At 46.3% G+C, this 122,557-nt stretch overlaps 6 protein-coding genes across 8 annotated transcripts; 2 read left to right on the top strand and 4 right to left on the bottom strand.

Moving 5' to 3' along the window:
• Positions 1–9,141: 9,141 nt before the first annotated feature.
• On the bottom strand, positions 9,142–50,819 carry TEP1 (telomerase associated protein 1). Of its 2 annotated transcripts, XM_060096536.1 has the most exons (55): positions 50,629–50,819; positions 46,376–46,966; positions 43,805–43,984; positions 43,392–43,526; positions 42,470–42,631; positions 41,667–41,828; positions 41,298–41,372; positions 39,413–39,537; positions 39,041–39,198; positions 35,173–35,282; positions 34,643–34,733; positions 34,229–34,415; positions 31,093–31,261; positions 30,445–30,603; positions 29,909–29,986; positions 28,020–28,150; positions 27,634–27,693; positions 26,252–26,410; positions 25,354–25,530; positions 25,048–25,168; positions 24,360–24,484; positions 23,976–24,089; positions 23,763–23,880; positions 23,413–23,607; positions 23,112–23,287; positions 22,869–23,025; positions 22,580–22,759; positions 22,015–22,107; positions 21,587–21,719; positions 21,297–21,447; positions 20,912–21,045; positions 20,638–20,726; positions 20,236–20,350; positions 19,332–19,572; positions 19,013–19,136; positions 17,985–18,109; positions 17,765–17,864; positions 17,400–17,555; positions 17,041–17,253; positions 16,672–16,825; positions 16,350–16,562; positions 15,555–15,715; positions 15,215–15,328; positions 14,133–14,240; positions 13,402–13,534; positions 13,242–13,318; positions 13,004–13,136; positions 12,728–12,864; positions 12,444–12,568; positions 11,223–11,366; positions 10,980–11,076; positions 10,141–10,246; positions 9,829–10,034; positions 9,595–9,699; positions 9,142–9,355 (listed from the first exon to the last, which is right to left on the bottom strand). In XM_060096536.1, exons 2-55 carry the CDS (start codon positions 46,940–46,942, stop codon positions 9,233–9,235), a joined length of 7,881 nt encoding a protein of 2,626 aa, XP_059952519.1. In that variant the 5' UTR covers positions 46,943–46,966; positions 50,629–50,819; the 3' UTR covers positions 9,142–9,232. The 2 variants fall into 2 exon arrangements, with proteins under 2 accessions (XP_059952519.1, XP_059952520.1); XM_060096537.1 differs by lacking the exons at positions 9,142–9,355; positions 9,595–9,699; positions 9,829–10,034; ... (3 more) ...; positions 12,444–12,568; positions 13,242–13,318 and having other exon boundaries at positions 12,779–12,864.
• A 9,213-nt stretch (positions 50,820–60,032) lies between these two features.
• KLHL33 (kelch like family member 33) lies at positions 60,033–66,375 on the bottom strand. Its single transcript, XM_060098263.1, has 4 exons — positions 65,619–66,375; positions 60,975–61,899; positions 60,692–60,859; positions 60,033–60,585 (listed from the first exon to the last, which is right to left on the bottom strand). Exons 1-4 carry the CDS (start codon positions 66,373–66,375, stop codon positions 60,033–60,035), a joined length of 2,403 nt encoding a protein of 800 aa, XP_059954246.1.
• A 9,759-nt stretch (positions 66,376–76,134) lies between these two features.
• On the bottom strand, positions 76,135–82,760 carry OSGEP (O-sialoglycoprotein endopeptidase). The gene is made up of 11 exons (XM_060098262.1): positions 82,495–82,760; positions 81,238–81,357; positions 80,881–81,056; positions 78,342–78,437; positions 78,156–78,205; positions 77,931–78,009; positions 77,205–77,270; positions 77,002–77,092; positions 76,688–76,763; positions 76,489–76,587; positions 76,135–76,335 (listed from the first exon to the last, which is right to left on the bottom strand). The coding sequence occupies exons 1-11, from the start codon at positions 82,607–82,609 to the stop codon at positions 76,296–76,298; spliced, it is 1,008 nt and encodes a 335-aa protein (XP_059954245.1). The 5' UTR covers positions 82,610–82,760; the 3' UTR covers positions 76,135–76,295.
• Positions 82,761–83,134: 374 nt separating this feature from the next.
• On the top strand, positions 83,135–86,442 carry APEX1 (apurinic/apyrimidinic endodeoxyribonuclease 1). The gene is made up of 5 exons (XM_060096535.1): positions 83,135–83,216; positions 83,524–83,649; positions 83,861–84,048; positions 85,125–85,317; positions 85,677–86,442. The coding sequence occupies exons 2-5, from the start codon at positions 83,592–83,594 to the stop codon at positions 86,192–86,194; spliced, it is 957 nt and encodes a 318-aa protein (XP_059952518.1). The 5' UTR covers positions 83,135–83,216; positions 83,524–83,591; the 3' UTR covers positions 86,195–86,442.
• A 120-nt stretch (positions 86,443–86,562) lies between these two features.
• On the bottom strand, positions 86,563–90,279 carry PIP4P1 (phosphatidylinositol-4,5-bisphosphate 4-phosphatase 1). 2 transcript variants are annotated; one of them, XM_060096533.1, is made up of 7 exons: positions 89,889–90,279; positions 89,359–89,549; positions 88,886–88,992; positions 88,330–88,435; positions 88,073–88,125; positions 87,885–87,975; positions 86,563–87,403 (listed from the first exon to the last, which is right to left on the bottom strand). In XM_060096533.1, the coding sequence occupies exons 1-7, from the start codon at positions 90,277–90,279 to the stop codon at positions 87,260–87,262; spliced, it is 1,083 nt and encodes a 360-aa protein (XP_059952516.1). In that variant the 3' UTR covers positions 86,563–87,259. The 2 variants fall into 2 exon arrangements, with proteins under 2 accessions (XP_059952516.1, XP_059952517.1); XM_060096534.1 differs by having other exon boundaries at positions 89,868–90,125.
• Positions 90,280–98,085: 7,806 nt separating this feature from the next.
• PNP (purine nucleoside phosphorylase) lies at positions 98,086–104,963 on the top strand. Its single transcript, XM_060098261.1, has 6 exons — positions 98,086–98,220; positions 100,020–100,189; positions 102,970–103,073; positions 103,274–103,449; positions 103,563–103,753; positions 104,316–104,963. The coding sequence occupies exons 1-6, from the start codon at positions 98,210–98,212 to the stop codon at positions 104,531–104,533; spliced, it is 870 nt and encodes a 289-aa protein (XP_059954244.1). The 5' UTR covers positions 98,086–98,209; the 3' UTR covers positions 104,534–104,963.
• The last annotated feature ends 17,594 nt before the right edge of the window (positions 104,964–122,557 follow it).

Here is a 122,557-nt window from a genome sequence, read left to right as displayed (position 1 = left end):
AGCAAAGACTGAATTGTTTCCCATACAAATCTTCTCACTTGCCTTTTTCCCCTGTTTACCACCTGCAGACCAGGTCTCCCACCACTTAGCATCCTAGGTATTTTGGGGTAGCACTTCGAGGACTGTCTAAGCCTAAACATATCTCAGGGAGGAAGGGGGAGAAGGAGAATGATTTTGATGTACCCCACTCCATCTAAGAAGTACCAAAGTCTAAAACAGATCCAGAGACTTCTTGACTATTTGTAAACACATGCAACACAGATAAACACACACATACAACATACTTCCTTAGTAACAATGAAGGTTATTTAAATGAAAACAATAGCTTGTAACTTTTTAGAGACCAGATTACCAATATCTATCAAAAATTTTAAATGTACACACCCTTTGACCTAAAAATTACAGATGTACATGTTTACATAGATGATGTCACTGCAGAATTGTTATATGCAAAAAAACCCATAAATAAGGAACTAGTTAAATATATTCTCATTGAAATACTATGCTGCTATTAAAACTAGACTATAGGGGCTTCCCTGGTGGTGCAGTGGTTGAGAGTCCACCTGCCGATGCAGGGGACGCAGGTTCGTGCCCCAGTCCGGGAAGATCCCACATGCCGCGGAGCGGCTGAGCCTGCGCATCCAGAGCCTGCGCGTCTGGAGCCTGTGCTCCGCAACGGGAGAGGCCACAACAGCGAGAGGCCCGTGTACCGCAAACAAAAAAACAAAAAAAAAAACTAGACTATACACTTCAAAAAAATGTAAGAGAAGGGAATACTTCCCAACTCATTCCATAAGGCAATATAAAACTAAACCCAGGGCTTCCCTGGTGGTGCAGTCGTTGAGAGTCCGCCTGCCAATGCAGGGGACGCGGGTTCGTGCCCCGGTCGGGAAAGATCCCACATGCCGCGGAGCGGCTGGACCCGTGAGCCATGGCCGCTGAGCCTGTGCATCCGGAGCCTGTGCTCCGCAACGGGAGAGGCCACAACAGTGAGAGGCCTGCGCAAAAAAAAAAAATTAAACCCAGATAAAGATATCACAAGAAAATTATAGACCAGTATCCTGTAAGAATGTAGATACAGGCACTGTGGTTAATAATCCGCCTGCCAATGCAGGGGTCACAGGTTCAAGCCCTGGTCCAGGAAGATTCCACATGCCGCAGAGCAACTAAGCCCGTGAGCCAACTACTGAGCCCATGTGCCACAACTACTGAAACCCACGCACCTAGAGCCCGTGCTCCACAATGAGAAGCCACTGCAATGAGAAGCCTGTGCACTACAACGAAGAGCAGCCCCTGCTCGCCACAACTAGAGAAAGCCCACGTGCAGCAATAAAGGCCCAACACAGCCAAAAATAAGTAAATACATTTATTTTAAAAAAATAAAAGAATGTAGATACAGGGACTTCCCTGGTGATCGAGTAGTCAAGAATCCACTTGCCAATGCAGGGGACATGGGTTCGATCCCTGGGTGAGGAACTAAGATCCCACATGCCGCGGGGCAACTAAACCTGCGTGCCACGACTAGAGAGCCTGCACGCCGCAACTACTGAGCCCGTGCACTCTGGAGCTCATGCGCCACAACTAGAGAAGCCCACATGCTGCAACTAGAGAGAGAAGCCCACAATGAAGAGCCCATATGCTGCAATGAAGACCCAGCTCAGCCAAAAAAAAGAATGTAGATACAAAAATAAAATACTATCAAGCCTAAACCAGCAAACCATAAAAAAGGATTATACAGCATGACCAAATGAGATTTATTGCAGAAATGCAAGGTTGGTTCAACATACAAAAATCAACAAAAATTGATGGTTGTGACTTTTGCCAAATGTAGGGCAAAAGTCACATGACCATCTCATTAGATGCAGAACAAACACTTGGCAAAATTCAACACCCTTTCACAATAAACATTCAACAAACTAAGAATGGAAAGGACCTTCTTCAACCTAATAAAGGATGTCTATGAAAAACCGCAAAAAGACTGAAAGTTTTTCCCCAAAGATCAGGAACAAGACCAGGATATCTGCTCTCACCACTTCCATTCAGCACTGTACTGGATTCTGGGCACAGTAATTAGATAAGGAATAGAGGGGAAAAGGCATCCATATTGAAAAGGAAGAGGAAAAACTATATTGGCAGATTACATGATGATCTAATATACATATATATATTAGATTACATGATCTAATATATATATAGATTAATTACATGATGTAATATACAGAGAGATTAGATTATATGATCTAATATATATATTAGATTACATGATCTAATATATATATATATTAGATTACATGATCTAATATATATATAAAGCCCTAAACAATACATACAAAAAGAAATTAGAGATAATAAGTTCAACAAGGTTGCGGGATACAAGATCAATATACAAAAATCAATTGTATTTCTATACACTAGCAATGAATAATCTGAAAAGGAAATTAAAATCCCTTTATAATAGCATCAAAAAATAATTAGGAGTAGATTTAAATCGCAAAACTTGTACACTGAAAATGACAATACATTATGGAAAGAAATTTAAGAAGACCCAAATAGGTGGAAATACACTCTGTGTTCATGGATTGGAAAATTTAATATATCTAAGATGGCAATACTCCCCAAAGTGATCTACAGATTCAGCACAATTCTGGTCAAAATTCCAATAGCCTTTTTGCACAAATGAACAAGACAAAACTAAAATTCATATGAGATTGCAAAGTGATCTTGAATAGCCAAAACAATCTTGAAAAAGAAAAAGTTGGAGGACTCACACTTTCTGATTTCAAAACTTACTACAAAGCTGTAGTAATCAAGAAAGTGTGGTACTGGCATAAAGATGGTATATAGATCAGTAAAATTGGAGAGTTGTGAAATAAATACATGTATCTATGGTCAACTGATTTTCAACGAGGATGCCGGGACTACTAAAAGGGGGAAAGAATAGTTTTTTCAATAAATGGTGCCAAGACAATTTGGATATCCACATGCAAAGTAATCAATTTGGAATACTACCTCACACTATATGCAGAAATTAACTCAAAGTGTGTCAAAGATTTAAGAGCTAAAACTATAAAACTCTTAGAAAACACAGATGGAAATCTTGTGACCTTGGATTAGGCAGTAGTTTCTGAGATATGACACCAACAGCACAATCAACCAAAGAAAATAATAGTGTTCATCAAAATTTAAAACTTTTGTTAATCAAAGGACACTATCGGGACTTCCTTGGTGGTCCAGTGGTAAAGAATCCACCTTCCAATGCAGGGGACACAGGTTCGAACCTCGGTCGGGGAACTAAGATTCCACACGCTGCCAGGCAACTAAGCCCACGTGCCACAACTACTAAGCCCATGCTCCTCAACTGGAGAGCCCAGGTGCTGCAAACTACAGAGCTCACGCACTCTGGAACCAGTGTGCCACAACTAGAGAGAGAAAACCTGCACACCACAACTAGAGAGAAGCCCGTGTACTGAAACAAAGAGGCCACATGATGCAACAAAATACTCTGCGTGCCACAATGAAGACCCAATGAAGCCAAAAAATAATTAATTAATTATAAATAAATAAATAAATAGATAGACTAGGGGAAGAAAAAAAAGGACACTATCAAGAAAGTGAAAAGACAACCTATAGAATGGGAGAAAATATTTGCAAATCATAACATGATGAGGATCTAGTATCCAGAATATATAAAGAACTCTTACAATTCAACAATAAAAAGATGAATAGGGGCTTCCCTGATGGCGCAGTAGTTAAGAATCCACCTGCCAATTCAGGGGACACAGGTTCAAGCCCTGGTCTGGGAAGATCCCACATGCCGTGGAGCAACTAAGCCTGTGCGCCACAAGTACTGAGCCTGCGCTCTAGAGCCCACGAGCCACAACTACTGAAGCCTGTGCGCCTAGAGCCCATGCTCCACAACAAGAGAAGCCACCACAATGAGAAGCCCGTGTACCACAATGAAGAGTAGCCCCCACTCGCCACAACTAGAGAAAGCCCACGTGCAGCAACAAAGACCCAACGCAGCCAAAAAATAAATAAATAATAAATTTATAAAAAAGATAAATAACCCAGTTAAAAACCAACCAAAGAATCTGAATAGAAATTTCTCCAAAGACATACAAATGCCCAATAATAAGCACATGAAAAATGTTCAACATCATTAAATATTAAGGAAACAAATCAAAATCACAAGATACCACTTGACAAACACTAGCAGGGTGGCAATTAAAAAGACCAAGAATAACAAGTCGTGGTGAAAATGTGGACGAATTAGAAACCTCACGTTACTGGTGAGAATGTAAAATGGCTCAGCTTCTTTGGAGAATAGTTTGGCAGTTCCTCAAATAGTTAAAACATACAGTTACCATGTGACCTACTAATCCTGATCTTAGGTATGTAAAGAGAATTGAAAAGAAATGTTTACACAAAAACTTGTACGTTGACTGTTGATAGCAACATAATAATAGCCAAAAAGTGGAAACAACCAGAAGTTCTATCAATTGATGAATGGATGAACACAATATGGTGTATCTATACAATGGAATATTATTGTATTATTTATTGTTATATTGTATTATTGTTTATTATTGTATTGTTTATTATAAAATGGAATAAAGTATTGATACATGCTACAAAATGGATGAACCTTGAAAACATGCTAAGTGAAAGCCACACAAAAGGCCACATATTGTATGATTCCATTTATATAAAATGTCTTGAATAGGCAAATCCATAGAGATGAAAAGTAGATTAGCAATTGCCAGTGGCTGGAGGAAGGGATGAGAGGGGAGTGATTCAGTACAATGTTTCTTTTGGAGGTAATAAAAATGTTCTGGAATTAATGGTGATAGTTGCAGTGTTGGAATATACTAAAAACCACTGAATTATAGGGTGAAAAAGAGGACTGCCCTAACACCACTAGTCCAGTGCTTAAGGCTCTGGGGAAGGGGGAACAGATTTGATCCCTGGTCAGGGAACTAAGATCCTGCATGCTGTGTAGTGTAGCCAGAAAAAAAAAAAAAGGTGAAAATGAATTATATCTCAATTAAAAATGCTATACTGAATTTTTGTGATATATATTTTTCCTTTATAAATAGTGGCCAAAAAAGTTGCATGGAAATATACATACTATGAAGTTTAAGTAATAAAATGCAACAGGCTCCCAAACAGTAAAATAGATATTCATGAGTCCATACTGATATGTGAATGACTCAATATATAAATAAGTGGGGAAGAGGGGATAAACATTCCTTTTAGAAGAATTTCAATTAATATAGAAGGGCTGAGGGAAATAGAAAATCATCATTAGAAAATCACAGTAATAATTGCTCAGGCAAGACTGATGCATGAATATTAAAAAGTCAGTGAAAACAGAATATTTGCATAATCTAAAAAAACTTACCTCAAAATTTATCGATTTTGTGGTGATTACCACAAATTCTTTGCTATATCTCCCTCTTAGAGGTTTAATCCCCTTCCCCTTGAGTGTGAGCTAGACTGAATGACTTGCTTCTAACAAACAATATGGAGAAGGTACAGTAAGAAAAACCTGGCAAACATCACATCAACCTTACAAGTGATCAAGGTTAACACCACTAGTAATAAGTCATGTTGATATCATTGCTTTTGATATGATGTAACAAGAAGGGCACATCATCTCTTGTATTCTTCCTTCAAATTCATAATTTCAGTCTGTTCATGAGAAGACAGCAGACAAAGCCAAACTGAGGGATATTCTACAAAACACCTGACCAGAAATCTCTAAGAATGTCACGACTATGGAAAGTCTGAGACAGGGTCACAGTTGAAGGATTAGACTAAGGCACCATAATGACTAAATGCAATGTGGATTGGACCTGGAACAAAATGAAGATATTAGTGGAAAAACTGAGGAAATCGAATCACATATGTAGTTAATAATATTGTATCAATGTTAATTTTTTGGTTATGTAAGACGTTAACACTAGAGGAAGCTGGGTGAAGAAGGGTATGTGGGAATATTCTGTGTAAATCTTAACTGATCTTTTTAAAAAAAGGACTAAGAGCCATTCTACTGGAAAAACATCAACACAGGTTCTTTGAGGGTATAACTGTATATCTGGTTCCTAGTTCTTCCAGATACATGGTAGGATGACACTTCCCTCCCCTTTGACAATAGGCAGAGCCATGTGACTTGCTTTGCTCACGTATATAAAATATGAGTGGAAGTGATGTGTTTTATTTCCAGGTAGATTTAGAGCCAACAAGTGGGGGTTTTTTTTCTTTTTTAAAAATTCTATCCATTCCCTATATATATATATATATATATTTTTTTTTTTTTTTTTTTTTTCGGTACGCGGGCCTCTCACTTCTGTGGCCTCTCCCATTGCGGAGCACAGGCTCCGGACGCGCAGGCTCAGCGGCCATGGCTCACGGGCCCAGCCGCTCCGCGGCACGTGGGATCTTCCCGGACCGGGGCACGAACCCGTGTCCCCTGCATCGGCAGGCGGACTCTCAACCACTGTGCCACCAGGGAAGCCCCCATATATATATTTTTTTAACTGAAAAATTGAGTCCAGATTTCATCTGACTGATTAAATATATACCAATAACCAAGACATTTTTGAGAAAGAATAACAAGGTGATACTTGCACTAGTGGATAAGGAAAAGAACAGTCAAGCACTTCCTGAACATTTACCATGTAAGTGTCAACTACTGTTCTAAGTGTTTCACATGTTTTAACTCATTTAATCCTCAAAACATCCCTAAAAAATAGGCAATATTATTATGCCTATTTTACAGATGGGGAAAGGGAAGCAGTCTTGTTAAAACAAATTTCTGACCTGTCATGGAACAATACTTTCATAAAATGTAATAAAAATGAAGTACCAGGAAAATGAACCATCAAGAATTTGTGGAACAGCACTGGTCCACAAACCAAACTTTGAATAGATATGTTCTAGATTTCAATAACAAATTGTGGTGAGAGTTCCCCATGGACTAGTGGTTAGGGTTCTGGGCTTTCACTGCTGTGGCCCAGGTTCAATCCCTGGTCGGGGAACTGAGATCCCACAAGCCGCACGGCATGGCCAAAACAAACAAACAAACAAAATAACCCAAACTACATAGATGTGTAAAAACAGATGTTAAAAACTGACACATGAAAAAGGTGCTTTTGTGGGTTGAAGAAGACTGTTCCAATGTCCTATGATCCTATAATCCAGTGACTATAATTGAACTCATCCAGGCACTGGGAGACACTGAAATTGTTTAATGATAAGAACTCAGAAAATATTTAACGTAAAACCTAAATTGATTTTCCCTTCAACTCCCTTGGGGACATATTTACTGTTACCTAGAACCTGTTCTTCACTCACAGCAATTATATCTCCAAGATAAGAAAGATCACACCCTTCAGGTGGACCTGGTAAACAAAGCTCAGTCTACTGAGCAAGGTATGCTTTACTTTCTCCAGCCCCACTCCTCCATCCTCAGCTGGGGTGCCTTTGTAGAATTTTTAGAGCATGGAAGACAGACATCTAGGGCTTCCTCCTGTCCTTGGCCCATGCTTTCAGGGGAACAAAAGGCAAAAGACTGAAACCAGTGACTTCCAGGATGATGCTGTGCCATGGTTCTCTGTAGCATTTCTGGGTAGTATTATGAATCATAAGTTTCAAATTACCTTAACTTGGACTTCTAGTCACAAGGTTCATGTAGAGCAGGTAGTCTAGAAGGTATATTTAGAACCCTGCATGAGGCATGTGAGAAAAGATAGAAGCATGACCTATGATTAAAACTTATCAGCTGGGCTTCCCTGGTGGCGCAGTGGTTGAGAATCTGCCTGCTAATGAAGGGGACACGGGTTCGAGCCCTGGTCTGGGAAGATCCCACATGCCGCGGAGCAACTGGGCCCGTGAGCCACAACTACTGAGCCTGCACGTCTGGAGCCTGTGCTCCGCAACAAGAGAGGCCACGATAGTGAGAGGCCCACGCACCGCGATGAAGAGTGGCCCCCGCTTGCCACAACTAGAGAAAGCCCTCGCACAGAAACGAAGACCCAACACAGCAACAATAAATAAATTAATTAATAAACTCCTACCCTCAACATCTTCTTTAAAAAAAAAAAAAAACTTATCAGCTGATGGCATTCCTTATGTCTTTATCCTCAGGCTGAGAGAGAATATGAGGCATTGGTAGAAATAAGATAAAGTCCTTCAGGTGATTTCTCCACATAAAATCTGAAATCAGGGCAAAGTAAGAATAAAACTGAGTACCCCTCAACTCCCTAAATCCAGAAAACTCTAGACCAGAGTGCAGTGATATGTCTCTGAGAGAACCCTACCAACCCAGGATAAAATCCTGTAATAGCTCTGGCTTATCATACACAAGTCCTTGACTTCTTGGACACCGAAGACCCTTAACCCTTAGAAAGAAAGGGCCTTAGGGAACTTCCTCTCCCATAAAATAGACTTATAGGAAAATAAGAGGGTCACAGTTTACTTAAGAGGGTCACAGTCCACAGCAAGTCCATGTGTAGGCACTGTTCCACCTTTCAACTCATTTTATCTTTATGAACTTCAATTTGAGAGAGATACCCTTTTGTGATCTCCTCCAAGAATGCAAATTACTATACTGACTAATGCTTCCAAGTCAAGTGGCTGCCGCTGCCCTATCAGAGGCTGTGAAAGCCAGAAGACACGTTCTGCTCTCAGAGCCCTGGCTTCTCACCTCTCACCTGGGCAGTTGGCTCTGAGTAGCTGGGGCTGTTTCTGTGACAGGAACCTAGTGTTGTCCTGGTTCTATCCCAGTTCTTTCCAAATACCCTGAACCAGGGCCCAAGTGACTCATTCTTCTTTCTCTTCCTCTTCCTTGAACAAGTGAGAGGTCTTCAGATTTCTGTTCAAACTAAGCGCTGGTCAACATCACTTTCATTCCTCCTCCTGGTAGGAGTCATACCTTATGGTCCTGGGGCCAGAAAATGACACAAGAATTCTAAAGCATAATTTCAAAGAATACTAAAGATCTGGTTCACTTTCTTGCAGTTCTAGTAAGGATTAATGTTAAATCAGAAAAGAAACATGAGAACATTCATATTCTTCCCTCTTGGTCCAAATCCACATAAGATCACAGGCAGGACTGCATGTGAGATTTTCCGACCTTTTATTTATGTAATTGTATCAAGAACGTAGCCACTGGTGTCTTCAGGCTTTGCATCTCTAGCACAAGCGGTCTCTTTGCCCTGAGCAGTGATCTTCATTCCCAGGACAGAAAGTATACATTGCCCTGCGTGTCTCCCACTGCGAGCTGCAGGGCAGAGTTAGGACCCAGCCAAGGTTCCAGGCAGCTCACTGCCCCTTCACATCGGAACAGGCCCAGCTACAATGGGAACAAAAACGGGAGATGTGGGCTACAAGCCTAGGGCCTCCTTACTTATTTGTCTCACACCAATGACTTCTGTGTAGAAACAGGTTAGTTGCACATTACTGCAAGAAGGACAGAAGAAAACAATCTTGATCTTTTGCCCTTTCTTACCCCAAGTTTGCTCTATGACATCCCTTTAGCCCTCCTTACACACACACACACACACACACACACACACACATACACACACTTACGAGCTGCATACTGGGTCTCTCCCACAGTTTAACATCTCTGTCCTTTGAAGCTGTCACCAGCAACTCAGGCAGCACGTGGAGGGCTGTGACAGAGCCCGTGTGAATCTTAGGGAGGGAGGGGAAGAGGTGTGGTGAGTTCTCAGTGGACCCTCCTCAGACAAGGAAGCAGCGAAGTCTGCTGGGTCAGACCTAGAGCCTCCTCCCCAACGTCTGTGACCTTTCCCTCAAACTCACCTTTCTACGCTGCCGTGTCTTTAGCTGTGGGACTGCTGGACAGGTATACGTGTCAGCACAGACACATGCGTCTGTCTCTGGAGTTCGGGTTTCAGGCATTTCTACTTTTTCCTGCCAGATATTATCTGTGGTCCATTCTCCTTCAACGTTGCATCTAGCTAGGCTCCACAGCGTCCCATCAGAGCTGGCACACAAAAATGAGGACTCTGCCATTTCAAGGGAAGAGTTTGAGCCAGGTCTTAGACTTCGAAGGATCCACCATCCTCCCCTAGGCCACCTCTGGATTCCTTGGGCCCTCCCGTCACCACTCACCAGATTCAGGTTTGGCCTGAGTTACCGATATGAGGGTCTTATTAGGATTCTCTAAGCTCAGATCAAATTCTGGGCACTCTTCAAACTCTCCTAATTCCTTTTGGCTCTGTGAAAGGATAGATCATTTTGATTAGCCTACTTGTATCACTTACTGCTGCCCAGACAAAGCAACTCTTTTCTGCTCTGGGCTGGTCAAGATTTTTTTAAAGCGTATCCTAGATACAGTAAAGTACTGATACACAAATTTTAAATGGACATCTTGATAAAATTTTACACGTGTATACATCCATGTAATCCCTGCCCAGATCAAGATGTAGAACATTTCCATCACCCTGGAAAGTTGCCTTCATGCCCCTTCCCAGTCAATACGAGAGTATCACCACCCCCAGAGCTAACAATACTCTGACTTCTGTCACTATAAATTAGTTTTGCTTGTTCTTGAACTTCATCTAGGTGAAATCATGTAATATGTACTCTTTTGTGTCTGGCTTCTTTCGCCCAACATAATGTCTATGATATATATCTGTACTGTTCCAGACACTGCTAATACTCACAGTGGTAAGGCAAGACAGACATGAAGAAAATGCAATTAAAACAACTAGGTTTATGGTTTCCCACGATTCTTTTAAACACTAGAATCCTTTTTAGTATCAATGAAATCTTATAGGCAAACCCAATATAAAATGCTCTTAAGTAGAGCTACAGTTGAAGGAAGAGAATGGGATTTGGAACCAACTGCTTTTCCCTTCCTTCCTCTTATCCTCCATCATGGCCCCAAGGCTTTAAAACATTGGTCCTGGACAAATGTTTGTTTTAACACATACCCAGACAGAACTTACTGAGAAAGAAAGAACTCTAAGGTTCATTGACTGCAGGACAAACACACCATAGTCCTGGTGGGTGGACAACATTATAGGATCTTCTGAATAGCTTCTCCTGGTTTATAAGAAAGAAAGAGGCTAAGCCCAGGGACACCTCTCCGTAAGACCCCAATGTTTGTTCTAGTTAGACCTAAACTCAGGGTAGCCACTAACCCACTTTTCCTCTTTCTCCAGCCCAAGAGAAAACATTTTGGATCTTACCAGATCACAGAGGGCTCATCACCTGGCTTCATGTGCAGTAATTGCAAATCTGCTTTGGCCAAGATGAGGGAGTGACCGTCAGGGGCCAGACTTACACCTGTCAGGAACCCTAAGTCCTCCTGCAGAACTCGGTTCAGGTGAAGACTATAGCACAAAAAAGGATACATGGACAGAGAAAGATTCTACTTTAGTCCACCTCTCTCAGTTCCCCAAGAATTCCTCAGGAGTAAAGTATAAAACAAAATATATCACCGTCTCTACAAATTGTGTTCCTCTTTCTGTTTTTGTTATATTAGTATTCATCATACCATCATCACCTTATCTGCTCAAACCAGGAATCTCTAACATTCCTGTCCTTTCCTTCCCTCCTGACCTCCAATTGATTGATAATCACTGTGGACTCCAATGGCAACACATGCCTAAATCTTTCTCTCTCCTTTTCATCCCCACTGCCCAGGTCAGGGCTCACGTTCTGTCTTCCCTGGACTAGAGCATCAGCTGTAAATGTGGTCGCCCTACGTTTAGTATCTCTCTACTACTAACCATCCTCCGTGTGGCCACTAGAGTTCTCTTTCTAAAATTCAGATAATTATTCTGCTCAAAATTCTTAGCACTGTGCCCTCTAGAGCCTGGCCCCGGTTTATTTTTTCAACCCAATTCCCCACCACCACTCGCACCAAGAACCCAAAGACTGAGCTATACTCAGAACACACCACACACTCTCATGCCTCCATGCCTTTTGTTAATGCTACCTCCTCTTCCTAAAACACCATTCCCTTCCCTTACTGATTCAGAAAACTCCTACTCATCCTCTAAGCCCAATCTCAAATAGCAACTCTTCTGTAAACAGTAAATTTCTTAAATTCTGCAGCCCCAGGAGTTTTATATACATGTATATAAAATATATATATATATATCTTTATTATGGCAGTAATCACTCTGCATATTGTTGGCAGTTTACTTATCTGCACATTCCTGTACTGTGAGCTCCCTTAGTTAAAAATTAATTTCAATCTGGTTCACACTGCCTGGCCCAGAGCTTAGCATAAAGTAGGCACTTGATAATTATTACTTCAATTGACATGATGAGCAGAAAACAATTTCCCAGTGACTTTTTCCTGCTTACTAACATCCTACTGACCTAGTTCAGAAGTAGAAGGGAGTGATTTGAGCAAACTCCCAGATGTAACTGTATTCATTAACCCAGCCGCCTCATTTCACCTGAAATTTCTGGGTGCTGAACCCTTCTGCAGTTCCACTTGCCACTCACTGACTTTTTCATCAGCACTGACAACAATCAAGGTGTGTGTTGAGCACCAGATCAGAGCACTGATGCGGCCTGGAGCCTGGTGAATACAAGTTTATTTCAGTATTTCTGAGGGACCAGGATTAAGCTTCTTCCCCATCCCAGGCGTCTACACAACCTCTAACCCCGGCACATACAATCAGATACATAGCCAGGGCAGAATTCACATAAACAAAGAACTGAAGTTGACCCGATTCACCTGTGCTGTGGCCACAGCCTTAGCTTCCTGCCACAAGGTGAGTTCCCCAGCTTGATTCCCAGACACTGCTATAGAACCGTCTGGGGCCCAGGCCACAGCAGTGATGGCTGCATGACTCCTGGGTATATATGTGTCATCTGGAGAAGAAAGGAAGTGATTCATTAGGAGCTGAACCACTGTTGGGATACAAGAGGAGATAGCAGGCTACCCTTGACCTTCTTGGTCCAACAGACACACCCCCCTTCCACACCTTGAGTCTCTCCACACCTCACTCACCTGCTTCTTCAGGTACCTGCCAGAGCTGTATGGAACCATCCTCTGAGGCGGCCAGCAGGAGGCCTGAGGTTTCTGAAACAGCAGCTGCACTGACTGGTCCACTGTGTCCCAGGAGGGTGTGTGTATGAAACACCTAGGAGGAAAGGATGGAGGTGGAACAGTGGGGAGGTGGCACAAAGGATGCTGTCCCATCATACCCTCTCCACTGCCCCCACCCAAGGCCCTTCAGGGAACTCACCAAGAGTGGATGCCACAACCGTGTGGCCCCATCCAATCCCACAGTAACCACCAGAAGCTCTGACCCCAGCTGGCCAGCTGATCAGACACAGAAACTGAGTCAGGAGAAGGGGAGAAGGGAACAGGCAGCGGGGACAGGAAGGTGGCTGACATTTCATTACCTGCACTGGGCTCCAGGGCAGCTGCACAGTGGCTGATGGGTCCTGAGTGAGCAGGGATGCTGGTCATCTCCACACCCTGATGGTCCCACACTTTCAAGGTCCCATCTCGGCCCACAGACACCACGTGCCCCTCCTGCCCCAGAACACAGGGTCAGAGAAGAGTCACACTGAGTGGGACATGGGAATTACGACTCCCGCCACAGAGGTGTGGGCTCAGCATTAAGGGCCTAGAAGATGTCAAAGAATGAGGACACCCTGGAGAGTGGGGCTGGTAGGCTCAGGATTACCATCATGCCACGAGGTTATGATACTGAGATACTGTGTTTCCATGCTCTCCCTCCCCTCACACCAACCCTCAGCCTCAATACCCTAATCCTGCTCTAATTCAGGCCCAAGCATCTCACTCTTTTTTGTGTGTGTGTGGTACGCGGGGCTCTCACTGTTGTGGCCTCTCCCGTTTCAGAGCACAGGCTCCGTAAGCGCAGGCTCAGCGGCCATGGCTCACGGGCCCAGCCTCTCCACGGCATGTGGGACCTTCCCGGACCGGGGCACGAACCCGCATCCCCTGCATCGGCAGGCAGACTCTCAACCACTGTGCCACCAGGGAAGCCCAAGCATCTCACTCTTTATACTCCTTTTGCCTTTGGGATTAGATACGCAATGCATCCAGTCTCCCAAAGCCCCCTTAACCTTCCCAGGGACCCCCAGTGAGCTCTCCACTGCCTTCTCACCACGGCCAGCACGGCGCTCACGGCACTCTGGTGACCCAGGAACTGACCAAGCTGCTGTCTCGACTCTGGGTCCCACAACCCTACAGAGCCATCACTGGAGCAGGAGACCTGCAGAGTCAGAGGGCAGAGGAGTGGAATAATCAGCATCCCTCCAGCATTTCTCTATACTTATAACGTAGGGGGACGGCTGTAAGCCTTGTGATTAACAGCAAGGGCTGTCCTGGGTTCAAATCCTAGTTCCACCATTCATTGCTTGGTGACCTGGGGCAGGTTCATCTCTCCGGGCCTCAGGCTTCTCACCTGCTCAACCAGGATAATGACAGTGTACCTACTGATATGGGGCTGAAGCATCTACGTAAAGGACTTAGCAGGATGCCTGGTACATAGTGAGCATTGAATAAATAGTAGCTATTGTCCTTGTTATTAACATAATGTCAGTCAACAACAACTTTCTCTCACCCCGACAAAGGTGAGACGTCTGCAACGCCCAGGAGATATCTGGCTGCCTGGAAGTCAGGGGTAGGACAGACAATGACAAGTGTGTTCAATTGCTACTCATTTCTTTTTGAGAACAACAGGGACTCCGTGTTGGAAAACTAGGCTTTACCGACGCTGAGTGCATAATTTGAGACCCATTTTTCACTTAGGACCAGAGAAATCATAGTACTACCTTTACCTGCAGGGACAGGGCATCCTAAGCCCTTGGGGAGACAGTTCTGTGTTCTTGTTAAGAGCATGGGCTTTCTTATCATAAAGTTTACTGGCTCAGCTTCTTCACTTACATGACCTTGGAAATGGTCTTTAATCTAGCTGAGCTCAATATCCTTGTCTATGAAATAGAGAGAATAGTAGTAGCTTCTTTACGGGGTGTTGTAAAGACTAAATGAGGCCATATATGCGAAGGGCTTAGTCCAACGTCTGGCACATACTAAGTGCTCAATAAATGTGAGCTATTATATTGGGTGTTAGAAAATCATATACTATATTATAAATGGGCATTTGGAACAGGATGAGGTGGGATGTGTTGTCCTCCCCCAGGAACCCTGATGAGCTGTGTGCCACCCCCCCACCCCTTCACTCACCAGGAGGTTGTCTTTGGTCCAGGCACAGCCAGTGACCCAGTCTCGGTGACAGGCAGAGAAGGAGCAAATCAGAACAGGGGCTTTGGGTGTCCTCACATCCCAGCAGAGCAGACTCTGGACAGGCCCCAAGAGAGGAAGCCATCAGGACCACAGGACAGAGGTAGGAACACCAGGGCCATCTCAGGCAAAAAGTTTCAAGGAAAGAGGGAATATCAAAGGAGGACGGGTGGACAGATCCCGAGCAAAGCAAAAAGCTGGAGGAAGCAGTGGGAAGTGAGCTGCTCAGGAATCCAGGACCAGAGGGCTGGGGGCCCACAGGGAGGAGGGCCCTGCAGCTCACCCGATCCCTGCCCCCGGTGGCCAGGCTGCATCCATCAGTGCTGAAGCTACAGCAGCTTACGGGGCCCTCGTGTCCCCGGAGCTCAGTGCCACAGGGAAAGTCTTCTATCTTCTGTGGCAGTGCCAGCGACTGCCTTGGCCACAGACGCACTGTGAAGTCCTCTGCATTAGAAATGGGGAGAGAGGAAGATTTTCTGAAAGAGGAAGTGACACAGGCCTGGGAGGCCAAAGACAAAGGCAATCATGGGGGCTGAAGGTGATGTCTGAGGGCACAGCTCCAAGGGAGGGACGCCGTGAGTCCCACCCAGGCCCTGGACAAGGATCAGTCACCATGTGAGGGCACAGGACAGGAATGCCAGGCACTCCCAGCTCTGGCTCTGCGGCCGACCCCTTCTAACTCCCGACTGCACCTCCACACCCTCCTCTCCTAAAGTGCACAGCGTCACTTTGAACGAGCCTCTTACCTAGACAGGACTAAGGCCACTTTCACCTTAACGTCTCTCTCTTCTCCTAAGGGAAACCCATCCCTTTTACACAGCAAAATCCCTCACTAGGCAGAAACTCAAAGGGTGACAGGAATTACAAAGAGATCCCAGAATCAGGGTTAGGGAACAAGAAGAAACAGTCTAGACTGATTATGCAAGATAAACGCATTGAAAAGCACTTTGCAAGTTGTAAAAAAAGGTTATATAGGTGTGTGTATTTTCATGCACACATATACATACACATTGAAGAAAGGTGTTAGCACATTTGAAAGGAACAGTGATTCAGGACCCTGCCCGTTGCCCAGACGTACCTGAGGCAGCAGCCAAGAGTTCCTGGGACGTGGCCAGGGCCAGCACAGGCTTCCGGTGTCTGGACAAGAGCCAGAGGGCCCGAAGGGAGCCTCCCTGGAGCATCCAGCCCTGCAGGGCCCCATCTTCTGCACCACTCACCAACACCTTAGGGCTGAGCCAGGCCAGTGCAGACACTGCCACATCTAGCGCTTGACACTGAGCCCCCTGGGAACCTAGAGAATGAGGGACCACGACAGAGTAAGACGCTTAGAAAGGGGGCCAGAGTTGGGGGAGAGGGGCCCTTTCCAGGCTCAGACACTCCAACCCTTCTCCCTCCAGTACCTGAAGAGATTGTGTAGATCCGAATGCCATCTGCTCGGTACCCAACAGCCACCTGATCACCATCTGGGCTGAGGGCCACGGAGAGGGCAGAAGAGAGAGAGGGGGAACCTAGGCATCCACGGGGACGACCCAGAGACCCGGACCACACCTGAACCTGAGGGCCAAGAAAGGGGCTTAAGGATAACCCACGCCCCATTAAAGTCCTCCTTCCAGAGACTCGTCTCCGAGAGCTACTGTGCACACACCGCACCCCCTCCCTGTAGCACAAGCTCCTCCAGACTCCTCGGCAAAGGCGCCACCCTCCCCCAGATAGTCCCACACCTTTGCAATCCCTCCTCATGGCCCACCGCCAGCCCTCTGTAACCTGACCTTGCCATCCTCTCCAGCCGTCAGTAACTGGCACCCAGCACGCAGGAAAAGGGCAGCAGTAACAAAGCCATGGTGCGCAGGGAAGGCAGCCAGCCGTGTCCCCTCCTGCCAGACCCAGAGCTCCACCATCCCGTCCAGCCGGCCCACAGCTACAGCCCGCCCAGACACACTGAAGGCCAAGGCACGGACTGAGGCTCCTGGGGCCCCCAGTTCCTGCATGGAGAGGTAGAAACTGGAACGTCAGAGCCCTGCTCTCAACCCAAACCAAGAGTGACCCAGGATGCAGGTGTCCGCCATTTCCCACCCTCCACTCCCACCCTCCCGTGCTTCCTTCTCCAGGGCCACCCGGCTCCTCTCACCTTGGTGACTTTGAGCCCATCCACCCGGAAGAAGCTGAAACTGCCAGCCCAGCTGCCAATGGCTACCACCTGCCCCTCTGGGTGGAAAGCGATGCAGTTGAGGGGCTTGGGACAGGTGTGCTGGGAGGCCAGCTGCCCGCGGACTGTGTCCCACAGCTGGAGGAGAGGGAAGGGGAGGAGGACTCAGCGTGCTGAACACAGATGCCTGAGCTGCTCAGTCCCAGAGCTCCAGGGGCCACCTTGTCCAGTCCCCTGCCCTCGGCAGGCCAAGCAGCCAGAGCCTCTGCCGCGCTGAGGAGAGCGATCTCACAGGGCTGACCCCGAGTTCAGGGCCGCTTTCACCACCACAGCCCACTGGTCGTTACCTTCAGGCCTCCCCCCAGGCACACGGTGGCCAGAAGCCGGCCGTCTGGGCTCAGGCAGCAGCCAGTGATCCAGTACTGGTGAGCCTTGATCTGGAGCACCCTACCCCAGGGAGACAAGGTCAGGGGGCCCCCTGGCCACAGACTCCCTCCTCATCCCCCTCCCCCTGGGCTTCCAACAAACAGGGACGGCCCTCACGCTGAGACGTGAGGGGCCCCTTACCGACAACCGTGCTGCAGGTCCCAGAGCTCCAGGAGCCCGTCAAAGCCAGTAAGGAAGAGGGTGATGTCGGAGAGGAACGAACAAGAGGAGACCCCATCACAGCCACTCACCACAGACCTCTCCTCCTGCGACAGTGAGCGGGGAAGCGCACTCAGGACACGCCCCTGACCGGTCCATGTCCAGCCACTCCAAGCCCCAACCAGGAAGGAGGCGATGGCTAGAAGGGCTGGAGCCCTTAGCTCTCTACACTCCCTGCTAAGTCTCAAACTCTGGCCCTCTGGTCCCACAGCAGGAGCCCCTGTGAAAAGTGCAAAGCTTTGGGCCCTACTCCAGACCTAGGCCAAGCTCGAACAGCTTCAAGCGGGAACTCCTGATCCAAGTGAGGTCACATCGCCCCCCTCACTTCGAACCCCATACGTAACCCCGAGTCACAGAAGGTTTGATGCTTCTGAGGCGGGAAAGACGTCACACACACGCCTATGGGGGGAGGGGGTCACTGACACGGGTGGAAGAGGAGCCACAGAGCCCACCTCTCTCGCCTACTGTACTCCCGCCCTCTCTCACACACGCTCTGCTGCCATTATTCTCAGCCACTTACAGGGAACATCCCCCCAGCGTCTTCGCCCGGGTTCCTCACTCAAGCCGGAACGCCTCCCCCTCTCCATCCTACCTCCTCCAGTAACTGCACAACTCACTTAGCTCTTACCTATGCCACGGGGCTACGTTTTGGTTCCTTTTTTACCTTGTATGCCTTGTTTTTCAACAAAACTGACCACCTTGTGGGCAAAGACAATGTCCTAAGCCCTGTGTTCCCTGCAGTGCTTAGTACAGTGCCTTGAAAAGAAGGTATACAGCAAGCATTTGGTGTGGGATTGGTTTTTTGACCAAGCCCTTGTGATCTGATGTGAGGAAAGTAAAGTTGCTGAATCAAACAGGGTGATAACAGGTGGGTTTGGCTTGCCTCGGGCTTCGGGGCAGGACGGGAGGCTCTTCTGAAGGTAAATCCCACCCCACCCTGCATGTCGTACCTGCCAGGTTCTCAGGTCCAACAGGTAAACCGTCCCACTGGCAGTGCCCACAGCTGCTCTTTGCCCATTGGGGGAGAAGGCCACAGCTGTGGGGGGTGAGGAAACTCCCAGGGACAGGCTGGAGCTAGAGGAAGAACAGCAAGAAAGGGAGGAGATGAGGAATGAGGGGAAGGAAGAGGATGGGAATTCGTTTCTGCATTTCTGGGCCTGAACCCCTCTCTCCATGGTGACTGCGGTCTGTTCTTTACTCTCCAGTTTCAGAGAGGGCTGCAGCTTGCTCTCTGGTGGGTTTGCCAGCATCTGGGGTCAAGGGATTTACCTTTGCTGGCCCCTCAGGGTCTGGGGTTTATTAAGCCAACGTAGCATGCGCTGGAGGTGCCGTCGCTGGGAGAGCTGGGGGGCCTGGCGGCAAAGGGGCGAGTACAGAGGCTGGCTGGCTGCCTGTTGGTGCAGGAGCAGTGGGTACTGGCTGAGGACTGAAGCCTGCCGCCTCAGGAAGGTGTGAAATACAGCAACATCAGCCTCAGGAAGCTTCTGTTCCTCGTCAGGGACTGAGGAAGCTATAGAAGAGATGTGAGGTGTCACTGGGGAGCCAGCCTGGGACCCCATTAACCCCAGCACCAAGTCAATCATATGATGTGTCTAAAATGCTAAGTCTCAAAGTGTGGCCCTCTGGTCCCACATCAGGAACATCTGTTAAAAGTACGAAGCGGGCTTCCCTGGTGGTGCAGTGGTTGAGAGTCCGCCTGCCGATGCAGGGGACACGGGTTCATGCCCCGGTCCGGGAAGATCCCACATGCCGTGGAGCGGCTAGGCCCGTGAGCCATGGCCGCTGAGCCTGCTTGTCCGGAGCCTGTGCTCCGCAACGGGAGAGGCCACAACAGTGAGAGGCCTGCGTACCGCAAAAAAAAAAAAAAAAAAAAAAAAAAAGTACGAAGCTTTGGGTCCCACTCCAGACCTAGGAAAACAGAATCTGGGGACGCAGGGATCAACAAGTTTCCCAAGTAATTGTACGCCCACTAAATAAAGTGTGAGAGACTCTGGTTTAAGAGACCTAAGCAAAAGGTCTCCCAAGAATCCCATGCTTACCCTCTTGGCCTTTTCACCTTGGAACAGAAACTCAACTGTTCTTTCCATTATACCTCCCTCTGAGCAGGCCGCCCCCCATGAACACACCCAGGAGCCCCAGCTTGGAGAAGACTCCACCCAGTAACTCATCTCACCATAGAGGGCATGGGCCTCCAGGAGCTGAGAGATCAGACCCAGTTCCAGGTGTGCAGCCACCACGTGGAGACTGGTAAGGAACTTTGCAAGAAAGCCACGGTTCCCACTCTGGAGCTGGGAAAGTCAGACTGGATTCGTTAGGGATGTGATGAGGTTGGTGAGGAGGGACAGTCTAGGCTTGGACCCTGCCTGTACAGCGAAGACCTAGACTTAGGAGCTGGGACAAAGGACCTGAAGGACGAGGGCAGGAAAACTGAAAGGAGAAAGGTACACGGAGTTTGGGAAGGGGGTGGGGGTGATAACGGCAGTGGAGATGATGGTGGTGGTCATGGGGGAGAGGGGTCTCAGAAGAGCCAAAGAAGTTCCTTGGGAGAGGGTGCCTATAGGATCTGGGGACTAACCAGGTGATAAGGCAGGTCTCCCAGAGCTTCAGGAGGGCACCTTCGGAAGGTACCTGAGGCATCAGGGTCACACGTCTTCCAGAGCTGAGCTGCAGGTGTGGGTCACAGGAACAGACACTGAGACGGGCTTGGCCCTGAAGCATCTCCAAAGATCACATCCCTCAGGCTACAGCAAGAGCCATCCACCCCCTGGGGTAGCAGGTGAGGGGGCCAGCCGACGTGGAGCACCAGGTCCCACAGTCAGTGTCCCAGGGGTTAACTGGGCTGCAGTCACCTGCGATGAGGATGTGTGCCGTTTTCTCCAGCTCTGGCCTCTTCCCATAGCGACATTTAACGGCTGTTCTCAGGGGCCCATCACGGAGGCAAAGCCGGGCACCAGGGCGCTCCAGGGGTCCCTCCCCTAGCAAACTGATCCCGGGTGAGGGAGAGAAGGCAGGACAAGAGGGAGGAGGCCTGTAAGTGAGCATCTGGCACAGCTGTGGGTTCCCATTCCCACCTCAAACAGTGGTAACTTGAGTGACAGCCATTCAGGGTCTGGGAGACAAGTGTCAGGGGCTATACGGAGGGAAGGGTAGGATGAAGAGAGGATCACATGGGGCCCTGGCTCAAAGACAGGGAGGTACACAAGTCAGTGGGAGCTCAGCTGGGGGCACCTATACCTGCGCAGACTCTGGACGAGGTAGGCACACGAACCCATGGGGTAGGGGTCCCCGGTGTTACCAGCAGCCACTGCTTCTTCCCAGGTCTTGGTCCCCCTGGGAAGTATCCTCCATGCACTCAACACTCCATGCAACTGGTCCACAGTCAGACCTAAAAACCCAAGCTCTCTGAGGCCCTAAACCACGCAATGTACCCACCCCCATGACACCTAGTCCCTCCTGGCACCACTTGCTGAGGCCCCAGCTGAACTGAAGGTCATGCGACCCCCGAGCCCACTCCAAGTACTGACCACTGCGTGTGACCTCAAGAGTGGCCAAGGCTTGGGGAAAGACATCAGGGCCATGCTCTTGTTCCAAGGTGCCCAGGATGTGCTGCAGCAGCAGAGGGACAGTAGCGGGTAGGGTCCGGAGTCTCTCAGACACCTGGGAGGGGACAGGGAGGGGCCTCAGTCAGTGAGGGGAAGGGGAGAAGCAGCTTTGGTTGTGGGGAGGGGAGGGGACAGCAGAAAAAACCACGGGAAGGGATGACAAGGAAAGAGCAATGCTGGTGGGAGAGAAGCAGGGCTGGGGGGTGTGGATGAGGAATGGGTGATCACAAGATGGCAAAGGATGAGGGTGGGAGAAGGTGAGGGATGGGGATGAAAGAGGCTGAATGGAGACTGGGAAGTGGGATTAGGACTTAGAAGATGAAGAGTGAGCGTCCACGTCCTCCACTGACCTGCTCAAAGAGCGTGAAGAGCCTCAGGTGATCAGTGACCAAGCGCAGGTAGAAAGGCAGGGCTGACCCTCGCTTCACCAGCAGCAGCTGCATCTGAAGACTCAGAGGACTCAGCACAGGACCAGAGAGCCTGGCCACAGCCAGCCCTCCACCCCCTGCCCTCCGTCCTGGCACCAAGCCCAGTGCGGGGCAGCTTCTCCTCTAAGAGGCCACACCGGGCAAGAGACCCACTAAGAGGCATCACCCCAGGATACAGCCATCCCTGCCCTGCACTGCTCTAGCCAGCCAGCCCCGCTTTCAGAAACCCCCCCGCGGTTCAGCCTACCCCGTTCGACAGCCACAGCTTTCTCCTCCCCTCGCCCGGACAGGCCCTGGAGAGGCCATTCACCAGGAGAAAAGGAATGGGTGACATTATAAGGAACTGCAGTTACCTTACTGACAACTTCCCTCGGCTGAGAAAATGAAGGAGCTGGTCTGTGTGGGGCAGCTGCTAGCTTCAGCACCCACGGTTCTCCCAGCTCCCAGATTCACCACACACACCCACCCGCCCTGGCCTACACCCAACCTGGTTGTTGAAAGGTGACTCTTCCAGCCGCTTCCCGTACAGAGCCAGCTCCTCTCGCACCAGCCGGGCCCGGGCAGATGGCTCCAGAGGCCCCAGGGCCACCACATGGGCACCTTGGCTCTGCTCGAGTGTCTCCCCCAGGCCGGAATCATTGGACACACTCAGCACCAGGTGCACCCACTGTGGGATTTGGGCAACAGGGTAAAAATGTTGAAGGAAAAGGAGCAGAACGCTGTTGGAGAGGTCCCTCTCCCTACTGCATCCCACCCCACCTCCTTCTCCCACTTACCCGGGGAAGGGTCTTAGGGATCCAGTCTGAGATCAGCCGCCCATGCTTGTCCACCAACCTGTCAGCCCCATCAATGATCAGCACCAGAGGCTGGCCAGTCTTCAGGGACTGAGCAGACTTGGGGAGCAGCCTCTGCTGCAGCTCCCACACCAGGCCCCTGTGTATGGAGGAGAAGGACCAAGGTCGGCAGGGGTGGTGTCACGTGCTATCAACAAGGCTGGGTTAAGTGGGGGAGCAACACACCGGTATGTGCTGGGGAGGGCACTTGGCTCTTGCAGTTGGCTATGCAGATAGGCACAGAGGCGTCTGAGCAAGGTGAGGACAAGACCCTGGTCAGGGCGGGCCCCTGAAAAGTGGAAGAAGACTAAGGGGGCCACCGTGGCCCCATCAGGAGCTTGGAGGGCTGACACAAGGGATGCCTGCATGGGAAGAGACCAGAAAACATGGTCACATTTCACACGCACAAGCTCCCTGTTTCCCACCTCCTTAGCCCTCCTGAGCTCACGCAGCCCTCCCTCCTGTCCAGGCCTCTGAGACTTTGTACCAGGAAGGTGGTCTTGCCCTGTCCTGACTGCCCGGTCACCAGGCTCAGCCTCCCCTGGTACCGCCTCAGCTTCTGCACTGTGTCCTGAAGAAGGCGTGGTCGGGCAGGGCTCGGTGGGTTCTTCAGCTGCTGAAAGGCGGCCTGGACCAAATCATCATCCTGGATGGGCACTGGCTGCTCCGGCTGGGCCGCAGGCTGAGAACACATGGGGCAGTGACTACCTGTTTCCATGCTCCTCAGGACCCCAGGCCTAAAACTCACTGTGCCCCCACCAAGTTACCTCCCACCCAGGACTACCCAGCCCAGCCTACCCCCTCTCCACTCCCCTGGCCACCAGAGCTCCTGCTGACCTGTAGGTAAAGCTTCTGGATCATATTCCACACGTCCTGCAGAACCAGCTGCCCAAACGTCTCCAGCTCCCCAACACAGGGCCGGCCAGCTGCTACAACACCCCACTTACAGCGGTACCTGTAGGCAAAGCGAGCACAAGCAGGGTCACAGCGGGCTGGGCCCCCCTCACCACCTCGCTCCGTGCAGGTGTTCCCCTACCTCTCCCAGCTCACCTGCGACAGGTGATCCCTTCCTGTCTGCTCAGGTAGCTCTTCAGTTCTGCGAGCCGATGGGCAGCCTCTTCAGACTCAGAAATAAAGTCAGACTTCCAGGCATCTGGCACAGAGCTGACCACCAAAGATACCCCAAGAGTGGGGCTGGATTCAGACCCCAGCCTCTCTCCGTCCCCAACCACCAGACCTGGCTGTGGTTCCCTGAAACCCCTCAAGTGGAGATCTCCTGCAAGGCTGCTTTGGTGCTGCAAGGCAAGCCCTCTGGTCCTTGTTTCTCCATTCTAGGTCCCCCTCTTGTACTCTGAATGTTATGGACAGAAGACACATCCACTGAGCCTGTCTGGCCTTCTTTGGAGACTGAGGCCTGGAGGCAACAGAAGGTACCTGAGGAAGCTAGAATCCCGGAAGTAGATGAGAGGCTGGGCAGAGGGCTGCAGGCGGAGGCCCCGATTCAGGAACTGCATCACCTCCATCTCCGTCACAGAGCGACCTGAAGGGTACTGCTGGGCCTGCAGGGAGAGGCCAGAGAGCAGGCAGGTTCAGTCCTGGTCACACGAACCCCTCCTCTGAGACCTGCCAAGACCCCAGGGCCCCTTCATCTCAGTAATGTTCCTCTCTCCCTCCAGATACAAGCCAATAAAATATAGCTAATAGCTAACGTTGATTGAATGCCTTTCATGTGTTGAGCATTTTTTGGAGCATTTTTAAAGTAGATTTCTAATTGTTATAATAACACTGCAATGTAGACAACACTGTTTCTCTTTAATATATGAAGAAGTTGAGGCTAGATTAAGATAAACCGTTTTCCATAAAGCTGCACAATGTCAGAAGGGAGATCAGAACCCAGCTCTGTCTGACGGCAAAGCCTAATCAGCCCTACCACTCACCTCTCACACCCCATGGCCAACCCAAAGGTATTTCCCAAAGGAATTCCCTCATCTAGGACTTGATCACTCACAGAACCTTCTACCTGTGTTTCACTTCAAGTCTCAAGGATCTGCCTGTGCAGAGTCCCAGGGTTCTAGACATACTGAGGCTTCTCGCATCCCTGCCCCAACCTTGTCTGCCTTACCCAGCGGAAGTGAGGATGGTCAGGGAGGCTGTAGTTGGGGGGAACATAGCCGTAGCGGGAGCCCAGGATGCCCACAAACAGCTGCGAGTTCTCCACCTCCCCCAGGCACACTTCCAGCTGCCTGCAGGATGGTTATGGGGGCGTCGTGTCAGGGAGACGGGGCTCTGGCTCACAACCGATAGCGTCCAAAGAGCACTCCGTATCCTTGGCACTCAGCCACCCTGCAGCCCCAGCCCTGCCCAGGTCAGCTCCCCCACTCAAGCCCCTCATCGTCGACCCAGCCCCTCTTCTCTGTGTTCCCCATACCTGTTCCGACGGGTCTCCTCCTCAGTGACGCCCCAGCGCAGGTCGATGGCATGAAGGCTGATGCAGTGGGGGGCCGCTCGGGCCTGCAGTGCTGGCAGCAGGGACCTCAGCAGCAGGTCCCTCTCCCCATTCATGTCCCGGAAAGTGGAGGAAATGAAAAGTCGGACGTTGCGCCATCTGCAGGAAAGCCAGGGATCAGGCCACAGCCCAGCTCCACACACAGGGCTGTGACCTCCCCTCAGCACTGACAAGCCAGATACAGCAGACTGCAGTGGGGGGGGAGTCCAGCAGGACTCCAGAGAATAACCTGCTTGTAACCTCAACTGCAGAGCCTAGAAATTAAACCCCACCTGGGGACTGCCAGCGCAAGAGGCACAGGTTCAGAAAACTAAGATCCCACGTGGCATGCGGCACGGCCAAAAATAAATAGATAAATAAACCCACTTGCCGTTTCTCAGGCACCCCTCCTGTGTCAGCAATAATTATTACGCACCTACACTCTGCCCATGAAATGCTCATGAGAGCACTGTGAGGTAAGCACAAGCATTACCTCCATTGTACTGATCAAGAAACTACAGCTTAAGACATCAAGCAACTAGCCCAAGTTTCAAGCTACTACGTGGCAAAGCCAGGATGGAAAAGCCAGAGCCTGCGCCCCTAAGCCCTCTGCCTGAGCCCTGGTGCCTGCCATGCGCCTCGCACCCTCACCCCTTTCCCTAGTAGAGAAACAGGCATGCTCACCATCTGTGTCAGAGACACCCCTACCTGGGAAAGAGGAAGCATTCCTCAGCGAATAGAACAAGCAGCATCTCTACAGTCAGAATTTCAGTCACCTGAGTTTCTCTAGGTTTCGACTGAAGCCCCTCCCAATTCACAAAGGCATAAAACACAGACTGACCCAGGCTGGAAAACAGGAGCCAAGGGGCTTGGAGTATTCTCTTCCAGTGGCCGGAGAGACTGGACCTCTGTCTTCCCTGGGGGCGGTGGAATCTTGAATATTTTGTCCATTTGGCCTACATGTTCTAGAAGGCGGGAGGCCCCACGCTCTGCAATGAACCTGACATAAAGAGTGACAAAATAAATGAGAGCGAAATAGCAGAGTGAGAATCGGGAAGATCTTCCAAGGGGGCAGGGGACAAAGATATGGCTAGATTAGGTTCACCCAGTTAACTGGAGCTCCTTAAGAAGATGACCAGAAACAGTAAATGTAGACTTAAAATAAGCAAGGCAGCAGAACCACAGGAATGAAAGAACAAAGAAGAAACTCAGTTATAGCCTCTGCTGTGTGCATGGTTATCATAGGCTTCCTGTTGGGCCAGGGGCAACTGGGCTGAATGAAGATGTAAAGATTCAAGTTATTCCAGTCTGGGCTTGATCAGCTCTGTACCAGCCATGAAAGCTCCCTGGAGAGGGAGGGAAGTGTATGAGGCTTCCTAACAGGAGTAGGGGGCAATGGGTGGCATCCAAAGGAAAAGGCAGGGGAAAAAAACAAATAAATGGGAATCCTAGTAGCGGAGAGAAAAACAAAGTTAAAAGATTTCTGGATCTGGCATAAATAAATAAAGTTAACATGGAATTTCCTCTGAAACGGAATGGAACAGAGGCCACAGAGAATGAATAGAAGTGATGTGACCAACTCTTGAGTTGTTCCCTTAAAAGCAAACAGCACAATCTCCCATGTCCCCTTTTCTCCTTTCCTACTAGATGTAATACAAAAATAATGGCTGGAGCTGGAGCAGCCATCATGAACTATGAGGTGGAAGCAGAGTATTTGAGGATGGTAGAGCAACAGATAGAAGATGCCCAGGTCCCTGTAATACCGTGTTTTTGCCATGCCTAGACAGCTGTAAAAGAGGAATAAACTTTTATCTCGCTTTTAAAAAGGAAGTGGGGACTTCCCTGGTGGTGCAGTGGTTAAGAATCTGCCTGCCAATGCAGGGGACATGGGTTCGATCCCTGGTCCAGGAATTCCTGATCCCATATGCTGCGGAGCACCTAAGCCCGTGTGCCACAACTACTGAAGCCCGTGCGCCTAGAGCCCATGCTCCACAACAAGAGAAGCCACCGCAATGAGAAGCCCGTGCACCGCAACGAAGAGTAGCCCCCGCTCGATGCAACTAAAGAAAGCCCGCACGCAGCAATGAAGACCCAATGCAGCCAAAAATAAAATAAATAAATTTATTTTTTAAAAAGGAAGTGAACAGAGCAGAGGCCCCAGATAATCTCTAAAAGATGTTCTAACAAAGCCCCCAACCTCTCCAGTGCCCATCCTGTACTCACTTCAGTATCCCGTCAGTGCAGCCTGAGAGTGTCACGTCATTGGGATTCAAATCTGTGTATCTGGTAAAGGAAGAATAGTCAATACCAGTCAGAAACAGTGCCAAGAACACAGAGTCACTGACCCTAACATCCTAGGATGGACACCCTACCTGTGCACTTTTAATAGGGTTCTGGGCTAGGCTGGGACTGGGGTGGACCATCACGAAGGGGTAGGGAGCCAGCCTGAAGACTTCAGAGAAGGTTCTAGCACTTGAAGTGCAATAGAGGTAAGAGACAGAAATGGAGAGGGGTCTGGTGAGTGGGAGTGTCCCACGCTTTAGTAGAGGTACACAGGAAATATGGATCTCTATCTGCTGGCACTGGGTAAGGAATGTGAGCACCCTTACAGGTAACCTGTCCTTCTAAGGAGAACACCAACAAAGAGGCACTTGGGATTCACGTGCTGCCAGAAAAGCTGTTTGGCTGCATTTATCAGTTTCTCATTTGTAGTCTGGCCAAAGACGATGACCCTGTCCACCTGTAAGATGAAAAGGGAGGGGCTAAGATGAGGAACAGAGGGATAGTAGAGGTACCAAAGAGCTCAGGACATCAAGAGACAGGTCTCTGAGGACTGGGGAATTAGGAGAACTCTGAGGTGGGGTGAAAACGGCCTTTTCTGAGAGCACCCAGGGTGGGAAAGCCCACTCCACCCTGACTTGAGGGGCATCAAAGTAGAGTTTGGGGGCTTCCCTGGTGGCGCAGTGGTTGAGAGTCCGCCTGCCGATGCAGGGGACGCGGGTTCGTGCCCCGGTCTGGGAAGATCCCACATGCCACGGAGCGGCTAGGCCCGTGAGCCATGGCCGCTGAGCCTGCGCGTCCGGAGCCTGTGCTCCGCAACAGGAGAGGCCACAACAGTGGGAGGCCCGCGTACCGCAAAAAAAAAAAAAAAAAAAAAAGTAGAGTTTGGGGTTGGCAAGACATGGAAGCAACCTAAGTGTCCATCAACAGATAAATGGATAAGGAAAAGGTGGTATATGGGATTCCCTGGCGGTCCAGTGGTTAGAATACCGTGCTCTCACTGCTGAGGACCCGGGTTCAATCCCTGGTTGGGAAACTAAGATCCCACAAGCCACATGGTACAGCCAAAAAAAAAAGGAAATGTGGTGTATGTTTGTGTGTGTGTGTATATATATATATATATATATATATATATATATATATATATATATATATATATACACACACACATATATATAAATGTGGTGTATGTATATACATTTAGTGTGTATATACATACACACACACACAATGGAATACTACTCAGCCATAAAAAAGAACAAAATTTTGCCATTTGCAGCAGCATGGGTGGACTTGGAGGGCATTATGCTAAGTGAAATAAGTCAGACAGAGAAAGACAAATACTGTATGTATGATATCAGTTATATGTGGAATCTGAAAAATACAACAAACTAGTGAATAAAACAAAACGGAAGCAGAGTCACAGATATAGAGAACAAACTAGAGGTTACCAGTGGCAGGGGGATAAAATGGGGCGGGGGGGTGGAAGGTACAAACTACTGGGTATAATATAGCTCAAGGATGTATTGTACAATAGGCGGAATATAGTCAATATTTTGTAATAACTGTACATGGAAAGTAGCCTTTAAAAATTATATTAAAAATTTAAAATTTTTTAATGAAAATAATAAAAATTTAACATAAATTGGAGTTTGGGGTGGGGCAGTGTGTAGCTGGTCATTCAGGCTGACAAGAGCTGACTGTCAAACTTTTAGGAATTCTGTGAGCCAGCTGTTAAACATGGACTGCCATTAAATATTAAATTGTATAAGCTTATAATTGAATAAATTATATTAAAAACAAAGGTAATAAATACTAAAAAATCATTACTTCCTAATTATTTTACTACATTTCACTATTATCTACTCTTGACCTTATTTACATTTACTTTATCTCTATTGTGGAAATACTACACAAACTGTGCTGAGTACCTCTGAGTACCTCTTCCCCACTCCGTGTTCACTGACAGCACGTTGGTAGCTTGAAATCAGCCGTGGAAGGAGTAATTACATCATGGAAATTAGCAAATGCTATTAACAAAGACTTAATTTTCCAGATTGCTGGTTGTTAAATATTTACCAGCATGTCACTGAGTAGAGGGTTGCAGCCAGCAGGGTATTGTGCATAGCGTGCAAGGAAGCTTTGAGAAATGAGATACATCAGTGTGGAGGAAAATGTTGGGGAGGGGAGGGTTTCTCAGGGACTGGGCAGTACTCACAGGGACCCTTTGGGTAGCCAGGGACAGCAAGTGCTTCCCCAAAGTAGGCAGGGACCATTCACACTTTTCATCAGACTCCTGAAGGAAAGAGACTAGTGTCATGTGGTTGCATGGGAGATGATCATTAAATAACAAATACTATGGTCTGCTCAAGAAATCTTCAGAACTGAGGGACTTCCCTGGTGGCGCAGTGGATTAAGATTCTGTGCTCCCCATGCAGGGGGCCTGGGTTCCATCCCTGGTCAGGGAACTAGATCCCATGTGCATGCCGCAACTACGAGTTCACATGCCACAACTAAGGAGCCTGCGTGCCGCAACTAAGGAGCTGGTGAGCTGCAACTAAGGAGCCCGGGAGCCAAAACTAAGGAGCCCGCCTGCCGCAATTAAGACCTGGTGCAACCAAATAAATAAATAAATATTGTTTTTAAAAAAAGAAAGAAAGAAATCTTCTAAACTGAGTATAACCGAGCCTTTCCCAGTCAGGCTGTTCCCAGGCCTCTGTCTATTCACATATATTTGCACGGTGGGTGTCTGACCTGGACTTGAGCTTGGAGTTTGGTGGCAGTCTTCAGGATACCTTCCTCTGCCGTAATCACAGCAGTCTTCACAGTGCCACTTCCACACAGCAAGAGATCCACCTGCTCTGTCCGTGTCGTCATCATTGCAATCAACAGCAGCACATAGTTCAGAGGGGGCTGATTGGACAAGCATCAGGGTAAAATAAGACTCCCCTGTTTTAGAATCCACCTTTGCCCACCCAGCTGTAGAGGCCAAACATCTCCACTGGTTGGGGAAAAGTGGACAAAATCCCCAATTAAGATGGGGCAGCTTCAGCAGTCCCCAGGAAGAGTTGACCAGGTAGGAGGTGGAGAAGGGCCAGGATCCCTGCCCAAATTCAACACTGGGATGTAAGGAGGTGAAAGTGACACATATTTTGGTGACAGAAATTTAGAGAGTATTAAGGACCAGCCAAATGTGAAAGCTTAGTGCTATGATCCACGAACATGCTTGAGACCCCATTCTAGGAATTATCCCTAGGAACCAAGGTCTGATACTGGGAAGCAAATGCATGTCATTTTATTTTAGTTCTGAGTGTTTGCCTGGGAGAACCAGGTCTGGGAACAGGATGCCTCTCAGGATCTCCAGCATCCTACCAACATCACCCCATCTTTTTATTCTTTTACCCCTTGTGGGTTGCTCTTGGGAAGGATCCTGTCTGCATCAGCATCTGTCAGATAGACCAAGAGGGTGCGGCCTGGCAGCGGGGGCAGGCTGTGTTTGACGGAGACGTTCACAGCTGTCTCCAGGGCCTGTCGATACTGAGCCAGCATCGCACGGTCATATTTCCACTGTCTGCAGGCAGGAAAGAAACAGACAGGGGCTTCACTGTTTGCCACTTTGAGGCAGATGGGAAGATGAGAACTTGCCACTCAGGTATAAAGTCTTCACCCGCTCCACAGCCCATCTCCAATGTCAGTAGAGAAAACAGGGACAGAGCTTCCCTTGGTCCCCATTCTACAAGACTGTCCTAATCCATTCTCAGGGCAGGAGAGAAGTCATCTGTAGACCCATTCTCTGAAATCGCTTGCCATGATGACCACATCAATCCATACTTACTTCATGAGGCAAGATTTAACTGCTACATATTTTTTTTTTTTTTTTTTTTGCGGTATGCGGGCCTCTCACTGTTGTGGCCTCTCCCGTTGCGGAGCACAGGCTCCGGATGCGCAGGCCCAGCGGCCATGGCTCACGGGCCCAGCCGCTCCGCGGCATATGGGATCCTCCCAGACCGGGGCACGAACCCGTATCCCCTGCATCGGCAGGCGGACTCTCAACCACTGCGCCACCAGGGAGGCCCTCTGCTACATATTTTTACATTGTAATTTAAAGAACACATGCTAACTTCTTACTCTAAAAAATGGCAATTAAAGGAGAAAGAATTGAACATTCATCCCACCTTTCCAAGACAATCTCTATTTCAAAGTAACTAAATAGCTTTAGTGCATGAGGGAAGTTCTTTTTAGAGTTCTAGCTAATAAATATGAGAATGATAGAAAACCCCCATTCTGCAACTGCTAATGAAACAATTGATTTGGGCATAGACTATCAAATGGATAAACCATTAACTTTACAGTGGAGAAATCAGGCTACCATAACCTAAAAGCACTGATCAATCATCAACACTATGAGTGGGACCAGTAAGCTTCTGGTGCCTCCTGATCCTGTGTCCTACCAGGAGACAAAAATTCTGGTGGTCTTACTCATTGTGTACAAAGGATCACCTATGAAATATTCACGTAAGAAAAAAAGTTAAATCTGAATCTATTCAAGCTTTTAGAGTTAATGCCCAGGGTACACGAAATAGAGAAACAAGTGAGATGACACTGGAGAAGTAGACAAATCGAGAATATGGGACCTTCTGTGGGGCCCCCTGAACCTGATTTCCACAGCAAGTCAATAGCATGAAAACAATTAAAAGATTTTAAGAGATTTAAGTAAATCTGGGACTTCCCTGGTGGCACAGTGGTTAAGAATCCACCTGCCAATGCAGGGGACACAGGTTTGAGCCCTGGTCCGGGAAGATCCCACATGCCATGGAGCAACTAAACCCGTAAGCCACAACTACTGAGCCTGCGCTCTAGAGCCCACGAGCCACAACTACTGAGCCCACGAGCCACAACTACTGAAGCCCGCGTGCCTAGAGCCCATGCTCCACAACAAGAGAAGCCACCGCAACGAGAAGCCCGTGCACTGCAACGAAGAGTAGCCCCCGCTCGCCACAACTAGAGAAAGCCTGTGCGTGGCAACAAAGACCCAACGCAGCCAAAAATAAAATTAATTAATTTAAAAGAGATTTAAGTAAATCTTAATAACTACATGTAATGTGTGTATGCGTTGTTTGGATCCTGATTTGAATAAACCTGTGAAATGATACTTTTGAGACAACTGGGAAATTTGAATATAGACTAGGTAATAAATGATAATACCAAGGAATTATTTTCAGTTCTGTTAGCTATATTAATGACATTCTGATTATACAAGAAAATGTCTGTTTTAAGAGACATGTGAAATATGGAGGGGTGAAATAAGATGTATCATATTATTTGGCATTTGTTTTTTTAAAACATCTTCAAAAAAAAAGAAAAGAAGGGAAGAGAGGAATCAGGAAAGGAAGGCTGATAAAATCTAGATTTTCACTGAAAGTGGCTAACAGTTTCATGGGAGTCCATTATATTATTCTCATTACTTTTGTACATGTTTAAATTTTTTCATAGCTTTTTTAATCTAGAGAATCCAGCAGTCTCTACCAGTGCTATCCAGTAGAAGTAAATTACAATTAATGAAATGAAATGAAATTGAAATTACACATGTAATGTAAGGTTTTCTAGCAGCCACATTTAAAAAAGTAGAAAGAAACAGGACACATTAATATTACATTTAATTTAGCCTTATATATATATTTTTTTCACCTCAACATGTAATTAATACAAAAATTACAAATGAGATATTTTACATCCTTTTTCACACTGCCCCAAAATCTAGCACATCTCAGTTCCCATTAGCCACATTTCAAGTGCTCAATAGCCACCTGTGGCTAATGGCTACCAAACTGGCCAGCAAAGACATCCTGTTTGGACTGCATCCTCAGCTTAATTCTTTAATGGCCCCATGTTCTGCCACTGATTCACTGATTCAGGTGAGTCCTGGCCACTGAGTCCTACTAGAAGGTTAGATGAGCCCTGCATTTGTCTTGAATGAAAATGAATGAAGATACTGTGGATGCATCTAAAAGGACAGAGTGCTGGGACTTCACCAAGCTTACAGAACAGGTTTTATGCCTGACTTTGAGTCTGCTTGATGATAACTATCTTTACATGTGTCAAAAGGAAAAGGAAAGTGAATGGGTCAGAAAATACACAGAGGAGAGAAACAAAAAGAAAAACAAACAGATATCACAGAGAAGAAAAAGAAAGAAAATGTGAACCAGAGCATAAGCAGAGAGGCACCATCATGTACTAATAGGAAGGGAAATGCTACACAGGCTGAAGGAGTCCACAGAAACCAATAAGGCAATCACAGATAATAGAGTGGAGACCCAAACACAGATTTTGTTTCATGATCTCTCTACAGGACAACGTTAAAGACAAGGTTTGCTGTGCGAGAGAAGACTGCAAACAGGCAAGTCTCAGCCATTGGGATGACTGACAAGCATGTCATTGCAGAATAAAAGCTGGGGTTTCCAGATGACTCCCAAGCCCTTTCAGGGTGCCTCTTGTTGCCCACCCTTTGCTCCCAGATAGCACACACTCACACACACACCTGGCCTTGTGTATTTTCAGCTTCGTCCGCTTGAGCTGCTCATATATCACGGGGATCATCATTGCTGCCCGAAGTTCCCGACGACTTGGTTTGTTAAACTGCCAGGAATAGGCATACTTCTTGCCATATCTTGTGTTTTTAATTATTATCCGCTTTATTAGTTTTGTGTTGGAAGGAAGTGGCAACTCTGGGTGGCGACAGGTAAGTATCTGAGTCAGGCAGCTTCTATTCCCTCATCTTGTCTTCCCATCATTGCCTGTCCTGAGTCCTGATCCTTTGGGCTGGCCAGTGTCTGACCTCTGCCCACCCCATACCCTGAGACTGGAAGGCAAGAGGCTGAAAATACCAGTGCTGCTGCCTCATCTATTCTCAGGCACGAGAGACAAACAGGAGTTGGAAGAAGAGAGATAATACCTTTCTTTTCGAGTTGAGCCTCAAAGTCATTGATGGAATCATGAGCATTAAGGAATCTGAATGGAAACTGCCGACTGTTGATCACTGACTTCTGCAAAGCAAGAGAGGGGTCATGAGCAGAGGACCAGGAAGCATGGGGAGCATCAGAGGCTCCAGGGACGAGGGAGATGAGATAACCGCTCTATTAGATCTGTGGGAAGGTGAGGAAGACCAAAATGGATATTAGATAAAGGTGGAGAAGAATAAAGAAAGATGTCATGTGAGAATACGAGGGAAGGAGAGGAAGTAACAGAAGGTTCCCTGTTTCTTTTATATCAGACTCCCTCTGAAGTTAGTTAAATCACAGAAATGATCTCAGAAAATAAAAAGTTCTTATACTCTATACTCTAAGGGATGATGAACCCCCAAACCTGTCTCCCTCAACCTATCTGAATCTCCGTATCTGTTTACAGCCCATATGGAAATAGCTTGGTGGCTATGACCTTCCCCAGCCACTAGGAGAAGGCTGGCTCCCTGCCCTTCACACGTACAGCATGCTGGAGTCTCTGGAGCACAAGGTTGTGGTGGCGGGTGCTGATTCCAACTCGCAGCAGGTTGCGCAGATTCCGAAGCATGGCCATGAAGGGAAGCTTCCCACTGTCTACGGAAGGTAGGACATAGGGTGAGAAAAGCAAACAAAGGATGAGTGAGAGAGGTCAGAGACCAGAGCCATACAAAATGTTCAGGTTGGAGCAAATGAGGTACGAACATATGATCTAGCCCACCCAAAATGTTTTAAAGGTCTGGAAAGATAACAACTGGGTTGCCTGAGCTTGGAGCAAAACCTAATCAACACTGTTTATGGGATTAGCTATTTCAATAAACAACTTAGGGTATCACTTTGTCTGCTGGCTCCAGCCCTGAGATTGGGCTCAACAGGCAAAATACATTCTCTAATCCACAGTAATGATTTCCAAAGTTTTTAGATGTCTAAAAGAAACTTCCTAGTGTAATATTATAAATTATATACATGTAGTACAACCATTAGTTAATATTTCAAGGCGGGATATACATTTAAAGGTTCACCATTAACTGTGAGTGTAAATTGATATTTCAAATAGTCTTCTTGATAATTCTTAAGTCTTTTGGTCAATGTCTTGTATGAGCTGATTAAATAGTCATCATTTTTTATTTAAAGATAGGTGAGGGCTTCCCTGGTGAAGCAGTGGTTAAGAATCCGCCTGCCAATGCAGGGGACACGGGTTTGAGCCCTGGTCCGGGAAGATCCCACATGCCGCGGAGCAACTAAGCCCGTGTGCCACAACTACTGAGCCTGTGCTCTAGAGCCTGCGAGCCACAACTACTGAAGCCCATGCACCTAGAGCCCGTGCTCCGCAACAAGAGAAGCCACCACAATGAGAAGCCGCGCACCGCAATGAAGGGTAGCCCCTGCTCACTGCAACTAGAGAAAGGCTGCGTGCAGCAACAAAGACCCAATGCAGCCAAAAATAAATATAAGTAAAATAAATAAATAAATTAAAAAAAATTTTTAATAAATTAAAAAAAATAAAGATAGGTGAAAAAGGGACTTCCCTGGTGGTATAGTGGTTAAGACACTGCACTTCCACTGCTGGGGGCACGGGTTCGATTCCTGGTCAGGGAACTAAGATCCCGCATGCCACACGGTACGGCCAAAAAAGTTTTTTTAATTAAAAGAAAAATAAAATACAGATAGGTGAGAAAGATTCGCCCTGAAGCAGAATTTCACTTCTGTCACTTTCTTATTGTTCACGTGTCCCTGTGATATTAGTATTACCTTCAAGTCATAGTTTCTTTTTTTTTAAATTATTTATTTATTTCTGGCTGCCTCGGGTCTTCATTGCTGCGTGTGAGCTTTCTCTAGTTGCAGCGAGCGGGGGCTGCTCTTCGTTGCGGTGCACGGGCTTCTCATTGCAGTGGCTTCTCTTGTTGCAGAGCAGGGGTTCTAGGCATGCGGGCTTCTGTAGTTGTGGCACGCGGGCTCAGTAGTTGTGGCTCACGGGCTCTAGAGCGCAGGCTCAGTAGTTGTGGCGCGCAGGCGTAGTTGCTCTGCGGCATGTGGGATCTTCCCAGACCAGGGACCGTACCTGTGTCCCCTGCATTGGCAGGCAGATTCTTATCCACTGCACACCAGGGAAGTCCCAAGTCATAGTTTCTTAATAATCTTTTTGAGGCTTATGTCAATTTCAGAGGGTTAGTTTGGTTAATACTGAATAATAATTCTAAATCCATTTACAATTCAGAGATAAGCTGCAGCAAGACTCATTATGCAGAAACCAAAAAAGAGTGAGGGGGGCTCCATCAATGCCCTTGTATTGTGGAACTCCTCCTCTTCCTCAAGAAGCCTCAACTATCATACATGACACATAACGATGTAACATGAACTAAGTGACTACAGGGGTTCAATCTGTATAGTAAACATTGGAAACATTCTTTCTTTTAGATAAAGGTCAACATAAATAGAAGGTGTGATATTTTTCCTGGCTACCACCCAGAGATGCATTCAGACTACATTACAGACCAGGCCTATTAGCCCCCACCCACATCCCAGGCACCAGCCCTACCATCAGCAGCTTTCATTGGGAAAGTGGTGGTACCTTTTTTAAAGTGATGTAAGTCTCATTTGAATTATAGCTAGAAAGCTTTAAGCCTGCTGGAAGTCCTGGGGTTCTCCAATCATAATACCTCTGATTTACAGACTGTGTAGAACAATTATGTTGTATATGCAATGTAAATGATGTGTGACAACTCGTGAACTATTGCATCCTCTGTCAACTCATTAGTTTTGCTCAAATGTTGCTATGTGTGAAAGATTTCTAGATCACTTTCATAAGAAATTAAGTTCAATATCATATTTATTGATATGATACTAGATGAATAAATGAATATTCATCCTACAGATTGAGAAATTCACTGATTTCATTCCAAATAATTCATTAATGAGTTGTTAATGAGCCTCTGGTTTCCAAAGAGGGATCTGTATATCTAATTATATTTTATATTTTATAGTTATATTTATCTATTTTCATATTTATATTTATATATGTTATATAGTTCCTAAAGTACATAATTGATTAGTACATGTATAAAAATTTTTTAAATATATATATACATATATTCTGGTGTATCCCAAAAATTGTTTCTGCAATAAATGATCCAGTGGTCTGGAGACCACTGGTTTAGATTATGGGCATTGGTCTCAACCAAGATAAATAGCAGTTTTAATTTTCAGAGGCAGAGGGAAGGAAGGGGAGATGATGCATACTAGAATCACCAACACATGCTGACTGCCATCCAGGCTCCTTTATCCTACTCTACCCAAAGTTGTATCAAACATTGCAGAATAAGTTGTCAAGCGTGTGTGTGTGTGTGTGTGTGTGTGTGTGTTTTAATTCCCATGTGATTCTGATACATACAGCACTAGTGACAACCCCAAAGTGGGAGGAACGATAAGCAGTTAAGCTTTTTGGGCTGCTCTGAGTACAACCTATAAATGGCAGCTTACAGAGCAATAAAAGCCAACTTGGGCTTCTGAAGCTCCAAAATATGAAGTCCACAAAACTCAAGCAGTCAAAAGGGCTACAGTCAGGTATTTTTCAACAGAAAGAAGTTGACTTCAAAGATGAAAGAGGACATAAAAGAAAAAATGGAATAGGAAGATCCTTCTATAGTTAAAAATAAACTAGCAAAAAAACAGACAGAAAGAGAAGACTGAAAGTAACTTGGTCTTCCCCATTTGAATTCTTTTTATCAGTGTGGGCAAATTACCTAAAACATCCATGTCCTAAAAAAATGGGTTTTGGGGTCTTCCCTGGTGGCGCAGTGGTTGAGAGTCCGCCTGCCGATGCAGGGGACACAGGTTCATGCCCTGGTCTGGGAAGATCCCACATGCCATGGAGCGGCTGGGCCCATGAGCCATGGCCGCTGAGCCTGAGCGTCCAGAGCCTGTGCTCCGCAACGGGAGAGGCCACAACAGTGAGAGGCCCGCATACCGAAAAAAAAAAAAAAAGGGTTTTGGGGGAGATTCCAGTATGCCACGTACTAGTCCTACCTTGTTTGGATGAGTTACACAGATACTGACACAAGTGAAATCAGATAGAAGGTGCCGCTTTTGTCATGTGTTGATAAAGGCTTGTGTATCACCTAACCACGTCTGGAATTATGACCTACCTATGATGCCAGTGCTACTCAAAGCAGGTGCCACTGTTCACTTTGGTGTGGTCAATGGCAGACCTGATAAATCCAATCATTTTCAGTGATGGAACTGCCAAGTAAGAGAATAACTGCACCATGCCATGGAAAGCTTCTAGTCAGGGTCCAAAATGTAGAGGCATGAATGAGGAAGAGAGGAAAGGAGTGTGACGGTCAAGGTTACTCTACCGATGAGTTCCTCCCAGACGGAAGCTTTGTTCCCCCACAAGCTCAGCTCTCGCTCCCAGGTCTCTGGCTTAGCAAGCTTCATCCGCTTCCCGGCTCTGCTAGAATCCCAGGGCCCCGGGAGGCGACTTCGAGAAAAGGCCTGTAGGTTGGAGGGGTATCTGGAACAGAGGAGGAAAAACTTACGATTTCAAAGCCAGCTGAAAATAACTGAGAAAAGGAATGGTGAGTCAGTCAAAGCTAGTGAGTCACATTTAAGGCCAGGTCTGCCCAAACTAATGTTTCTGGGGTCCAACTACAGGGATTGAGGCCATGGGTGTTGAAGAATCAGGCCATTACCCAGATGGAGCATGTGCTCAGGGTGCATCTTCTCACCTGCAGCCCAGGAGGGCCTGGACAAGCTGTGCAGGCTCATGGATGTGCAGTCTCTGTACCAACTTCTTCAGGGTGAAACTTGGCTCATTCTTTTTCTCTGACACTGCACTGCAGGTTGCCTCAAACTGTGGAAATATCCGCAAGTCCCACAGGGGTCATTCAATCTATGACCATGGTCACTTTCTTCAGAAAACAAAAACCAAGACTATCCTATACCTACGGTAATTTCTTTCCCCAAAGTAGATTTGGGCAAAGAATAGGAATAGAGGGTAAAACTCTCCAACAGCAAGAGCTTCTGTGATGAACATAACAGGGTCGGTCTATGGGGTCACCGTGTTTCATTTACACAAGGTTGAACTACCAATGGTTAACATGGGATGACTGGCTTGTGATAAGCAAGATGGGGCTTGAATAAACAGAAAACACCTTGCTCTTAGAGGGAGGGAGAGGGAAAAGCAGCTCTTATTTAAATCACTGAGACCTGGGGCTTCCCTGGTGACACAGTGGTTAAGAATACGCCTGCCGGGCTTCCCTCGTGGCGCAGTGGTTGAGGGTCCGCCTGCCGATGCAGGGGACACGGGTTCGTGCCCCGATCCCGGAGGATCCCACATGCCGCGGAGCGGCTGGGCCCGCGAGCCATGGCCGTGGAGCCTGTGTGTCCGGAGCCTGTGCTCCGCAGCGGGAGAGGCCACAGCAGTGAGAGGCCCGCGTACAGCAAAAAAAAAAAAAAAAAAAAAAAAGAATACGCCTGCCAATGCAGGGTACGTGGGTCCAAGCCCTGGTCCGGGAAGATCCCACATGCCGCAGAGCAACGAAGCCTGTGCGCCACAACTACTGAGCCTGTGCTCTAGAGCCCGTGAGCCACAACTACTGAGCCCATGCACTGCAACTACTGAAGCCCATGCGCCTAGAGCCCGTGCTCCGCAACAAGAGAAGCCACCGCAACGAGAAGCCCGCGTACCGCAAGAGTAGCTCCTGCTCGCCTCAACTAGAGAAAGCCCACGCGCAGCACCGAAGACCCAACACAGCCATAAATTAATAAAATTTAAAATAAATAAATAAATAAATCACTGAGATCTGGAGCGTGTAAATGCAGGCATCAGCACAATGTGAGCTGTGAGGAGTTTAAAAATGAAAGAAGCTGGCTTTCAGAATCTTCTGTGTTAGAAGAGCTAAGTTTGGGTTGTATTAATAGGATGAAGAGAAAAGACCAATGGACCAACTGAGGATGTGTTTTCTTGTAATACTAATATATTTTCCTAAAAAATCTATTTTAATGATGATGATGATGAAATCATCACTTACTCAGTGCCAGGTATTGTTAGAAATACTTCAAATACAGTAACTGATTTAATCCTCACAAAAACCCAATGAAGAAGGTACTGCTATTATCCCCATTTTATATATGAGGAAAATGAGGCAAGAAGGAGTAAGCCATTCAGCCAAGGTTCACAGAGCCAGCAACTGGTTTGGGGGGCAGGTGGGGAGATTCAAACCCAAATGGTCTGAATCCAGCTTCTATGCTCTTAACCACGAAGACCAGTGCCTTGTTATTAAAGTAAAAGAAAAAAACTTTGTTTGGTTTGTTTTTAAAACTTCCTATGGAAGGTGGACATTTCATAATGTTTTTAACTCAGTTATCCAGCTGGATGTGCCATCTGTCAGTAAAGAATGACACCAAGGAGAGCAAAATGGAAATAAAAGGAGCCTTTCCCGGGGCTCTCAAAACCCCATAATCACAGCTGAGAATTATCCGGGTAGGACATTGGCATGTGCCTACCATACCCACTACTAGTATTTCTGGACCAAATGGAATTCCATTTCTAAATATTAGTTGAGAAAAGACTGTACGTGTATGTTTAGAACCCCAGAACAAGGAACTCACCATCCTCTGTTCATCTTGAAGAGGCCGAATGAACTTTGGCAAGTATTTCTGTGTCTCAGAAAATGTATGCTCCTTCTGTAGGGACAGGACAAGCCATTTCAAAAGGGGAAGTGGAGGTTGCCCCTAGAGAGACCCATTCCAATAGCCTTGAAGGCCCATCTCTACCACAAAGGAAACTGGCTGGGAAAGAGGCAGGCCCTGCCCTCTCTGCCCTCTGAGCTCTACCCAGCTCGTCTGCATTTCTCTGTCCCTGGTGGTAGAAACATGTCAGCTGTTTAAGGAGGTCAGCGTGTTCCCTCATCCCTCTCACTTTCCGGAGCGGGGAAAGGGCCTAGGCTGTGAATGACCAGGGTTGAGGCAGGGACTGACCGGAGGGCGGGGTGGCCGGCGGGGGCGCCTCTTGGCCCGGTGCTTCCGAGGGTTGTACTTAGCCAGCTGGTACTCATCAAACTGGGCAAATTTGTCCGTCATCGCAGCACGCAGGCAGGCAGGCAGGGGCACCAGCCTGTCCTCCTCTTCTCCAGTCAGGTGCTGTCAGAGAGACGAGAAACCCTCAGGAGCGAGACCCTCCAAAACAAAATGAGAGCGCTTCATGGGGTTAAGTGACAGCACAGGATAGGAAGTCCCCAGCCCCAGCTCTACAACGACAATTTCTGTGGCCCTGGACCTGAGGGCAGACTTTTCAGATTCTTATTCTCTTCACTGTAAACATGAGGTCCGGAATAACACCAAGTTTTCTCAAACTCAGTCCAGCCCTTCTCAATCATATTCTCCCTTTTGGGCAACCCAGCCTGGTACCAGGAGAAGCTGTCCTGTCTGGGCACCGGGGTTGAGGACTGCTGAGGGCAGGCCAAAGTGTCTGAGAATTTTCTCCACAGATGCAGTGAGCAAAGGAGAGGGAACCAAGTGAAGGTCAAAAGTCAGGAAACTGGGATTCCCTGGTGGCGCAGTGGTTGAGAGTCCACTTGCCGATGCAGGGGACACGGGTTCATGACCCGGTCTGGGAGGATCCCACATGCCGCGGAGCGGCTGGGCCCATGAGCCATGGCCGCTGAGCCTGCGCGTCCGGAGCCTGTGCTCCGCAACGGGAGAGGCCACAACAGTGAGAGGCCCACGTACTGCAAAAAAAAAAAAAAAAAAAAAAAAAAAAGTCAGGGAACTGAATGCCATACCTGGTAGAACCTGGCTACCTGGATCCAATCAGAAGGCAGCCGGACAATGGCACAGAAATATCGTCGCAGGTAGGGGCGGCAGACTGGCAAGAAGGCAGCAATGGCCAAGACTTTGTTGGCCACATCCCGGACATTCAGCTGCTGCCTGGCGTACAGAGATGCCTAGGGCACAGGGTAGGGAGTGCTGGCCTCTCAGCCACTTCTGCACAGCACCATGACCTACACTCATTTGCTTATCTAATCTGCCTGCATAAAACCTTTCCTGAGCCCTCCATATTGTCTGTAAATATAAAATCCAAGCCTCTTGGCTTGGCATTCTACATCTTCCATGATCTAGCCCTTATTCACCAGTCTTCTCCTAAGTCTACTTATCCCAATTTAAGGGCCTTGAACCTTGTCCTTTCCCGCTTTGGAAGACCTCCCACCATCAATGTCTATCAAAAACTTACCCAGGGTTCAAATTGCTGATTTATCCTGCCATCTTCCAAAGCTTCGTAGGAAACATTTTCCCTCTTTTCTGCTTCTGAAACATTCACTATCTACTACTCCATTTGCATTTATATAATATTTGGGATAATTTTTGCTTCGCTAATAATACCATTAATAATACCAATCCCTAAGAGCCAGGTCCAAGTTTCGTTTTATCTGTTGGTATAACCCTCAAGGCCTAGCATTGTGTACTTAGCCTGTGTACCTACTAAATAAACAAACCCTAGGATACTCTTTCTCAATCCTATCTTCCCCCACTCCTCAGAGAACCCTAGGGACTGGGCCTCAGGCTCACCCAGAGATCCTACTACCTTCCTAAGTAAAGTTCCTTCAGCCCCTAGTATAAAGCTGCTCACCATCCCCCTCACACACCATAACCAAATTCCCTTCCTCCTAACTTCCCACTCCCATCCCCTCTTTCATGTCACAATACCTTGAGTATAAATTCAGGCTCCAAGGGGGTAAGTTCACTACAGACTTTGAGGAGGAAAGCCTGGGTAGAGTAAGCTGCATCATTTGTGTTTACATTTGACACCAGAGTAGAACACAGAAAGCTCATTAGAACCATCTGGGAATTGGGAAAGAGAGGGAAGAAAGGAGAAAAGAGGTAATAAGGACCAACTTAAGCATCCACTCAGGCCAACTTCCAAAGACAGAGAGAATGAACCCAGATTCAGGAAGATGTCTGTCCGGCTGAGAGGTCAGAAAAGGGGATTAGGAAGTTAAGAAACCAGAGTTCCTTCCCCTTCTCTCTGTGGAGGGTATCAGCCTTTGGTGACCACTCCGCCCAACTTCCCTAGGCCCTCCCCTCCACCATCAACCTCTCCCCAGCTCTGGAACTTTTACCTTTTTTTCCTGAAGGGCCTGGTCAGCAGGCTCAGGACGGGATTCCAAGTCCCCAGGGGTGAGCTTCAGGGTCAGCTCCTCCACTTTCTCCTCCTCTCCCAAACTTAGACTATAAAAAGGCATTTGAGCCTCTGCCCATTCCTTGTCTTCTGGCTCTTTCTCTCCAGAAGACCATCGACCCTGGGGATAGTGACAGCTATTAATCCCGGCACTCACCCACGGCCCCTCATACAAGAGAGAGATCTGAAAGCAGCATCCAGGGCTAGGAAGAGTCCACATCTACCTTCTAGCACCTGAACTCTTCTCCCCTCACACCCCAGCATGGATCTGCCCAGTCTGACAAGAGTGATCTCTCAGTATCACACACACGCTCTTTCCCAAATCAACATTCTGAGCCTTTGCTCAGATGCTTCATGATCTTCCAGCTTCTTTCATCTCCTTATGGATGTCACAGCCTAGGAGCCTGGGGCCCTTCACAACACAGCTCCCAAGAGGCTATTAAGGTATTTTAGAGTCAGAAGAAAAAGGGCCAAGTCCCAGATCAATTGCCCAGCAATCGTGAGCTTACCCTCTGAGCCTCGGCTTCCTCATTCCCTGCCACCTACCTGATGGGGCTGTTACAAGATTAAATGGGGTCATGTATGTATGACTCTTTGCAAATTGCAAAGCCCTAAATAAATGTAAGATGGCAGTAGCTGTAATCCTGACAATGACCCTATGACGTGGATTTTCACTGATCTCATCTTAAGGGTGAGGAAATTAAAGCTTCAAAAGGTTAAGAGTCTTTGGGTAGTATAGTTATTTTCACAGTATTGATTCTTCCAACCCAAGAACATGGCATGTCTCTCCATCTGTTCGTGCTGTCTGATTTCTTTCATCAGTATCCTATAGTTAGATTCTGAGTACAGGTCTTTTGTCTCCTTAGGTAGGTTTATTCCTAGGTATTTTATTCTTTTTGTTGCAATGGTAAATGAGACTGTTTCCCTAATTTCTCCTTCTGATCTTTCATTGTTAGTGTATAGGAATGCAAGAGATTTCTGTGTATTAATTTTGTATCCTGTGACTTTACCAAATTCACTGATAAGCTCTAGTAGTTTTCTGGTGGCCTCTTTAGGATTTTCTATGTATAGTATCATGTCATCTGCCAACAGTGACAGTTTTACTTCTTCTTTTCCAATCTGGATTCCTTTTATTTCTTTTTCTTCTCTGACTGCCATGGCTAGGACTTCCAAAACTATGTTGAATAACAGTGGCAAGAGTGGACCACTCTGGAGAAGATGTGGAGAAAAGGGAACCCTCCTACACTGTTGGTGGGAATGTAAATTGATACAGCCACTATGGAAAACAGGAAACTAAAAAATATTAATAGAACTACCATATGACCCAGCAATCCCACTCCTGGGCATATACCCAGAGAAAACCACAATTCAAAAAGATACATGCACCCTAATGTTCATTGCAGCACTATTTACAATAGCCAGGACATGGAAGCAACCAAAATGTCCATCAACAGAGGAATGGATAAAGAAGATGTGTTACATATATACAATAGAATATTACTCAGGCATAAAAAGGAAAAAAATAGTGCCATTTGCAGAGACATGGATAGACCTAGAGACTGTCATACAGAGGTAAGTAAGTCAGAAAGAGAAAACCAAATATCGTGTGGTGTCGCTAATGTGTGGAATCTAGAAGGATGGTACAGATGAACTTATTTGCGAGCCAGAGGTAGAGACAGAGATGTGGAGAACAGACTTGTGGATGCCAGAGAGGGGGAAGGGGAGGTGGGATGAACTGGGAGATTGGGATTGACATATATACACTACTATGTATAAAATAGATGACTAATGAGAACCTACTGTACAGCACAGGGAACTCTACTCAATATTCTGTGGTGACCTAAATGGGAAGGAAATCTAAAAAAGAGGGGATGTGTATATACGTGTAACTGGTTCACTCTGTTGTACAGCAGAGGCTAACACAACATCGTGGAGCAACTATACTCCAATAAAAATTAATTTAGAAAAAAAAAAGGTTAAGAGTCTTGCCCAAGGTTGAGTGGCTTATAATTGGCAAAACTGGTAGAGGGCTCAGAGTTGCCTTTCCCTCAGTCCAAATCTCAAGTCTACATAGAAGGAATGTGTGTTTGTCTACCAATCCTGACCTGTATACTAAACGTGCTTATATAGGTGTGTACAAGTGGACATGTGTCTGCACATGCACACACAGGGAAGTGGTACTGTAGTTGTTTCTCATGCCTTGTAAGATCTCAAAAGCACTTGATTGACTCTGCTACTGCAATAGTTTATCGGCTCTCCTCCCGAGCAGAGGCTTTCCAAGGACAAAACCTACTTATGCTCTATTGTCCATAATCTCTGCACTAGATAAGCAATAAGAGTAATGATGCTCATGAAGACAGCCCTCGGGTAAAAGAAGCCTCAGGAAGAGGCTCTGAGGAAAGAAGGCACACAGACACAGAGCAGCACAGAGGGACACTGTGGCACTGAAAGCTAGTGACTAGACATTCTAACAGACATGGCTGCAGTGAAGACAACTGTTTGGAGCTATTACCAAAGCTGCTTCCTGAGCTCTCTCTGTGGCAGAGATGGTTTTCAAGATGCTGGGGCAGGTCAGAAGGCCTGGACCCTCAGAGAAGCACTGAGCCCTTGAGGCTGGAGGCTCAGAGAGCAGGTGGTTGCTGGCACTCAGGCTGCACAGGTCAGATTGCACCATGTGAGGTATCTGGAGACTCTGGGTTAAGGGGCTGGTGGACACAGTGCTCTTCAGAGTGGGGAGTGTGGCCAGGCACCGGTTCTCCAAGGAGAGGATGTCTGAGTGGGCAGACACATGCCCATGTGGTTTCTCCAAGGTCTTCAGGTCAGGAAGTGTGGCCAGGCACCGGTTCTCCAAGGAGAGGATGTCTGAGTGGGCAGACACATGCCCATGTGGTTTCTCCAAGGTCTTCAGGTCAGGAAGTGTGGCCAGGCACCGGTTCTCCAAGGAGAGGATGTCTGAGTGGGTAGACACACGCCCATGTGGTTTCTCCAAGGTCTTCAGGTCAGGAAGTGTGGCCAGGCACCGGTTCTCCAAGGAGAGGATGTCCAGGTGGGTAGACACACGCCCATGGAGTTTCTCCATGGCTGGAGCCCAACCAGTATACGCCTAGAAGGACAGAAAGACAGGTAATGAGCAGCTGGCTGTATTGGGAGTGCATGCGTACTGGGTGGGACTAAATCTTTCCCATAGTCCTCCTGGTAATGCCAGTGACCTGAAGGCAGAAAACAACCAATATTTGTTTTTCCAGGACTGGGCTCATTCCAAGGATGTATACAGGGAGTATTCTAAGGGAAAGGAGTACGGAAAAGGTGAGGTAGAAGCTTAAGAGTAAGGAAGTTTAAAAAACAAAAAAAGGGACTTCCCTGGTGGTCCAGTGGGTAAGACTCCACGCTCCCAATGCAGGGGGCCTGGGTTCCACCCCTGTTTGGGGAACTAGATCCCGCATTCATGCCACAACTAAGAGTTCGCATGCCACAACTAAGAGTTCGCATGCTGCAACCAGGAGTCCGCATGCTGCAACTAAAAGATTCTGCATGCTGTGACGAAGACCTGGCCCAGACATACATACATACATACATATATAAATAAATAAAAAGTAAGAGCTGGAGAGGAAAGGAACATGTCTTCACATGAAGGGGTAAAGGAGACCCCCCAGGGCTATCAGTATGATCCCAACTTAGCACACGAGCCATACTCGTAATCTGGACTCTGGATTCTTAGCTCCAGAGAAACAAACATTTTGATCAAGTTGTCTATACTCACCACCTCAACTTCCTTGCCTCCTACTCACTCTTAAGCAACTAAATGGGATTCTTTTTCCACTATTCCTCCAAGGCTGTCCTCTCAGGTAACTAACGGAATTCTTCGTACTATAAGAATAGACATATCTTGGAGCTTATCTTACTTCATCTCTCAAGTGGAATATGACCCTGTGATCACTGTCTCACTGAAACTCTCTCCCTTTGACTTCCACAGCGCTGTCCCGGTTTTCCTCTTACAACCCTGATCACACCTTCTTGGGGGGTTCTTTCTCTGCTCTTCCTTGAATGTTGATGCTGCTTAGAGTTCTTTTCTAACCCTTCTATATACTTTCCCAGGGTGGTCTCACCTACTCTGTTGCTCCACATAACACTGCTATGCTGGCAACTCACATATTTATTCCTTGACCTAGATCTCATCTGAGCTTCATACTCATTTATCCATTCCCCTGTTGGACATCTCCCCTTGGATGACTCAAAGGTACCCAAAACTCCATAGATCCCAAATATATCATCTTTCTACCTCTCCTCCAAATCCATTCCCCCTCATTGCCCCCTATGCTTACAAGGGTTTGGTATAAAATAGGCTTGAGTTTGAATCCTGATGGGACCTTGGGCTAGTTCCTTAAACTCTCTGTGCCGCAGGTTCATCACCTACAAAACTGAAATAAATGCCTACCTCATAGAGTTGTATAGGAATAAATAAGAAAAAAATATATCAAGCACTTAGAGTTAGTAAGTGTGCAATAAGTGGAAGCTATTATTATTTATTATTATCATCCAATAAATTACCAAATCCTATTGATTCTACTCCCTAAATGTCTCCGAGATCTATCCAATCCTCTGTTCTGCCTGCCACCGTCATCGCTGAAACCCTCCAATCCACGTGGCACACAGTATGTAGATCTGCCTAAAGGAGCTCCCAATACATACCCCAGCCACCATTTACAACACCTTGTTTATTTCATCATAATAAAAATTTATCTTGTTAGCCCATTTGCCTACTTGTTCATGGTTTCTCCTTAATAAAATAAAACTCCCTGAGGGTCAGGCCTCCTGTGTCTTGTTCATCTCTGCATGCCCAGCATCACACACATAACCTGGCTTTTGATCTCCCAGCCTCACCCCTTACTGCTACTCCCATCTAACGTTAAGCCTGAACCACAGAAACTGTTTTCAGCTTATGAATTGCCAAGGTATCTCTTGACTCTGGACTTCGCATAGGCAGAGGCCTAGAAGATTCTTCCTTCTACCAAGACCATCCCCCTTCCCCAGCCCCTCCTTTACTAGGCCAAATTCTACTTCCCTCTCACTCTGAAGGCCCCAGTTTAATAGTCAGTTCCTCCAAGGAGCCTCAGGTGACACCCAGCCCCCAGTCTGGTACAGGTGGTCCTTCTATGTTCCCACACTGTACTTCCTCTAACATAGAACACATCCTCTATATTGTAATTGCCTGGTCATTTGTCTTTCATCCCCCCAGACTATAAGTTCCTGAGCTCTTTAGCCTTGTTCACCATTGTTGCAACAATGTCTAGTCAGTGGGACTCATAAGCTTTTGAGAATCTGGTGAAAGCCATGGAGCTTTTTCACAGGAAAACATGAGTATATACTACTTTGCATTCAATTTTCAGGGAGTCCACCCACGGATCTCCTAGAATCTCCATTAATTACAAGTTAAGAACCTCTGCCTGAGAGGATGCTTGAATTTATATCATTAGGAATGTACATACTCTCTTATTTGGACAAATGCTTATCTCCTATTTACATTTATGTATTTTAGGAATAAGTATGTTGTTAAGTCAATTGCTTAATCCTTAATATGCAAGAGCTTATGGACAGGAATGTAGAATACTTCCAAGAAGACTTGAATGGACTGACAATCCAGAACCAGAAAGGACAATGGATATCTCACTGGACATAAGTGCAGGCAAACTGCATCAAGAATGATGACCTATATAGGCTTGTACATTTCCCTCATGTCTTTGCACTATACAAGCCCCCAGTGAAAGGACTTGGGAATCTCAGAATCGACTCAAGATTTTCAAAAGAAGAAGTCTCATAACAAAAATTAAGTTAACAGGGCTTCTCTGGTGGTGGAGAGGTTAAGGATCTGCCTGCCAATGCAGGGAACACTGGTTCAAGCCCTGGTCTGGGAAGATCCCACGTGCCACGGAGCAACTAAGCCCGTGTGCCACAACTACTGAAGCCCGTGTGCCTAGAGCCCATGCTCCGCAACAAGAGAAGCCACTGCAAGGAGAAGCCCATGCACCGCAACGAAGAGTAGCCCCACAATGAAGAGTAGCCCCCGCTCGCCGCAACTAGAGAAAGCCCTCGTGCAGCAACAAAGGTCCAACTCAGCCAAAAATAAATAAATTTTAAAAAATTAAGTTAACAGAAATATAGTTACATGTTTTTCACACCCTGGTGTTTGTGAAGGGAGATTCAGCTGACCTACAAATGAAAAGTAAAAGTCTCTACAAATTAAAGGTTAAAAATCCCCATCTCTAATTCCATTCTCCAGGGATAACCACTGCTAAGTTCTATATGAAGAGTTTCAGACACTTTCTATGCATATACAAATATCTGTATAGGTCTCTACCTTCCCTTCCCCCATATCCACCACCACCCCCCTTTTTGTTTTGTTTTGTTTTGTTTTACACAAAGAGGATCATACTTTAGACACTATGCTGCACTTAGTATGCCTTGGAGACCTTGCCGTGTTAACACATTAATAGCCACCACACTTTTAAGTTGGCTGTGTGACAGCCTACGCTTAAGCACAGCCTGGGTTCCCGTCCCAAGGAGCACACAGCGCAAGGAAGAGCGACCCATTCTCACTTGGTCTCTTCCACCTTCTTCCTGTGCCCTTCTATCCCCCGGCCCTCCCTTTCCCTCATCCTTCCCACTCCCCCTTTCACACACCACACCCGCTCCCGGAGCTGCCGGAGGAGCAGGGCCGAGGCACACCCCTCCCGGCGCCCGCCCAGCGGAGTCCCGGGAGGTCACTACCTGGCCGCGCTAGGCCCTTCCCACCGGCCCCAGCGGCCGAGCTCACGCCTGGACCCGGGGCTAGGGCCAGCTGCTGCCGGCGCTCGACCGTCCCCGGAGCCACCCGGGCCTGAAGCAGCTGGCTGTCACGCGGGGCCGCTCGGTCCTCGGCAGCAGGAAAAGGACCGGGAGCTCTCGGCTCCGCGGGTGGGTAGAGTGGAAGCCGGAGGTGGAGCCGGGCGGGGAGCGGGGAGGAGACAGCGCGCCGCCGCAGACGCGGGGCGGGGCTGTCGCGGCCCGCGGGGAGGAGAGATGCGCGGCTGGCGATGCAACTGCTGAGAGAGTATTGCAGCCTTTTCTGGGGCCAGAGGTTAGTCCCACTCCCTCCCGCCTCCTTTCCCCCCTCTCCCCCCTTCCTCGTCCTCTTTTCTCCTGTCCCTCAGGTTTCCTCCTCTACCAAATTCCGCTCTTTTGTTAAATTTCCTCTCTTTTGTAATATCTTCCGACACCATTTCTTGAAAAAGATTTTGGCATGTTCGCTGCCGATCTGGACACCTTTTGTCCTGGTATCAAATAGTATAGTGGGACTCTTAATTCATGCGAAAGTTACTTGGTGAAAATAGAAATAAAAGGAGACGGAAAGTAAAGCAATGGCCTGTAACCGGTGTAGATAGCAAATAATTAAGGTAGAGTGAACTAAGAGCAGCTTATGTCCATCTGGGATAGGTCCCTGGACAAAGAATTTTTTGGAGCCATCCTGAATGGCTAATGCGGAACAGTTTTCAGAAAGTGGGACCAGGCTCAGGAAAGGGACAAGTGACCTTTAGGATGGTAATGCTCGTGCTGTTTCATAAAGAGCAGGGCCAAACAGATATTAGCAGGAGAAACATGCTTACCTCATGTAAGATAGATTATCTGTCTTCTGGAAAATATCCCTTTCCTAAGGGTAGCGGGTACCCTTGCATTCTCAGGTAACAACTGAAGCTTCAGCTCAGAATCAGGGGCATCCTTTATTCTCAATTTGTTAAGCCAAATCCCACCTAACTTCCTTAGATGCCTCTCTTACCACCTACCCCATTAGTCCCTACACTCTTTTTATAAGAAATATTTTTCTGTCCCCTTTATTATCCTGAACTACAACTTATAAATAATGTATTTTAGCATCACACTGGTGGTACAGGAAGAATAGCAACTGGTGACCATTGCTTCCTGGTTGACTAGGAGGATCTAGAGTTTCCTTTCTGGTTAGCTGAAAGAGCAAAGAAATTCAAAGCCAGCACATTGGAACCATTGGAAATCTTTTTTAAAAATCCTCAAACTCAGGCCATACCCTAGACTGATTAAATCACAATCTTCAGAGGAGGACCTGGGCATTAGAAGTTTTTGAAACTCCCCAGATAATACTAATGTGCAGACAAGTTTGGGAATCTCTGCCCTAGGATCTTGCTAATCAAGGTATGGGCTGTGGACCAGCAACATCAGCATCACCTTGTTAGAAATGCAGACTCTCAGGCCCCACCTCAGACCTACTGAATCAGAATCTGTAATTTTACAAGATTCCCACTTACATTAAACTTTGAGAAGCACTGATCTAGACAGGTGGAGTGGGGTCTGGAGTCTGCATTTTCAAGCCCTAGGGGCCAGGCCTGGCAATCTGTATTTTACAAGCTCTCCAGGCAATATTGATACATGCTAAAGGTTAAGAACCCCTGATTAAAACTAGGGTTTTTGCTCACCCCCCTTGAAAATTTCTGATTTGGTAGGTTTAGGATAGGACCTGAGAATCTGCATTTCTAGGAAACTCTTGGGTATTGGGGATTCTGACCTCTGATCCAGGAAACACATTTAGAAAATCACCAGTCTAGAATGATTCTCTAGGCAGAAGGACAGTAACTGACTGATCTCTAAAGGATATTTCAGTTGGATTTTGAGACAGCCAGATGAACTGTCTCTGCCTTGCAACAGAGGAAATCTCTCAATTCACAAGATGTTTACAAAGTCCAAACTCAGCTTTTCTTTTCGGTGGACAGTGCTAAATGCACCCTGTATTATTTGTTCCTTTGAGTCCTGCTTTTCTAAACTAGCCACTCCCTTGAGTTGAAGCAATCTTTCTTCAGATTACTGTCATTCTGCCAACTGAACAACTACCAGAGCTGAGGAGGCACTCCATTCCCCACTGGGTTAACTCTCATAGAGCTTATTTCCAAGTTCTTAGAGGATGACTCACTTTCTCCTCCATAGGTAGCCTACACCCATAATTGTTGATCAATGGTATTAAGCTGCAATATCCAACTGATGAGTGCAGTGTCCAGACTTGCTACTTTCTGGGGTGAAGTTGTGCCATCTCCTCAGCCCTTAGAAGCCTCTTTATTAAGGGCCCTACCACCTATTAAAATTGCTCACCTTTAGACATACAGATGGCCAACAAGCACATGAAAGGATGCTCAACATCGCTAGTTATTAGAGAAATGCAAGTTAAAACTACAGTGAGGTACCACCTCACACGGGTCAGAATGGCCATCGTCAAAAAGTCTACAAATAATAAATGCTGGAGAGGGTGTGGAGCAAAGGGAACCCTCCTACACTGTTGGTGAGAGTGTAAGTTGGTGCAGCCACTATGGAGAACAGTATGGAGGTTCCTTAAAAAATTAAAAATAGAGCTACCATATGATCCAGCGATCTCACTCCTGGACATACATCCAAAAAAGATGAAAACTCTAATTCGACAAGATACATGCACACCTATATTCATAGCAGCACTGTTCACAATAGCCAAGACATGGAAACAACCTAAATGTCCACCCGCAGATGAGTGAATAAAGAAGATGTGACATATATATATATATAACGGAATACTACTCAGCCATAAAAAAAGAATGAAATATTGGCATTTGCGGCAACATTCATGGACCTAGAGATGATTATACTAAGTGAAGTAAGTCAGAGACAAGTAATATATGATATTGCTTATATGTGGAATCTAAAAAAAATATACAAATCAACTTATTTACAAAACAGAAACAGACTCACAGACTTCAAAAACAAACTTATGCTTATCAAAGGGGAAAGGGGTGGGGGGATAAATTAGGAGTATGAGATTAACAGGTCCACACCACTATATATAAAATAGATAAACAACAAGGATTTACTGTATAGCACAGGGAAATATATTCAGTATCTTGTAACAATCTATAATAGAAAAGAATCTGAAGTTGTACACCTGAAATTGTACATCAATTGTAGTTAAATTTTAAAAATTTGCTCACCTCTTCTAGTCAATCTTATTGCACACTTCTTATCCTCTCCCATTTTGAGTCAATTTTATTGCACACTTCTTATCCTCCCCCATTTTGAGTCAATAAATATCTGTTAAGCACCTATGAAGTGCAAGACAGTATGTAAAATGTATAAAACATGCCTTCTTCTCAAGGCTTCATGGTCTCATAAAGGAGACAGACACATGCAGGAGACACAAGAATACAAGGCAAATTATGAGAAGTGCTATATTCTACTAAGGAACAAACTCAGGATTCTGTGGAGGGGGAACCGTGAGCAACTTCCTGAAGGGAGTAGACTTTGAACTGGGAAGGGTAGATCTCTGATAAGAAGCTGAGAGGGCAGTGAGTGCCTGGGGATTATAAGGACCCTTGGTTTCACCAGATTTTTCTTTTCCCTTTTGTGAATATTTACCTTTAGATTCACAGCTTGTGCTTCTATTCAGTCTATCCACTGCCAGCTTCAAAGAATCACCCAAGCAGTGATTTATGGACAAGCACCTATTCGGTTGCACTTGGCATCCCAGAGGAGCTTCAGATTCTTTTCCATTATAGATTGTTAAAAGATATTAATACCTTTTAACTGCTCCCACTTGTAGAGTCTAAGTATGAGTTTCGTGAATAAAGCCTACCACTCCATGGAGGTGAATCTACATTGGAGATGTGGCATAATAAAGACAGCAGGCTTGGAAGTCCTTCTACCTGTGTTTAAATACATGCTCAACATTTATAAACTGTGTGACCTTTGGTGAGTAAATTCACTCCTCTAAGCTTCAGTTTTCCTATCTGTAAAATGGGGATAATAATAGCATCCACTTTTTATGGGTTGTTTGGCGTTTAAATGAGATAATGCATGTAAAGCAGTTAACACACTGCCTGGCACATAGCAGGCACCTAAACAATGTTAGCTATATTCTAAAACAAGCAGTTCTTACTCCGTTATGAGAGAGTTGGCTTTAATCAGTGACAGTTTGCTTGAAAAGTGTGCAATGCATTGAGGCTCAGATTACCTGTCTGGTAATGAGTCAAGCTGGTATACAACTAGAAGACCTCTAGCTCCCTAAATGCCTTAGCCTCAGCTGGAGTCTAGATGAATCCATATCCCTATCTCAGGAGCAGTGTTAGTCTGGAGTAGCTGGGGATAAACCTGTAACCCTCTGTATGGCACTCATGGTCTCAGGGGTGCTATACTGGCCACCCTGTTTGGTGTCACCTAGCTTGCTAATCTAAAAGGGTGTAGCCTGGAAACTTAATTTCAGAGTACCAGGGTACACGTTTTGAAATGTGTGTAGAGATCCTTAGGACTATCCCAAGCTCTGGAGCTCATGACTATAATAACACTATGATGTTGACAGTACAGGTATTATCTCTATTTCATGGATTAAGATACTGGCATTCAGACGTTGAGAACGGACTTGAGAACACAGAGGGGGAAGGGGAGCCTGGGACATAGTGAGAGAGTAGCATTGACATATATACACTACCAAATGTAAAATAGATAGCTAGTGGGAAGCTGCTACATAGCACAGGGAGATCAGCTCTGTGCTTTGTGACCACCTAGAGGGGTGGGATAGGGAGAGTGGGAGGGAGGCTCAAGAGAGAGGGGATATGGGGATATATGTATGCATATAGCTGATTCACTTTGTTATACAGCAGAAACTAACACAACATTGTAAAGCAATTATACTCCAATAAAGATATATATATATATATATATAAAGACACTGGTATTCAAAGTGATTAAAGGACTTACCCATGATTACCAAAACAGCAATTGATTTGGGGCTTGAACCCAAGATACTGATTCTAATTCACTCTAATTCACACTCTCAAGCTATACTTTTTTCACAATTCTAAATCAGAAATACAGGTTATTGTATCTTGAATCGTCAGCCATAATAATAATACCGTAAACTTCTATCTCTCAGAGAAAAGACTATAATCTCACCACTAATGACACATACATGTATTCATGCATGTATTTATGCATAGGCATGTATATATATGTAATGTATGTATATTTTTGTAGTTGTATTAACAGAAGTTGTGATAAATTCACACTTTTCCACCTATGATCCCTTGATCCCAAGAGTTAGCTAGGATTTGGAATGTAGTCTGTGGCCCTGACAGAGTAATTATGTCATAATAACTGTCCTGCCTGTAGACCTAACCTGTGATGCTTGTCTCAGTGAGTCTCTTGGTCCTGATGTTATGTCACCTGGAGACTGCTCTCATTGAAAAGCCTTCCTGTTCATTATCCAGACTATGCCACCTGCCTTGGCTTTCTACACTGTGTAAAGAAGGGTTTGAATTGCACTATCCAAAATCTCTTCGTTCCATGTTTCTATTAAACGATCTTTCTATCCAGTTTTTCACTCTTTTGGTTAGACATTGTTGCTTCTACCTCCTGGACTGTCCGTCTGGATAAATGATAGCGCTTAGTTTTGCAGCTAGTAGGATTTCTATGTGATTTTTACCCCCCTTTTTTTTCATTTTTTAACCTTTTCTGTTATCGATTTCCCAGATGTCCAGGGCATAATATATATATATAGTATATTTGACAGGGAAAATATCTGGAGAAGAGACAAATAAGGTTTCTATTTCAGTAGTTCAAAATTACATGATGAGGGCTTCCCTGGTGGCACAGTGGTTGGGAGTCCGCCTGCCGATGCAGGGGACACGGGTTCGTGCCCCGGTCCGGGAAGATCCCACGTGCGGCGGAGCGGCTGGGCCCGTGAGCCATGGCCGCTGAGCCTCCGCGTCCGGAGCCTGTGCTCCGCAACGGGAGAGGCCACAGCAGTGAGAGGCCTGCATACTGCAAAAAAAAAAAAAAAAAAAAAAAATTACATGATGAGTTGAGTGAAGCAGAAGATAAGAGGAGAGCAAGCTCAAGATGATTACAAAGTTTTGTGTCCAGGAAAAAGGAAAAATGATAGTGCCAACAAAGCACGATGAGTCTGAACCGATGATAGTGGTAAATCCAAGTAGAGGTGAGGGCTGCTAAAAAAACATAATACGATTAGAACCCAGTTGAGTCATTAAGGCTTGGGATAGAGGAGAGGTGAGCTTTCTGAAGAGGATCATGAAGCAAAGTAAGAGAAGAACATGGGCAACCCAGAATTAGGCATAGGAGACTCATATAGTCCAACACACTTAATTGGTATTGAACCTACACCCCCAGTTCTATCCAGTTCTTGAGTTGACCTGGAAAAGATGAGCGCAGGTGTGTAAATTCCACCCTCATCCACAAAGGAAGAGTTGAAGGAAGAGTGGGGGCAGGTAGTAGGGGAGTACCTACAACACCTTGGTTCATTATCTGATTTACCAAAGATAAGAATCCTACCTCTCTAGGAACTCACCAGACTGTAGCCTAATCCCTGGATTGCCATGATTGCCTGCTCTGTAGGAATGACTTCTGTCCCAATTCCTGATGCTCACTCTACTTCCTTTCTGGGGTTGAGATACTACTCTGAATCTCAGTGCACTTGCCCAGGGCCCCAGCTCGTTGCCTTGCCTGTATCAGGCCCCTCCCACTGAAGAGTGGTCCAAGAGCAAGACCAGTGTCCTGCTTCACATCAGAAACCTCCTCCTCTCTTTTCATTCTAACCACAATTTCAAAAATGGACTTCCCTCGTGGTCCAGTGGTTAAGATTCCGTGCTTCCCCTGCAGGGGGCACGGGTTTTGCATGGGTTTTGGCTGCCGTGGGGTGCAGCCAGAAACAAAAGACAAACAAAAAAACTAAGTAATGAAAGCAAGAGCCTTTTGCAGCTAACTCCCCCATCTACATAATTTTGGACCTTTGGCTGCCAGCTCTGCCTGGGATGGCACCACCCCCTCTTGGACACTATGATTTGACTTTCTGCCGCCTCTTTGGATTGGAGAAGTAAGAAGAGTAGGAGAGTGTACTATCTCTGGAGCCAGGGAAGGAGAAATTTTTCGGGTGAAAGCCAATTTTCAAGCCAGCCAATTCCTGCAGAAAGATGAAAGAAAATGAGGATGGCCTTAGATTGTTTGATTTGGTGAGAAGTAGGTCATGGTGACAAGGAAGGAGGATGGTCTCAGTAGTGTGGTGGAGACAGAAGCCAAATTACAAGGGATAGTGACTGTTTTTTACAATAGAGAAACTCACACAAGAGTGATTCAGTCATGGTGAAACCTTTATTTAAGCCTGTCTTTGCATACAAATCACAGAGCGTGTTCACAGAAGTTCACCCTAAAGACTCAATCCTCGTAGTTTCTCAGTGCTTCCGATTTCCTTCTTCCCTGTCTTCTTCAATCTTTCTTCTCTGTTCTCTTATATAGCCTACTTACCCCTCCTCATTTTCAACTATGTTCCTAAACAGAGATATAGAAAAAAATCCTTAATAAAATAATGAAATCTCAAAACAATAAACAAAAACATGTCAAGTCTCTCCTGGCCGGGATGAAGAAAGATGCGAGGGAGGTTCCCTCATCTCACCCTTGGCAGCATGAGAATCTAAATAAGCAAGGGTAAGAGAAAATTGACCTGTACAAAGAAGTGGCCCTTCTTTGCCTTAAGCTGCTCAGGGGTCAGAAGTGGAAATACCAGACAGGAAAGACGTTGGGGAGTTGTGAAGAAAGAGAACATACAATGAGGTGAAAGCCACTGTCTTCAGGAAGGCTCCAGGGAAGAGAGTAGGCTGGCACAGCAGCAGAATTCTCTGAAGAATCCCTGGAATACTGACTTCCCCTTTGCTATGGAGACACAGGGCACCACATGCCCCATTTGCTTCTTTCCTCTGACTGGAATGCCTCCCTCCTTCTCTGACTGGTGAGTTTCCAGGAAGCCTTCAAGATCCAGTTCAATCTACACCCATCTGATGATGCCTTCCTAACAGAAGTCTTCCCTGGACAGAGTTCCCTCCTGCATCCTCTGGGCTCTCATACCTTCAACTGCGAGGCATGTGAGGTACGCGGCTCTCGGGAGAGGTATGAGGCAAGTGTCCATACCTCTAAGTCCACTGTAAAACTTGTATTTGCTTACAAGTCTGTGTGCTGGTCGGGAGCTCCCTGACCTTGGGATCCTGAGTGCCTCACGTCGTACCCGGCACACAGTAGATAATTAATAACTGTGAGGGAGAAAGGAGAAAAGATAGAAGAGAGCAAAAAAAGGGAAGGAAAAGCAGGGTGGAGGAAGAGAGAGAGGAAACATCTGACTCAACTTTCCCTGGCCAAGAAAAAGGGAAATGGATTCAAAAAACTCTGGAAGAAAGGGACAGAAGAAGAAACCACTTTTCTGGGCCTCCTCTGCCTCTCACTCTTCTCTCTGCCACCTCCTCTCACAACTTAGGACCTCACACCACACTGTACTATTTTCTCTCCTGATCCCTCGACTCACCCCAAAGGCAAGGAAAGAAGCCAGCCAGGCTCCTGACTTCTCCCACCCCATGCCCTCAAATCTTGTTTCATCCCTTTGCCACCATGGGCGCCTCCCTCCTTCCCCTCCTCATCTTCCCCGCCTGCAGCACTCCCACCTCGTCGCCCTGGCATCTCAGGCCCCTGTGCTGTGCCGGGTCCAGACAGGAGCGTCCTCCTCAGATTGAAAACCAGGAGGCTCTTAGGGGCAGCCTGTGGTGTATGGCTGAGGAAACGCTAGACTGGGTCTACAAGTTTACCTGAGAAAGAACATTGTCAGGAGGGTTTGGGTGTCCCAGGGATTGGAGAGTAAAGAGAAGCAGCAATCGCAGTCCTTCCCCCACACTCCTCAGCTCTTTCATGGATGGCCTCTCCACGTTTTTCTCCTTCATCCATTGATCAGAATATCATTTTCCCAGCTGACCTCTCATGGCCCCTACACCTTGGCTATTGACGCTTCTCGACTGTCTGCCCAGCCAGATGCACTTTCCCCACCAAGAATCTAAACCTTGTACAGTTGCCCCTGGGTCTCCTCTCCTTACCTAGGTATTCAGCTGCCTCTCCTTCCCCAACGCTCTTTCCCTAGGAATTCCAGAACCACCTTTTCCTCAGTGCAGATCATACATACAAAAGCGCTGTGTGAGTTGTAAAGCACTGTGCTAGAATGAAATATGATCATGAATAAAGCCTTCTCTTTATCCCTGCCCCCATCATTTCTATCCTCTCAAAATGTTTCTTATCCCTTCCTCACGCCATCCACCACCACTCCCCCTTCACCCGGCAGGTTTAGTTTGGTGTCCTGTGGGAACCAAAGCTATTTGCTGCACGGTGGGCAGTGTCAGGACGCAGGCAGGCATCTCAGCCCTAGGCCTCGGCAGAGTTCCCAGGCACAGCCATCGGCCCAGGCCAGGACAGAAGGCGTGGATAAGGTGGGAGGGGGCATAAGTACGGTGGCTGTAGCCCCCCAGCACCAGTAGCTCCCCCTGCAGCACGGCGCCTGCAGCCCCGACATGGGGGGAGGGCAGGGGGGTCAGGTGAGTCCAGCTATCAGTCCTTGGTTCATAGGCTTCAAAGCTCAGCAGGTCCCCAGTCTCACCTAGCCCACCCGCTACGTACAGCCGCCCACCCAGAGCAGCCATGATGTGGCCAGCACGAGGTACCCCCATAGGGCTCAGAAGTGTCCCCGGCTTCTCAAGTTTGGGGTCATAGTGCAGCAGCGAGGCCAGGTACTGGCCAGTCCCGCTGCAGCCGCCGCTCACGTACAGCTGGCCCTCCAAAACAGCAGCTGCGTGGGCAAAGCGTGGTGCTGGAAGAGCAGGTGCCGGCCTGTGGGAGAACAGGGCACGTAATCAGGCAACAGTCATCTTCAGTTCTCCTCTTCCAAGACTCCTAGCCTCTCCCTGATGCCTGAAACACCCCCTTCCCTGCTCACCTCCAGATATTGAGCTTGGGGCTATAAGTCTCCACAGAGCTGAGGGCAACACCACTGTCTCGTCCACCCAGGGCATAAAGCAGTCCATCCAGCGCCACCAGGGGGAAAAAGCTCCGAGCCTGGCACAAAGGTGCCATCTCCTCCCAGTCCTCTTGCCTGGGGTGCCACCTGGACACAGTGGGACAAGAGATGGGAAGAGTGACCCTGGGAGTCTGCGGTTGGCTGGGCTGCCAACCTCCCGCAGCTGCCCACCTTGGGACCAGCCGCTCTCAGGGGCCCATACCTGAGAGTCGAAGCCAGGGTGTTAGAGTGGCCGTAGAAATCCTGTCCGCCACACACGTAGAGCTCACTTCCGGCTAGGCTCGCAGCCCCATGCCGAAAGCGCCCGGGGGCAGGCAGGGCAGGCAGCTGTCCCCACTCCACAGTTCGAACCAGTCCTACGCCGCAGCGAAAGGCCCGGGCCCACCACACTCCTCGGGATGGCTGTCTCATGGCCATGTCTGATCTGAGCCCGTCCCCGCCAATCACTACTAGTGCCTGGTCAGGCTCCCTCCGCCTCTCTTGTCCTGGAACCTCAGCCTCCAGCATCAGCTGACGCAGCAAGTCCGGGCTCAAGGGTGGAGGCAGCCCGGCCGCCCATACCCTACGCAGCTCCCTGGTGGACATACGGCCAAAGCGGACACATCGAAGCAGGGCCTTGGCCTCTGACTCCTGGGTGTCAGGGTTGGCAGCTAGCCAACGCCGTGCAGCCGCAAAGGCCTCGAACTCCTCCTGCAAGTGTAGCTCATCGCTGTCCAGAAGCTCAGCCAGGCAGGCAACCGGTAAAGACGGGAAAGTGGAGCACAAAGCCACAGCAGGCAGGTGGGTGAGGAGGTAGTGACGGGCTTTGCTCCAGAGCCTCTCCAGCCCAGGGGCTTCAGCCATGGGGATCAGGGCCAGGCAACGGGCAGGGTTGAGGCCTTGTGCCAAGGCTCTCTGGCACAGAGCCAGGCAGGAAGAGCTCTGGTACCGCAGAGCAGCCTGGGCGGCTCTCAGCAGTCCTGGCCACCTTGCCCGCACAACCCCAGAGTAGGCAAAGGAGACAAGGAGTCGCAGGTCCCGGGCAGAGATGGTATGCAGAGACACCTCTGTGCCCTGGGATTCCCTCATCCCACTCAGGAGCATGGCCCCAAAGAACTCACTGCCACAGGCGAGGGCTGCTCGGTGCACTGCAAAAGGGAGAAGCAGAGGGGGACCCAGAGTGTTGCAAACTGCGAGGCACTCTCCTGACTTCACAGCCCCAACTTTGGGCCAACCACCCAAGACCACAGGCCAAACTGCGGTATATGCACCAGAACCACGTGGGGTGCTTGTTACAGTGAAGGTTTCACGGATCCACCTCCAGAGATTCTGATTCAGTAGCTCTAGACGGAGACCCTAGGAATTTGTGTTTTAACATATTCAAGCACCCTGCATGATTCTCATGTGAGTGGCCTGAAGACACTTTGAAAAACATTGCTTTAGTCTTTTTGCTGCAGGCCAATTAGAGAAAGGGTCTTGATCAATCAAGTAAAGATGCTACAGAGAACATTTGCTAAGAGGGGGTACAAAATAAACTGCAAAGACCAATGTGCAACTTATATAGGTCTTTCTATATTGTGCACAGAATAAAGTTCTTTCCTCTACAATTATAAGAGCCACTGACATCAGCCATTCTGCTAGTCAGATTTTACTCAGAAAGTGGTACCACACTCAGGAATGGTTGTGACCCACACTCATCTAACTGCCATCTCCTCTTACCCAAGACTTAGTGCTTGTAAACTGGAAACCTTCAAAATCACCCACTTCAATTGCTCCTTTTAAGATATGGGAACTGAGTCCTAGTGAAAGGGAGTGATTTATTTTCTATCTCCATGCAGTGGCTGTCTGGGCAGATCACTGTAACTGATGTCAGGCTGCAATGAGCACACTTGTGTATCAGTTCCCTGCTTATCTGCATGGCCCTCGTGACTCTGAAAATGTCCTATTCAAAAATGCTATTAAATAACTAGACCTTATATGTTCCCTAATGTAACTCGATTTGAGGTAGTTGGCATCAAGTATGGAGTATCCTTACCAAAATATTTAACCAAAATCTAATCAAACCTTCAGATCTAAATTCAAGTTTATAGGAAATTGAGAGGCTAAAAGAATGAGTTAAACAAAACCATGAGGGAAAATGCTTACAAATCTAGAACATGGAGCATTCTATAGGACAACTAATCTTGTTTCTTCAATAAGTCATAAAAAAAAGGGAGAGAGGACTGTACGAGAGTAAAGGAAGCTTAAGAGACATATATCTGAGTTCAGCGCAAACCTTGATTGGCTCCTGGGTTGAACAGAGCAGCTCTAAAAGACACTTTTTTGGACAAGTGGGAAAGTTTCAATGTGGACTATACGATATTAAGAAATCATTGTTAATTTTGTTAGATATGATAAAGAAATTGTGGTTACATGAGAAAATTTCCTCTTTTAGAGAGACACATACCCAAGTATTTGTGAGTGAAATGTCTGAGATTTACTTTAAACTTTAGCAAAAAATAAAGAAATGAAACAAATATAGTAAAATGTTAATTGTTAAGTCTGGGTGATGGGTGTTTTGAGTGTTCATCTTAATATTCTCTTTTCTTTGCTATGTTTTAAATGCTTCATAACAGAAAAGAGAGGAGGACTTCCCTGGTGGCACAGTAGTTAATAATACACCTGCCAACGCAGGAGACACGGGTTCAATCCCTGGTCCAGGAAGATCCCACATGCCACGGAGCAACTAAGCCCATGCACCACAACTACTGAGCCCACGTGCCACAACTACTGAAGCCCGTGCACCTAGAGCCCATGCTCCACAACACGAGAAGCCACCGCAATGAGAAGCCCCCGCACTGCAACAAAGAGTAGCCCACCCGCTGCAACTAGAGAAAGCCTGCGCACAGCAATGAAGACCCAACACAGCCAAACATAAATTAATTAATTAATTTAAAAAAAAAAAAAAGAGGAGAAATGCTGCTAGAAGTCCTCTCAGGCAGGTCACACAGACCCAAGCTCCCAGTGAGGCTTATGAACCTCAGGCTACTTTGATCACTTGCAGCATGTTCACCTCTCTCAAAGGGCAGGTGATATCGGCGTGGCTTTCCACTGTCTTTTTGAGCAGTACGTAGTAGCTTGGTGCTTCCCAAGCAGTAAACATTAGTGACAGCTTCCATATTGACTGAGAAAATTTGCATTCCGTAAAGCAGGTAAGCCATCTCATCTTCCATACCATCAATCAGCCTATAGCTCAGAGCCACTGACAAAGGATTCACAACCACTTGTATTTTGTGCCCCTTCTCACTCATCATTATTCCTTAGAATTTTAAGTGACAGGTTCCCACCACTAAGTTGGAATGTTTCTTAAAGGAAGTGAAAGCAGTGATATTGAATACAAGGATGTTTAAATTCCAAACCCTTGTGAGAATTTTATAACTATGAAATTTGAAATTCCCCCTCCATCTAGTGCTATTGGAAATGATAACACTTTAGAAGTCTGTTATGGACTGAGTGTTTGTGTTCCCTGCCCCCACCAAATTCATATGTTGAAGCCCTGATCTCCAACGTGATAGTATCTGTAGGTGGGGCCTTTGGGAGGTAATTATGTGTGAGAGTAGAAACCCTCATGAATGGGATTAGTGCCCTTATAAGAGGAGACATGAGAGAGATGATCTCCCTCTCTCTCTGCTATGTGAAGATACAGTGAGAAGGTGGCCATCTACAAACCAGAAAGAGGGCCCTAACCAGAACCTGACCTTGCTGACACCCTGATGCAGCCTCCAGAGCCATGAGAAATAAATTTCTATTGTTAAACCACCCAGTATTTTATGGTATTTTTGTTATAGCAGCCCAAGCTGACTAAGATAGGATCCTTTTCCTTTGGGGAGTCCCAGAAGCACTTTGGGTCCCAGTCATTCCTCCAATGAGCAGTAGCTATGTGACTTTGGACTTGTCTTAAAGACTGATTTCCTTATCAATAAAGTGTAAGAGCTGAACTAGATAATATCTAAACAAATCCCTTTTCATGTTAAACTTTTATGTGTCTGCACTCTGACTCCATTTGCCAGGTGCTATGTGTCTTTGACTTGACTGCATAGGAGGCAATGCATGGCCTAGTGAGAGCAGACTGGGTTAGTGGATGTGGGCCTGTATCCTGGTTTTCACCTGTTAACATCTCTGAATTTAATATTCTTTATCTGCACCCAGGGATAATGATATCTAACTCACTGGTTTTCAGTGAGATGAAAAGAGATGGCATGTGTAAAAGAAATTCCTGGTACCCAGTACCTCACTAAATGTTAGTAGAATCTGAATAAATCTCAACTTATTCAACCCTCTTCAGCTTTCCTGGTGATGAGCAGAGTTAACTTCAAAGTGCCATGAACTGGTAGCCTTAAGATTCTGGCCAAACAGTACCAGACCTTGCTCACTAGCTGTAGGGTCCACGTCTGCCATGGTGTCAAGCTCACTTAGGGGAAAGGACACACTGAATTTTTCCACTGTGTTCCTCTGGCTTTTCCTGTGTCCTAAATAGAAGATGCCAAGAAGGGCCTTTGGTTAATCTTTGTTTGAGTCAATCACCTCCTGCTTGTTCTACTGGCATGGACTATATACCCTTAGCTCCAGCCAGCTGACTGTAACCTTCTTGTTTCTGGGCACAGGAAAAGCCACAGCATAAATCTGTCAGTGCTCTTAAGAAAACAACTCAACTGCGCATGCTCCATTCTCAGTGGGTCAGGAGAGGTGCCAAATGTCACCCTGGGGAAATTCTGACTGCAGCAGGGATCAAAACCACTATGGTAGGGACCGAACCACCCGCTGCTTGCACACACCATTTCAGGTGGCATATGCGCCTGCATTAATGTAATGCCCCACAGACCCTCACCCCGCAGCTGGCAGCCGCCTGCCTCCAGCTCCAGGTCACACCCGATGCCTTCTTGGTACAGGAGCTCAATGGTGCGCAGGTTCTCTCTCAGTTCCTCTGCCTGGCTGGGCTGCTTTTCATCTTCCCGGGTGCTTCCAGCCCCCTCGCGTCCCCACTGGGCCACAGCCTTCACCCGGGGTGCTCCCAGGGCTTCAGCCGCGGCCAGCACATCCCCCCGTGGGGCGGGTCCCAGCACCCCCTCATAGGCAAAGGTCAGCATGGCCTCCCAGGCCCCAGGGGTTACATCCAGGCTGAGGGGGCGTTGCAGACCTCTGCTCCCCAGCAGCCTGTCTCTGAAGAGGCTGCTGACTGCGGCCAAGATCACCCGATGAACCCCGTATACTCGCCCCCCTACTGACACGTCTTCATCCAGCAACAATCTCTGCTCTCGCAGCCGCTGTGCCTCCGCGAAAAACTGGCTGGGATGCGCCTCGCTGCGCAGCTCCTCGGCTTCCTCTGCGTCTTCTCCATCCTCCTCCTCTTCCTCCTCCTCTTCTTTCTCTAGGGACAAGGCTGGAGAGGGAAGGCTCCCCGGGGCCATGGGCCGGGGGCCAGGCTCTTCCAGAGGAAAGGGGGGCAAACCAGGATCCTCATCCGGGGACGGAGGCCAGGACGGGGTTCTCCTGGTGGGCAAAGGGAGGCCAAGGCCGTCCTTCTGGACCAGAAGAGGGACTTGTTCAGGGTCTGAGGGACGATGTGCGGAGTCCGAGACGCTCATGGCCCAAGCTCACTGGATTGCTGCAGGTAAGCAGAGGAAAGAGAAGAGAGGGTAAGAGCTGGACCCACAGAGGCCAGAGGAAGCCCTGCCTCCAGTCCGGCGACATGTCAGTCCCTCTCCCTACTTCACCCCCCTCCCCCCATCCCAGGGCTCGAGCGTGTAGGTTACACCGCGCGACTCTGAGGTTCCCCAGGTGCAGCAAAGCACGCAAGATCTATGTGTAAAGATCCAGTACCCGGAACTGTACCCTGCCCGTCTTGCCCCCATGCCAGTAGTCACCCTCCTAAGACACCAGCATTCCACTTGCCCTCTCACTTGAGCCTGCTCTACTTCTGACAGCGTGGCAGAGGGAACGCGCCCCCGGGGCCCCGTCCCTGACCGAACCCAGCTAATTATAGGCAGTGCTGGAAGGCTGGGGGCTGGTCTCCAGGTGCCCAAACTCTGACACCCAATCCCCTGGGCCTGACCTGAGATGACCTCCTCTCCCCTTCCACTGGTAGGTCATGCCCTGGTGCTGAGCGAGGCAAATTCGGAAGCCAAGTAGGATGTGGGGATCTGGTGGAGTGAGCCAGGCCAGAAAGGCTTCCTTCACTGGACTGGGCTGGAGCGGGTGCGTGAAGAAAGTCTGGACTCTGCACACCCGCAGGAAAGTGGGGAGAAAGAGTGAAGCGTGCGTTTGGGGTCAGTCCTGGCCTTTGTTGATTTTTCTGTGCATGATAAAGCTGGGACCCTGGAACGAACAATCCTGACGTGAAACTCAAATATAACCCATCCATCTGGTCCAACAAGGGCAGAGGGGTGTGGGAGGTGAAGGGGCATGGGTCAGCGCTATCGACCATGGGTGACCCACCCTTAGCGAGGGGTTTCCTCCCTGTGCCAACGTGGAGCTGGTGGTGAGAGAGCTAAACCCAACCCTTGGGCTGCACTCCTCCAAATGGGTAAACAGAGAGGCAGCCCATGGTTGTCCTGGCTTGTGAAATGGGCGATAGTGACCAGCCTCTGCGTGGATCCTCTTATGTCTTCCCCTTTGCAAGACAAGGTGGCCAACACCTTGGGCCCCCACCAGGAAGAGGAGGAACCGCTATCTGGCAGAGACAAAGCCCAGGTCAGCCCCTGCCCTCCCTCTGCCAACAAGGACAAGGACACGGGACCCTGATCTGCGTTCTGTGCCAACCCCATGGTCCTGGGACAGCTCCACCACAGCCACGTGTCTCTGGAGGCTCTGCTCGGCTCCACCATGGCGAGGCCCATACCCCACAGCGAATCCCCGAAGGTTGGATGAAACCTGCTCTTCTGTGCAATCATCCACCCTCCATTAAATGCGTTATGACTGACCTCGCCCCATAGCACCTCCAGGTCTGTTAGCTGTCCTTCTTGTTGCTGACCTGCTGACTGGGGCAGGGTCTTGGCATCTCAGCCAGGGGACAGTATTACTTCCACCTCTGCTCAGGAGCCCCATGTGGAGCCACACTCCCCAAAAGATGATGTGGAGAATTCGGGGGCCAGGCCTGGCAAGGCCCCATTGCACTTTATCTGGGTCATGGGAGTCATGGTAACGGATTGGTGCTCAGGGTTCCCAAAGGTTCGGGATGGAAGCAGGGAAAGAGAACTTCGCTCCAGAGGACAGTCTCAAGGGTCTCTCTGAGGGTGAGAGGAAAGGGCTGAGGGTGACCTTGACTCCTCCCTCCCTGATGATCAGGGGCATCATCCTCTACCTGCAGCTGCCTTGGATCACTGCTCAGGCTGGCATAGGTGTGGGCTCAGCACTCTGCTAGACAGTAGGAAGGGATTTGAGACTTGGCCTCAGTGAAGTAAAGGAGCCCCATTCCCATCCCACTCCAGGTCTCAGATCGCTCGTTACCTTGCTCTCGGCTTCAGTCACTACTATCACCAGCCTGTCTATCTCAGCCGTCTCCACCAATGGCAAAGTCAAGGCTGGTGAGTCTGTTGTGACTCCATGACCTCTTAGGGCCTCTGGTCCTGTTGGAAGTTGGTGAGACTGATTGACTCTTCTTTCCTCTCCTCTCAGGTGGTACCTACTTCCTTGTCTTGCACAGCCTGGGTCTGGAGCTTGGCAGTTCCACTGAAATATTTGCTTTCTCCTATGCAGTAGCTGTGGCTGTGCATACAGTGGGCTTCACAGAGACACTTTTGGACCTGTTCTGGGTAATGCCCATTCCCTTCCTCCATGCATCCTTTTCTCAAGTCAGCTGACCACCCAGCTTGCATTTTCGTGGCTCCAGCCTGGGAAAGTCATTTTAAGAATCAGGTGGACCTATTAAAAATCTCTGTGACCCCCTACCTCTGTGTTCTGCCCTTCCAGGAGCATGGGGTGCAGCTACCAAACATGGATCCTGAAAATGAGTTTCGGGTGGTGGGCCTGGTGACCGTGACTATCCTTGTAGGCGTTGGCACTGGCAGGCGTGGAGTGGGAGTCCAAGGCAGGCGAGGGGGAATTGAGTTGGGGGTGAAAAGACTAAGGGGATGGCGGTGAGAGCTGGACAGATCAGGAAGGGGCGGAATGTGGGGAGATGTGGGATTGTGTGTGTGGGTAGTTGACAGACCAGATTTCCAGGGACCAGACCTGAAACTAGCTGGTTTTGCTGAGACTCCACATGCCAGTTTTTGAAGGGGAAAGTAAGGAGGACTCCTTCTGAGGATCTGTTGGGATGAGCACTAGACATGACTACCAGATGAGAAATGCCCTGGTTCTTGCTCCCAGTATTTACAATGTTGATATTCACCCCTCTGGCATGGGAAGGGATGCTTTGTAGTTTGAGGCAAGAAGGAAGAGGACACCCATTTAGCCACATTCCTTTATGGGAGGAGGTTGGTAGGAAACAGAACGAGAGGATTGGAGAGAAGAGTGAAGATGAGACAAGGAAAGTGAGGAGGAGGAGGAACTACTTCCCTCCCACTCACCTCTGTGTCTCTGTCTCTTCTTCCCTCCCTCTTTCTCCCTCTCTCTATGGAGGGGGGTGGTGTCACCCATGGTATTACAGGCCCAGATTATCTTCTTCTTCCTGATCTTCCTTTCTCTTATCAACTACCTGCTGGGGACTTCCTCCCCACAAACCCCAGCCAACAAGCCACTGGCTTCTTTGGGTACCAAGGTGAGACAGTGGGAAACTGACTGAGAAATGCGTCCTCCTCAGAAAAGAACCCTCAACTTCTGATTCTGTATGTCATTCACAAGTTGGCCATCAGACCAGTCAGAGTCCTGTTAAGTCCCTGGGCCAAAAATCCCTTATGCTTCCCAGCCTAACCTAAGTCACTGACACTAAACTGGGGAGAGGGGTAATAATTGGGGCTGAACAAAGGAAGCCAGGAGGTGCTCCTCAAAACCTCATCTTTTCTCTCTGTTCCTTTATATAGAAAGCATTTTCTTTCATAATATTGTCCCGCAGTGGTGGGCATGGTCCAGAGGGCAGTTTCCTTGGTATGTTTTCCATCTTCTCCTCAGCCACTGGGGTACTCAGCAGGACCAGTATCTCTAGGGACCTCAAGGTGACAAGGATGTCCAGGCATGGAGCACACTATCACCCCTCTTCTCTCTCCACTGATGGTTCAACTTTTGTTCCCAGGACCCTTCCCCAAAGGAACCATCCTTGCCATCACACAGACCATACTTTCCTACCTGGGCATCTCTGCCACAACTGCTAAGGCCCTCCACTCCTGCCTTCAGTGCAGAATGACCTGGAACCCTGGTTTCTGCTTCTCTGAGGGGCTAGGTGATGAAATGAGCCAGAGGCATTTATCAATTATATTAAGAGTAGTTTATATGCAGGTAGGCCCCCATCCCCTCCTTCACCAGTTCTCTCCATCCCTTGTTTCATTAATGAATTGTATGGTGCTCTTTGATTATCAAATTTGGTTGTCCCCCCCAACCCCACGCACACACACTTCCATTACCCGCTTTGGCACTGGTGGTACCTAGACAGTCCTACTGCTTTGGGTTGGGGTTCTCTTCCCATGAAGGAGTATGTGTCCTAAATCTCATTTCCAGGCTCCTGTATGATTTGTTTTAGGAAATAGGACCGACATGGGTGTGCAGAGTGGGAGCTGCTGCCTAGGGTCAGAGTGCCAGTATGGCTGGTACTTCATTAGATGTTGAGAGCCAGGGTCTTGCCTCTATGGGCTCTCTGATTACTACCAGGTGAGTGAACCAGAGGGGAAGATTAGAGAGATAAATCTTACCTAGCCCACTGACCGGCATAGAGTAGATGCTCAAAAAACAGTAATGACTTAAGTGGATTCATGTAGGAGGAGCCGAAATCTGATGGAAGAGGAGTTTCTGTGGTAGGAGGTACTGGCTGTGGGGAGACACTGGCTAATCTCTACCTACATCTGAACAGGTTTATGGTTACCAGTTTGAAAGAAATGCCAGCTGGGCAGCAAAACAGAAAAACTAAAGAGTGAAGAAGCCCTATTATCCCTAAATCCCCAAGGACAGAAATTTCAGAGGATGACATACTTTCTGTTCCCTTCTGTATCTGGGGTTTCCTTTCTCTGTAGCCAAAAGGCTTTTGAAGACTTAGTGGTCTTCCAGCAGGTGCAGAAGCCACCAGCAAAGGAGAACTTGGCATCTACCTCTCTCAACAATCCTGCTCCCTCAGGCTACATCCCTGAGCAGGACCTGAAGACAAACCAAAAGCAGGTAGATATACAGGAACAGGGCCATTAAAGTGGGGGCAGTTGTCCCAGAGTACAAACGGACAATGGCACTCACCTCGTCCCTGCTCACTTTTCCTAACCATGCAGTCAGAGTGGCACATGTGCCTTCATAAAGTTGTATGGCAATATTCATGCCTTCATGAAGTCCTATGGCTGCCCTCACAGTCATGAATCTGGGAAGATTTCAAACTGCAGGGGCATAGAGCTCAGGGGTAGGCCTAGTCCAATGGCTAGAGAAGCTGAGGAACAGGTTCCATTTCTTACATAACAGGAGGCTACCTGTGATCCCTCAATCAGCCTGCCCTGGGACCCTATATATGACCTGGCCGGAGATGCTGTCCAGGGACCTGACATCCCCCATTGCCTTCGTTTGTGGAAATCAGCAGTACACACTCACCCTATACTGTTAGTGAGGCTCAGGAGGAAAGACAGCTAGGAAGAGGAGTCCATAATTTAGGACTTAAGGAGCCAAGATTTTAATCTCCTGGCTCCACAAACTTTTTTGAGTCTACCCATGGGTGGCCCAAAGCTTCGGACACACAAGGATTTTACAACAGCCCAAAGCTACCTAGGGAGAGAACTCCCCGACTACGCAATACGAACTGCGGCTGCAGTGCCCAAGGTCCTTCCTCCACAATCCATTCCACCCCATGATATTAATAAAAACTTACAAATAAATACCTGAAGCTAATGTGTAATAACATACTTGAAACTCCCCAAGCCTAGAAAAAGATTATTCCTGTTCTCCAATATATTCAACAAGAATTTATCTTCTATCTTCCATCTCAAAGTTTCTACTTTAAACCTCCACGCCTTAATGCATTTCAACCCATTTGTGTCTATCCTTTGTAAATAAAAAAAAATGTATTTATCATCACTTTCTACTTAGTAAGTAATCAGAAACTTCCTCTTTTCCCAAGCTCATGTAATCCTAATTTTTAAAATCTTTTGGCTCAAGTCTTACCTTATAGTCCTTTGATTATTTCTTTGGTTTAGTTCCTCATCAGCTTATACATTCATTCAGCAAATACTAACTGAATGTCCACTATGTGCCAGACCCTATCTTAAGTACTGGGAGATGATATGCCAATGAATAAAATAAGCTACACCTCCCCTCAGGGAGTTTATATTCCAACAAGAAGAGATAAACAATGAACATAATAAAAACAACTATTAGATTACAAGGTGGTAAGTGCTATGAAGAGAAATAAAACAGGGGAGTGGGCTAGAAAGCGCTAGAGGAGTATAATCTTTTTTTTTTTTTTTTTGCGGTACGCAGGCCTGTCACTGTTGTGGCCTCTCCCATTGCGGAGCACAGGCTCCGGACACGCAGGCTCAGCGGCCATGGCTCACGGGCCTAGCCGCTCTGCGGCATGTGGGGTCTTCCTGGACTGGGGCACGAACCCACGTCCCCTGCATCGGCAGGCGGACTCAACCACTGCGCCACCAGGGAAGCCCGAGGAGTACAATTTTAAGTAGGGTTGTCAGGAAGCCCTCACTAAAAAAAAGTTGAGCAGACTTAAAGACTATACCTCCGGAAAGAGCATCCCAGGCAGAGGGAGCAACAAGTATAAAGGCCTTGAGGGGCAGTACACCTTCAGTGTTTAAGGAAGAACAAAAGGCCAATGTTGCTGGAGCAGAGTGAACAAGGAGATAAGTAGCAGGAAGTGAGGTCAAAGCATTACTTGAGGAAGGGTGGGGCAGGTCATGGAGGCTTTTACAGGCCTTTAAAGGACTCTGGTTTGTATTCTGAGGTAGGAAAACACAGAGGGTTTTGAGAAGAGTGGCTGAGAATCTGGCTTCTGTGTTAACACTATTCACTCTGGCTGCTGTGTTGAGAAATGACTGTAAGAGGGAAATGGTGGAAGCAGGTAGACCAGCTACTGCAATAACCTTGGACAGCAGTCCCCACCCTTTTTAGCACCAGGGACCAGTTTCGTGGAAGGTAATTTTTCCAGGCTGTAATGCAAACGATGGTTCTAAGCTTCGCTCGCTCGCTCGCTCGCCCGCCCGCCCGCCACTGCTCACCTCCTGCTGTGCAGCCTGGTTCCTAACAGGCCGCTGACCGACCAATACCAGTCCATGGCCCGGGGGTTGGGGACCCCTGATCTTGGAGGCAGAAAATTCTGGCTTGGGCTAGGATGGCAGCAGAGAAGTGACAAATTGGATTCTGGATGTATTCTGAAGGTAAAGTCAACGTGATTTGATGAATTGGAGGAGATGAAAAATAGGTGCCAAAGATAATACCAAGACACTTTAACATGAACAACTAGAAGGATGGAGTTGCCATTAACTGAAATAGGAAAGACTGCAGCAGTAAGCTGGGGAGAAAGTAAGTTCAGTTTTGTATATGTTAAACTTGAGATGCCTATTAAGCATCCAAGTCGAGATGCCAAGGACAGCTAGATATTCAGGATAGAGTCCTGATTGGAGCTAAAAAAAATGGGGAGTCATCCACATTGAAATGGCTCTAATGTGCAACACTGGATGAAATCACTCCAGGTATGTATGTAAACAGAAAAGCAGTCCAAGGACTGAACTCTAGAGCGCTATGGAGATGAGGAAAAACCAGCAGACTAAGAAAGAGTACTTGGTAAACTAAGAGGCAAACCAGAGAACATGTCCTAAGGTCAAGTAAAGACAATGTTTCAGAGAGGGGGTGTCAAATGCTACTGATATCCTGTGCAAGATAAAGCAGAAGATGCCATTATTTAGGTTTGTGAAAGTCGTTGGTGACCATGATGAGAACAGTCGTGGTGCAGTGGACTTAATAGGGAATTGGTAGAAAGTGGAAAAGACTCTTTTAAGATGTTCTGCTATAAAATAGAGCAGAATAAACAAACTACAAGGATATATTGTACAGTACAGAGAATACAGTGAATATTTTATAACTTTAAGTGGAGTATAACCTATAAGAATACTTACTAAATCACTATGCTGTACATCTGAAACTAATATTGTAAGTCAACTATAATTCAACTTAAAAACTTAGTAATAAACAAAATGTTTTAAAAAAATTGAGCAGGAAAATTGGAAGCAACTGGAAGGGGAAATGGGGTCAAGAGAGGTTTATGTCTTTGTAAGATAAGAAAAATGATAGCATATTTGTGTGCCAACAGGATGCTCCAGGAGAGAAAGGGGAATACTGACGCTACAGAAAAGGAGGGAGAACGGTTGAGAGATGTCCCTGAAAGCCAGATGATGGGACTGGCTGGACAGGAGCCTAGACAGTTTGTTTAGAGCAGCATTTCTCAACCTTGACGCCAATGACATTTAAGCCCAGATAGTTCTGTTGTGGAAGGATGTTAGGTGCATTGTAGGCTATTTTGCACCATCCCTGGCCTCTACCCAGCAGCACCACCTCGCGGTTGTGATCAACCAAATGTCCTCTGGGAGCAAACTCAGTCCCAGTTGAGAATCACTGGTATACAGTAACAAGAGAGAAAGCAGAGCTTACAGGTATAAATGCTGGAAAGTATGCAGGTATAGTGGTAGGAGCTTGTGAACCTTTTCGGATTGTTTCTATTTTCTACCAAAGTAAAAGTGAGAATGAGGGATGTTGGAGATTTAAGGGATCAGAAGCGAGGGCAAGTGGGGAATTCCCTGGATTGTTTCTATTTTCTACCAAAGTAAAAGTGAGAATGAGGGATGTTGGTGATTTAAGGGATCAGAAGCAAGGGCAAGTGGGGAATTCCCCGGAGGTCCAGTGGTTAGGACTCCAATCCCGCAAGCCATGCAGCATGGCCAAAAAAAAGGAAGGGCAAGTAAAAGGACCAGGGGATATTGCTAGTAGCATAAAGGACTCACTCAAGTTTTATGGTAATGAATTTAAAGACAAGTCAACCTGACTGTTTCTTCCTAGCCCTTTCAACTGCATGGATCTAGGAAAGTTGGTGAAGAGTTGAGTGTGACAAAAGCCAGAGAGAAGCAAGGGAGGTAAGGCGTTTGTAACAAAGGGCTCATGACTGGAATTTAGTGGGAGGAGGGAAATGAAGGCATGTGGAATAAACTGGAAAGACAGGAAGTAATGGTGGGAGGGTGGGACGTTTGAGATTGCGATATGGAGTAGTGGTAGGTCTAGAATATGACCAAGGGAATGAGTAGCTGAAGTGGGGGGAGGACAAGATCACTGGAGGAGCAAAGAACTGAGACCAGAGTGTTAGAAAGATTATCTGCATGGATTTATGACAGGTACTGACTTGTGTTTCAAAGCTGAGGTATGTTAGAGATGAAAGACAATAGTCTTAAAAGTAGTATATGGAAGGGACTCCCCTGGCGGTCCAGTGGTTAATACTCCATGCTCCCAATGCAGGGGACCGGGGTTCGATCCCTCGTCAGGAAACTAGATCCCACATGCCACAACTAAGAGTTCGCATGCCACAACTAAAGATCCTGCATGCCACAACGAAGACCCAGCACAGCCGAATCAATAAATATTTAAAAGAAAAAAATAGTATGAGAAAAAATGAGGACACTTGCACTGCCTCCAGGCCCAGTGGTACAATGGGTATGAGAGAAACCACCACCACTACTAAAAGAAGCAGAGTCCTCAGGAGAAACCAGGGTTCAGAGCAGGACTATAAAAAAGGGAACATACAGAGAAGAGGTTGAGCATAGGTGGGATTTTTGCTAATGACTGGCTGTTAATTTCAGAGAATGTGTATACCTGGGGCCCGCCCCCTCAAGCCTGCCAATGGAAATGTCTGTAGGCCTAAGTGTATGGAAGAGGGATGGTTTTACTTTTGAGTTATCAATTAGCATGAAATTACACCTGGCTTCAGGCTATTTTCAGGGAAATCCTGAGTACCTATACTTCAAAGAATTTAAATGAGATGATAAGTGTAAAGCAATTAGCATAAGATCTGATGCTAAAACAGTATCAATGATAATAGCATTACTAAGAAGAGGTTAGAATATCTAAGAGATTCCCCTCAATTTTAGCTCCAGAGCAGCAGCTCCAAGGCAACCTGCAGTCAGCCAGGGTGCCGCTCTGACCCCTTGCCTCCTTACCCATCACCCCATCAACAAGAATTTATCCAGTGCTAACTGTGTATCCTTCCTGAACACAAGTTGATTATCAACATATAAAAACAAAAATATTTTAATGCTGAGTCATCTTGAGGTTCAAATGATAGGAGAGGGGCATCCACAGCCTTGCCAGGATTCTTATGTCAGGATAAAGATTAAGGCCCAGGGTCCCTTGGTCTCCACTTAGGGCGCTATCTACTCCGATTCTGTTAACCTTGTTAGTCCCTCCATGTCACTTCTACTTCATCTGTCCGATACCTGTAAAAAAAAAATAGGAAAAACTTGGTGGACAGTTACCCCTTAGCACCTTCCATTCTTCTCTGCCCTCACGATTCTGGATCCTCTTCCCTGCTGCTCATTTTTGCCTACCTCCCATTTAATCCTGTCTACCTCCTCCAAGGGGCTACTCACCTCTGTGTGACCCCAGATTCACTGAGAGGAGTCCTGTGTCCAGCCCGAAACATCTCCCAGCCAGCCTGGGCTATCATGGCTCCATTGTCAATGCAGAATCTGGAAAGGAAAAGAGGTATGAAATTCATGATCTAAGCGTGGAAAATCACAGTAATTGGAGGGGAAAAAAAAGAAATAAAAAAAGGGAAAGGGCCTTTACCTCTCATCTGTGGCAAAAAGCTGGGCTCCGCGCTCCTGGCACATCGTCTCCATCATTTCCTGTAACCTCATATTACCTACAAAGAGGTAGGGGTACAGTTAGCTTACTTTTAGCCATTTCTCCACAGTATGGCTGTACACCTCATGTGCACTGACTTAGGAAAATGAAGTAGGGATTCCAGGGGCAAGGAGTGGGAAGCACAGGACAAGAAATAAAACGAGTAATTTCCCCAAACCCTTAGAGATTTAGAGTATCAGGAGGAGGATACACATGCCCCAAAATAGGAAAGAGAAGCACAGTTCAGTGATACATACACCCCACACCTCCCACGATGAGGGCTTCCTGGGAGCCACAATGTGCCATGGCTCGCTCTGTGATCTCTACCAGCATTGCAAACACAGTTTCCTATGGAAGGAAAACAAGGTGAAAACATCAAAGACAATCCCAGCTTAGTTCTGTCTACTATATAAAAGCTCCTCCAGCTTCAACTTTCTGTCCCAGCTTTTTACTCCATTACCTGCAGGGAGAAACACAGATCCTCAGGAGTACACTCGCCCGTGGCCAGCATCCGCTGGGTTACATCCTATAGTTAAAGGGGAAAACATATAAAACAATGAATTGCGGTTTGGGGATGACATATGAGCAAAAAATTAGTGCACTTGGGAGTATCACCATGTTTCACCACAATTCAATTTGCCAGTACATCCCATATGACACCTTGCCCTTCACTGGCACTGAGCTATAAAACCAGCAGCAGTCTTTCATGATTCAATAATTACGGGGAAAAAAAAAAAAAAGGAAAGAAAGAAAATACTGTGATTAGCTTAAAAAAAAAAAAAGACTCAGTAATTATGAATGTCTACCCTGGCACCCTTCATTCCCTACCCCAGTTAATTTTTCTCTAGAGCACTCGTCCCCATCTGACCCTTTTTATTTTATTATTTCCCCCCCTTCTTTTTTTTTTTTTTTTTTTGGTTTCTTTTTCTGTCTCCCACCCCCACTGCATGAAAAGCAAGCTCCAAGTAGGCAGGGATTTTTGTTTTGCTCCATCTTGTATCACTATTGCCTTGAACAGCACCTGGCACACAAAAGATGTTCAATAAATATTTGCTAAATGAATTTATTCAGCATCTAACATGGGCCAGTACTATGCTATATGTAGAAAATACACTGGTGAGCAAAACACATGTGCTTCATTAAAAAGCATGAGAAGTGCCCATCTCCTCACCTCTCCCACACTCACCTCAATGAAAGACAAGATCCCTGAGAATGAGACGTCCATCCCCTTTACAGTGTATGGCAGCTCAACTAGCTTCTTGCCTCTATGTGGGAGTGAGTATATGAGGCACTTAAGCCTGTAGTCAGCTGGCTGCTCACCCTCCAAAGCCCTCCCAAACCTCATTAAGACATATACAGGGAAATCCCTGGCGCCCCACCAGTCAGCCTCCCTCCACCTTATTCCCCTTACCGCTTTGCCATCTGTTCAATGTTGTAGCCTGGACTTGGGTCATTGGAAATCTAGCAGAAGGAAAAAGAGGATGAAGTCAGGTATCCAGGAAGCATAAGAAGCTAATTTACTACTTTCCTCCTCCTGTTCCATGGCTCCCCCCAAATACATTCACATCTTATGTTCTCTGTAGCCTCAATGGCTTACCTTCAGCACTCGAGCAAAACGATCCAGACAATTACCCACAGCAATATCGATGGTTTCCCCAAAGATGCGGTAACGATGTTCTGAATACGCAATCACCTAAGGGTGATGAGGATGTCCATGAAACCTCAAGTCTGTAAAGAGGAGCATTTGGCTTTGGGGAAGAACGCAGCAGAGGATCAACATGGTCACTAGAGCTTCCAAAAAGCAATAAGCAATGGGAAAAACGACTTTCCCAAACCCTCAATGGGTACTTTTTAATAGCACTTATCTGAGAAGTCTATATATATCCCAAGGATTCCCAGAGCAGATTCCTAGTCTACAGAAGGTAGTCTAGGTCAGGGGAGAAGCAAATTATCACTTTGGATGCATTTTTCTTGCTTGGAGGTTCCTAATATTCCTTTAAAAGCAGTCTAGACAGTGTGTACTAGGGAAGGCTTTCCTTCTTGGAAGCAGGAAACCAGAGTTCTTCTAGGTTATCCTACCAGGGTGGTGGTATTTGGAAACCACCAAGGTAGAGTTAAAAGAAACCCAAAAATCCCAGGGAATTCCCTAGCGGTCCAGTGGTTAGGACTCCGCTCTTTCACTGCTGAAGGTGCTCGTTCAACCCCTGGTTGGGGAACTAAGATCCCACAAGTCACGCAGTGCAGCAAACACAACAAAAACAAAACAAAACTGAAAACCCCATTCTGGGTCAGACTAATGGCCCATCCAACTCAGCACTGGCAACCAACTTATGTCCATTCTTCATACGTGACCAGCTTCTAGCACAGAGAGTATTTATCACCCACTGACACATATGCTCCATACTGCTGACAGTGAGTACTTCCTAAGGACCATAAGTCCCTTTCCCTTTCTGGTGCTGCTAGGGATTTTCTTCCATTCTGACGTAGCTCTTACTCTACTGTCAAAAGCTGGCAACGAAAGAGGAAAGAAGAAATTCTGCCTTTCTACTTCTGTCATCTACACTTCCCTACCCAATCATCTTCTGTTTTTCACACCTAAGCAGGCTTCAAAAGGGAGGAGGAAAAGAAGAGAAAATTCCATCGCTGCTCATATCCATTAACTCTTGTAAGCTTCCACTGATACTTTCCACACCCCAAGTCCCTAACCTTGTATGATATCCTTCAGGCCTCAACCAGTTACTTGCTTTCTACCCATTAAAGTTGCCACATCATTTTCACAGGAATGTGTGCTTCATCTTTAATAACTATTTCACAAGATGAAGTTTTAGAACATAACCCTTTCATAAGCTGCAGACAATGAGCATTCCTGACAATAATCCCATCAGGTGTTATGTGGGAAAGGAAGGCTGCAGTTCTCTAATCCCAACCTAAAAAGGTCTTATAAGGTATCCCAAACAACTCTGGCTTCACCTGTAAGTTTAAAATACCTTCTGCCATTCATAAAATGTTTTCTAAATTATTTATATTTTCATACTCTTAAAAACTTCTATATATTTATCACCAGTAACTAAAACAAAACATGCAATTGTTGTAAAGATACAAATGGGATAGTGCCCCTTAGTTTTAATTGCTAAGATTCATAGGAAAAATAAGCTTCAAGATAATGAAAATGAAAATCCTTTCATTATTTTGAATACTTCAATCCTTACCATTCTTTCCTTCTCTAAATTGGAAATTCCTTATCTCTGCAGCCACATATATAAAGGTCATCTAACGTTCTAATCATACTGCCCAAACATACAATATCACAAACTCTGTTGTGGGTTTTCTAGTATATCACATTTTAGTTTCAGATGAGCCCAGCTTTGCTCTTGCAGTTCCCACCACTCGGGTGGAACATGAAAGTTGTTGGTGCAGTGCCTTAGAAATTAAGAAGGAATGGTGGAGCTTTTCTGCCGTAGTCCTGAGTGGTTTCTGTCAAAATGGGCAAGTTCATGAAACCTGGGAAGGTGGTGCTGCTCCTGGTGGGTCATCATGAAGAACACTGATGATGGCATCCCACTATCCCTGCAAAGTGATGGCTACCACTGGCAAGAAGAAAATCGCCAGGAGGTCAGAGATCAAGTCTTTTGTGAAAGTTTATAACTATAATCACCTCATGCCCACAAAGTAGTCTGTGGATATCCCCTTGGAAAAAACTGTTGTCAGCAAGCATGTCTTCAGAGACCCTGCTCTTAAACACATGGCCCAACAAGAGGCCAAGGTTAGTCTGAAGAGAGACCAGCAAAAACAAATGGTTCTTCCAGAAGCTGTGGTTTTAGACCTGTTTTGTTTCAGTCATTAAAAATAACCAGGGCTTCCCTGGTGGCACAGTGGTTGAGTCCGCCTGCCGATGCAGGGGACACGGGTTCGTGCCCCGGTCCGGGAAGATCCCACGTGCCGCGGAGCGGCTGGGCCCGTGAGCCATGGCCACTGAGCCTGCGTGTCCGGAGCCTGTGTTCCTCAACCGGAGAGGCCACAACAGTAGGAGGCCCAAGTACCGCAAAAAAAAAAAAAAAAAAAAAAAAAATTAAAAAAATAACCAAAAATCTCTGAGGGGAAATAAAAAGAAGGAACAGTGTAGTACTGTTAAATACCTGTGTATTTCCTCCACTGACATATAGCACAGTTGGGCTGGTGGCTCCAGTGATGAGGCGGCCCATTTCAATGTGGCCTATGCAGTGGTTAACGCCCAGCAATGGCTTATTCCACAACTGAGCCATAGTACGGGCTACAACAGCCACAGAAACCAGTGGGGCACCCATGCCAGGACCTACGGGGACAGAAATGGGAGTGAGAATCCTATAGACACTGAGAAAAACAGAGCCGGGGGAAGCAGGGGATGTGAAGGTTGGGTGGCGGTAGTGGTGGTAGCAGAGGTGAGCTGCAGGCTATTTTGACCTAGCCAGGCTCCAGGTATATTCTTCCATTGTCGCCCACTCTCCCAGCCATACCTTTGGTGTATGCAATGCAATCAATATCCTTGGAGGTTAATCCAGCCTCTGTTAGTGCCTCCTGCAGCAGGTCCAGGATAACAGCTCGGTGGTGCCTGGCAGTAGCACCTGGAAGGAATCCTAAGAGATGGACACAAGTCAGTGATCACAGAGTTTTTCTATAGAAAGGTAGGTAGAAGTCAAAACAGACGTTTTAGTGGGGTAGGAAGAGTCCCTTTCCCTTTCCTCAAGCATCCTGTCTTCTATGTCTTCAGATATAGTCTTTCCAGCCTGTTCAGCTAGGCTAAACAGCTCTCAGAAATGCCCTTCTTCATACCCAACTCATACTCAGGCCTCAATTCAAGTGATACCTATCTCATACTTTTTGGTGATCTTCTGTGACCCTACAAACCGTGTGCATGAATTTAACACATCATTGAATTTAACATACTATATGTAACATATAATAACTATAGCATTATAATTATCCGTACTTTCCCCAGTTTAACCATGAACATCTCAAAGCACTGGCTATTTTATTTATCTTCACATTCTTGGTGCCCAAATGCCAGGGGTGAGTGCTAAACACACATATATATATATATACACACATTCCTAATGAGTAACCTGCCACAACATCGCCTGCTCAGGGAGGCTTTTCAGGTATATGCAAGTCAGTTGCCTTCTCCTACATAAGCAGATGTTTGCGGGGAGGGTAGACAAGTTACAATATAACTTACAAATAACATTTACTAAAAGTGATAATGTGTCTGGTACTTTAATTCTCAAGACCCAATGATGCAGGTATTACCATTCCCATTTTAAGAATACAGAAGTCCAAAAACAACTACGGAATACTGCAAAGCCAGCCAGTTCTGTCTACACCTAAGCTGGGAGTCTTTACACTCTCTCATTCTAGTGTATTTTGACTGCATCTACGTTATACTATTTATCACACTGTGATGTGAAGTTCTGTCTACATGTCCAGCTCCATAACAAGCTTATACATCTATTTTTGTAGCCAGCAGCCAGCTGACGATTAGCACGTAAAAGATGCTCAATAAAGGCTGAACGAGCTCAGAAGATCCAGGTTCAAGTGCCTGTGACTCTTCTATCCATCAGCCTTGTGATAACACTGTCACATAATCTCAGAGACTCAGATCAAAAACTATGAGGGGACAATGCGCTCCACACCTTTCTTCACTAATGTTTAGGAAGATGGCAGGTGATGCTGTGTGGAGAAGTGCGCCGCAAACTATAAGTTCCCTACTCCCGTACCTGTGCCAGGAGGCGTGACGTAAGTCCGCCGCGGGTTCGCCAGCACCACGCCATCCCGTACTACTCCCACGCCAATCTTGTTGGCGCTGCCTTCAAAACCCAAAACCGCCGGCATGGCTCCGAGCTACCACTGGGGCCGTGGAGCCCGCACCAGTCCGCGCTGGGACGCAGACTCTGAGTCGCTGAAGAAAACGAGTCGGTGGCTGCTAAGGAGCAGCACTCACCGGAACAGATACCAAAGAATTCCCGCTGGTAGCGCGCCGGCGCCAGCCCCAACCCCTGTCGTCACGGCGACCCATCAAGGCCCCTTCGAGGACCTGTTCTCTTAACTGCCAGGAACACAGAGTCGGCATCTGCTCCTTAAATTCCTATCCGTTCCTCTGCCTCTCTCCCATGGTCCAGCCCAGCCTTCTCCACTGATTTTGTTCTCTCTTAGACAGCTCTGGGATCTCCGGTCAAGGTGGCAGAAGGAGTCGTGATTCTGGCATAGCGATGAACAGCCCAAGAATGGAGGATTGGGGCCTTCAGTGCCCCGGAGTCACGGAGAAGGTTGGGAAGGCTGAGCTTTCCGTCACGTGGTACAAACAGACCAATCACCCGCATTCCTCCGCCACTGGAGGCGTATCTCAGATCACGTGACCACACCAGTTACCCACGTGGGGGCACATCGTGCTCCATTCTTTGTGCTGGGTTAAGGAGGAGTCAGGCTGCGACCCAAGCAGGTCAGTTACAGGGTTGTTGTTGTTTTGCCTATCGTAGGGGCTTCTCTGGACTTCTGATCGGCAAGCCTAAGTCGGAATTCTTAATTAAGTCCGTCGATTGGTTGGAGGGCCGATCTCGTGAGGAGGGTAGGAGGCACTATGAAATGATTTAGTCTTGAGGATGAGGGGCTGAAAGGCCGATGGTGCACTGAGGCGGGAAAAGAATTCAGAGATAATACGGTTTGAAAGGCGGGACTCGGTGCGGGGGCGCCCGAGGGGGGAGTCTTCCCCAGCCTTAGCTGGTTTCACTACTTCTTTGCGTCTGTAGGCAACGCGATAAATATACTGCTTCGGTGGGCGACGTGGAACTGGTGCAGAAGGGTGTTTGTTACAGTGATGCCGAAACGTGGGAAAAAGGGAGCGGTGGCAGAAGACGGGGAAGAGCCCAAGATTGGTAAGAGAATGAAATAGGCCCATCTCCTTAGAGGCTGCGATGGGGATGTCTATAATTCCCTTGATGAACGGGAGGTACGGACCGACTGTATACTCATTTTTGCAGTTTGCGAAGAAGTCGCGGCAACTGCAGGCTCTCGGTGGATCTATAGTTAACAGGATCAAAGTTGGATACCGCCAACTTATATCATTGTGTATTACTTATTTTATAGAACCAGAGGCCAAGAAGAGCAAGGCGGGAGCAAAAAAAAATGAAAAAGAGGCAACAGGAGAGGGGGCAGTCATGTATGAGGACCCCCCAGATCAGAAAACCTCAGCCGGTGGCAAATCAGCCACACTGAAGATCTGCTCCTGGAATGTGGATGGGCTTCGAGCCTGGATTAAGAAGAAAGGTTTAGATGTGAGTGGAATTAAGGGGAGGGGGGTACCGATCTTGGGGTTTAATCACCTTTTCCCATTTTAGTTCCTAGCGCTGTCGTTGTGGCAGAGATACAAGGTTTTCACCAAGTCATACCACTTGTATGTCTTTTTTTTTTTTATAAATTTATTTTTGGCTGCGTTGGGTCTTCGTTGCTAAGCAGGGGTTTTCTCTAGTTGTGGCGAGCGGGGGCTACCCTTCGTTGTGGTGCGTAGGCTTCTCATTGCGGTGGCTTTTCTTGTTGTGGAGCGCGGGCTCTAGAGCGCAGGCTCAGTAGTTGTGGCGCACGGGCTTGGTTGCTCCGCGGCATGTGGGATTTTTCCGACCAGGGCTCGAACCCGTGTTCCCTGCATTGGCAGCCGGATTCTTAACCACTGTGCCACCAGGGAAGCCCCCACTTGTATTTCTTAAATGCCATTCCACCAGTTCCACTGCCATTGTTTTATTTAATGTCCTCTTTTTCCTAGCATGTCAGAAAAACCTTGTTACTGGACTTGCTCCATTTTATTTCCTGCATATCCAACATTTAAATAACTACTTAAAAAATCTTAGCTGGCTATCTATCCACTGCCTATAGGGAAAAAAACCAATCTTCTCAGTGTTGCATGGAACACTCTCTCTTGTCTCCCTGCCACTTAAGTAGTTTATAACTTCAAATACTGTGTTGCTAGACTTATACTCCTTCTGCAGAGACTGTGTCTTATTTATTTATTTATTTATGGCTGCATTGGGTCTTCGTTGCTGCGCGGGCTTTCTCTAGTTGCGGTGAGCAGGGAATACTCTTTGTTGTGGTGCACGGGGTTTTCATTGCGGTGGCTTCTCTTGTTGCAGAGCACGGGCTCAGTAGTTGTGGCACACGGGCTTAGTAGCTCCGCGGCATGTGGGATCTTCCCGGACCAGGGATGAACCCATGTCCCCTGCATTGGCAGGTGGATTCTTAACCACTGTGCCACCAGGGAAGTCCCTCACCTGTGTATCTCTAGTACTTAGCACATAGATTCTTCAATAAATGTCTGCTGAATTGATAATACTTTTTCTACCTTTCATTTCGCTCACAGTGGGTAAAGGAGGAAGCCCCAGATATCCTGTGCCTCCAAGAGACCAAATGTTCTGAGAACAAACTACCAGCTGAACTTCAAGCACTCTCTGGACTATCCCATCAGTACTGGTCTGCTCCTTCAGACAAGGAAGGGTACAGTGGTGTGGGCCTACTCTCCCGCCAGTGCCCACTCAAAGTCTCCTATGGCATTGGTGAGACCCTGTTGATTCCTAAAGCCCGGCTCTTCCAAACCAATTGCTGATATCCCACTCCAGTCCCAATTCTTGATCCCTTTATTCTTTGCTTTCCTTTTTTTTTTTTTTTTTGCGGTACGTGGGCCTCTCACTGTTGTGGCCTCTCCCGTTGCGGAGCACAGGCTCCGGACGCGCAGGCTCAGCGGCCATGGCTCACGGGCCTAGCCGCTCCACGGCATCTGGGATCCTCCTGGACCGGGGCACAAACCTTTGTCCCCTGCATCGGCAGGCAGACTCTCTACCACTGCGCCACCAGGGAAGCCCCTGCTTTCTCTTTCTTAAACTTCTTTTTGCTAATTGTTTCATCGTTTCTGTAGGTGAAGAGGAACATGATCAGGAAGGCAGAGTGATTGTGGCTGAATATGATGCATTTGTGCTGGTGACAGCCTACGTACCTAATGCAGGCCGAGGTCTGGTGCGCCTGGAGTACCGGCAGCGCTGGGATGAAGCCTTTCGCAAATTCCTGAAGGGTTTGGCTTCCCGCAAGCCCCTTGTGCTATGTGGGGACCTCAATGTGGCTCATGAAGAAATTGATCTTCGCAACCCAAAGGGAAACAAAAAGAATGCTGGCTTCACTCCAGAAGAGCGTCAAGGCTTTGGGGAATTGCTGCAGGCAGTGCCACTGACTGACAGTTTCCGGCACCTCTACCCCAACACGGCCTATGCCTATACCTTTTGGACATACATGATGAATGCGCGATCCAAAAACGTTGGTTGGCGCCTTGATTATTTCTTGTTGTCTCACTCTCTGTTGCCTGCTTTGTGTGACAGCAAGATCCGTTCCAAGGCTCTGGGCAGTGACCACTGTCCCATCACCCTATATCTAGCACTGTGACACCTCCCCCAAATCACTTTGAGCCTGGGAAATAAGCCCACTAAACTAGCTTTAAACTTCTTACCCCCAAGCTTTAAAAACTGCTCTCTAGAGAAATCTGCATTGTTACTTCCCTTCTAAACTATGAATCCTTTAACCAGGCTTCTAGAAACAGACTTAAGTTCTCCACGATTTGTGTGTGTGTGTGTGGGGGGGGGGTTCTTTTTTTTTTTTTTTTACATTAAACAAAAGCTACTGATGGCTTCCTTTGAACTGTCCATGTGAAAATAAAGAGTCATAGTTTCAGCCTTGCTGTCTTTGTATTCTACGCCTTTGTGGGGCTATAAATTCCCCTCATCCTTTCATACACACAGATTTAACAACTGGAATAGAGTAGAGTCATGACCTTATTTATTTACAAGCACAGGATGAGTCCCTAACCTCCCCCATGACAGAGCAACCCTACCCAGCCCAGTTAAATACTGCAACTGGGGGTTAAGGTTGAAAAGGAGGAATTATAGGAAATACAGGACTAGGGGACCACACCCCACATTAAATAGTTATATATACATCAGTTCCTGTGGTTCTGTACAGAGCAGCGGCTGACCCCACCCCCAGAGGACGTGGAATGGGGGAGAGGAGACTGAGGGTGCTGAGACCAGAGCCAGCCCCTGAAGTGCAATAGCAGCAGCAAGGTCCTAATGGTGCACAAGAGGGAGGGAGACCCCCAGGGCTACCCACCCCCACCCTGCCCTGGAATGTGTAAGGGACAGGAATGGCTCTCAGGGAGCATATAGGAAGGACAAGGCTAGAACCGTCTTTTAGGACCCAGGTTTAGGGGAAACTTTCCGCCTACTTCACCCTAAACACAGCAACCACTGGAGGAAAGCAGATGGCCAGCAGTGGTTTTACTTATTCCTCCAAACCTAGGTGAGGGCCTGGTTCCTTCCTACCTCTCCGCAGGGAAAAGGAAGGCAGTTGCTTGGCTCCCCTTATAAAAGCCCAGGGAGCCTTTTACCATCACTCCCTTTATAGTGTCACTGTCCCCACCTGGACGGGGCCAGGCAGTCTGAGTCATCGTGGGGCTCAGGAGAAGTTCTGGACAGGGTGGCTGACCTTCATACAGGCCCAATAGAGGGCCCGGCCCAAACACAGCACAGCCAACAGGATGACAAATGCCCAGGCTGCATAGATGCCTCCGTATCGTTGTGCATGCTTCCATGTGCCAAACTGATGAAGAAGAAAAAGGAAGATGAGGTTACTGTTGACCTCTCACCACTTTCTAGGAGCCCTAGTAACAGTAACATGGAACTCAAGCTTCAGTCTCTGTCCCCTATCCACATGCAGCCACCTTCAGGAACCTTTTAAAAGGCCCAGCTGTCTAGCTCCCTCCACTGGGCAGGAACATACTCAAACAATCCCAGACATCTGTCAGTTTTTCTTCATGTCTGACAACTGAGCCAGGTTTCCTAATAGCAACTCAATCTAAGCCACTGCTCCATTGTTGTATCCTCTGCATAAAGAAGATAGCTGTTTTCTACTCTGATAGTAACAATGAAGACCATTTATCAGTCTCCTTCAACTTCAGTTCATCTACACATTAAAACAAGACAAACAAAAACACTGTTTCTTTCACTTCTTTTTAGGATAGCCATTTCCCCAATCTTAGACGAGGCTGCAGAATGAAAGGGGTTGGATCAAAGTTACTCACAGCAAGGCCAGTGGCAGTGACTGCCAAGAGTAAGCCAAGCAAGAAGCAGCAGATACATCTCTTTCGTGGATATCTGCGCCCAATAGATGACCTGTGGGGTGGCAAACAAAAATGGATACTTGCAATGGCCCTGTAGCTTTTACTCTATTCACTACCCAGCTCAACAATGCCGCTCTCCAATCACTCACACTTTCCTGCAGTGAGGGCAACGGGCCAAGGTTCGGTCTGTGAACTCTGTCCACTATGGAGAAAGGAAAAGAGAAACCAATTAATAGTAGAAGCAGGGTCATCTTCAATGAGAGCCCTGGGGCAGTGGAGGCTGGGAAATGGGTCCTCATAAAACAGACCTTTTCAGGATTCATTATCATAACTCAGAAATATATTCATGACTACTTCTCCGCTGCCCACACCCCGCACCCCAGGGCTTCCCAATACCTCTCCTCACCAGAAAAGTATTCTTGCAATGTCCACAGATGACCCTGACACCCACAGGTTGTGGTTCTGGACTCAAAGGTCCCGGATGCACAGGCCCCAGGTTGATGATTCTTTTGCTGTACAGGAGAAAAAGACTATGTTTTAAAAGTTTTCAATCCTAAGGATCCCTACATTATTCCTCCTTTACATCCCCCACTCCCTGGCTCTCTAAGTCCCTCTACTTCTCTGTACATTTAAGATACTCTGGCCCCCCAGCCCTACCCCAGAGAATCCTTGAGGAAGAGCATCGCTTAAACTTCAGGCCTCTAATTTCCCTTTTACCTCAGGATAATTCACCCAGTCTCTGAGACTCTCCATCTTCCTAAAGGACACCACTTTTCTCCCAATCTTTTTATTGAGAGATGAGAAAGATGGCTATAACATTCTAGAGGCACAACAGTCCTTAGCTTTTTCTCTTTCTAAATAAACACCAAGCTCTCTCACCTTTACATTCTCGATAAACATTCACCCTTTTTCGGCCTTCCGATTTTCCCCACAAATGCCCTTCCCCAAATTATCCCTCTCACCAGTATGGCCGAGGGCAGGCAATCCGCTGGGAAGTCACTTTGCAGATAAGGAGACAGTTGCAGGGGCATCGAACATATTTTTTCCCTGGGGGTGCATTCTTGATTGGCTAGAGAATAATGGGGACATCGGTAAGCAAACCTCTAATCCCAATCCCTTCCAATTCCTCCAAAAACCTTCTGAGGAGAGATCAGAGATAAAATCTTAGCCAGGACAGAGAAATGAAAGGCATATAACATGAGATTTGCAAATGAAAACTAAGCTTAAGTATCCAAAGTAGGTATGAAGGTGAGGGATGGTAAATATTAGCTTTGGTGAGTGGCTTCTGGGGAAATGGCTGTGTGAGACTCCTGGAACTGAAACCTGGGTTTCATCAAAAGCACTTGGCTAACGCCTGAAGGTCCGGGTCTAGAATCAAGGGATCAGAAAGAGGATCTGGGAAACAGGGCCCATTTCACAGATTTGTATAACTCACAGTGGCTTCATTGCAGACGCCACATTTGACTACATGCTGATGCATCTTGCCTTCCACGTTGATGAGAGACTGGCAGACTCTGCAGGTGATCATGGGTGCACTCCCACTGTCCGGGCTGGTCAGGGGTGAATAGGGGGGTGGGTCCTCCCCAGGCAACACGGCTGGGTGTCCCTCGGGGAACGGGGGAAATGCTGGAGAGGAAGGTAAAAAGAAGGGCTGGCATCAGTTGCAGACACCCCCACTGAAGCTACACGGAGTAAGGCAACTCTTGCTGGTCCTCAAGCCTTCTGACAAGCTCAGCGGGATCTTATGATCAGTGCTTCGATCAGATTCCTCAGAACCCCCTTCCGCTCCGAAGCTCCGGTCGCGATTGCGGAGGGAAGGAAGCCTCCCCCATCACAGGTGCAACAGCTCTGCACCTGGCGCTTGGGCCCCGCCCCCGCCCTCGGTCCCGCCCCCTGCTCCTCTCAGAGTACCCCCGGGAACACCTCGGACCCGCCCCGTCTTACCCTGGGGCGGGGCATGTTTACCGGCTCCGTACGGTGGTGCGGAGGGGGTCAGGCCTCCCCCGGGCCCAGCCCCACTCCCGCCCGGCCCCACTAATCCGTTGCCGCCGGCGCCACCGTCGATAGGCTCAGAGAGCAGCGGGGATCGCTCTCCATCTGTCGCCATGGCCTCCACCGCCGCCTCCCGCTTTGGCCAAGGATCCGGCTCTTCGCCGCTGCCGTCGCCGCAGCCACCGCCGCCGCTACCGGGTCCCCAGGGCGCCTGCGCGCCGCGCGGCCAGCTCGCCCGCAACCGGTGGCCTGCCCCGCCCCGTTTCGCCCGCGGCACTTGATAGGCTATCCCCGCCCCCGTCGTGCTATTATTCGCGGAGACAAACCAATTTCTGGTCCTGTGAAGGCAGCTCCTATTTTCCATTGGGGAGCGTGGCGCCATCGTCAACTGTCACATGACTTTCAGGACGCCGCTGGGCCTGCAAAAACTGCACGTGACGAGAAGTTCTTCGAGCTATTGGAAGCGTGGTCCATCGCGCTACCTCCAGACCAGGAGGTGGGGCAGGGCTGCTTCAGCTCACTGGTGTTTCAGGAAGCCGCCGGTCCTCTGTCAGTCGCCCAGAGCGGGCGCATAGTCATCGCTCCTCATTAGTCCAAAAACATCACTAAAAGATTTTTCTACTCTTTGAGGTTATAATTGGCCTCTCATTGGCTGGAGGCTTCCCTTCCCTGGTCCTGCGATCCTTGGGGCGCAACTTTATTGGCCCGAACTTAGAGCCAGAACCTGGGGGCGTGGCTCAATGAGCTGCAGTGAAAGCGTGAGGGAGTTTGGGCTGTTCTAAGCACCGGGAGTAGGAACGGTAGGCAATAGTTAGCCACTCTACTCAAAGGAATACCTGTAAAAAGTCAGAGTGAAGATGTGCCAGAAGGAAATGGATTAAAACGTTAAGATTTTCACCCCAGGCTTTCTCACTGAAGTCACTTCTGGAACAGGACACAAGACCGGCTTCTCCAGGAAGCTGCCTTGCAGACCCCACCCTCCCACCATCCCTGGTTAAATTATGAAAGCATCTTTGTATGAGTCTGTCTCTATCGCTACAAGGATGTGTCATCATTTTACTCAATTTTGTGACCCCCAATTATAAACATATATGTATGATAAGAGTTTTTTGACTGAGTTACCAATCAAGTTCAAAGAGATTTTAGTCATCTTATATGGCATAAGAGAGAGTCTTTAGACTTGTCTCTGCTTTGCCCCCAGCCAGGAGACTGCTAATGGAGGTTATTCTGACAAGTATTAGAAAAGATCTTAAGCAGCTCAAACATTTAAACATACAACCAGGACTTCCCAGGTGGCGCAGTGGTTAAGAATCCGCCTGCCAATGCAGGGGACACGGGTTCAATCCCTGGTCTGGGAAGATTCCCACCTGCCGCGGAGCAACTAAGCCCGTGTGCCACAACTACCGAGCCCACGTGCCACAACTACTGAAGACTGTGCGCCTAGAGCCCGTGCTCCGTAATAAGAGAAGCCACCGCAGTGAGAAGCCTCCACACCACAACAAAAAGTAGCCTCTGCTCGCCGCGACTAGAGAAAGCCTGCGCGCAACAACGAAGACCCAAGGCAGCCAAAAACAAAATAATTTTTTTTAATTTTAAAAAAACAATAAAAACAAAACATGAGCATACTCCAAGCTACAAAAATCCCCAATATCCTCCTCCCTCAGCTAATATGAATATGACTGCTACTTCTTTACATATTAGAGCTTAGCCTCTATCTGGTCTTCTCTCCTTCTAGACAAAATGTATTAGATACCCAATCATAGAATTACTCTACTTCCTGACAGCATTCAATCCAGAGCAAAATCCCATTTCCTTAAACCCTTTCAAAATCTCTTAACACAAGCCCATTTCTATAATAAGTTCTTTCTAGCACCCTCTTACTGACAACACCTCAGTTTTTCATAGCTTGTGCTTTCCCCTCACTGCACCAAGTAATAACCAAAAAAAAAAAAACAAAAAACAAAAAAGTCCAGAAAAGTCGAGGTCTTCTGACTTATGGTTCTTTTTTTTTTTTTTGGCCGCATTGTGCAGCATGTGGGATCTTAGTTCCCCAACCAGGGATTGAACCTGTGCTCCCTGCATTGGGAGTGTGGAGTCAACCACTGCACCCCCAGGGAAGTCTTTGACTTATGATTTAATGCTTTTCCACTCACATCATCTACTAGGCATATCGAAAAGGGCAGAAGTACTGAGGTGGCAGAATGCATGGTATCTGGGATGGAGGCCTTTTGATGCTCAATACCTGGCACATAGAAGTTGCTTGATAAATGATTAATTAATTAATTAATTAATTACCTTAAACCCTATCTTGAGGGAAGTTTGCATACTGAGCAATACTGTCAGCTGTAGTCCCAGGCAGGGTGGATATTCAGCTGGGACACTCCAGTGTGGCTGGTATCACTTTATGGCTGGCATTTGTTCTGATTGGTTGGCTCCTGTACTATACAGGTAAATAATTTCAATGTTACCCCTGGTACCAGGTATCTTACTTATGGGATGGGGGTTTCTCACATAGACTGAGAAAAATCAGGCTATAGAGGTGTATTTGTTTGCTAGGACTGCCATAATAAAATATCACAGACTGGGTGGCTTAAACAATAGAAATTTATTTTCTCACAGTTCTGGAGCCTTGAAGCCCAAGATCAAGGTGTCAGCAGGCCTCTGTCCTTGGTTTTCAGATAGCCACCTTCTCCACTGTGTCCTCACAGGTCCTTTTCCCTCTGAGCACACATCCCTGCTGTCTCTTCCTCTTCTTATAAGGAATTAGAGCCCCTTGTGACCTCATTTAACCTAATTGTCTCTTTAAAGGCCCTATCTCCAAACATAGTCACTTTGGGGTTAAGGGATTAGGGCTTCAACATATGAGTTTTGAGATAGTCCCTAAGAGTCCATAACAGGAGGATATAAAGAAAGACACTGCAAAGATTTGGAAGGTTTTCTTCTTCAGGCTTCCAACCAAGTGGTAACTATCACACTGTGTAGATGGCAGAGAATGGGGCTGGAGACATCTGCTGGGCTTCTGCCACCCAGGGTCCCAATTTGATTTCTCTTTCCACATACCCTATTTCTTCTTTACCCTTTCCTGAAGTGGTAGTTTGCCACCCGTGTGAAACCAACACAGTCCCTTACTCCATTTCCAGGGCAAAGAATGTTTTTGGTAATGTGCAGAGTGAATTAACCAAGATGAGGTGTAGTATGGGCGGTTGGATGGAGTGGGGTAGGGTGTGGTCTAGTTTTAAGGGATTATTTCTCTTTATCACTCTGCACCTTTGTTCCCTTCTGTTTTATGTCCTTTCCATGCCCCAGTGCTTTGCCCCTTCCTTTAGGGTGTAGTCAGCTTCTCTATCTGGGGATTGATCTGTTAGGTCAGTCTGTTTATCTTCACTCTGTTCCTGCACTGAATGAGGCACAAATAGGGATCTCACACAGAGATGAGAAATGAAAGTGATCCTTTTACGGGGGTGGGTGGTGGGTGGGCAGGAGGAACTAAACTAAAATAACATTTTAGTTTCAGGAATTGGAGAAAATGGAAGGTCAAAGATTCTTGGTGATGGTGGCGTAGGTATTTAAATAGGAGAACAACTATCTTGTGGTCTAGAGAGAGTGAGAAATTTCAGTTGAGAGGGCAGGAATAAAATAGATTTACTGCCTAAAAAATCCTGAGAGGCTGAGCCTCCTTCTATAAAAGTTGCCATTGGGAGTCACTATCTCGAGATATCTTCCCACTCCATAAGCCAATACTTAGTGACTTGGAAACTGCCACTTCCATTCTTCAGTTTCCTTGGTATTGAGCATGGAAGATGAGTGTGTTACTGCATGTGTGCCTGGACATGCGAGTGCCTCAGAACTTCAAAGAGGGGTGAGAAGAAGATAGAAAAAGGGTAATAAGGCAGTAATGAGCTATAATCACCCTAAAGTTGATAATTGTTTGGTTCCTGACTACAGGAACCCTACAAGTACAGAATAAAACATAGTTCCAGCTTTGTAAAATGTGGAGACTGGGGAGCAGTGACTAGAAAAGGTAAGAATAGTATTGTGCACTATACTTTCTGTAATGATTGAAATGTTTCTACGCTTTGCAATGTAGTAGCCACTAGCCACATGTAGCTTTTGAGCAGTTTAAATGTGGTTAGTATAACTAAGAACTGAATTTTTATTTTATCTTTTAATTTTATTAAATTGAAATAGCCATATTTGGCTAGTGGCTTCTGTTTTAAACAATGCAGGATTAAAGTTGCTGTTGATGGGCTGGGCGTACCTCTAGTTTTTTTTCTGATCCAATTCATGGTTAGTTGGGTCTAGAGAAATCAAAAACAAAAAGAGACAAAGGGGAAAAGTAATAATAGTCAATATTTACTGTGTACTTACTATAATTCCAGGAACTTATCTAAACATTTAACTGGCATTTTATATAATCCTTGCAACTTACTTGCAAGAGTAAGTACTATTATTATCACCATCTTACAGATGAGAAAACTGAGGAATTATGAGATTTTTTTTTTTTTTTTTTTTGCGGTACGCGGGCCTCTCACTGTTGTGGCCTCTCCCGTTGCGGAGCCTGTGCTCTGGACGCGTAGGCTCAGCTGCCATGGCTCACGGGCCCAGCCGCTCCGCGGCATGTGGGATCTTCCTGGACCGGGGCACGAACCCGTGTCCCCTGCATCGGCAGGCGGACTCTCAACCACTGCACCACCAGGGAAGCCCGAGATTATTATTATTATTTTTTTTTACTTGCTTTGGATCACACAGCTGGTAGGTAAGGGGTGGAGATGGAATTCATTCACAGGTAGTTTGATTATAGTCCACTCATTTACACTATACAGATTCAGGAATGAGGTGGCAAGGAGTACCTGGGACCATAGTTCCCAAACTCTGTGCCAATGGGCAAATTCACAGGAGTACCGTGGGATATTTAAACTTTTTTAAGGGAAACACAGCAATATTTGACATCTCTTGTATACTATGCGAACTGCTAGCTCAAGGTAGTTCACAGTTTGAACATTAGGTTGTGCTACATTGGGACTTCCCTGGTGGCGCAGAGGACACGGGTTGGAGCCCTGCTCTGGGAAGACCCCACATGCTGCGGAGCAGCTAAACCTGTGCGCCACAACTACTGAGCCTGCGCTCTAGAGCCCCCGAGCTACAACTACTGAGCCCACGTGCCACAACCACTGAAGCCCGAGCGCCTAGAGCCTGTGCTCCACAACGAGAGAAGCCACCGCAATGAGAAGCCCACGCACCTCAAGGAAGAGTAGCCCCAGCTCACTGCAACTAGAGAAAGCCCACGCGCAGCAACGAAGACCCAACGCTGCCAAAAATAAATAAATAAATTTATAAAAAATAAAAAAAAGACTTGCTACATTCCTTTGATGAGAAAATATCTTTGCAAAGCTGGCTTTTAGGAGGTCGTCTGATAAAAAAGTAAGTACTGTGTGGAAATCAGCCCGGAACAGGAAATGAGGGTAGTAGTGCTGGACTCCAAGGTTTGAGAAGTTGGGCAGTGCCCAACAGGCACACACATTCCATTAGTAACTGTGTTTATTTAAGAAAAAAACAAAAAATAATTTTTCTTTCAACTTGTCTGTATTATTTTTTTCAAATGGTTACTAAGTTGTTAGGCACCAGCTACCTAAAAAGCAAAACTCTTAGGTATTTCTTTTGCCCTAGGGGTGCTGTGAAAAAATTTCTGAGTTCCTAAGTGCCCTATAAACTAAGAAACTGGGAACCTCTGGACTGGGGTATTGCAAACAGATCAAAATGGACTATGGATACTTGGCTTGAGATGGCCTGAAGAGAAATAATAGACATTTAATAGACATTTCATATATATGATCATTAAGTATTTGCTGTATGCCAGTGTTCACAGTGCCCCAGATACACACACACACACCCATATACAGACACACACAGAACGCCTAAATCTGTACCCTTTAAAGGTAAAAATCCTGTAAGGAAAGCAATGAGAGATGCAAACAAACCAAGATTAGAGGTAGGATGGGACCCAAGGGCTTGATGCAATCTGGAACCTGGGCCCTTCTGTTGGATAGACCACTAAGATGTGTCCTGAGGAGGCCTGCTAGACCTCATAGGGTAACTCACAGGGCCATTGGTGAATCCGAGATTATAAAGATTGGGGTTCCAAATGATTGTTCAGAAGCTTGGTTGCTGAACTTGAATTCAGAATAAAGTATATTGTGTGGTTCTGAAGGTTATGTGACCCTGGCCAAGGTGCAATCTGGTAAACTGTCCTTGCCTGTCATATAGCAGTACATTTCTTTGGTACCCAGAATGTTGATTTATTCTGTAGGTTCCTCCCTACATGACATAGGAGAAACACTACAGGAGATTGAGTCTTGTCCCTCAGTTTTCCTTTTGTAGATATATTGAAGATCATCTACCCTTACTTTAGACAGAGTCCATTAAAATTAATTAAGGGAATTTCCTGGTGGTCCAGTGGTTAGCACTTAGTGGTTTCACTGCCGAGGGTCAGGGAACTAGGATCCCACAAGCCTCCCCGCAAGGCCAAAAAAAAAAAAAAAAATTAATTAATTGATTAAGTTTGTGCTTTCTTAGATATAATTAAGTACTACTCTTGTTTTTGTGTAAACTGGATTGGATTTGAGGTGTTTAAAAAGAAACTTTCAGCAATCAAATATTGATAGATATTACCCTTGGGCTGATTTTTACTTATGACGGAACTTACCCATCATGCTTTCAGTGTCTCAATTGTACAGAGTCACATTACTAAGGTGAAACTTTACCTTTAGATCACCCTATTGTTACCTTTGCTAAAATTACTGGATGAATAAGGAGAATAATAATAATCCAACAATAACAGTAGAATAAACCGTTCATTTGGCACTGTGCTCAGTTCTTTATATATGTTATTTTTGTGTTTACATATATTGTCACTACTCTTGTGTCCCTAACACTAGAACAGTTCTGGTACATAGTTGATGCTCAGTAAGTATTTGTTACATGAATGAGATAGAAACGGAGCTGGGAAACAGTGGTTTGGGCCATGGTGTTGGCTAACACAGCAAGCAGGAAAGGTTAGAGCTCAGGAGGGTGGAAATAGGTGGAGGATTCCAATAGCTAAGCAAGGACAATTTGTGATTTGATGTGAATTTGGTTAAAATTGTAAAAGTGGAGGCAGAAAATAGCTAAATTCTTACAAAGACATTATGCTGCGTAGTTCTGTTACAGGAATTTTCATTTTGGGGAAGAATCCTTCTGTAATTATCTGAATTCCTTGGATCAAGTATCATGTAAATCAAGGGTCTGTCTGCATTTCCCCATCCCATCCCCACCCTATCCCCATCCTTTGTCTGTGTCAAGGATCCAGGAATTGTGTGTGTGTGTGTTTTCCAATAAAACTTTATTATAGGTTACAATTCTTTGTAAGTACTACTGTTTCTTATTTATATAACAAATTTTTTTAGATATCCATAATAATGAGTAAAGAATGTATGGAAGTAAGTATTCTATGAATAACTTATAATTTGGGGAATACTGGGGAAATTCCTGGAAATTCCTATTTCTCATTCCCAAATCCCAAAGCTTAATATCTATAGGGAATTTGGAAACACCTGGAGAAGGGGATTTGCTGCATCCTCCTGCGAGGATCCTGGGATTCTTACCCGCAGAAATTTGTCTTCTCCTCATCTGGGCCTGGATTTAGACCCCTTATATGTTCTCCCATATCCTGTAACCTCCAGAGCAGCATTATTGCTAGAGTCGACCCTTTTTCCTTTGCCCAGGAAGCAACTCAGACACAGGCTCACTTAATTTTATTCTGGGTTTGCACCACGTAAGGTTTAAATTTTTCTCTTTTCAAATCTCTCATGATTTGCTGTAGACACAACCAGGAATGGGGTTGCAGGTAGATGGTTCGGGGGCTCTCCTCCCGACTTCTACCCTCTTCCCTCATAGGATTCCGTGCCGGAAACTCCGGACCTGCAGTTAGAAATGGGTGCAGAGGCGAAATGCTGGATGCTCCTACCCCTCCCCCGCGGTGGGTAGGGTGAGTATAGAGAAAGGTACTGCAGCTGGGAAGACCGCAGATTAGGTTTACACCCTAGCCTTCGGCGATTGAGTCGGGCGTGTCACCATGGAGACGGGGCCAGCCGCGTACTCGCCTGCCATTGGCTGGGACTCCTGAGCTGGGGATATAAGCCAGCGCGGTGCAAACAATGCGCTGTGTGGATCGTACCCGGTGACGGGCGGTAGCTCCGCTCAGTGGAGTAGGTCTGAGCGGAGAAGGGCAAACTGATCGAGAGGGCGTCGGCGGGACCATGGACGACGGGTGAGGCGGGCACCAGGCCCAGGGAACCCCGTAGGCCCCTGGGGAGGGGAAATGGCTGTCACCGAGAACTGGAAACCCAGCACTTTGGGCCCCGAGGAGGCCAGGAGAAGGAACGAGTGCCCCGGGGATGCAGAGAGGCCTGGCTCCGAGCCCAGTATCAGGGGCAAGGCGGCAGAGCAGTGGGGAGGCCAGCGCTGGCAGGGGCGCGCGCGGGAATCGAGCAGGGGTGGCGCCACCAGAGCAGGAAGGGGACAGGTTAGTAGACTGTAGACTACTCGCAAAAGAAGCCGGTGTGTGTGTGTGCACGCACGCGTTGCGATGTGAGTGTAGAGGGAGCGTACTCCCCCACCCACATACAGAGAAGAGGTCTTTTCAACCCACGTGCTCGTCACAGATTCCCATTCTAGAGTCTAGGCAAAGCCGCGAGGTACTTTTGGAGCCCATATCTAGAGTTCCTCCTTCAGAGGAGAGATTGCTCACGTCCCTCGACAACGCCTCTCTTTCCTCCAGGGTGGAGGTTCAATTAAGTTGGGGATGTTGTTTCCAAGGAGGGAAGGAAGTTCTTATTCACTGAACTGAGCAACAGATCCTGCCTACTCCCCCCACTTCACCTTTGAAAACCCTTATTTCGGCTTTGGTCCTTGAAATCCCAGCCCAAGCCCCAGCAGTAGGGATCAAAGTGGCTTTTGGGTGCCCAGGGATTCAGCGCATTCTTGGGAGACTGCTGGCCAATGAGGAAGTCCTGTAATCTGTGGCTAGATGTGCTGGGTGGCCAGGGCTTCACACATATTTCATTTCCTTGGCACCCCTTGGGGATGCTATTTGATTAACTTTTACCATCTCACTGCTTCTCTCTTCATCATTCTATGACCCCGGTTCTATTGCCCCGACCCAGTCCCATACCCTGCTACTTCCCTGAGGGTAGCCCGGTGTATTGTAAAGGCAGCACTTTTGAAGAAAGAGGTTTCCTCTGGAGGCTTGGTTAGTTGTGTTCAGCTCTGTCACACCTCAGTCGTCGTTTCCTCCCCTGCCCCATCCCTTCTCCTTGTTTTTTCCAGATAGGTATGAGAGAATTGGACTGGAATTGTGAGAAAAATTCCCAGTTGATTCTTGGGGATGTCTGGGTTCTGCGTAAGTGTATGCCTTTAGGTCTCTGAAGGGCAAAGGACCTTGGACCTTGATGAAGAGAAGGAAAGATTGGAGCAGGCAGGGAGGAAAAACGGGCAGGGGGGAAAGTTGTAAAAGAGGTTCAAGTGCTGTGGACCTGAACCATGATTTATGGAGTGGAGCTTGTTAGTAAATTTTTAATTCATTTTCAACCTGAGCCGATAAGATAGGTGAGGCCCATTACATTCCCTTGCTTTACATTAGAGGAAAGAATTTGAAACACAAGTTACTTGCCTAAAAAAGACAAAATTGGGACTAGAATCCCTGTTGAGTTCTGCTTCCTCAAGACCAGAATTCTGAAACCTGGTTTTTTAATCAGAATTACCTGAGGCACTTTTGTAAGAAATAGAGATTCTGGGGCCTCTCCCCATTCTGTAGGGGTGGGCTCCAGAGTCTATTTTTCACAAGCAGCTGCTGAGGAACTTATGCAGTCAGTTCTGCTCCAGCTGTTGACAACCAAAATTGTGGCCTGGGTTTGCTTTTTTGTGCAGTAGCTTGTCTAGCTCCTTGGCCAACTTCTCTGTCCCCTGTCACCTTGGTACCTCAGTCAGCCTTTCTACACTGAAGGTCATTAGTTTATGATACCCTTGGGATGGAAGTGAAACTCACCTTGGTTTTCCTTTTTTTCCTAGATTCAAGTATGAAGATTATCAGAACACTGCAAAATGGCTTTTGTCTCACACCAAACACCGACCTCAAGTGGCGGTGATCTGTGGTTCTGGGTTAGGAGGTCTGAGTGACAGATTAACTCAGGCCCAGATCTTTGACTACAGTGAAATACCGAACTTTCCCCAAAGTACAGGTGCTGGCAAGGGGGAGGGATAGGACTGAGGGATATTGATGGAATTCTGATGGGAGGGCAATGCTTCTACACCCTGGCTATCCTCTATAGCATTTGACTAGAGACAACTGTTGTAACAGAGGGAAAAACCCACCAAGAATCAGAATGACTTTAGAAGGAAATTCCCCCAGTAGAAATGTTTTAGTAGGGCATGTTTATGTCAGTGGTACTGTATGATGACATATTTCCTGTGCTTTAATGACTCAGCTCCTTAAAGCTCTACAATGTTTCCCCTGCACACTCTTTCCCCACACACACGATGGTCACCACATCCTCACACACCCCTCTCATTTCTTTCAGTCTGTAGCCTAAGTGGAAAGAGCAGTGCCTGTAAGCTCCCAGACAAAGTCAGGCCTTCCCTGTCCCATGTGTTCCTGCCATTCCCAATCTCCCCAGCTCTAACTCCAGTCCTAGGGTAAGGCACACACTGGTGCACAGCAACAAATGAACACACAGACTGCCATGTTCTTGCAGACAAATACCCAGGTGAGGGCTTCCCTGGTGGCGCAGTGGTTGAGAGTCCGCCTGCCGATGCAGGAGACATGGGTTCGTGCCCCGGTCTGGGAGGATCCCACATGCCGCGGAGCGGCTGGGCCTGTGAGCCATGACCGCTGAGCCTGTGCGTCCGGAGCCTGTGCTCCGCAATGGGAGAGGCCACAACAGTGAGAGGCCCGCGTACCGCTAAAAAAAAAAAAAAAAAAAAAAAAAAAATACCCAGGTGATACATGAATACACAAGACTTGATTCACACTGACCCTTTTGGAGGGGGAAAGGGCCCCCTATGCACAGTGGAGTTCTGAGGATAGTGTATCCAGCATCCTAATAGCCAAAAGCTCTAAGGCTGGGCTTCTGTGGTGGTCCAGTGGCTAAGACTCCACACTTCCACTGCAAGGGCGTGGGTTCAGTCCCTGGTCAGGGAAGTTCCACATGCTGAGGATGAGGCTTAGAGAAGGGCCAGGTGAAATAGGGCCAAGTAAAGGACAAGAGTAGTTTATTTGGTTTACTTATTAATTTCTCAGATAACTAACTTCTGTTGGTTTATTTATTAATTTTTCAGATTCTACTTTCCTTCCTCTTTTCCCTGGAGAGTTAAGAGTTTTAACAGATATTTTTCATGCCCTTTGGAGCAAGACTGGGAGACCAGAACAGGGAGGTGGAGATGGGGTTGGAGAAGGAAATATTAAAAAGTGAGAGAAGGGAGTGCAAAGTTTTCTAAGAGAGATAGCAGTGACTGGCTCCACCTGCCACTCCTACCCGCAGTGAGAAGGGCACTGCACTAAGTAAGTGGATTAATTTTTTTAAACTTTATCAGTTTACTTTTTTTTTTTTTTTTTTTTTTTTTTTTGCGGTACGCGGGCCTCTCACTGTTGTGGCCTCCCGTTGCGGAGCACAGGCTCCGGATGCGCAGGCTCAGCGGCCATGGCTCACAGGCCCAGCCGCTCCGCGGCATGTGGGAACTTCTCGGACCGGGGCACAAACCCGTGTCCCCTGTATCGGCAGGCGGACTCTCAACAACTGCACCACCAGGGAAACCCTATCAATTTACTTTTTATACTTTATTTGGGTTTCCCTAACTGTGTCACCTCTGCTCTACTACTGGTAACTTTTTTTAAAAAATAAATTTATTTTACTTATTTATTTATTGGCTGTGTCAGGTCTTTGTTGCTGCGCGCGGGCTTCGTCGCGGTGTGCCGGCTTCTCATTGCGATGGCTTCTCTTGTTGCGGAGCACGGGCTCTAGGCGCGGGGGCTTCAGTAGTTGTGGCGCGCAGGCTTTAGTAGTTGTGGCACGCGGGCTCAATAGTTGTGGCCCGCGGTCTCTAGAGCGCAGGCTCAGTAGCTGTGGCGCACGGGTTTAGCTGCCCCGTGGCATGTGGGATCTTCCCGGACCAGGGCTCAAACCCATGTCCCCTGCATTGGCAGGCGGATTCTTAACTACTGCGCCACCAGGGAAGCCCTGTAATTTTTTAATAAGGTCCTCAATCTCTGAGTATCCCTCAACTCTCCCTGTTTGTTTTGTTTTGGTCCCTCTCCCAGACCATCCATTCTCTAAGGGATAGGTTAGCCATGTCCATTAAAGGAGAAATGTTAGATGAGAGAAATGGTAATAATGGTTACTATGTCTGTGTGGAGAGTTATTTTTGCACTCCCATGCCCCTGCAGGCCCCATTCAGGGCACGTATTCCCAAAGGACTGTTTTGTGGCTCACAAAGGAGACTGGTATGGGTCCAACCTCAGCCCCTTTCCTTGTTCCTAGCCTCCTTAGGAAGCTAGAATATACCATGAGCTCCCTCTCAGGAGCGAGGAAGCATATAATTTAGTTAGGGTAATAAAGGTGCAGATTTTGAGAATTTTGGAAATTTTGGAAAAGAGGTCTATAATTACGACACACACTGCATTCATTATTACTCACTTATTCTATTTTTTATTCTTTTATTCTCTTGCAGTATGACTTTCTCATTCTTTTGAAATTTCTTTAAAAAGAAACTGATGTGTGTTCACATTGAACATCCTCACCCCCATAGCTCTAATCTCAGGATGTACTTGTATCTAAGTTTATGATTAATTTCTGTCACCCCCACCAGACTTAAACTTTCTGAGAGTGGAGATGATAACGTTTTCTTTTGATTAATTATACCCTCACCTGTTGAGCACAGTGAGTTGGCTCAGAGTAGGTACTCAGTGGATATGTGTTGTATGAAAGCATCTATCCATGCATTTCCCTTTCTTTTTTGTATACAGTGCCAGGTCATGCTGGTCGACTGGTGTTTGGGATCTTGAATGGCAGAGGCTGTGTGATGATGCAGGGCAGGTTCCACATGTATGAAGGCTACCCGCTCTGGAAGGTAAATCAGGGACACAAACCCGATTGGGTCTGGACGAAGGGGGAGAGAGCTCTCCTATTTTATTACCTAACTACCCAGGCAAGGTAGATTTTTGGTCCCCTTCTTTCTTGTCTTTTACGCTGTATATCATGTTTATCTGCATGGGTGGGTTGGTGACATTTTAAAGAACACTCTCTGATCTTTTATCTTTTGCTTCTAAGGTGACATTCCCAGTGAGGGTTTTCCAGCTTCTGGGTGTGGACACCCTAGTGGTCACCAATGCAGCCGGAGGGCTGAACCCCAAGTTTGAGGTTGGAGATATCATGCTGATCCGCGATCACATCAATCTACCTGGTTTCTGCGGTGAGAACCCTCTCAGAGGGCCCAATGATGAAAGGTAGCTATCCTGCTCCTTTTTGTATAGATGGGTAGGCTCTAAGGACTTGTCTGGGAGTTGGGAGAGAGCTTACTCTATTTCATTCATCTGAGATAATCCAACCTGTGCCCTAGGTTTGGAGTTCGTTTTCCTGCCATGTCTGATGCCTACGACCGGGATATGAGACAGAAGGCTCACAGTACCTGGAAACAAATGGGAGAGCAGAGAGAGTTACAGGAAGGAACCTATGTGATGGTGGCAGGCCCCAGCTTTGAGACTGTGGCAGAGTGTCGTCTGCTGCAGAAGCTGGGGGCAGATGCTGTTGGTGAGGAGGGGAACTTGGCTGGAGGCTTGAAGAGGGAGGGTTCTAGTAAAATAAGATGGAAAAGAGAATAAGATTGTAGACCTAGATGATAAACTGAAAGAGGGCCTGACTTAAGGGAAGATTGAATTAAACTGACTTGAAAGGTGGTGGGAGGTTTGCATTGTAGCATCAACTCACCACCCACCACCAAGGGCTCTAACCACCATAATGCTAATGACCGGTCCATAATTTGATGACTGTTTCTGATTATTTTAACAAATATCATTATAGCCACCTTGTGTACCCTTTGGCTGGAAGATAGAATTGCATCATTAGAACTGACTTTAGAATGACCACAAACAGATAGCAATTTCTATTTATAAGAGACGTACAAGGCCCTCTGAGGCCCGACTCTTTTAGACAATACAGAGCAGCCTAAGCTTGACACTAATTTAGCTGCTTCTTTGGATGTTTTCTTGATGCTAACTTGTCAACGAGGTGATTAATGGAGGTGAGGCTAAAGGGTGAGGAAAAGAGTCATTTGCGGATCCTGACAGTTGGTTTCCCTCTTTGTCCACATCAGGCATGAGCACAGTACCAGAAGTTATAGTTGCAAGGCACTGTGGACTTCGAGTCTTTGGCTTCTCCCTCATCACTAACAAGGTCATCTTGGATTATGAAAGCCAGGAGAAGGCCAATCACAAGGAAGTACTAGAGGCCGGGAAGCAAGCTGGGCAGAAATTGGAGCAATTTGTCTCCATTCTTATGGCTAGCATTCCACTGCCTGACAATGCCAGTTAACCAGCCCTGGAGTGGTCTGGCATCTCCCTTCTGGGATCCAAGGAGCTGCTACCTACTTTGGCCTCTTGCTGGAGTCACGTGCCTCTGCTCTTAGGTAGTGGCAGAAAGGAGTGTCACCTGCCCTGCTTCTCCCTCCAGACCTTTCTGATACAGAGTGCTCTTGTGCTCAGTTGTCATCACAAAATGATTTCCACCCCTATTCCTCTTCAAGAGCCCAAGCCCTACCACACATCCAAGGATTTGCCCAGGATTTGACTTGGGGCTGTCAAACTCAGCCTAGTAGCTACTGCTAGCTTTTTGAGATGATCCTCTTACATTCCTGGGGGCTCAGCCCTGCTCCTCAAAGCACTGGAGACCACACAAGGAACAGCCTCTTCCTTTTGGAGTTTTATACTATCATATTTTGAGAATAAAGAGAAAGATGAAATAATTTCTTTATTTTTGTGTAATTTGGGATAAGGGTGGGGCACAGGCCAAGACTGGCATGAAACCAATCATGAGACCACATGTCTTGTGGTTTGACTCTCTGCCTATCAGACAGCTAAGAATTGAGGTAGATGGTATGTGAATGCAGGAAAGGATGGAGGAAAGGCAAAGAGGTGAAAGACAGTGTTAGAAGATAAGGAAGGACTGTACATGATGGCCACTTCCCTCAGATCAGACTTGCCTCTCTCCCTTTGCTTTCTGGTTGTTTCTCTCTCTGTCAGCTCTCATGAACATGTGAATTCGTTCACTGAGCTCGGCTTATGTTCCATAGTTACCACATCCTTGGTAAGCCCTAATTGTATTTCTTGTTGGTTTCCTTCGGTTCCCCGCCCCCCCCCACCGCCGCTGGTAACCTCTGCCATAGTTCGTGACAGCCATACATTCTGTCACTCCATTCCGACAGTGCAGTGGCAAATACCCCTTTCTCTGCTGCCAGCAGCTCCACTGCTGATTAGCGTCCTGCCAGCCCCTGTAAAGTTGACTCATACTCTGGCCTCTTCTCTTGGAGCACTTCCTTGCCTCCTACTGCTTTCTTCCTGGCTTTTCCTTTTCACCATTCTTGGTCAGAACCTCCCTGTGACAGGAGCCTAGGCATTACCTTTTGTTGGCTTATTGCACTGTTGGAGCTTATCAACTTGCATTCAGCTGGCTGGCACGTTTGAAAATCATACTATCCCCACCCCCTCAGGCCTGTTTGCCTTTTGACAGTGGGTAGAGCTGGATGACTCTACAATAGTGGTAACATTTCAGTTAGTAGTAGTATAGCATGGAAGAGGTGGGCTTCCCTGGTGGCGCAGTGGTTGAGAGTCTGCCTGCCGATGTAGGGGACAGGGGTTCGTGTCCCAGTCCGGGAAGGTCCCACGTGCCGCGGAGCGGCTGGGCCCTTGAGCCATGGTCGCTGAGCCTGCACGTCCAGAGCGGGAGAGGCCACAACAGTGAGAGGCCCACATTTTGGCAGGAAAGCTTTCGAAAACTTTCAAATCATCCTTTGTTTGCTACCTGACCTACCTAGCTGAGCCCAGCACAAAGAAAAAGTATCCTGAAGTGGCCCTGTAACTACTCTTCTTTTCATCCGTTCTGTGTACCTTCATCCACCTCTAAAACTCTACCTGGCAATCTGCTAGCATCTGTCATTTGTCTCTGAGAGAGCTGGTGTAGAGGGAAGGACCGTGCACCCTTTAGATACACACACACAACAGTAATTTGTTCATCTGATGAGATGCTTATAGACTTTTTTTAATTGAAATATAGTTGATGCACAATATTCTATGTTATAGATGTATAATATAGTGATTCACAGTTACATTTCTTTTTAATCAAGTTATTGAATATTTCTGTATAACACTCTTAGCCTAATACAATGTTAAATTGAGAACATAAAAATGGTCTTTTCCTCTCAAGGGCCCTACAGTCTTAACAGATACACATTTGTAAAGCTATTAACTGTTCATATAAGGCAGTATAAAATAGGTACAAGTCACATGTTATGCGAGCCCAAAGGATGAACTGATTATAAGTATACCCTGGACTTTGACATTGGTTATTGAGAGAAAAGTTGTTTAACTTTGAGCTTAGTCTTCAAGGATGAAAGGGAGGAAGGATTTCACATCAGGGTGAGCCGAAGCACTCACAATGTTTGTGGGTCATTTTCACAACAGGTTTGACTAGAACAGAAGACATGGAGACATAGCAGATGGGTACTTGGGGGTTAGAGGAGGTCTGCATTTGGTGCTTGGCTTTCTTACCCTGGATCTGCTTCTTGGTGAGATGGATCAGGAATCAGAATGGTGTCGTCTGAAAAATATGTCCTAGAGAGACTTGAGTGGAATATTTAAGGGCATTTCTAGCTTTTTAGATTTAGAAGGTGTCATGTATTTCATTATAGAATACTAGATTAATGAAGAAGATTATGCATTTGATGTCCTAATTCAAGAGTCTAATTCCTTAGATCTAAGCACAAAAATTAGGACTCACCTACTTTATACAAGTATATATTACTATATTCATGTTAGGACATTAAATATACCCCCATGGTGACAGAAAACAAAATTATATATTCTTTATAGTACAAAGTAAGCTATGACAAGGAAAGTAGCTACAGGTAAGTAATAGTCATTTTAAAAAAATATTTATTTATTTGTCTGCTCCGAGTCTTAGTTGTGGCACATGGGATCTTTAGTTATGATGTGCGGGATCTCTAGTTACGGCATGCAGGATCTAGTTCCTTGACCAGGTAGCGAACCGGGCCCCCTGCATTGGGAGCATGGAGTCTTAGCCACTGGACCACAAAGGAAGTCCCTAGTCATTTAATTATAGATAATAATTATTAATTCTAAATTCACTAGAATTCTAGGTTCAAGGTGGGTATGGGCTGGGGAGGAAAAACATGACCACACAGTGTCTTCAATATTTTTAGAAAACAGCTTTACTGAGATATAATTCACATAAAATAAAATTTACCCATTTAAAGTGTGTAATTCAAAGATTTTTAGTATGTTCACAGATAAGTACAATCAGTCGTCATCAGAGTCAATTTTAGAACACTTCCATCACCTCCAAAGGAAACCTGTACCTTTTAGCTGTCACTCTACACCCCACCCCCACCCCACCCTCCCTGGCCCCAAACAACCACTAATCTACTTTCTGCTCTGTAGAGTGAACTATTTTGGACTTTCATATGAATAGAATCATATATGGAATGATGTGGACTTTGTGACTGGTTTCTTTCACTTAGCATAATGTTTTCAAGGTTCATCTAAGTTGTAACGTGTATCAGTACTTCCTTCCTTTTTATAACCAAATAATATTCCCTTGTATGGCTACACCACATTTGGTTTATCAAGTATTTTCAGTTTCAAAATGCCATCCAACTCAGCCCAAAATGAATGTATCAATTGAGGTGAGCAAAAGAATAAAAACACAAAGTCAGGGAGATAGGTCTGGGTTGGCGGGGGCACCTACAGAAGGGTAGTTCTCGAAAAAAAAACTCTCCAGAGGGGCCTACAGAATGCCTAAAAAATGGGTTCATTTTCTTGAGCCTCATCATATGTGTCAAAACACACTTACCTCATCAAGTCATGTTCTCTTCCCTGACCCTATCATGGTCATCTTTACCTACATCAGTAATGTTACTAGGACTTCCCTGGTGGCACAGTGGTTAAGAATCTGCCTGCTAATTCAGGGGACACAGGTTCGAGCCCTGGTCCAGAAAGATCCCACATGCTGAAGAGCAACTAAGCCCATGAGCCGCAACTACTGAGTCTGTGCTCTAGAGCCCCCGAGCCACAACTACTGAGTTCACGTGCCACAGTTACTGAAGCCTATGCACCTAGAGCCTGTGCTCTGCAGCAAGAGAAGCCACCACAATGAGAAGCCTGCGCACCGCAACGAAAAGTAGCCTCCGCTCGTCACAACTAGAGAAAACCCGCACACAGCAACAAAGACCCAACACAGCCAAAAATAAATAAGTAAATTTATTAAAAAATATAATGTTACTAATCATGTATTTTGTATAGAACATTGTCTTAAAAACCATAATATAAATTGGTAATAAGACAAAGTGCTTTCAGTCTAGACAGGGGACAGGATATATGCATAAAAAAGGAAAAACAAGGTTGAATTAGTGGTACCCTCTATGCCTACTTTTAGTCTTTTTGTGTGTTATATTGTCATTGTTTAGAAAAATTGTTTTTGAAAGAGGAATACAATAATGTGTGAAAAGTAGTATATGCTAAGTGCCAATGATAACGTGCTACAGAGGATGGGGAGTGGGTAAAGGATTGGTAGGACTCAAGTTAGGCTTTATAAGAAAGGGAGGTGAGGAGGATATAGCTGAAAGCACTACATGCAGGCCAATTCAGGAATGTCTAATTTAACAGACTGGAAAGGTTAAAATGAAGAAATCATGAATGCAAGCAGTTGGAGATAAGGTGGAGAGGGGCTATATTGTTTAGAGCTCTGATCTCAGGCTAAGGAGTACGAACCTTATTCTCTAGGCAAATGGCCAGCCATTGAAGGCTTTTTAACTAAGGACTGATGGGAAAATCACACTGTAGTATTTTGATGGACTAAAGCCTAACCAGAAGCAGGGAGGCTTCCGACTTCTCCGGTGGCGCAATGGTTAAGAATCCACCTGCCAATGCAGGGGACGCGGGTTCGAGCCCTGGTCCGGGAAGACCCCACATGACGCAGAGCACCTAAGCCCGTGTGCCACAACTACTGAGCCTGCTCTCTAGAGCTCGTGAGCCACAACTACTGAGCCCACATGCTACAACTACCAAAGCCCGTGCGCCTAGAGCCTGTACTCTGCAACAAGAGAAGCCGCTGCAATGAGAAGCCTGTGCACGGCAATGAGAGAGTAGCCCCCACTTGCCACAACTAGAGAAAGCCCGCACGCAGCAACAAAGACCCAATGCAGCCAAAAATAAATAAATAAAATAAATAAATTTTAAAAAAAGATTATTAAAAAATCCACCTGCCAATGCAGAGGACATGGGTTCAATCCCTGGTCCAGGAGGATCCCACTTGCTGTGGAGCAAATAAACCCGTGTGCCACAACTACTGAGCCTGTGTGCCTAGAGCCCGTGCTCCGCAACAAGAGAAGCCACCACAAGGAGAAGCCCGCGCACCGCAATGAAGAGTAACCCCCATTCGCCACAACTAGAGAAAGAACGCACGCAGCAACTGAGACCCAACGCAGCCAAAAATATACAAATAAATTATTTTTTTAAAAAAAGAAGGAAGCAGGGAGGCTTTTTTGACGGTAGTATTAATCTCATCTCAGATTAGCTGTGTAGAATACCGTAATGAGTGGTGTGAAATATTTAATTTTTAATCTGGTTGAGGTCTTTTGTAGTGTTTGAAAGAAAATGCTGTTATAAAATAAAACATAAAGACAAGAGCGTAAGCAATTTAGAAATGAAAATATACACTTAAGTCAAATTAGTTTTCTCTTTTTTTAGATTAAAATTTGAATAGGTGATATAATCACATAAAAAATTAAGCCACAAAAAATGTGTACAGTGAAAATCATCTCAGTTCTCCCCTCCATCTGCCCTTCCTTTCCCACCCCACTAGGAATCACTTTTATTAGCTTCTTGTGCATTCTTCCAGGATTTATATAAATATAAACAAATAAAAATACATATTTCTATTTTTTCTCCTATTATTTTACACAAAAGTTAGCATGTTATACTTATTGTTCTACACCTTGCTATTTTATTTTATCTTAATGTATCTTGGAGATCTTTTCACATCTGTTAATTAGTGTGCTTATTTGATGAATTAGGTCCATGCTGTCAAGAATACATGTCTGTCACCTCAAATTTTTTAGAACCAAAGGAAGAGTATGCTTGGGGTTTTCTTGTTTTTTGTTTGTTTGTTTTTAGCTATTTCCCAGTCTGAGTTGATTACTATTACAAATAGATACAAAGAGTGGCTGCCCCTTTAAAACAAGAAGGTGAAGAAGAATGGAACTGTTCCTTCCGTGCTGTGCCTTGCATCTAAATTTGATCTGGCTTAGATTTGCATTGCTCTTTCTTGTAAATAGGCCTCTGTTTTTCATAATTACATTTTGTTTCTAAGGGACGCCTTTTGAATAAACACTGGCTATCTGCCTTGTTTTTCTGTTATTGTAAATTTGGATTTTAATAAAAATGGAAAATTTCCTGTCTTTAATCTTTTTACCAGAGTTTTAGCTTTGGTCTAAATTAGATTTGAAATTGTTTGGTATTAATCTGCCTTTGTTCTCTTGTTTTGGGGTCAGAGAATTCCTCCACCTCTCCATCGGGTTTTCATTTTCACTTCCATTCTGAGTTTGTTCATTTAGGAGGCTTACTTTAGCTCATTTGCAAATCACTTTTTTTCTTGTCCTCTTTCCCTTCTCTCTTTTATTCATTTTTTAAAATACCATTTTGCTTGTCAGCCAGCTATTTGATATTGGCCTTTGTCTTTGCTTTTCCTATTTTATTTTGAGCTGTTTCTACTTGAGCTTTGGCTATAATTTTATAATAAAAGATTGGTAGGAATATAGTACGACTTTATATGTAGCCTGACGTGTTCTAGATCTATCCAGTGTTCTTTTTACCCATCAAAGACTGTCCAGGTCAATTCCAGTTCACAGTATTAATCGCCACTGTTTCCTCCAAATAACACTGTAGAGCTACTACCATTGTTAATATCCTACCCACTCCATCAAATGAAGTATGAAAATAATTTAATTGCCATCAAGGAATATAGTTGATATTTGGCACAATGGTTGTTTTTTTTAAAAATAAATTTATTTATTTTTTATTTATTTATGTTTGGCTGTGTTGGATCTTCATTGCTACGTGCAGGCTTTCTCTAGTTGCGGCAAGTGGGGGCTACTCTTCATTGCAGTGCGCGGGCTTCTCATTGCAGTGGCTTCTCTTGCTGTGGATCATGGGCTCTAGGCTCGCAGGCTTCAGTAGTTGCAGCACGTGGACTCAATAGTTGTGACTCACGGGGTTAGTTGCTCCACTGCATGTGGGATCTTCCTGGACCAGGGCTTGAACCCGTGTTCCCTGCATTGGCAGTTGGATTCTTAACCACTGCGCCACCAGGGAAGCCCACAGCGGTTGTTTCTGATATACTTGTTTTGGAGGTGGGAAGGTTCTCACTCTGGAGTTTCACTGATAGACCCGCAAGATCATGAATCTGGAGGGACAGAAGGAAGTCATTAAGTTTCCCTGGATGCTCCAAATTACCCTCCTCCTTCACAAACAGATAGAAACCAACACCATTTAAAAAAACAAATATGGAATTATGGTAAGGGTAATTTTGGATATGTTCTGCCATTCTGCTGTTCTTTATGGTGTGCAGCTTCTAAAATATTTCCTACATACTGACTCGTTACTTCAGGATAGCTCTACGGTTGGTCTAAAGGCTTGTTAGCAAGACTCCCAAAGATCTAGAAAACTGATCCTTGGTAAGGTTACACAATACTGGATTCAGGAATGTTCTCAGACCAGAATATACTAGCCTGGAGAGTCTGAGGGAGATGCCTTAGAGAACCAAACTGTACCCTGCAATAGGATTGTATATTGTATAAATCAGAAACTTGAGGTGCTTCTACCCAAGGAGGGGCTCTGGGCATATTCACACTTGCTTAGGAGTACAAGTAGACTAGACTGAGAAATACTGTTATATTTCCATAGAGTCTAATATGACTCTCACTTACTTAGAGTTTTCAGTAATAATACACCTTCTGGTGAACGTGCTGGAGTCAAGATGTTTGTGCTTTTTTTAAAAAAATTTTTATTGGAGTATAGTTGATTTACAATGTTGTGTTAGTTTCAGGTGTCTAGCAAAGTGAATCAGTTATACATATACATAGATCCACTGTTTTTTAGATTCTTTTCCCATACAGGCCATTACAGAGTACTGAGTAGAGTTCCCGGTGCTATATAGTAGGTACTTATTAGTTATCTATTTTATATATAGTAGTGTGTATATGTCAATCCCAGTCTCCTAATTTATCCCTCCCCAGCCTCTTTCCCCCCTGGTAAGCATAAGTTTGTTTTCTAAGATGTCTGTACTTCTGTCTGAATTGAAACATTTATTCATCTCTCTGACTGAGCTGACTTTATTTTGTGCCCTTTGGATAAATAACCCTGTTTGATTATTCAAATGACGTTTGTGTCAGGTCTTGTCATCAGCCTTTACCCAGTACTGACATTTTTCAACAAAGGCCACTCAGATAACCATAACATTTACTTGACAACACTGTATTGCATTGATATTTGTTCATTTTTTCTGCAATTATTTTGAACTATGTCCTTGTGATAATCAGATGTATTAAGGCTTATATAGAAATGCCGGGGGGTATGTATGTGTGTGTGTGTGTACATACATATGCATATACACATACATATATGTATGCTAACCCCCCAAATTATCAACTTATAAACTGTTGTCTGTCCATGAAAACTTGAGGAAGCTTGAAGCTTTTCAATGTCCGGAACAAGGCACTTTTTGAGTGCACCTCTCCAGGCTGCTGCGCAGAGAGAAAGATAAACGTGAAGAGGGTATGTTTACCCATTTACTAACAAATGTTCTAGGGACTGGGGAAACAGAGAAGAACAAGACAATGTTCTTGCCTTCAAGGAGTTTATATTTAACTCGGGAGTCAGACGACAAATAAATACAAATGTAAAAAATAAATCTAAGGTAACAATAAGTGTTAAGAAAAAACAATCAAAGTAAGGGGATGGAAAGTAATAGAGGAAGGAAAGGCAAGTTAAAACTACAGTGAGATACCATTTCACACTCACTATTATGTCTATAATAGATAAGACAGACATTAACAAGTGTTGGCAGGATACAGAGAAACAAGAACCCTCATATGTTACTGCTGGGAATGTTAAATGGTGTAGCCACTTTGGATAAACAATTTGGCAGTTTCTCAAAAAGTTAAAACTACTATGTGACCCAGCAATTCCACTTCTAGGTATCTACTCAAGAGAAATAAAAACATATCCACACAAAGACTTAACACATAAATGTTGACAGCAATATTTACTAATAATGGAAACTGGAAACAACTGGTGAATGGATAGATAAAACGTATGGCCATACCATAGAATACTTTTCAACAATAAAAAGGAACAAACTGCAGACACATGCTGCATCATGGATGAGCTTCAAAAACATGCTGAGTAAGACAATTCAGATACAAAAGAACATATATCCTATGATTCTGTTTATATGAAATATCCAGAAAAGACAAACTTATAGAGACAGAAAGTAGATTAATGGTTTCCTGGGGCTCAGAGTAGAAAAGGAGATTAATGTAAATGGGCATAAGAGATCTTATACAGGGGGTAAAAATGTTCCAAACCTGATTTATGGTTGTGGTCACACGACTGAGTAAAGTTACTAAAAATCATCGAATTGTACGCTTGAAATGGGTGAATTTTATGACATGTAAAATATACCTCATTAAGGCTATTAAACAAAAGAGGGAATTCCCTGGTGGTCCAGTGCTTAGGATTCCATGCTTTCACTGCCAAGGGCCCAGGTACAATCCCTGGTCGGGAACTAAGATCCTGCAAGCCGCACAGCGTGGCCAAGGGGAAATAAAAAGGGAGAGAGAAAGAAAGTAATAAAGAAGCAAGAGATTTCGAATAAGTTAGTGCTGGAAAGGCCTCCCTGAGGAGCTAGCGTTTGAATAGACACCTGAGTAGAGGAGGGAGTGAGCAATGGATTGACTAGGGAAGAGTGTTCAAGCAGCTAGCATGAAGATTCTGAGGGAACTTAGCAATTTAGCAACAGTAAGAAGGCCAATATTATTAGAGTAGAGTGAACAATGGAAACAATGGTGGGAGACAAAGTTGGAGATGTGGGCAGGTGTTGTAGGTCATGGTAAGAAGTTTGGATTTTATTTTGAGCATGAAAGGAGGCTAATGAAAGGATTTTTAAAACTGATTTACCCTAAACAACACAACAACAACAAACAACTCAAATGCCTATTTTGTAGAAAATCCATGGTATGGGGCAAAAATTGAAGTAGGGTGATCAGATAAGAGACCGCTGTGGTAGACCAGCTTAAAAGTTGGTGGAGGTGGTAAGATGAGGTCAGAATTTGTAGATATTTTGAAGATAGAGCAGACAAGAATTTCTGATATATTGGGAAAAAGTATGAGAAGAAAGGAAGAATCAAGAATTGTTCCTAAATTTTTGCCCCAATAGGTGAGGTGAATGGAGCTGCCATTTACTGAGATGAGATGCTTAGGGAAGAGCAGTTTGCTTTTATAGCTGATAAGTTTTAAAAGTCTAGACCTCCAGGTGGACATATTGGGTATGCAGTTGGATAAATGAGTCTGGAATCAAAGAGAGGAGATTTAAGCTAGGTACATAAATTTGGAAGTCATTAGCATATAGATGGCATTAAAGCAAATGATCTAAATGATATTATCTAGGCGACAGAAATCAGGATGTGGGGAATGATTCAGCAAAGGAATTTGAGAATGACCCATTAGTGAGGTAGGATGAAAATCAGAAAATAGGATGTCTTGGAGGACAAGTGAAGAGAGCAGTCAAGGTCACTCACTGCTTACCTTGACATGTAGTCTTGAAACCGTGTACCTCAGATTGGGACTTGAACCCACGCAGCCGGGACTCGAACCCAGCCAAAACCCACAGTCTTCCAACTGAGATCACATACCTGGTTTTAGGACTTAATGAAGCTCAGGTTCTTGATGTCTCACGGCAGAAAGAATTCAGTGAGAGACAAAGTGATAGGTAAGTTTAGAGAGAAACACACTCCACAGACAGTGTGTGGGCCATCCCAGAAGGCAAGAAAGGCACCAGGGTATGTGATTGTCAGTTTTTATAGGGATGGGTAATTTCATAGGCTGAGTGGGAGGAGTATTCCAGCTATTTTGGGAAGGGTCAGGGATTTCCAGGAATTGGGCCACTGCCCACTTTTTGATCCTTATGGTGGCCTTAGAACTGTCATGGCGCCTGTGGGTGTGTCATTTAGCTTGCTGATGTGTTACAGTGAGGGTATACTGAGGCTCAAGGTCGAGTGGAAGTCGACTTGTCCACCATCTTGGACTCATTTGGTTCTAATCCATTTATATCCTGTCCTCGGGCTATGTCATTCTTTCAAATGTAGTGCCCTGCTCCCTTCCCTCCTGTTTCAGTCTTAGTGGAGCAACAAGAATGACACTGATACCAAGCAGGACCCTGTGGGACTCCTGGGCACAAAAGCCTTTCTGTGACCCCCACTTCTTTTTGTTTGTTTGTTGGCCACACCTCGTAGCATGAGGGATCTTAGTTCCCGGACCGGGGATCAAACCTGTGTCCCCTGAAGTGGAAGCACGGAGTCCTAACCACTGGACCGCCAGGGAATTCCCCTCCGCCCCCAACTTCTTGGTTACAGGAAATAGGCTTCTTTTAGACTCCATGACCTTCTCTGAGTTCCAATGGGCAGGTTCAAACAGACGCTAATTAGGGAAGGGAAGGGATGCAGAGACAAGGGAGGAAGAGGCAAGAAACAATAGCGCAACCTTGGGGCAGAGTCCTGGTTCCAGTCCTCAAGGGATATGCATAACAATATCTTTGAGCTGTTTTGCAGATACTGAAACCCCCACCTGGTAGGAGAAGTTAACTGTATGCTGTCCACCAGCACGTAGACTGGTTGGAACCCAAAGGTTGATGATGCTGACTCCCACTTACCTCACCACCAACCAATCAGAAGAATGTCCACTAGCTGATCACGCCCTCTTTGAACCATAACTATAAAACTCCTCACTAGCCCCTCCAGGTTGCCTCAAAACACAATTGTGAGGGCATTAACCCTCTGTGGTCCCCTTTGCCTTGCAAAGCAATAAAGCTATTCTTTTCTACTGCATCCAAAACTTTGTCTCCGAGATTTAATTCGGTGTCGGGGTACAGAGGCTGGATTCAGCTTCAACACCTTGATTAGACTGGACACCAGAAAGAATGAGAGATGAGGAAGTAGAGACAATATGTACAAATAACTCATTTGAGAAATTTTGCTACATAGGGAAGTCGTGGTTGGAGGAAAGATGTGAGGTCTAAGAAAGAGGCTTAAAAAATTTTTTTAAATAATTTTTTAACGATGGGAGATATCTTGAAACAGAGAGGCCCCAAATGGTACTTGCATACGATATGAGGGAGGAGACAAGATGGCTTGTACTATTGACTGGGAATAAAATGGGACCTTTAATTGATTATCCATGCAGTACCTGATGACTTGTTTATCGTATAGTTACAACTGCGCCGTGCGATAGAGACTCTTGATAGTGAAAAGAAATGAGTCCACACTGATAGCTTGGACTTTGACTTGATAGCTGTCCATAAGAGGGCAGCAGAGAAAGAGCCCTGCAAGGTTGTCCCTGCAGGGTAATATTACATACTTTTCAAAGATATTAGAGGGAACTGAGCCCTTCCTTCCCAGAACCTCAATGCTAAAATTCAGCTTGGAGACCCCAAAGCCTCCAGACTTTGGGACATTCTCAGATAGTGTGGCCAGGCTTTGAGATCTGGAGGTAAGGAAGCAATTGTAAAGTTGATTGAATGTGGAGGAATGGACAGTACGGAGGGAAGTTGCAGCTATTTTGTGGGAGCATTTTTAAAAAGAATGAGGCTAGACCATTTTTAGTATAAATAAACTGATTCCGGGGGAGTATTCACTGCCACAATCATTCCAAAGGACCCATTGATGCTGAATCTCAAAGTGTGTGGCCAAAGTTTACAAAAAAAAAAAAAAAAGCCAAAAAAAAGTCAAGTAGAGAAGGATTTAATCTGTAAGGGGAAGGGGGTGGGGAGAGAGGAAGACACTTCTGCTGTGATTGGATCTTTAATGTGAATAACCATAGCATGTAACATGTACAAAGTGCTTTACAATCTACAAAAGATTTTACATGCTTTGTCCTTTTTAGTTTTGATATTTATGGAGACTACTGAGTATCATTAATATTATTCTCATTTTCTTTCTTTCTTTCTTTCTTTTTTTTTTTTTTTGCGGTACGCGGCCCTCTCACTGTTGTGGCCTCTCCCGTTGCGGAGCACAGGCTCCGGAAGCACAGGCTCAACGGCCATGGCTCACGGGCCCAGCCACTCCGCGGTATGTGGGATCTTCCTGGACCGGGGCACGAACCCGTGTCCCCTGCAACAGCAGGCGGACTCTCAACCACTGCGCCACCAGGGAAGCCCCTCATTTTCATTTTTCAGATGAAAAAAGAGAGGCTTAGAGAAAGGTCACCTGACTTTTCCACCATCACACAGCAAAGGAATGACTAAGCTAAGACTCATATTCACAACTTTTGTCTCCAAATCTTTGAATCTACACAGAGTGATGTGGGTGGGTACTGTGTGGAAACACATCACATGTTTGGGCTGAAAATGAAGGTCCAATGGAGTTATGCTTGGTGGCAAATTGGAGATGAAATGGAGTAGTGAGGAACTGTCTTCTATCGTTTTAAAGGATTGTTGATGTAAAAGAAGAATCAAATATATTTTGTGCAATTTTGGTGAGTTAAGATTAGACCAGAAGAGAGGTTCCACTCAATTTGTGAAGAGCTCCACAGAAAAGAAATTGTTAAGTTCTTCAAGTGTGGAAACGGGGGCTAGATGAATATTTGGCAAAGCCATAGAGAGAAATCTTTGACCTTACAACCTCTAAAATTCTATGCAAATCAAGTAGCTTGAAACATTAGGACTTGTTTGGAAAAGACTGAACAACAATGATACACTTCCCCAACACTAAAAATCAAGTAACTTGAAACATCGAGACTTGTTTGCAAAAGGCTGAATAGCAAAGGTACACTTCCCCAACACTTAAGTTATATGGAAGGAAGATTAGATGTTACACTGTACATTCATGTTGCAATAATTGTATGTTTATGCATGTTCACTTCTTCTTGAAGAAGGTAAGAGGTGAGGAGTTGGGAGTCTAGATTAGGAAGAGTTGGGAGCTGTGACTGATTCCAGACCAAAGTGGAAGCAATTCACCGCTTCATCAGACAGGAAACTCAGCAACTGAGAAATCTTTAGCAGCACACCTGGAGGAATTCACCAGGGGACTGAGGCAGTAACTCCGAAAGGATAGGTGGTGGAAGGGTTACACAGGAACTTTGAGGAAGGAGCGATTTATGGGCGGAAGCCTTGCCAGAAGTGCAGTGAGTGGTGAAGAAAGCCATTTGTTCTGGGAGAGCAGTTTAGAAGGAGTATGTTTTGTGTGGGCAGTAGTTCATGAGGAAAGTGTTTGTGGGGAAGGGAGAAATGGGGCTAGTGATATGCATGAAAGCACTTGTTGAGAAATGTGGTTTGTAGGGGGCTTGCATTGCTGGGGCTGTGAGACGGGCGGGTGTTTTGTGCAGAAAGAGGCCACAGAGGCAAAAAAAAGAGTCCCCACTGTGGCCTTTAAAAAATATATGCATATACATATTTAAAAGTTGAAATAAAAATATTATATGATTACAAAAACAATACAGTTCAGTAGAACAACTGGACTATATAAAGAAAAAAAAGAACCCCTATATCACCTCAGCCAAGATAAACACTCTTAGCAGTTTGGTGCACTTACTATGGATTTTTAAATTTTTGGAAAATATTTTAAAGTATAGCTGATTTACAATATTGTGTTACTTTCAGGTATACAGTAAAGTGATTTGGTTATACATATACATATGTATATATCTATATCTTTTTTTTTTTAGTTCTTTAATTAATTAATTAATTAATTAATTTTTGGCTGTGTCGGGTCTTAGTTGCAGCACGTGGGCTCTCTAGTTGAGGTGCGCAAGCTCAGCAGCCGTGGCTCGTGGGCCTAGTTGTCCCGTGGCATGTGGGATCCTAGTTCCCCGACCAGGGATCGAACCCGCGTCCCCTGCATTGTAGGGCAGATTCTTTACCACTGGACCACCAGGGAAGTCCCTATCTATATCTTTTTTTAAAAAATTCTTTTCCATTATAGTTTATTACAAGATATTGAATATAGTTCCCCGTGCTATATAGTAAATCCATGTTGTTAATTTTGGCATCTTTTTTTAAAAAATAAATTTATTTATTTATTTTTGGCTGTGTTGGGTCTTCGTTTCTGTGCGAGGGCTTTCTCTAGTTGCGGCGAGCGGGGGCCACTCTTCATCGCGGCGCGCAGGCCTCTCACTATCTCGGCCTCTCTTGTTGCGGAGCACAGGCTCCAGACGCGCAGGCTCAGTAGTTCTGGCTCACCGGCCCAGTCGCTCCGTGGCATGTGGGATCCTCCCAGACCAGGGCTCGAGCCCGTGTCCCCTGCATTGGCAGGCGGACTCCCAACCACTGCACCACCAGGGAAGCCCCTAATTTTGGAAATTTTTAATGTCCATTTTCTCCCCAGCTGTTTACTTTGAAAATCTTCAAGCCTATAGAGAAGTGGAAAGAATAGTACAATGAACACTAGTATACCTTCCACCTGTCGACTAAAAAAAAATATTCACAACCTAAAAGTTGAGAGTTATGTTTTATTTGGTGGGAATTTTTAGGACTTCAAGCCCAGAAGGCAGCATCTCAAGTAACCCTGAGAGAACTGCTCCAAGGAGGCGAGGGTGGGGAGCCAGGATATATAGGAGTTTTGTAACAAAGGGCAAGTAGTCTGAACGTCAAAAGATTATTGTTAATTTAAAAAAAAACAGATATGTCAAGTTAAGGAATTTAGTACTTTTCTGTGTATGGGAAGATGCAAGAGTCTGGGCTCACTAAAGTCATTCCTTTGATATGCACCTCAGCTATCAGGGGCCAGTATCCTGTGTTTTCATCTCCTGAGTTTCCTCAGGGCTTACAGGGGCTGGTGGTGGCTGCTAGATGGCAGGTATTCTTTCTCTTCCTGAGTTCCCTCAGGGCTCACCAGCTCACCATCTGCTGTGACTGCAATCGCTGGTGACAGTGACATCCTTTGTTTACTGATATGGCAGGCAATATTTCATTTATCATACTTAATTCATCAATTGTTAACTTTTAGCCACATATACACTTCCTTTTTCTTCTGCGCCATTTGAAAGTAAATTGTTCCAGACATCATGTCAGTTCACTTTAAAAAAAAATTATTTATTCATTTATTTAGGCTGCACTGGGTCTTAGTTGCAGTGCGTGGGATCTTTAGTTGTGGCATGCATGTGGGATCTAGCTCCCCAACCAGGGATCGAACCCAGGCCCCCTTGGTCTGTAACCTGTCATTTAGGAGCAGCATGCCCATAGGACTGGCTTACCCATCTGCTGATCTTACTAGAGTATATGAGGAGCTTCCTGGGGAAAACAGGCTGTGTTTCTTGAACTGATAGTTGCCCTGATGATCATTACCTGACCAGAGCACAAGACACAGTTTCATGATGAGAAAGCAAGCCCTTTTACCCTGAAATTTTAGCTGAGTTGCTCTCCCATGGGATAATTCTTTGTGCAGGGAAAATATCTGATTTGCAAATTGAAGTGCACCTGTGATTACTTTGTTGGCTTAGGCTTTTTTGTTTATTTTTGTTTTTGGATATAGCTGTTGGTTGTCCTTTCAAGAATGTTCCTAGGTATAAGAAGGTAAACATGGAGGTCTGTGAGATAATTTTAACATTTCAGAAAGTTTTTTATTTTTACTTTTTTGACTGTGTTGGGTCTTTGATGCTGTGCGCAGGCTTTCTCTAGCTGCGGCGAGCTGGGGCTACTCTTCGTTGTGGTGCATGGGCTTCTCATTGAGGTGGCTTCTCTTGTTGCGGAGCACAGGCTCTAGGCGTTCGGGCTTCAGTAGTTGAGGCACGTGGGCTCAGTAGTTGTGGCTCGTGGGCTCTAGAGCGCAGACTCAGTAGTTGTGGTGCACAGGCTTAGTTGCTCCACGGCATGTGGGATCTTCCTGGACCAGAACTCGAACCCATGTCCCCTTCATTGGCAGGCGGATTCTTAACCACTGCACCATCAGGGAAGCCCCATTTCAGAAATCTTAATGAAGATCACAAATTTACTCTAAATAAGACTGCAACATGCTAACTAAAACTAAGTTTATCTGAATGATAGCAATCCATTATGGCAACCCTGGTTATCTCATTCTTATCAAAGTTTTTGGCAAGGTTTTTTTTATTTTTTATTAATACAAATGGAAAAATTACATTGTGGTGATTCATAAGTATAACAGCAGACTTTCCTTAAAACTTGAAATTTTTAGTGCCACCTGAGAATTAAATCTGGTTAGATCAGCAATTGGTAAATAGTAGCCACCATGGACAAAGAACATCACCTGCCATTCCGGTAAACAAGAAACATTGCCCACCACCAAGCCGTTAGTCAGTGCTGCTGCCCTGACAGTACGCCCTGACTGTACACCCTGCGGGAATTCAAGACGGAAAAAAACAGGATACTGGCCCTAGACAGTTAAGATGCATATCTAAGGAAATATTTCAGTGAGCCCCAGACTCTTGTATTTTTCCATACATAGAAAATAACTAAAATCATTAACTTGAGATGTCTGTTTTTTGTGATTAGCAGTAATCTTTTGATGTCCAACTACATTTTTTTTTCAGCAAACACTCCTATATATCCTGGCTCCTCCCTTACTTCTTTTTTTAAAAAAATTATTTATTTAATTTATTTATCTTTGGCTGCATTGGGTCTTTGTTACTGCACGCAGGCTTTCTCTAGTTGCGGTGAGCGGGGGCTACTCTTCGTTGCGGTGTGCAGGCTTCTCACTGCAGTGGCTTCTCTTGTTGTGGAGCACGGGCTCTAGGCATGTAGGCTTCAGTAGTTGTGGCACACGGGCTCAGTAGTTGTGGCTCGCAGGCTCAGTAGGTGTGGCACACGGGATTAGTTGCTCCGCGACATGTGGGATCTTCCCGGACCAGGGCTTGAACTCGTGTCTCCTGCATTGGCAGGTGGATTCCCAACCACTGCACCACCAGGGAAGCCCCCTCCCTTACTTCTTGGGAACAGTTCCTCAGAGCTATCTGAGAGGCTGAATCCTGGGCTAGAGTCCTCAGTAGGGTCACTGAATAAAACATAACACGCAACTTTTAGGTTGTGTGTTTTTCTTCAGTT

Source organism: Mesoplodon densirostris, chromosome 4 (assembly GCF_025265405.1).
Source record: "Mesoplodon densirostris isolate mMesDen1 chromosome 4, mMesDen1 primary haplotype, whole genome shotgun sequence".
NCBI lineage: Eukaryota > Metazoa > Chordata > Mammalia > Artiodactyla > Ziphiidae > Mesoplodon > Mesoplodon densirostris.
The sequence above is the reverse complement of the archived record's forward strand: the minus strand, read 5'-3'. Positions and strand labels throughout refer to the sequence as shown.

Excerpts from the sequence above, each read along its gene's own strand:
- TEP1 (XM_060096536.1), bottom strand. The coding sequence starts at position 46,942 with ATGGAGAAACTCCATGGGCGTGTGTCTACCCACCTGGACATCCTCTCC. Across the intron at positions 31,262-34,228 it reads CTGAAAATACACAAGGCCAG|ACAGTGGAAATATGACCGTG; the intron begins GTGTGTGTGTGA and ends TCCTGCCTGCAG. Across the intron at positions 15,329-15,554 it reads CCACCGGGGGCAGGGATCGG|AGTCTGCTCTGCTGGGATGT; the intron begins GTGAGCTGCAGG and ends GGGCCTGTCCAG.
- PNP (XM_060098261.1), top strand. Across the intron at positions 100,190-102,969 it reads GAACTTTCCCCAAAGTACAG|TGCCAGGTCATGCTGGTCGA; the intron begins GTGCTGGCAAGG and ends TTTTGTATACAG. Across the intron at positions 103,074-103,273 it reads AAGGCTACCCGCTCTGGAAG|GTGACATTCCCAGTGAGGGT; the intron begins GTAAATCAGGGA and ends TTTGCTTCTAAG.
- KLHL33 (XM_060098263.1), bottom strand. The coding sequence starts at position 66,375 with ATGAGCGTCTCGGACTCCGCACATCGTCCCTCAGACCCTGAACAAGTC. Across the intron at positions 60,860-60,974 it reads ACCCTGGCTTCGACTCTCAG|GTGGCACCCCAGGCAAGAGG; the intron begins GTATGGGCCCCT and ends CACTGTGTCCAG. Across the intron at positions 60,586-60,691 it reads CCCAAGCTCAATATCTGGAG|GCCGGCACCTGCTCTTCCAG; the intron begins GTGAGCAGGGAA and ends GTTCTCCCACAG.
- PIP4P1 (XM_060096533.1), bottom strand. The coding sequence starts at position 90,279 with ATGGAAAATAGGAGCTGCCTTCACAGGACCAGAAATTGGTTTGTCTCC. Across the intron at positions 88,993-89,358 it reads GCGTCTGCAATGAAGCCACT|CCAATCAAGAATGCACCCCC; the intron begins GTGAGTTATACA and ends ATTATTCTCTAG. Across the intron at positions 87,976-88,072 it reads TGCCCTCACTGCAGGAAAGT|GTCATCTATTGGGCGCAGAT; the intron begins GTGAGTGATTGG and ends GCCACCCCACAG.
- OSGEP (XM_060098262.1), bottom strand. The coding sequence starts at position 82,609 with ATGCCGGCGGTTTTGGGTTTTGAAGGCAGCGCCAACAAGATTGGCGTG. Across the intron at positions 77,271-77,930 it reads GGATCTTGTCTTTCATTGAG|GATGTAACCCAGCGGATGCT; the intron begins GTGAGTGTGGGA and ends CTTTAACTATAG. Across the intron at positions 76,588-76,687 it reads CTTTTTGCCACAGATGAGAG|ATTCTGCATTGACAATGGAG; the intron begins GTAAAGGCCCTT and ends TTTCCTTTCCAG.
- APEX1 (XM_060096535.1), top strand. The coding sequence starts at position 83,592 with ATGCCGAAACGTGGGAAAAAGGGAGCGGTGGCAGAAGACGGGGAAGAG. Across the intron at positions 83,650-83,860 it reads CGGGGAAGAGCCCAAGATTG|AACCAGAGGCCAAGAAGAGC; the intron begins GTAAGAGAATGA and ends CTTATTTTATAG. Across the intron at positions 85,318-85,676 it reads CAAAGTCTCCTATGGCATTG|GTGAAGAGGAACATGATCAG; the intron begins GTGAGACCCTGT and ends TCGTTTCTGTAG.